This window comes from Eumetopias jubatus, unplaced genomic scaffold (genome assembly GCF_037043125.1).
Source record: "Eumetopias jubatus isolate StellerSeaLion01/CBP00866 unplaced genomic scaffold, mEumJub1_p1.0 scaffold_1, whole genome shotgun sequence".
In the NCBI taxonomy this organism is placed as follows: Eukaryota; Metazoa; Chordata; class Mammalia; order Carnivora; family Otariidae; genus Eumetopias; species Eumetopias jubatus.
In genome coordinates, this window is record NW_028274807.1 from 1,366,533 (window position 1) to 1,504,861 (window position 138,329).

At 60.1% G+C, this 138,329-nt stretch overlaps 2 protein-coding genes and 2 long non-coding RNA genes across 9 annotated transcripts; 1 reads left to right on the top strand and 3 right to left on the bottom strand.

Annotated features, from left to right (window-relative positions):
* Positions 1 to 2,061: 2,061 nt before the first annotated feature.
* Positions 2,062 to 2,575, bottom strand: LOC114226446 (uncharacterized). 2 transcript variants are annotated; one of them, XR_003612759.2, is made up of 2 exons: positions 2,390 to 2,575; positions 2,062 to 2,196 (listed from the first exon to the last, which is right to left on the bottom strand). It is a non-coding gene; the product is annotated as an uncharacterized LOC114226446 (long non-coding RNA). The 2 variants fall into 2 exon arrangements; XR_015768437.1 differs by having other exon boundaries at positions 2,344 to 2,575.
* Positions 2,576 to 28,204: 25,629 nt separating this feature from the next.
* Positions 28,205 to 37,612, bottom strand: LOC114226382 (uncharacterized). The gene is made up of 3 exons (XR_003612745.1): positions 37,477 to 37,612; positions 28,456 to 28,527; positions 28,205 to 28,359 (listed from the first exon to the last, which is right to left on the bottom strand). It is a non-coding gene; the product is annotated as an uncharacterized LOC114226382 (long non-coding RNA).
* SLC19A1 (solute carrier family 19 member 1) lies at positions 37,127 to 60,466 on the top strand. Of its 3 annotated transcripts, XR_003612743.2 has the most exons (8): positions 37,127 to 37,209; positions 42,978 to 43,209; positions 46,887 to 47,640; positions 47,718 to 47,910; positions 50,182 to 50,323; positions 52,147 to 52,414; positions 57,634 to 57,795; positions 59,673 to 59,782. XR_003612743.2 is itself a non-coding variant. In XM_028126453.2 (6 exons), the coding sequence occupies exons 2-6, from the start codon at positions 43,021 to 43,023 to the stop codon at positions 59,913 to 59,915; spliced, it is 1,521 nt and encodes a 506-aa protein (XP_027982254.1). In that variant the 5' UTR covers positions 37,127 to 37,209; positions 42,978 to 43,020; the 3' UTR covers positions 59,916 to 60,466. The 3 variants fall into 3 exon arrangements, 1 of the variants encoding a protein (XP_027982254.1); XR_003612744.2 differs by lacking the exon at positions 52,147 to 52,414; XM_028126453.2 differs by lacking the exons at positions 52,147 to 52,414; positions 57,634 to 57,795 and having other exon boundaries at positions 59,673 to 60,466.
* Positions 60,467 to 62,913: 2,447 nt separating this feature from the next.
* COL18A1 (collagen type XVIII alpha 1 chain) lies at positions 62,914 to 112,291 on the bottom strand. Of its 3 annotated transcripts, none has more exons than XM_028126438.2 (41): positions 110,885 to 112,291; positions 99,865 to 100,409; positions 92,964 to 93,050; positions 92,208 to 92,267; positions 90,160 to 90,289; positions 85,997 to 86,067; positions 85,622 to 85,732; positions 85,261 to 85,287; positions 84,877 to 84,939; positions 84,684 to 84,770; positions 84,263 to 84,316; positions 83,970 to 84,128; positions 83,388 to 83,450; positions 82,652 to 82,678; positions 81,146 to 81,277; positions 80,503 to 80,565; positions 79,362 to 79,388; positions 78,471 to 78,506; positions 77,784 to 77,855; positions 77,398 to 77,433; positions 76,985 to 77,074; positions 76,332 to 76,361; positions 76,223 to 76,249; positions 75,903 to 75,965; positions 75,585 to 75,659; positions 74,812 to 74,838; positions 74,537 to 74,590; positions 74,222 to 74,296; positions 72,885 to 72,953; positions 72,070 to 72,112; positions 71,578 to 71,640; positions 67,959 to 68,002; positions 67,597 to 67,728; positions 66,955 to 67,108; positions 66,791 to 66,864; positions 66,200 to 66,328; positions 65,623 to 65,655; positions 64,467 to 64,703; positions 64,000 to 64,197; positions 63,510 to 63,625; positions 62,914 to 63,307 (listed from the first exon to the last, which is right to left on the bottom strand). In XM_028126438.2, the coding sequence occupies exons 1-41, from the start codon at positions 112,260 to 112,262 to the stop codon at positions 63,094 to 63,096; spliced, it is 5,175 nt and encodes a 1,724-aa protein (XP_027982239.2). In that variant the 5' UTR covers positions 112,263 to 112,291; the 3' UTR covers positions 62,914 to 63,093. The 3 variants fall into 3 exon arrangements, with proteins under 3 accessions (XP_027982239.2, XP_027982238.2, XP_027982241.2); XM_028126437.2 differs by having other exon boundaries at positions 66,200 to 66,331; XM_028126440.2 differs by having other exon boundaries at positions 63,004 to 63,307; positions 111,632 to 112,291.
* Between the last annotated feature and the right edge of the window lie 26,038 nt (positions 112,292 to 138,329).

Here is a 138,329-nt window from a genome sequence, read left to right on the forward strand (position 1 = left end):
CGCCTTCAATCTTTATTGAAATCATCAGCCATTATGTCTTTAAACACTTCTTTGGCTCTTTCCCCCTTTCCTCCTCCCTGTCTCTGGGGTGTGCAGGACCCCTCCCGTTGTGTCACTGGTGCCTTGTCCCCCTTCTTCTGTACTTGCCAGCGTCTGTCTGTCCATGCTTCCCTCTGCTACCCTCCAAGCAGTCGTCCACTGCAGGAATTAAATCTAGGAAGAGCCATACCATACGATCCACAAGGCCGCCGACCAGACCCCAGGTGAGATGCGTGCACTGCCCCACACCGAAGGAGAGGACCCAGCCGGGGTGCCCATCGCCCTCTGCTCACCTCAGTGGGTGTGAGGACTTCATGGGATGGGGTCCCCCGACACACTGAGCCGCCAGTCTGCATAGTGAGTGTTAGCAAAGCTCAGTTTCTTTCTCATGGTTGAAGAGCAAATACAGGGGAAAAAAACTCCGTTATTTTCACGCACCGCAGCTTCCTAACCAGCATGCTCACATCGTCGAGAAGGGGTCTTCCCCCCTTCCCCCCACGTCCAGTGGAAGACGGTCTCAGCCTGATCCCAAGAGGCGCCCAGAGGAACAAAGCGCCTTCTCTCTGCAGCTCTGACAATAGCTCTGGGGAGCGTGAGCAGAGCCATGACTCCACTCCGTGGAAACCACACTGTGCACCCAAACCCCAGGCTTTCATGCTGTTTTGAAGACGTCTGGCCTACATCTTATTTTTGCCCTAGGATGTTTTCAGAGACAGCCTCTGTCAGACTGAATTTGAGTCACTTCTGGGCTTATTTAAAATTTGATGTTCTTGGTGCAATGTTCTCAGCTAATCGCTGTCTGTTCTGGGAAGAGCTGAAGCATCTCCCTCATCTGAGTCAGCTTCGGACTTGCCCCCAGCCGCCTGGAGGAGCGGCCTGTGGCCACCTCACCTTCGCACACAGGCACGCACCACCATCTCTAGGCTGCTCCTGACACAAACACCTCTGGGGCATGGCCTCTCCCTCACGCACGGTCATTCCAGCTTCAGGCTGCTCTCAGCTCCCGGTCTTCTCCTCCCTGGGGTCCAATCAAGAGCCTGCACACCCTCCGTCCCCAACACAGTCACAACCTCAAGCCACTGCAGAGAGAAGAGGCAGCAAGGCCAGGGGACAGACAGGGTTGGGGAGAAGCAGGGCGACGGCCCCCAGGGGCTAAGAAAGAGAGCAGATTACACGGAAGGAGAAAGAAGGAAGGAGGTGACAGAGCAGAAATCATGTGAGAGAACAGACGTGTAACAAAGAAAACATCAACAAGCTGAAACTCGGTTCTGGTAAATGATCAATAAAATTGATACTATCACAAATCAATGACTGCTCTCAGGAGCGGAAGCATGGGCCCCTGCAGACCCCACACGTTAGACCTAACCGTTAGCAAAGTCAGGCCGCGCAAAATGGACGAGGTCCTTGAAAAACAGGACCTCCCAAAATTGACACAAGCAGATATAAAACTCTGAAATGTCCTATGTCTTACAGAAATTGAGCCTGTAATCAGACACCTTCCCAAAGAAAAGTGCAGGCCCTGAGGGGTCCCCGGTGAGCTTTCCTTTAAGGAAAAATGAATATACTCTTGCTCTTGCTTCTGAAAAACTAGGAGATACACCCAACTCACTTACCGAAACCCATGGGCCCGTGCTCCCCGTGAACATCACAAAAAACCTTAAACACAGTTCTAGCAAGTTGAATTCAGTGACTGAGAGGAGCTATGCCAGGAATGCTTATTGTTTGAACACTCAAAATCAATCAACGTGGTGCCTGGGTGGCTCAGTCATTGAGCGTCTGCCTTCGGATCAGGTCGTGGTCCCAGGGTCCTGGGATCGAGCCCCACATCGGGCTCCCTGTTCAGCGGGAAGCCTGCTTCTCTCTCTCCCACTCCCCCTGCTTGTGTTCCTGCTCTTGCTCTCGCTCTCTGTGTGTCAAATAAATAAATAAAATCTTAAAAAAAAAGTCAATCAACTGATTGACAGAACAGAGGAGAAAAACCGTAGGATCAACCCAATAGGTGCAGAAAAAAAAATGATAAAGTCGAGCCTGTTTGTGATTTTTTTAAAGAACTACTTGCAAACTGGAAGTGGAAGGTCCCAATCTGATAAAGCCGTTTGCAGAAACCTTGCAGGTGAGGTCATGCCTGATGGAGGACCATTAAGCATCACACGGGCACTGGAATGGGGAGATAGAAACACTTTCAGTCCGTGGCGCTGTGGCACCCAGTGTCTGTGTGGACATAAGGAACTGTGGTCTTTGTGTTACGGCACACACAGACCGACTCAAAGTGGGTCACAGACCGAGATGGGGGGAGGGACACACATGCAATTGAGATTCTGGAGGAAGTCACAGAAGGATGTCTTCTGACCTTGGCTTTGGTGAGGACTTCTTGGGCAGAATGATAAAGTACAAACTGTAAAATAAAAATATCGATAAATTAGACTTCATTGAAATTGAATACTTCTGCTCATCAAAAGACACCCTTCAGAAAATGAAAAAGCAAACTGAAGTCCAGTGAAAATATCTGTGATCCGTGGGACAAGGGACTTCTCCCCAGAACACAGAGAGAACAAGAAGCAATAAAAAGGACAAACACCCCAGCCAAGACTTGGCAAAGACGTGAGCTGACGCTGCACAGAAGAGGGCGTCTGCGTGGCCAGTAAGCACGTGAAACTGCACACAGCATTGTTGCTGGGTAGAGATGAGATGCCGCCGCACACCCCCCAGGATGTCTGTGATGAAAAGCACAACAGCACCAGGTGTCGGCAAGGGTGCAGGGCCGCAGGGACGCTCATCCACGGCCCGTGGGAGTGTCAGCAGCACAACCACTCTGGAAAGCCTTCTGATGGTTTCTAGTAAGGCTGAGCACGCGTCCACCCCAGGGCCCAGCGACTCTCCTTCCGAGCGTGTGCCCAGAAGGGACGGGTGCCTCTGTCCACAAAAGACCGGGACAGGGATGGGCACAGCAACCTCGTTCATGACACCCCTGACCTGGAAACAGTCAGCACGTGGAGGCTGGACACAACTCGCGGCCCCCGTGGGGGGGGAGCAGCCCGCCGTGGAGGTTAGCAGGACCGTGCTGTGCGTTACCCCACGCATGGTTCTCAGAGATCATGTTGATGGAGAAATCAGAGCAATGGGGCAACGGTAGGACTCCATTCAGCTGGAAGTTCTGGAAAGGCCAAGCGAACGTGCGGCGCTCGCAACCAGATAGACTACGCATGCAGGGTGGAGGCGGGGCTGCCGCCTGGGAGGAGGCAGAGAAGGGCCCCCGAGTCCCGCCCCGGGGGTGGTCACATGAGCGTGTACAGGCATAAAACTGATTCTGCTAAGATTTGTGCATCTTACTCTGTGTAAATTAATTTTAAAAAATTAATCAAAAAACCAAACAAACCAAGAACCTTTCAAAATACAACCTGACATTGGTTGTGAATCCGTGGGGCGTGAGAGACGTGGCAGGGTCAAGGCTTCGGCAGCAGCGGCCGGTGAGTGACAGTCCCAGGGACGCCTGCAGGCCGCTGAGGGACGCCCGCCACCCCAGCCCTGGGAACGACACCCGAGCCCCAAGTCGAGCTAGCCGAAGACGGTCACTTTCTTCTAAGCGCATTTTATAGAGGATCTTTACATCAACGTGTTTGCTGTCTGTCCCCCTTCGGCTCGACCAAGGCATTGTTGTCATATAATACACCGCATGTCTTCAAGGACACGGCTTGTTGAGTTCTGACACGCATGTGAAAATATGTCCACAGCCCAGACAATGAACCATGCCGCCACCCGCAGAGCCCCGGCCGCCGGGCCGTCCCTCCACCTGCCTGCACGCTCAGGCCAGCACTGGTTCCCGTGTCACGTTTCCTGGGACCTTGTCCACATGGACTCACGCTGCACACGCCCACTGGGTCGGGCCCCTCCCTCGGCACGCAGTTTCGAGCGTTGTGCGTGGGTTGCATCCCTGCCCTCACCCTTGCCCGCTGCCGGCCAGCATTTCAGCCACGGACACATTGCAATTTGTGTATCCACTCACTTGTCGATGAACGTCTGGTGGTTTTCGGTTTGGGGCTACTATGAATAACGGTGCTGAGAACATTCTTGAATGCGACTTTCTGTGGGAAGGCGCTTTAACCAGGAGCGGGTGGGGGCAGCGCCGGTCCCAGGCCGGGTGCATGCTTAACTTCCCAGGAAAATGCCAACGTGTTTTCCAAAGTGGCTGCTTCGTTCCCGTTCCAACCGGCGTCACGCGCAGCTCCCTCTTCTCTGCGTCCTCGCCCCTGACATGGTCAGTCTCTAATGTGACCGTTCTAGTGTGAGTGTCACGGGGACACATCCTGCTCTCCCCTAACCACTAATGACGTCGAGGACCACCACTGACGATCTCATCCCCAGCCTCTGCTGGGTGGGCTGCTTTTGGGGAAGCGTGACTGGAGAAATTTGCTCGGGGCGGAGCGGAGCCTTGCGGGCGGGCGGTCTGACGCACTGTTCTGAGCATCTCAGAGCTGCAGCTAGAGTCCTGGGGCTGCCTGCAGCCAGGGGCAAAAGGAGGACGCAGGGAAGTGTTTCTGGGTGGGCGTGTCGTGGCTTGTCACCACCTCACCGGCACCCCACCACTTTGGGGGTGCACGGCCAGCCTGGGAGGGACCCCGGGGAGGAGCTCCGCACATGCAAGGCACTGGCGGTGGGCCGGGGCAGCCACGGAGACCCTCGTGCTCTCCCAGGTCTCCCTGGGGAAGGGGCGAGGAGATTCCACATTAGGGGACCGCTAAAACCAGTCAGTCGGGGAGTCTCCAGCGCGGTGCTAACGAAACCACACCACGTCTGGTGGAGGCGGGGACGTGAAGCGGGCCTGGCGGACAGGAAGGCACAAACACCACAGTGTCCGAAATGGCCCCGTTTTGAGGAGCAAAATACACCATTTTGTCTCCCAAAATTTGTTCTTTCCCCTAATCAGGATTTTTTCCTCCATATAGAGCCACAAACTATGGCGTGGCTCTGAAATCAAATCTTTGATGTCCACCTGGGAGACAAAAGATGACGTTAGCGATTCAGGTGCCCTGATGCGTGGATTTTAAACTGGACGGTCTCACGTGTGAGCCTCCGGAGAGCTCCCCCACATCTGACAGCAGGGGGCAGCGTGGAGGCAGTTGTGCGCAGGACCTGACAGCAGGGTGGGACAGGGCGGGCCACAGCGTCCCCCACAGAGACATCTCCAGGAAGCCCGGCCACCGGAAACCACACATGGGGCGCTCACTGCCAGATTCCTCCATGAACGTCCAGAAAATGAACCAGTGGCCAGGCCTCGGAGGTCCGCAGCGTTCCGCAGCCCTGACGGGAACGAGGGCTCCTCCGGGCCCTGTAGCACCTCGATGTTTTATTCACTCGTGTCTTACATATTTCATGGGCTCTCCTCCCCCAGAGGCTTTGGAGGAAACGCACGGCGTGTCCTTGTCAGCTGCCTGGACCTCCTTCAGAGCAGGACGTGGTGGCCTCCACTCAGATCAGAATGACCTGTCCTGTCAGGCAGAAGCTCCTTGTAAGGCTTTTCCATTTTTAAAGCATTGCCTGAGAATGAAGTTAAATGAGTGCTTGCCCAGTGTGGCAGGAGAGCCCAGAGGGATGTGCCGTCGGGGCACGTGTGGGGTGCTGACCCCTCTGCGCGGGCTCTCAGGATGCCCAGGGCGAGGAGGGCACGCCTCCCTGCAGGCCTGTAGCAAGGACCCTGGCCTGCGCCTGCCCAGCAGGCCCAGCCAACAGCAGGGGCATCTGCCCGCGTCGGGCTCACGGGCCGCCTTGCTGCACATCTGGCTCCACGGTGTCCAGAGCCTCTGGTCCCTGTGTGCCTGGTGGGCATCTGCCAGGGGGGCTGAAGCGCCCCAAGCCCTGTGGCTAACCAGGACAGCCACAGAGCTCCTCCTTGTCCTCGGGAGGGGACCACCTGCCCTGTCCGCTTGTGCTCAGAAGTTTCTGGGCCGGATCTCCAAGAGCCGATGCTGCTATAGTGTCTCGGCGGAGGGGGCCAGGGCGGAGAGCCGCAGAGCTGCGGGAAGGACACGTCAGGTTGTGTGCATGGGCACACAGACACACAAGCCAGGCACACACACGTGCATGCACACACACGGACACACAAGTGCATGCACGCACATGCAGACACAGTGCACCCGCCCACATGCATACAGACACGCATGCACTCACACGGATGAAAGGGAGCACTTCACGAGAAGGGAAAATGACCCCCGAGCCAAGGGAGGACCAAGGAAGGAGTGGAGCAAGAGAGAAATGGTAAATAAGTAAATAGAAGCAAATACATTGTAGAAATCATGATAACAAGGACTCCCAGGGTTTAAATGTATGTAGAGGGGCGCCTGGGTGGCTCAGTCGTGCAGCGTCTGCCTTCGGCTCAGGTCCTGATCCCAGGGTCCTGGGATCGAGCCCCGCATCGGGCTCCCTGCTCCGCGGGAAGCCTGCTCCTCCCTCTCCCTCTGCCTGCCGCTTGCTCTCTCTCTCTCTCTCATTGTCAAATAAATAAATAAAATTTTTAAAAAGTACAAATAAAAAATGTATGTAGAATTCTAAAATAGAAGAACAGTAATGCAAAGGGTGGGGTAGAACAGCATCAGGGCTTTCTGCACGCGTGTCAGCTAAGAGGTGGCAGGACTAATTTCCACTAGAGTCTAACAAGCCAAAGACACATTGCAAACCCCGAGGTGACTACTGAAGGCAGCAAAGTAATTTATAACCGGCAAGTGAATCAAGAATGAACTTGCAATAGAGACAAAACTGGTCTGAACGGAGCCAAGAGAGGAGAAGGGGCAGGGAGCAGGTAAAGGGTCCATCTAAACCCAGATACTTAGACCAAATGCAAAAGAACCTAATGTTTCAGCTAATAGGTGAAGTTTGTTAGACTGGGTGCAGTGGGGACCCTAAACAAGGACGCGAGAAGATAAACATAAGATGTTTTAGGTTTGTAGGTGTGCACGCACTCCCATGGGCCCTGCCCGCTCTGAAAGACCACACGTGGTGCAGCCGTGGGGACGGAACGCCGCTGGCGAGCGGGGGACGGAGAGGAACGTGCAGCCCCAGCTGCGTTCCCTTCGTTGTGTTTAAGTTTTGTCAGATACATACATGAGCTTGGTACCAATTTAAAAGGAAAAACAGGAAGAAGGAGGAAGGGAGCAACGAACCATCGGTTTAGGAATCTGGTTAGCTTTCCCTGCAGAAGGTGCCCGTTGGCTTCCCAGGTGCCGTGAGAGATGGAATCAGGGACGGAACGAGGGCCCGCGAGCCCCCATTCCAGCCGAGGGAAGAGACAGCACTTACACTTGGATCCCTTTATGACGAAAGCTGACCCGAGGGCCAAACACAGCAGACCTTGCAGGGAGCAACTAATGTGAGCGCTGTGCCCTTCCTTACAGACCTCCTCACCCCTGAGCGGCCTCTGCACCCCAGGTCAGCCTCTCCCATCACCGGGGGCTCTGGCCAGGCCACGGAGAGGGTGGTATGGTCACCGGGGGCTCCGGCCCAGCCATGGGGAGGGCGGTGCGGGCCACCGGGGGCTCCAGCTCCGTTGAGCTGAAGTGGGACCGGCCCAGGCCCTGCAGCGCCCACCCTCAGTCAGAGCGGTGCAGGCTGCAAGCACACAGACCCCGCCCCATCTCAGGTTTAGAAGGAGGGGATCATCTTTGTCACTTGACGCCTCTCAGAGGGTCACCCCCTCCCTCCCCAGAGCCAGCCACCCCACTGTCATGGGAAAATATAACGAGTGAGCCAAAGAACACGCAGACCCTGGGAAGCCCCCCACTAGGTTTGCTCTGCTCCCCATCAGAGTCCCTGTTCGGAGGTCCCTCGCTGTATAACACAGGACCCCGTAACTTAGGGACTTACCCGGGGAGTCAGTTTTGCACACCATCTCAAGGCTTCACTAGGCAAGAAGGTCCACTTTTTTTTTTTAAGATTTTATTTGTTTATTTCAGAGAGAGAGAGAGAGAGAGAGAGCTGGGGCAGGGGGAGGGGCAGAGGGAGGAGCAGACTCCCCGCTGAGCAGGGAGCCCCACGTGGGGCTTGATGCCAGGACCCCAAGATCATGACCTGAGCCGAAAGCAGACACTTCACTAACTGAGCCACCCAGGCGCCCCAAGAAGGTCCACTTCTAAGGTGACGTCTGTCTTGTTTGCCTGTGGCATCCCTCCTGAGCACCCTCCCCACACGGAGGCTCACCCTCCAGGCCTCTTGGGGCAGCTCCATGTTCTAGCAGTGTGGGCCACCTGGCTTTCCAGAATGTCTGCCAGGAGGACCTCCCACCTAACACCCAGGTTCTCCACGTTTGGCAGGAGCCAAGAGGCATGCGTGGAGCAGAATTTCTCCGATTCTTGTTGAGCTGATTTCAGGAAGAGCTTTCTGATTCCAAGAAATCCCCTATGGGACAAGGCCACAGCTGTCCTTCCTTGTTCATAGAAAGGTGCAAATCACTCCCTGGTCCCGGGGGAGGGAGGGGGTGCAGCTGGAGGGGTCCCGAGCCAGCAACCTCGGAACAGAGCCGGAAGGCAGGTGCCCAGGCTCCCACAGGCTTCTTGGTGGCAAGGGGTGCCAGAGGGGGTGAGCAGGGGAGCACCTGCACCAAAGCTCCTGCAAAGAGTGTCCCCAGGAGATAGCCAAGAGCGGCCCCAGAGGGCGGACCAGGGCGGGCAGGCTCCCCGTCTTGCTGGGAGGGGTGTTCTCTGACACAGGCCTACGCTAATGGGCGCCGAGCCTGCCCTACAGCCCCGATTCTCCAGCAGCCCGGAGAGCAGGAGCACAAGGCTTTTACCCCTGGCTGTGGCCGGTGCTGGCCCGGGGGGAGGACAGTCGTCCTGGGGAGCTGTGAGTGCAGCATTTACACACATACAGAATGCTTTACTTCTGACACTTCCGACCCCACATATCTGGGTTCTGTCTGGCCCAACTGGGTGTCCTACAATTTGTCTGTGAAGCCATCGACTCGGAAGCCGCGTCAGAGCCCCCAGACCTCGGCGAGGCGGTCCTGCCCCCACCTCAGATGCCGTCACAATTCTGTTGTCAACCGTGCTTCTGACCACCGGCTACAAATCAGGGTTCCCACGACCCCTCCTCGGGTCCGACGGATTTGCTAGAGCGACTCATAGATCTCAAGGAAACACGTTACGGGTTTGTTATATAATAAAGGACGTGATAAAGGGTGCAGATGAACAGCCAGATGGAGAGGCATATGCGGCGGGCCCGGGAGGGTCCCGAGCACAGTAGCTTCTGTCCGTGGAGTTGGGATGCGTCACCCTCTCCGTGTGGACGTGTGCACCCACCTGGGAGCTCTCCGGATTTACGGGGGTTCCTCCCGGAGGCCTGCGATGATGGCTCATTGACTCCATTCCCAGCCCCTCCCCCTCCCTGGAGAACTGGGGGGAGGGGCGGGGTGGCCTGAAAGTTCCGAGCTTCCAGTCACCGCTGCTCTTTCTGGGGACCAGCCCCACCCAGGAGCTCCCCCGAGTCACCTCATTAGGACAGACGATGCTCCGAGTGCCCTTGTCACGTGGGGAATGAGGAGGGCCCCGGCAGCGCTGTGCCGGCCGCGGGGCCAGAGACCAGTGCAGACGTTCCCTGTGATCTCACACCAGGCCAGCACTAGGCCTGATTCCCAAGAAGTCACCTCTCATGTGAGGCCTGGGCCTGACCCCTGGGGGACACAAGGGGTGTCTCACGGCCCCGAGGAGGCTGACAAGCCCGCTCAGGGGGCACAGAGGGGCCTGTCCCTCAGCCCTGCTGCCCCGGTCCCAATAAAACGACTCTGCCGTCTGTGACCTATGAAAACCAGGGAGCTTCCTCCTCACCTCAGAGCTGCCCTCCGTCTGCAATGTCCGTGGGCCCAGCAGCCCGCAGGACCCCACCAGGCCCCCACGGCCCCTGGATCTGTCGCCGGGGCGGTAACAGCCGAGCTCCGCCATCCGCTCAGGTGGGAAGCGCCTCCTGGGTGGGGACAGAGCTGGGGTCCCCAGGGGCGGGGGTGCGTTCCTGCAGACAACAAGAGGACAGGAGCAGGGGACAAGAGACCAGAAGACGTGGTTACTTGGGCCAACTTCCATCCCCCGGTAACTGAAGGACAATCCCCGAGGCAATCAGCTAATGGGGTGACGACCCTAACACAGCATGGGCGCCAGGGCGCCATGTAAGCTCTGTGTCTGAAATATCAATCAGCCATCAAAGACGTGTGGCCAATGGCAGAGGAACCAGCAATGGCCCCAGAGCCCCACTCACGGTGCCCGGCCACGGGGCTGCCTGGACAGATGGGCAGACAGCCGGCTTCTCTCAGGACGCACCAAGACGGGGGTCGCAGGAACGCCCCACTTGTGTCGCCTGCTGTGGGCCTGGGAGTGACAGACAACCCCACTTCCCTCCCTCCCTGGGGCCTCTCCAGGGATGCCCCAACTCCCACCTTTGCCCCCATCCCGGCTGCACGGGCTGGAGACACGCAGGTAGACCAGGGGCCCTCAGCACAACCGTGCAAGTCCAGGGGCCCGGCCTGGGCAGGGAAGCCCCTGCCCTCCATGCCCGGGGCCTGGGGTGACCAGAAGGATTCACTCCCACCCCCAAACACACCCAGGGAAACGTCAGGGTCCTGGCTGAGCCGTGTTTCACACTGATGCCCCTGCAGAGCTCAGTTGGGCCCCAGTGGACCCCCAAGAAGCCAGCTGTGGGCTCCAGGCCCAAAGGGGCTGCACCCAGGGGCTTCCGTTGGGGGTGGGGCAGGTGAAGGGGGCCTACAAGCAAGGGTACCACCCCGGGACTTGTTCGGGAGGGGCCATGCATACCTCATTCCCTGTGGAGAGTCTCTCCTGCAGGACATACCCAAAACAGGACCCCTCCGCAGGTCTGTCTACCGCAGGGGCTGTTGGGCCCCATCTGCATGGGGGTTCCCCGGGGTGTTCTCATGCCGGTGGGGGACGTGGGGGTGTCTGCCTGCCTCGGGGGGTATTGAGGTCAGAAGACGGGGCTCTGGTCCTGGTAGGTATGTCCGAGTGACCCTCGGTGACCCAGAATCCACATGTTCACAGACCGCGGGAGCCAGAACCAGACCCCCAGGTGCACCCCCAGGGCGAGCCTGGCCCAGAGGACGGCTGGGTGGCCGGGCCCTCAGGCGGGGGGACGGGGCTCAGGCCTGGAGCCTGCCTTGCTCACAAGCCCCCTGGGGGCTCACCCACTTTGTAGAGGAGGCAATGGGGAGGACAGGGGGGCCAGGCCCTGCTGCCAAGGCTCAGGGGCCTTCAGGAGACGCAGGTCCTCCGGGAGCCACGAGGAAAAGGGCAGAGCCTTGCCCGCACACGCATGCGCTCATGAAGATGCCTTATTTTCGTCGGCTCAGGGCCAGAGACAGTCCAAATGCTGGAAAGTGGATGGGACGGCGTGGTATTCGTGCCCTGGGAGGCAGTGCAGGGCTCCAATGTCAGGGACGGGCCACACTGGCCCATGGGGCAGGAAACGGGTCCTGTGGGGGCCCGGGGAGGGAAGTAGCTGGCTGATCGGAAACCGCTCTGTTCCTTGGTTTGGATGGTGGATACACACGTGCGTGCGGTTTCAAACTCAGAAGTGAACACCTCAGATCAGAGCATTTTAGCGTTGGCTTATTAATTTCAATTACATATATTTACATAAAATACCATGAATGAGACCCCCCCTCCGCCTCTGGTAAGAAATTCACGATCCTGCCTTTGCCACCGGGTGTCCTCGGAAGCGATGCCCACCTGCGTGCACAGGTGTGTGTGCGTGCTCACACGGGCGTGCCTGACGAGAAAGGAGCATGTTGCTTCTCTGCGGGGCCCTGTGCGCATGATGTGGATGCGAGGTGGCCGCCAGCACAGAGGGAACGTGCTGGGCGTTTCCACAGACGCCCAGGGCCCTGTGTCTTCCTGGAGCAGTTCACACCTTGGGGCCCGCCATGAGCACCCCAGCGCCCTTCTCTGTTCTCCTTACTTAGAAATGACTGCCCAGGGCAGGGGAAGTTTCCAGTGGCATAAACCAAGGGCGATTGAGATGACATTATAAAATCCACCACTGCGTTCTGCACCAGCCCGGAAGGTCTGAGCGGTCGCTAGGATCCCAGGCCCCTGCTCCCACCTGTGCCCACGTCACCCCGCTCTACCCTACAAGGCCCTCCGTCAAGGTCACGTCCTGCCTGGGACGCCTCCTCCAGGGAGAGGGCTTTGCCCGAGTGGCACCCAGAAGCTGTCCCGTGAGTGCCCCGGATGCCTACATGCAGCCCCTGATCCAAGGCTCCCTCCATGCTTGGGAAATGCTTCCAGGAGTGGCCACTGTGTGCAGTGGGCCTGACCGACTGGCTGGACCTCAGAGCCCCACCCAGAGCGGACCACTGGCTGCCATCCCTGGACACCAGCTTCTTAGCAGGACGTGCTGGGAGGGCTGGGGTCCCTACAAGCCCCCGCTCTGGCCTCGGGGAGACCCTGGCTCTGGACCTCCCACACGCATGTGACCTCCCTAGGCCCCGGCGTCCTTTCTCAGAAGTGTCTGGATGGTGGAGGTGAGCAGTGCCCCCAGCCTGAGAGGACAGAGAACGCTGGTCCCGGTGCAGCTTTGGGATGGACAGAATGTTTGTGGGGGCCAAGTGGCCCAACTCAGAAGCCACTGAGGGCTGGGGTTGGTTCAGATAGGGAGTGTTTGTGTTTCCCTGCAGGAGTGGGAGATAGAGGGGTCAAGGCCCTGTGCAGGCTGCTCAGGCCTTGGGGGGACAGGTGCAGACCTGGGAGGTCAGGAGGCAGGAGGTGTAGACGCCTACATTGCACGGTGCGGAGGGTGCTGGGGCTGGAGAGGCTACCCGCAGGTCGGGAGCATGGGGGCTCCCGTTTGCTCCTACTTGGCTTGAAATGGATGAGGGCAGAGCCCGCCACCCTGAGCCCCCCATCCTTCGCCAGGTTGGCACCCAGTCACTGAGCAGAAGGACAAATAAGTGAGTCACAAGGTCATGATGACTAGGCTCCAGCGTCACTCCCTGGGGGTCCTAAGTACTGGGGGACACAAAGTTTTGCAACCCCACCTTGAGGTATTTCAATGGAGCATCATCCCAAATCCAGCGGACACACACAGAGGTCAGGCGGGACGACTTGCCGGCTCTGCATCCACGGGAAAGTCGGAAAAGACGCCTGCAAAGGCGTCCCGGTCAGCAAACGGGGACATGACGGGGAGGACGCCCCCAGCAAGCCGCGGCCCTGCACCTGTCCGTGCGCACGCACGCGGAGCGCTCCCGCCGCTGTACCCCGGCAGGACGGGGCTCGTCCCGCTCACCCTGTGTGCCCCGGTGGGTGTTCAGTGCATGTTCTCTGTGTGGACAGAGGAGAGGGAACGCCTCTCTCTGGTTTCCAGCTGTTTGTGCGGGGTCAGCCCACCACACCCACGGAGGATTTAGGGAAACTCTGGGCCACCCTGCAGACCCAGGCCCAGACCCATGGCCAAGCCCTCCTCGGGCCCAGCGCCCGGGACGAGCACCAGGCATTTGGTGTCTTTCTCTCTCAGAAAAGGACGGAAGAAAAGGATTTGTCCTCAGAAAGACAGCGGGACTCAGCACAGCTTCCAGCAAAGACAAAGGTAACATACTGACCACACACACCGCAGAGCCTGCGGCAGACGTGAGCCACGCTGAACGTGGTGCTGGGGAGACGCGGCGGCCACGTCCACCGCCTCCCACCACCCCCCCCACCAGCTCTGGACTCCAGAGCGAAGCCCACGCATGGGAAGGCCCTGTCTCGGGGCACAGGGCTGTCTAGGGCCCGGGAGACCACCGTGGGACAGGGCTGGTGGCCCAGGGACGCCCCTCCCTTCCTACCTGCTGTCCTGGGAGGACGTGCTGGGCAGGGCGCTCCCCCCATGGGGCCTGCAGCAGCTGCTGCCCACTCGTGTTGGGGGGAGAAACGAGAAAGCAGAAGAGGCAGAAAAGAACTCCCTGTGGAGCCTCCCAGAGGTCTCCCTGCCAGGACAGGCGCGGCTGACCCCACCCCGAAAGCCCTCCGCTGCAGGAAGCAGCACCCTGGCGTCCCCAGCAGGGTAGGGGAAGGTGCAGCCAGGGTGAAAACTTCACAGAAAGGGAAGGGAGGGAGGGAAGGAGGGAGGAGGGGAGGGAGGGAGGGAGGGAGGAGGCGGAGAGGGAGGCAGGGAGGAGGAGCGGGCGCCAGCAGCAGCCCGGAGACACCAAAGGGCCCAGGCCCGGTGCACGTGGCAGGGGTGCAGGCTTGAGGCACAGGGAAGGCAGGGGTGCGTGAGGGGGTGCGGTCCCACACAAGTAAGGGCTGTAGATATTTCTGAGGACCAAACAAAAACCACTGAAGTGGCAGAAACGCCGGTGAAAGCGACCTGGAAATGTTTCCCGCGCTGACCAACAGTCTGTTGAGGCACATTGACGCTTTTGAGTCCAAGAAAGAGGCACAGATGTCTCCCGGGAGTGCATCTAGATTCCCGAACTTCTAAAAACATCCCACGTGCTTCCAGGGAAGAAGGGAAGGCGGGAGAACCACATGGAGCTTGTCCAGGGAGCGAACATCAGCCGTCCCCACTCGACTCCGCGGGCCACCTGTGCGGGGCCAGCGGCTCGTGGCCCTCCCCTTCCGGCCGGGCCCCCTCCTCAGGCGGTCATCAGAGTTCCAGCCACATGGAGGGAATTCTTGCGTGGGCAGGCCTGTCCCTCAGCACCGCGGCCCCCCGTGGGGCAGGCGCAGCCTCCTCCCCCACCGTCCAGTGTGCGGCTGAGCCCCTGCAAAATCCACGTCCGTGACCTAGGAGGGCAACGGACTCGCCAGTTCTAGGAAACGTTCTTCCCAGTGCTCTCATCGGAGGGGACCCCCCTCAGTGTCAAGAAACAGAATGCCCGACTCAAACCAGCTTCAACAGGAACTTGTTAATAAATCTTGACTTTTGTAAGGAGACGGTCCAAGACTGGGCAGGCTTCCAGTGAGACGTGATCAGGCTTCCACGTTAATCGGCTGACGCAGCCCCTCCAGGATACAGTCCGTCCTGTACTCAGGGCGGCTTCCCTCTTGATGTCAACATAGCTGCTGGTTCCTGCCTTCACGACCACACGCCACGAGACAGAGGGGGCGAGAGGGAGCCCAGGCTACTGCTCTCCCAGACTTCCTGACAGAGGCCACGAGAGTGCCCTGTGGCTGAGGCCAGCCCCTCCTGCACCAGGGTGACCCTGATTCCGCTAATCAGAGCACCACCCTCACTACGGAGGGGAGGGGTGAGTGTCCCCATCACGGGCTGCTTGGGCGACCGTGGACATGCAGGCAAAGTCAGGGCACTTACCCAATGAGGGGGAAGGTGGCTGGGCCGGCAAACCCAGATCGCCCACAGTGCAGCCCCCTCCCCGGGTGAGGTGGGGGGAGCCCGCCTGAGTCCTGGCTCCGGGGCCGGGGGCGGGGCCTCGCCTCTTCCCGCCTCATCCTCCCCTTGGTCCTGGACCAGGACTGGTTCTCAAACTGCATCCCTTGCGCCCAGAGTTCAGGTGAAATCTCCTGGGTCTGCTGGAAACAGCCCCCGGTGCCACCCTGTTCTGGCGTGTGCCCAATAGCTGACCTTTGACCTTTCACAGGGTTGCACAATTCATGTCAGGAAAGGTTTTACTTGTTCGCCCTGGAAGCAAAGCTGAGGACCTCGTTGGGGTCTTTAGCCATCCCTTACTACGTCCGCACCACCCTTCTGCACCAAATCAGGGTCCACAGAGCCCTAGAGGGCTGAACTAGACAGTTACCCTCACCTGCAGGGAAGAGATGCTCGGGCCAGAGAGAATGCGGTTCCTTCTCAAGGTCAGGGGCAGCGGGGCAGAGCTGAGTCTCACCCCAAACAAGTCCCCTGACTCAGGCCTTTGGGTACAGAGCCATTCACAGGTCAGGGCGTTCGTTCCTCTGTGCACACCGCGGTGTTTTCGGACTGAAATGGGTAAGAATCTTGTGTTTTTAAGGAGGGATGCGTCTGAAAAAAAGGGGGTGCACCTGGGTGGCTCAGTCGGTTCAGCGTCCAACTCTTGGGCTCAGGGTCTTAGGATGGAGCTCCACACCTGGCTCTGTGCCCAGCAGGGAGTCTGCTTTTCTCTCTCCCTCTGCCCCTCCCCCTGTTCTCTCTCTCAAATAAATAAATCTTTAAAACAAAAGAGGGGTGCATCCGACTGCTGCACGTTTGCTCAGCACGAACGGGGCAGGCGCGACTCCCCAGTCAGGGCAACCCAGGAGCCCATCAGCCCTCAGACTCTCACTGGTCCTGGTTTCGGGACCGAGGCGTCGGGAGACCACAACGCGGACGGAATATGGGGTCTGGTCTTCACGGAGGTGGGAATGCCTCCCCGAGGACGCGCACCAGATCACCTTGGCAGCAGCGTGAACCTGGCAGCCGGAGCGAGAGAGGCCCATTTGACAAATTAAAGATGTGACAAAGGACAAAAGTCCCTGGAAATTTCCATCCCAGTGCTGGGGACCGCATCTGGTCACCCCCATCAGGACAGCAGTGCAGGTGGCTCTCCTCCTGCCAAGAAGCTCAGCAGGGCATGTTTCCACTCAGCCTGTGAAGGAAAAGTAAACTCTTAGCTCAGTGCTTTTTTCTAAACATGAGACACGTTCAAAGGCAGAATCCGGAAGACGTGTTTGTCTTGGGACTGTGGCATCCTCGGTCCAGGCTGCTTGCTGTGCGGGGAGATGGGGCGGGACTGGACCAGGCCCAACGACACAGCCGTCTCGCGTGTGCCAGTTTAAATTATTATCTGTGTCTGCAGATTTGGGCATTTTCAAAGTACATTTATCATTTTAAAATCCAGAGAGAACTTGAACACAATCTTGAGGTCCATGCAAGAGGCAGGGCTGAGGTCGACGGCTTCCCCACCCCCAGCCCCTTGCCTGGAACACCAGCAATTCACAGATGTTTCCAGAAACCCACAATTCCAGTTTCTTGGGTGGCTTTGTGGTTTTCCCTGCAGCTTTCTTAGGAACACAAAAAAACTGCACATATTTGAGGTGAGCAATTTGATATGTATGGAAACTATCACTGAAATCAGGATCCTAAATGTAGTCACCCCAAAGTTTCTTCCTGCCCCTTTGGGATCTCCCGTCCCCAGACAACCGCTGACCTGCTCTGTCGCTTGCGGTTAATTTGCATTTCCCAGAACTTCCTAGGGAGGGAGTGGTCAGCGTGCACACTTCGTGGCCTGGCCTCAGGGCATGAGTCGGCAGAGCCCTTTTCGGCTCACCTGGCTGTGGGTTGTGCTGGCTCACGGCTGCTGTCCTCATTGTGCGCTCAGCTACAGATCCACCTGGGGCGGGACCAGGGGCGACTTCCAGTTTGGGGGGATTATGCACAAAGCTGCTGTGGATGCAAACTTCTGTTTCTCTTGGGTAAACATGAAGCGGTGGGAGAGCTGGGCCGTAGGAAAGGTGTGTCTTTAAGTTTTTAAGAAAATGCTGGCCACTGTGAGGTATCTGGTCCCCACGGCAGCGCCTGGCAGTTCCAGGCGCACTGCCCCTCCACCCCCCACCTCACCCCAGGACCTGGTGCTCAGTCCCTCTGGTGTGAGCCGTCCCGGTGGGTGGGCTGCCATCTGGCTGATCCGTCAGAGGTAAAAGTCTTTGCTTTTGTCCGTCCCTGATAAAGTGTTTTCTTTTTTAAAAAAATAAACTTCACTTATATAATACTTTTAGGTTTATAGAGAAATTGTAAATCTATTACAAAGATTTTCCACATGTACCTTGGCCCCTTTATAAGCATCTCACATCGGTATGGTCCATTTGTTACAATTAACAAACCAATAATAACATGTTATTATTAACTAAGCGTTCAGATTTCCTCAGTTTCCCCTAACGTCCCCCTTCTGTCCCAGGATCCCGTCCAGGACACCACGTGACACCGGTCATGTCCCATTACATCTCCTCTTGGCCGTGACAGTTTCTCTGATGACCCTGACCGTTGGGAGGAGGGCCAGTCAGGCGTTTGGGGGGATGCTCCTCATTTTGAGGAGGACCAGTTAGGCGTTTGGGGTGTTGCCCCTCGTTGGGAGGAGGGCCAGTCAGGCGTTTGGGGGGATGCTCCTCGTTGGGAGGAGGGCCAGTCAGGCGTTTGGGGTGTTGCCCCTCGTTGGGATTAGCATGATGTGGTTTCTCATGAGTGGACTGGGGTCAGGGGTTGTCGGGGGGAAGACCACACAGGGAGGTGTCCGTCTCATCCCATCCGGCCCAGGTGCCTGCCGTCAACATGACTTGTCACTGCTCATGTTGGCCGTGGTCACCCGGCAGAGGTGTGTCTCCCCGGTGTCCCCACCCCACGTGGCTCCTTCCCTTTCCTGCTCTGTCCCCTGGGGAAGGGAGTCGCCACGCTCAGCCCACACCTAAGGAGTGGGGAGGTGCGCTGTGCTCCCTGAGGACGGAGCGGCTGTGCAGACACTGGGATTCTCCTTCGGAGGAGGAGATAAGTACCGTTTCCGTGTCAGCGCATGAGTGACTCATTTATGGATGTCCGAATGGACTCGTGGATATTTATTTTATACTGTGGCTATAATTCAACAGGACTTCACTCTGTTGCAGGGACTGGTCCAGCTCTGACCACCGGGAGCCCCTTCAGGTGGCTTCTGTGTCCCTCTGATGCCCATCAGGGTGGGGGCTGTGCTCTGCTTTTGAGCACCTCCTTCCTTTCTGGCTCGACCTGGTGCTCCAGGCCCACCCTGGGCACATCCTGCCCGGCCCTCGAATCAGTGTTTCTGCAGGGTGCCCTGGTCCCTCTCACTGGGGAATGGTGTTACAAGCCAAGACCTGGGACTGGACATGCTCACGGCTGCCGGGCCCTCCCAGCCGCCGAAGAAAGAGATCTGTGAGTGCACATCAGCCTATGTATTTACATGCATCCAGAGTATTTCCATAGGTAACCATCTGTCTACACTGAGCTAAACATGAGTTCTTACTGAATCCATCACCACATGGGTCATTGCAGCCTCCTCCTCTTGCTTAGGTATAACATCCTCCGACAGTGAGACACCTGGCTCCCACCTTCCGCCATCCACTCAGGTGCTCAGCTCCCAGATACGTGGACAGCAGCAGTAGAATTAACTGGCACCCCCTGGGAAGCCCCCTTATCAACTGGAGTGCGGTCCTTGAGTTCAGTCCCCTGCTCCTTACAGACTGCACTCAACTGCAGAGTGGGTCATTGCTGTGTAGGTTGGCAGGTCATCCTCCACAGCGTGGATGCTGCCTACGTTTGTAACACAGCTGGATGTCTGTCACCTCCTGGAGTCTGTCCCTACACCCCCAACCTTCTAAAGTGTTTCTTAATGGGCATACGGGGACATTTCTGACCGTGTGCGCCTACTGGTGAGGAGCCTTCCATTTCTGAATGTCGGAAAAAGTCTATTTCACCTCCAGCTCTGCAAGACCATTTCTTGGGTGTGGACGTGTAGGTTGAGTTTCTCTGAGCACCTTAACGGCGTCACCCCACATGTCCTCACGTGCATCCTCTCGAGGACAAGCCTGCAGCTACTCTCACATCTGCTCCTCTTCGGAGTGTTTTCCTCTCTTCTGCTGGTTTTACGGTTTTTCTCTTTGTCACTCGTTCTGAGCAGCTAATTGTGATGGGCCTTAGCTTGGGTGTTGTTGGGAGTCTTGGTTCTACAGGTTCATGTTCAAATATTTATCTCACCTGCCTCTATGGGCTTGTCTGTAGCGCCCTGTTCTCTGTTCATTCAAAGTATGTGTTCACTGTATGCGGCTTCTGTGGCTGTATCTTCAACTTCACTAACCTTTTCTTCTGCAACGTCTAATCTGTTATTAATCCCATCCAGTGTGTTTTCTCCTGGGGCATAGCAATTTTTGTCTCTACAAGTTTGATTTGGGGCCTTCTGTATCTTCCATGTCTCTTTATCAAGCTCACTCTCTCTCTACCTTCTTGAATGTAAAAATGTACTTATAATAATTGCTTTCATGTCCTTGTGTACTAAATCTGTCTTCTTTGTCATTTCTGGATCTACTTCTATTGATTGATTTTTATCCTCATTTTTAGTCGTAGCTTTCTGCTCTTTTGCAGGCCTGGTAATTTTCAATTGGATGCCAGAATTATGGCTTTATGATGTTGCATAATGGATATTTTTACATTCCTATAAATATTCTTGAGCTTCGTTCTGGAATGCACTTAAGTTACTTGGAAACAGTTTGTTTCCTTCAAGGCTTTGCTTTCAACTCTTAAGATCAGAGCCACTTGTAGAGCCCAGGGGTGGTTTTTCCCTCCTGCTGAGGCAAACCCTGTGAGCGCTCTCCTCGGGGCCCCAGGAATTCTGAGGTTTCCCCAGCCTGGAGCGAGCGGGCATTATTCCTGCCCTGCATGCACCCTGGGGATGGGATTTTTCCCTCTTCCCCTTTTGGGGTTTCTTCCCTGGCCTTGCGGGTTTGCTCACACACACATACGGATCAGCATTCACCAGAATACTGAGTGGGAGCTGCGGCAGATCTCTGCAAGTCCCTCGGGGCAGCTCTTCTCTCTGTGGGACTCTGTCCTGTGATCCCTGTGGCCTTCCCTCTCAGATCCTCGATGTGGGAAACCAGCAGGCTCTGCCTGGGCGCCCCTCCCCTGCACTGCAGGGGGAGCTCGGTTCTCACGCCTCAGGAAACGCGGTCCCATCCTTCCCGGTGTCCAGTGTCAGGAACTGTCGCCTCATAGGTTTGTCTAGTTTTACTTGTTCCGTGTGGGAGACGAAGTCTGGGCTTGTGACTCGGCCTCAGCTGGGATTAGAAGTCACAAGAGCTGGCCTCTTGAAGAACTCCCCAGAGGCCACCCCACATCTTAATAGTTCTTGGGGTTTCCCTCTAAGATGCGTGCATGCTGTACGTGTGGCGAAGTGTGAGGGGTGGTATGTGTGTCCGTGTGCTCAGGGCTGATTGCATGTCACTTGCCACAAAAATAGCTTATGGTTCAGGCCTGAGCTCTCTGCCTGATCATTTGTTTTAGATTAGGAAGAAAATCGTGGAGATTTAGTGCATGTTTCTGGAAGTTCTATCTTCCTCGGCTGCACAGGCTCCCCCACCCCTGGTTTAGCACAGTGTCCAGACCCTCAGCTGCATCCACTGGGCCGAGCATGGGGAAAAGCGAGGTACTCCATGTTCCAGCTACAATTCTGATTACGAGGACCCTGCAAAATCAATGTTCTAGTATCATAAGGAAGGACAAAGGTCATGCTGTTCTAACCCGACAGAAATTTGCTTTATTACAAATGGATGGCAAGGTATTAAAACACAACACCTGCATTTTTATTTTATACCTCGTTATTTTCAGCACAAATGTAAAGTTTTTGTTTGTTCCTTATTTTTGCCTCAGTCATTATTATCGGAAGCGATTTGCCCAAAGCTGGCTATCATTCAGATACTCATGCTCCCTGAGTTCACCGTCTGGGTGAGTTCACCATCTCCAGGAACATGCTGGGCTGGCAGACAGACGCCGCATGGTTCATGTGGCCGCTGAGGTGGACTGGGTCCTTTCCTTTGTGTGTGATCTTATACCATGAGTGGATGAGAAATGGCCATATTTGAATGTGCAGGGAATAATCCCGACAGTGAGCGGAACTCCGGGGGGGTGCCGTGCACTGAGCGCCACACACCTTCCCTCTCCAGAGCACCCTGCGCCCTGTGGTGAGTGCGGGCTGTCACCCCTCTGTCTCTGAGGAAGCGAGTCTCAGAGGAGTCGCGCCCATGCCCCGAGGTGACAGCAGCGACTCCTGATGACCTGTGACGCCACTCCCCTCGGAAGCCACGTGCCTGGTCTCTCCTTCCTCTCTGGCTCGGCCCCACCCAGAGCTAAGGTCACGAGGTCATCCTCCCCTGCTCCAGGAGCACTGACCCTGTCCTCCTTGGAGCCCCTCTAGCCTCCCTGTGTGCACACCGTCCTAACCAGCGGGTCTTGTCAAGAACGTGTGTTGTTTTGTGCACCTCCTGCCTTAAGTTTCATAGGTGGTACAGGGTCGGCACACATCCTGTCCCTTAAGTTGGGCTTCTAAGGTCCATCCACGCTGTGTAGCTGATTAACTACCCACTGGGGTGCCGCGCTGAGTACCCAGCACCTCTGCCACATGTGGGCACATCCTGGTGCATGGCCCATGTGGCTCCAGGACAGGAGGCCTCGGTGACACGGACAGTGTCCCTGGGCTTCATTTGACCTGTGCAGGATGGCTGCCCAGTTCACATCCGGTGGCACCCGAGGGGCCCCACAGCCCACACCGCGGCCTTTCCGGGCCCGATGCTGTCCCACGTTTGCCACATCAGCCAGGTGTAAAGTGCTGCTTCACCTGCACTCGGACTCCCCAAATCTTCTCGAGCGGCCTGCTCACACATGCACCTGTCCACCACGCTGTGCCCTTTCCACTCGAGTGCTGGGGTGCACACACCAGCCACGTGCAAGTGCTGTTTGCTCCTCTTTGTCCCCAGAACTGGGCATTGTGGTTAAATTTCTGTGTGACACGCTGCTCCCCACCCCATTCACTGCATAACCTTTTGTATTTGGGGGCATCCGAATTATGCTGACATACGAGAAAAGAAAGGCAAAAAACCAATTTTTAAAAATTTTTAAAAATATTTCTGGAAATTGGATGGTCAAAACATGGTGTTCTCGTGATTTTAATGTGACTACTTTCAGTTCTTATTTTGAACATCTGTCACTTGTCTTGTCATTTTCAGTATGTGTGCTCACCTGGCCCTTGTTGATACAACCCTTCACCAAACACATAAACGCGCAAATATGTGCAAACGTACTGGGTGTGGGAGGACCCCAACCTGGACTTGGTCTGTGGTGCAAGGCCTCTCAAACTCGGCTGTTCGGCTGGAAGACGTTTGCAGGTGAGGGTAGGCGTGCCGACGGTCTTCTCCTTTAGGATTTCTGCCTCTGGCATCCTCAAATGTATCTGGTTATTGACCTCCTCTATGCTGTGGAATCTGAGTCTAACTGCGTCTGGTTCCGAGTGGCCACATGACCCAGCGCTACCCCCTCCCTGCGGACTCCAGCCCCCTCCAGCGCCCCCGGCCCCCCTCAGGACACCCCTTAACTATAGCTGGTCTTCCTCAAATGAACAAGAATTCTATTGTCACACATTTATTCTTAGAGATGAGTTTGGATTCAATTTTCCAAGTTGGAAAAAAAAAAACACACTTACTGTATTCTGATTAACGTTGTGCTCACCATACAGATCCCATAGTTGGGGAGACAAAACTCGGCCCCATGGAGCCTCCCCGTGCAGGCTGGTGGCGTGGCTTCCCGCTTACACTCAAATGTCCGGCTGACAAGTTTGTTTCTTCCCCACAGATGCTCTGCACGTGTACATATGTACTTTTTAAACCAGCTACTTTACTCAATTCTCTTATGGCTCTAACATTTTGTTGGCATTTCCTTTGGCTCTCGTGGGTCTCCTGAATCCGTAGCCCCTGAAGATGAGCAGCTCCTGTGTGGGACTCTGAGCCCCTTCCTGTGTTCCTGCCCTGCCGCACTGGGAGCATCGGAGCCCCTCCGCGTGCCCGCCACGGTGGGTGCCCCCAGCCCTCACCAGGGAGGAGCAGCCACACGACTGGCTGGAGGCAGGGTCGGCAGACACCGCCGGCTGGGCTCACGCCCCGCGCCCTGAAGGCAGGGACACGGCTCCTTGTCTTCTTTCTCCCAACGTCTCCACGGCCAGCCCTGCCATGTTCTCATGTCCTGCCGCACACGGGCGGGAGGGGGTGGACCTGGCTCTGGGCAGTGGGGTGGCTGGTGTGGCCCGAGGCTGGGGGAGCATGTCCGGACCGCTGGGGAGGGGCACTCGGGTGGGTGCTGCCCGCCCTGCTCTCTCTGGCGCTGGACGCAGTCTGCGTGGCTGGTGGCCACCGTGCCGGACAGCACGGGTCTCAGAGAAGGCGAGGGGAGTCCTGAACATCTGGGTGACCAAGGCAGGACCACGGTCAACGGAGCCTGGCCCGAGCTGGGTTTGGGCTGATGGCAGAACATCTTCTGGATGCAGAAGTCCCCAGAGCAGGACGAAGGTGGGAGAGCACTCGGCATGCCGGCCACACTGGGGGCCTGCGTCGTTCCCACTCTGTCTTGGGCCATGACTAGGGCGCCCAGGGGATTGTGGCCGGTCAGCAGCGGATGGCCGAAGCTTGTCCTCAGTCTCCGGCACCCTGCGGGATCTCGGCGTCTCCAGGTGGCCCTGCACAGCCCCCGTCAAGGTATGGCTTTGGGCCTCAACGTGCAGGGCAGGTCCCGTGTCTGAGCCAGTGGAGAGCCCGTGCCGCCTGCTTGGTTGACAGGAGGACTGCCCACAGCACGAAGGGCTCGGGGCGGGAGGAGGGAGACATCAGTCACCCAGGCTCCCACCGCACCCTCGGCCCTTCTCCGTGTGAACCATTGCCACGTGCACGTTTGACCTTGGTGAATGCACTCAGAGGTCGGAGAGGGGAAGAGAAGTGCCCCATCCGAGGGCAGCTGGACCAGTATTGCCCACCAAGGGGGGTGGGCAGTGGCTGCTGGGGACCCTGCCCTGGCCAGCAGTGCTCCTCGGCTGTGAAGCCCCTGGTGACCCTTGCCCCACACTCAGAAGCCCCAGCATCTCCCCAGGACCGCCTCTGGCCGGCGGACCCCAGAAGCAGAGGCAAAGAGATAATGAGCACCCCCCCCCGTCCTGGCCCCACAGCAGGCCCTGCTCGGCCCCCTTTCGGCCCAGAGTGGGGCAAGCGGAACATGACCATGGTCAGCTCTGCTGGAGGCTCCCCTACCAAGGCCCTGCTCCCACCCTGTCTGGGTCTCAGGCGAGACTGAATGATGCCACATTCCCTCCTGGACAGGACCCTGACCTGTGGCTGGGCTCCCAGGCCTCAGCTTTTCACTGGCCTGCTGCGGCAGCTTACGCCTGTGTGGTGTGGTGGTGCCCTCAGACAGTCCCCAGGCCCCCCAAGAGTGCCCTGGCCAGACAGGGCAGACCAGCATCCTAGCAGGACAGTTATGCCCTCAGCTGCCCCATCTCAGGCCACAGTGTCCTGTGTTGGGACCTGGGGAGCTCAAGGTACACGGACGCAGGCCTTTGCCCATGCCCAGATAAACAGCTTTCACCCTCCCTGCCTGAAATCTGCCCGATGCGACCCCCCCATTACCACATATGGGCCACACGCAGAAAGAAGACATCCTGTGTCGCTGGCATGCTCCCTCACCGCCCCCCTGGGGTCCTTGGGCACCCCCACCCCAGGGGAGCAGCGGGGCAAGCCCTCCCCCGCCTTGCCGGGCACACCCGACGACCGGTCCCAGTGAGGCCCGGAGAGGCCCAGCCTGTCCCTTCCACATGGCCTGGGGCCCCTGGGATGCCATCGGCTCCACAGGCTGCCAGAGGCCCCCAGACCCCCCGCCGCACAGCAGAGAATGATTAGCTAACCGCCAAGCCAGGGAACCGCGGCCGCATTTGGAAAGCATAGCCCTAAAATACCCCGAATAGGAAGCCTCACAGGCACCCCCCGGGGAGGCAGTGAGCCCCTCTTCGTTCCGCACGGAGGCAGGCAGGGTCATGGCCAGGGCTCCCAGGGACCGAAGCCAGGGCTGTGGGGTACAGTCGCTGTCCTGCCGTCTCCCCCACACCGCGGGGTCGGCTTGTGCTGAGCGTCTGTGTTGCTGACCAAGCCCAGGCTCCTCATCTGAGCTGTGATGAGCAATTCCCTCTTGTCGTGAGCATTACTGGAAGCCCTAAGGGCGGTGAGGGCAGAGGGAGAGAGGACAGCCTTCCGCAGGACCCTGGCACCTCCCAGGCTGGGCAGCCTGACTCCATCCTGCAGCTGTGGCCTCCATGGGCCACACCGGGGTGGTCAGCCCTGACACCCAGCCCCAGAGTGGCCTCTCAGGTGGGAAGACACGGCTCCAGTCTCCCAGCCAGCATCTGGATTTACCTGGTGGGGACCCCGTGGGGACCAGAGGCCCCGGGCACAAGGCAGGGAGACACAGTAGAGCCTTGGGTGCAGAGGGGGTAGGGGAGGGGGTGCAGAGGGGGTGCACACGGGGGAGGGGTGTGGAGGGTGCATGGGGGGGCAGCCCATGTCCGGCTCACTGACTACACGCGCCCCCACTAGGGGCTTGGCCACTCTGAGCCCCTGCGCCTGGTATGTGGGGGCTCGACCCCAAACCCTTCCCCCACGACAGGACGTGGGTAGCGCGGGTCCAGGTCTGGCTCTCCCTCGCGCGTCCTGGGCCGCCTCGCACAGCGCGTGGGGCACGGGGGCTGGTGCATACACGTGGCGCGACCCTGGCCTGTGGCGGGCTGGTCTCCGGGGGGGCCTGACTGGGGAGAATGCTGCCCCCTGAGCAGGCTCCCCCCACCCGCACGTCACCCCCGGATCACACTCACCAGCAACGCCAAGAGGACCCTGGGACCAGGGAGCCAGGCGGTGGCTGATGTCCTCAGGCGCGGCCAGGAGCCAGGTCAGTGACAGCGGCACCCTGAACCACTGGCTCACAGGTGCCCAGGCCGGCCCTGAGCCCTCAGGTAGCGGAGTCACACTGGGTGGGGCCGTCTGCACAGTTTCGAAAAGAAGTCCATTACCTTTAATTAGTACAAATGTAATCAATTTTAATTAGTTTTAGCTAATGTTAAACCTTTAATTAGTTAAAAACCAGGGTGTTCACACAAAAATGTCAGATTTCAGCCTTCTTTTGAGAAGTCGGCCGCACCAGCAACACCAGCCTGCCTCCCGGTTGGGAAGAGCAGTGGTCAGCTGGACAGAACAGAGGCCAGGTGGGATAGGGGGCGGGGCCTGAAGGAGGTCTGGGCAGTGGGGAGACGGGGGCCCTGGGCCGTGAGGGGGCCCTGAGGGAGAGAGGGGCCCTGGGGGAGACGGGGGGCCCTGAGGAGTGGCAGACTGGGGGTTCCCGGGGGAGATCGGGGGCCCTGGTTCCCCAGGCTCCATCCAGACTCCCGCCTCCCCGTTTCCTGGCGTCCCTGCATCTGGGGAGGCTACAGTCTTGGGGAGGGCCCATTATTTCCATCTGGGGTGGGTCCATGTGCTCTGTTTAGGCAGTACCCCCACAGACCAAGGGCCATGAGGGCCCCCAGGTGACTGCCCAGGGGCAGCGGCCGCCCTCCTCTGGGGACACCTGTCCTGCTCCCTCTCCTCAGGGAAGCCAGGTTGAAGCCCGAAGGGATGCTACCAGTGGCCACCCAGGTCCTCATGCCCCTCTTTCCACGCCTCTGTGTCCCCCCGCTTAGCAGCACCTCGTGCTTCATGGCTCTGACCCACGACCTGTGCCGCTGCCTTGGACACGGGGCCTCCTGCCCACACGAGAGCAGAAGCGTCAGAGTTCGCTGATTCGCGCTGAAACATACCCGCTTCCCGTCGGCCCCCAAACAGCCGAGGGGCAGCATGGAAGCGTCGGTCGTCCCCATCGGGGCTGGCCAGGTTCCACGGGGCTCCCCTGGAGGCGGGCAGAGGTGGGGCGGCATGGGAACCGCACCCCTGCCTGGCTTTCTCCCCCTCCCTGACCTCTTCCGTCTCCCCCATCCTGGCCTTGCCAAGGTCAGGGGTGCAGTGACCCTCAGGGTCAGCAGGAGCCGTAGAACCTGCCGTCTCAGGAGTCAGCGTGCGGCCCGGTCCCAAGCTGGGCACCCTCACCCTCGGGGCCACGCACTGCCTGGCGCATCCATCCCCTGTCGGCCCAGGGTACCCGAAGGGCAGAAGGCTGGTCCACGTCGGTCCCAGAGCTGGAGGGCAGGTGCGGGCAGGTGAGGGCCATGTAGGACTCGGGGGCTGGGCTTTTCCAATCTCACCTCTCCCTGCAAAATCTGCCGCCCACTGACCCCTCCACCAACAGAGCCCAGCCAGTGGCCACTGCCACCAGGCTCTAGCCTCGAGGTCTGTGACCCCCACCGCGGGGTGCCTGCTCAGGGGGCACCAACACAGCCAGAGCCCGCGGGGGTGCCAGCCCTGCATGTGGGTGGCAGCCCATCGGAGCAGCGTGAGCCCAGTCCACTCCCCTCCCTGCACTTGGGGAGGGACGTGGCGCTGGGCCCCTCAGCCATCAGAGCATTCCCTGCTGGTCACTCCATGCCACCCTCCCTGCCCTTGACGGAGCCCACACTGAAAGGCAGGGGTGTGGTCACGTGCCCTTCCGGGCCCTGCGAGCTCGCCTCTTCCCGCCACCATGCCCAGTCCCCACCTGCCCACCCACTTGCCAGCTCAGCGACGGCTCTCAGGATCCAAAGGGCAGCACTGTGTTGTTGCCCAAGGAAGTGGGACGTGACGCCAGGAGCCGCCTGCCACCTGGTGGCCACGTACCCAGCCCGGGCGCATCTTCACAGCATGGCATCCAGAAAAAGGAGTAAAAGAACAGCGTCTGCAGGAGAGGACAGAGCCACTGACAAATGTAAAATGAGTCAATATCAGGATACAACATTTTGGGAACATAAAACCACGGAACAGCCCTACACACCCTGAATTTGTGATGACGGTCCTTCTGCAGAAAGAGGAGGGCTGGACCAGGGGTGCTGGCTCCCTGGGTTTTCTGTTACAAAAGGGGAAACAAAGCCTAATGTTAGGACTTGATAAATCTGGATGGGAGGTTAAAAGTAAAATAAAAGGAAAAATACCCCAAACACTAAGAAAAAGGTTCACCTATCATGTTGTCTGTTAACAGTACAATAGTAGAAAAATTAATTGCCTGGCACACTGATGGCAGCCAGAGGTGAGAGAAGCCAAGTGTCCCCTGGCTGATGCGCGGGAAACAAAATGTGGTCCAGGGGTGCAATGGGGTCTGTGCAGCCTTGCACAGGAAGGAAATCCCAGCCCCAGCTACAGCCTGGATGCGCCGGGAGGACATCACGCTCAGGGACCACACACAGAAGGACAAACCCTGTGTGGTTCCACTTCTGTGAGGCCCCTGGAGCGGTCAGCTGCAGAGGTCGTGAGCAGCGGGTGGGCACCAGGGCGGCGGGGGCAGGGGGGCTGCATTCTGGGAAGACAGAAAACCCCATGGTTCCCAACAGCGTGAGTGAAGTGGCTAACTCCATAAATTTCATGCTATATGTCTTTTGCCATAATTTATAAAATGATAATAGCGAGGCCCAGGCTGTGGATGTGATGGTGGCCCCACCGGTCGCGGGAGGTGATGGCTGGGGACAGTGGGTGTGCAGCCCGGGAGCAGCCCGGCTGGAGCTCGTCTGGGACCCCGCCCTGGGGACATCCTCCTGGGGAAACAGGAGTACTCGCTGCAGACACATTCGTTATAACCCGACACGGTCCCATGTCGCGGACATCTCTGAAATGGGTGGTGCCCCTTGTCCTCGTAGGCAGCAGGAAGAACCAGGGACACCCTCCAAAGGAACGGACCCACGGCCCTCACCGGCCACCGCTGGGGGTCCGCCCCCACCTCCCTCTTGGGGAGGCAGCACCCACTTCCGGGCGGTCCCCCCTGCCCTCCAACCAGGAGATACCCAGCCCCAGCCTCTGGGTTGGGGTCAGCGTTTACTCCCATGGTCGGGAGGTCCTCCCGGGGCCAGTACATGGTGAATTTGGGACAATCTGTCTGCTTGGTTTTTCTGGGAGTAAAAGAGCTTTTATTGCTCAGGGTCTTGAGTATTTTGTGTGCTTTGTGGAGCATCCTCCTGCTACCCAGACCCGGGAGCAGGGCAGGCGGAGGGGCAGATGCATCTGCCTGCGTCAGGCAGAGCCCAGTGGCCGGGGACATGCTCAGCCCAGGCCTGGCTCCCCGGACAGAGCAGGGGACCCGCACAGGGCTCAGCGAGGGGGCCGGGGAATGGTGCCTCAGCGCTGGCTCAGGCCGGTTCTGCTCCAGGAGCCTGCTCTGGGCAAGGCACATCCTCCTGTCCTCACCCAGGAGCCTCCGGAGGGCCTGCCTGCAGGGGTCTCTGCACATCCCAGGGCCGAACTCCAAGCAGGAGGCCGGTCCTCCCCAGCTGTGCTCCCTGGGTGGCCGTGACAGCCTGTCTCCAAGTGAGGACCAACAGCAGCTTGAAATGGGTGATGTGCCTGACTTACAAGCAGAATTTGTACAACTCTTGACCTGTGTTGTCTCTTGTGGTCGCCATGAGCCACACATGGTATTTAAATTAAAATTAGGAAAGTTAAGAATGCGGTTGGTAGCTGAATTTCTAGTGCTCAGGAGTGGGTGGCTGGCAGGCGGCATCTCCGTCTGTGCTGGGCGAAAACAGCAGAAAATTTCCCAACCTCGGGTGGGCAACTATTTCTCAGGAAACATCAAGCAATATTCACAAAAGGGAAAGTGGACACACTGGACTTCATCAAAATCAAGCCTTCAGCTCTGCCAGCATGACCCCCAGCAGACGGAAGGACCAACCATGCCCGGGAGAAAACATTCATTCCACGCAGCTAACCTAGAACTTGAGTCAGAATCCGTAACTCACCTTAAAACTCACAGAAAAGAAGACCAATAACCCAGTTTTTAAACTATGCCGAAGATTTGAGCAGACGTGGAACAAAGACATACAAACAACTAATGAGCACAGGAGGATATGCTTGACGTCGGGATCACTTGTCATCGAGGCAGGAGACACCGTATCGCTCCCACTGGGAAGGTTAACGTTTAAAGGGCTGACGATGCTAAGTGTTGGCGAGCACATGGACCGTCCGATGGTCGGATCTTGGAAAACAGTGGGGCAGTTTCCTGCAAAGTTAAACCCTCACCTACAGGTGGACCCCACAGTCCACTCCTGGGCAGCTACTCATGAGAAGTGATAACTTACATTCACACGAAAACTTGGGCACAGATGCTTGTCGCATTTTTATTTATAATGGCTGAACCTGGAACAACCCAAACGTCCATCAAGGAATGAAGGATAAACGTGTGGCATATCCATACGTGGGAACTGCCTGAAGAATAGGAAAGAGCGGCCGGGGGAGGCTGAGGCCATCCTGTGCGAATCCCTCTACCAGAAAACCGTCCTGGCAGGAGGCGGCTGAGCGCGTGCCTGAGGCCCAGCGGGAGGACCGCCTGGCGGAGGCTCTCCGGATGGCGATGTTGTGTGTCTAGATGGTGTACGGTGAAGGGGTGTGTTGTCAGAACATATTGAACTGCAGACGTTCAATGGGTGCAATTTATTGCACATGAATTGCACCCCCAATAAAATTGATTTTTTGAAAGTCTGCAGTGAGGCAAGTGGGAAAAGGCAGGTTGAGTGCGGGCCTCCCCCTTCTTCCTCCTTCCTGTCCTGCTCTGGTGGTGCAGATCTGGGGGGGCGGGGCGCTCCCAGAGGCTGGGGCAGAGGCCATAGGTGTTGGGGACGGGCTGCCCAGGCCCTCCCTGCCAGGAAGGAGGTGAAGTGGACAGAGCGCCGGCCTCTGGCCCTTGGTCACAGGTCAGACACAGTGCCCTGGAGCCGTGAGGTGGTGACACAGGTCAGGTGTGCTCTGGGCTGGGGCACACCCATGGCCACACAGGCCTCCCTGTGACTTGCAAACACCTCCCACGGAGACCCCCTCCCCGACTGCAGACCCCCCACCCCACATCCTCCTGCACTGCAGGGTATGTCTCTCCCTGGGCCCCAGGTTGATGATGCACTCGGACCAGGAATGGCCAGAGTGACCAGCATCCACCTGAGTCCTGACCCCTCCTGGCTCCCGGACCCCAACCAAGTGGCAGCCAGGGGTCCCCATCCATCCTCCGACGTGCAGGACCCCACTGTTGGTGTTACTGCCCCATAGAAGTCACATTTCTGGATATGAAGACTGATTTCTTGTGGGAACTTCCTTCACTATTTTGTCCTATTTAGTATTAGAAATGAACTTGAAAATTTATTTGCCAAGTTTCAAAAAACCAAAAGTTCCCCCTGAGACCTAGGGCAGAAATACAGTAAATGGAGGGTGGGGGGTGCAGATCTGGGCAGCACTGACCTCTTAGTGATCTGAGGGTTCCCCAAGGGCCACGAGGAGCACCCCCGACTCAGGGGCATGGGGTGGCGGTCCCCAGACCCCCCAGATGGTGAGCACCTCCCTCAGTGCTTACCAGGGACCCCATTTTCATTGTATCTCATGGTCAAATTGCTGAGAGAATTCTCTATGCCATGTTTTTTTTTTCATTTTTATTTTTTGAGGAACCATATTTTGGACTTAAAAAAGTCAAGTTTTATTTGCTTTCCCATGAATGCATTTTCTCTTCTCTCCCACCGCTTCATTCTGTTTCACTTTCTCTTGTTCACCCTGTTGTTCCATTCTGGTTTCTGAGTTAACTGCTATGTTGCTTTAATTTTAATAATAGAACCAAGAAAAAATGAAACAAAAGCATCCAACAGTGAATTTTCCTCTGAGGCCCTTGGGCTAGGTCCTGTGGGAGTCTGTGTCGTGTCCCAGCGGCCACTGGTCCATAAATAGAAGTGGTGTTAGCTCCAACTTCCTCTCTGACTCATTGGGAAGAGTGGCTGCTGACTTCTAACTGGTGGGGTCCTCACGCACCTTGTGTCTCACTAACATCTGGTTTTATAGGATGAAGATGTGACAATGCAGCCCAAGTGATTTTCATTTTTGAAATCATTTCCAGCTTCAATTTGCAGCTTGGTTTGGGGTCATCTTTTATATTTTTTCATGGGAATTTGGGGGAAAATGTGTATTCTCTCTATGCATACTGCATGTTATAAAAAAAAGTTAAAAACAAAATTCAACTGAGTAATTTGAAGATCTAATTGGCTTTATTCAGCAATTCATGACTTGGACAGCATCCCATCCCGCAGATGGAAGGGAGCTCCAAGAAGTAGTACAAGAAGGAAGGTTTTTATAGGCAAAGCGGGGGAGGGGGGAACGAGGAAGTTAAGGGTGGATAATTTCAGGCAAGGTCACCTTCCCTTAGGGAGGCAGGGGTCTTATCAGGCAGATTACCTTTTACCTTATCAGGAAGATTAGTGCTGACCAGGAAATTCCGAACTGATTGGTTTAAAATTCCACTCCCCGGAGAGGCTAAGACTACAATTAGGTCAGGTGTTAAGTGTTGGCGGCGCTTAGCACAAATGATTCCATTTGGGGGCCTGTTTCTTTTTAACAACAAAATCTAAACCGCGGATAGTGGGATTTAAGTCTCTAATATCGCCATCAAGCATTCCCTGTGGTCTACCCAAGTTTGCCACAAAAGGACTGACATCCCCTCCGTGGCATGTTCTCCTTGCACACCCACAGACTCAGTTTCTGTGTTTCAGTGCGATGCTGTGTGACTGTCGGAAGGCTCTGTGCACGTGGGTTTTATGGATGTAACATGCTCTCCTTGCCCACTTCACTTTTTTTTACCTTGAATTCCACTTTCTCGGGTGTTAGTACTATGACACACCCACCCTCGCAGCACCTGTGCCCTTCCTGCAAGCTTTCCCATCACTTTGCTGCGGGGGTGTCCTTTGTGGATTCTGCTTTTCAACATGAAGGCAGTCCACCCCATTTTGCTGGCCCCCGTCCCAGCCAGCCCTGCCCATGTCATTCTGTGAGGCAGCTGTCCCGGGCACTGGTGACTTCCCCGGACGAGCCAGGGCCCTGGATGACAAGTCCGACGGCTGCATCAGCCCTGGACAGCACCTCCTGACCATGGGTTAGAACCAGAGCTTGGCCACATGGCCTCGAAGCTTCAGGGCCTGAACCATCCAGTGCTTGGGGGAGCCCGCCCCCAGAGGGAGGAGCATGTCACTGGCGGGACATCCAAGCCACCACCCTGCCCCCTCCCCACCCGTGGGAAAAGGTTTCCCAGCCAGACAACCTGAGTGGATTCTCTCAGCCGACCCACCCACCTGCTGCAGGGATGGGGTCAGGCAGTTCTCCAACCTTGTGGGCTGCACCACACCCCTTTCCTCAAGTTCAGAAGAGTACATCTGCTGGCTCATTGCCTTCCTAGCAGGTTTTTTTCCCTTTAAATTATAAGGCTGGGGGGCGCCTGGGTGGCTCAGTCGTTAAGTGTCTGCCTTCAGCTCAGGTCATGATCCCAAGGGTCCTGCGATCGAGCCCCGCATCGGGCTCCCTGCTCCGCGGGAAGCCTGCTTCTCCCTCTCCCACTCCCCCTGCTGTGTTCCCTCTCTCGCTGTGTCTCTCTCTGTCAAATAAATAAAATCTTTAAAAAAAATTAAATTACAAGGCTGGTAATATCCTGCCTGTGATCTTGCTGTATAACTTTGCAATATGTCACCACTGGGGGAACCAGGTGAAGGGGCACTGACTCTGTGTTATTTCTTACAACCGCAAATGAATTTACAGTGATCTCAAAATAAAAAAAAATTACCACAAAAAAGAAGGCTGATAGAATATATAATTAAAGAAATAGCTACCCAGAAGTTAAAATTTTAGACTACGCAGTGGAGAGTACTTTACTTGCTGCACGCAGGGAAACTGTTTACATACCGCCCTTGGAGAAGCCCTGAAGTCGGAGCTCGCCCACACTGCCCCTCCTTACAGACCCTCACTTTACTACCCCAGCGGGGGTGGGGGGTGGGGGAGTCTTCTCCTGCCCCCGCAACAAATCAGCCAATCAGAAACAGCCACAGCCCAGCCAATCAGAAACCACCACCACCGGGCCCTTCCTTTCCTCGGATCGATTTCCCTTCAAAGCAGCCTCTCCCACGTTCCCCCTTTTGCTCTGTAGAGCGACTCTCCTATGTTCTCTGGCCCTGCCTGCGGTGTTATAACTTGCACGTCCTGAATTTCAATTTTTCTGCTGTGCTCAAACAAACCCATTTTGCCAGTAGTTGCCGCTTTGTTACAATGCTTTTGTAACAAATACCCCAAACTCAGAGTCAGCAGCAGAAAGCATTCTTTCCTGTCCACGCATCTGAGGGGGGCCTGGAGAGGGGCCTGTCCGGGTGCCCTCCGGGCTGCAGTGGGGTCCTGCTCCTCTCTAAAGGCTCTCGTCCTCCTCGGACTGGTGGCCGCCGTGCCACCTTCTCAGAGCTGGAGGCGATGGGCCTGCCAGGGGTGCGAGTGCGGGGGAGTGGGGCGGGGCCCTGGCTGTCACTGCCCCACGTCGGACACCTGCTGGTCCCTTCCCGGGAGTGCATCCCACGGGGCGGCTGCCAGGTCCCTGGGCATGACTCCTTCTGCTCTGTCCAGGCAGACCTGGTCATTCCTTGGTCTTTGCGTCCCCCTAGATGAATGAGGCCTAGGTCCTGCCCTTGGGCATTGGGCTTTTGCCGCCCCACCCCGGGGGCCGTCTCTGGGGGGGACGGTTGGCAGCCAGTCTCCCCATCCCCCCCTCCCCCATGAAAGTTAAAGGTAAACCTCAGCCAAGCGGAGTCTGGAGGCTGGGAGGGGGCCCTGCCACTCAACCCCAATCACAGGAAGAACGGCCAATCACAGACCCCACAGAGGAACCCTCCGCAGGAGAGAATCACCCGCGACAGGCCCCAACAGCGGAAGTTCACGGAATCTCCTACAAGACATCAGCCACCCCTGCAGCTCGGCCATCGGGAAACTGAGAAACCGAGAAACCGTCATCACCCTGAACGCTTGCTTTTCTCCAGTAGACTTTCGTTCAAAACAACCCCTCCCAACTTCCTCCTTCTTCCCCATAAAATATGACCCTCTTCTTTGTTGGACTTGCCAGAGCTTGCGTGTCCCAAATGGCAGTTTGCTGCCATTCCTAGATCAACTCATTTGTGCTGATAAAATAACTGGCTGTTTTATTTTTAAGGTTAACACCTCCTTCTGCATGCTTCCGGTGGGCTGTGGGAACTGCAACTTCTCCCCAATTCGATTTCCTTCCTGGGAGCCTGGGATGGGTAGAGGAAGGTGGGAGCCAGGGGACCAGATCTGACCTCCCCTCCCCGGGGCTTCCGGGGTTCCTGGCTTCCCCTCCACCCCCAACCACAGCCCGGCTGGTTCTTTGTCAGTCTTGAGAGCTGACTGGGGGACCTGACTGGGACTCAGGCACTGGGTGCATTTGGGTAGGGGGCTTGCTGTGACCCCAAGAGCAGGTGTCTGTGCCTTGTTGGTGTGGTAGGCAGCCACCAGACCCAATGTGGGTCAGAGTGAATCCTACAGGTTGGCGCTGCGTGGGGGGAGGGGAAGTTCGTCAAAACCCCCACAGTTCTGTCCTGCCTGGCACAGTGACCAATGTCCCTGGCTTAAGCTTGCGGGTTAGCCAGAAAAGGAACGTTTAAAATGAGCCAAAAAGAAAAATCACATGAACTTCTAGCCTGGGAGGGCAGGCGGCGTTAAGCCCCAGCAGGGGTCAGGGGCCGGCACTCCTCCAAGAGGCGGTCACAGCTGGAAAGGGGGCAGGAGTGCCTCCCTCCAGGACTTCTGCGAACCGCAGCCTGGGCCAGTAGGTGTGGGTAGGTTCCAGTGGGCTCTGGAAGGGGCCTCCCAGTGGGGGCTGCATGAGGGGGTGGTCCAATTGGGGTTCTGGGAGGAGTGGGTCTGTGGCGGCTTCAGAGGAGCGTGGGAGGGGACAGGGGAACAGACCAGAGGGCTGCATCGGGGGCAGGGGGGGCAATCCAGTAGAGGCTCCCGGTGAGGTGGGGGTCAGAGGGACGGCCCAGAGGGGCTGCTGCGAGGGAGCGGATGGTCCAGTGGGGGCTGCATGGGGGCGGAGCGGGGAGAGGACAGTCCAGTGGAGGCTGCGGGCGAAGGAGGGGCAAGGGGATGGTCCGTAAGGGGCTCGGAACGGGGGGGCGGGGGGACGGTCCAGTGGGGGCTACAGCCCGGGGGCGGGGGAGGCGGTCCAGTGGGGGCTGCATGGGGGTGGGGGAGGGGAGCGAGGGACAGTCTAGTGGTGGCTGCGGGCCGAGTGGTGCGGCAGATGGACGACCCGGCGGGGGACTGGGGCGTGGCGGGGGTGAGGAGACAGTCGAGAGGTGGCTGCAGAGGGGGCGGTATCGGGAGGGGCAGTCCAGTGGGGGCTGAGGCCGGGCCCGCAGACGCTCCGGGGGTGCGCCTGGGCCCTCACTGCGGCGCCCCCGCCCGCGCCACGAGGCGGCCGCGTGACCGGGGAGCGGCGAGGGGGCGGGCCGGCGCGGGGCGAGCGCGGGCCGTGTAGCCTGTGCTCGGGCGGGGGCGTGGTCGGGGGCGTGACCGGGGGCGGGGCTCCACCGCCTTTCCCGGCAGCGCCCGCGGCCACGGGTCACTGTGTGTGCCGGGACGGCGCGTGCGCCCGGTTCTGGTGGGTCCCCGGCCCCCGCCACCAACGCGCCCCGAGGAGCGGACGCCGGCCGCCCAGATATTTCGCGACGCGAGCGCTGGGGGCAGCGGGGTGAGTGTGAGGTCACGGGCGGGGGACTGGGGGTTGCATGCATAAGGCGTGGGCACTGTCCGCGCGTGCAGGGCGCGCCTAGGGCGCACGGTGACCCGTTCCTCCCAGCGGTGGCCGTGGATCCCGCGTGCAGCGCGGCACCCTCGCCTCCGCCCGTGTAGGAGGGACTCGGGCTTCGCTCGCGAGCAGCCTACTGCTCCCCCGCCGCATTTCTCCCCGGCGCTCGCGGTGCGCGCACGCTCAGAACCCCCGGCGCGGCGGACTCACCTCCTGTCACTTCCGCACGGTCCGGGTAGTCGGGGGTCTGAGCGCCGCCCCGACCCTCGCCCATCACCCTCGGACTCCGGGTCCCTTACGCGGGATGGATAGGACCGCGTGCACTCGGTGCTGGTCCCCCCGCCCCGGCACCGTGCCCCGGCAGAACCACCCTGGCGCACGTGATCCTCCGGCGGGAAGGCGGGCGGCGGGGGATTCCCCAGCCACCCACGCGACCGGGTGGGCCCTTGACGCGCCTCCCAGTCCCGTGCCAGGGCCTTCGTTCGTCTCCCAACCTAGAGCTCTGTAGGTGTAGACTGACTTCATTTTTTGGAGGAGCGGTTGGAGCAGAGAGTGCTGGAGAGTGTCTGATAACTTGGGCACTGTGCTTGCAGTCCTTTCCTGAGTGGACCCAACATATCTGCAAGAGGAAACTGTCCCCAGAGATCCTGTGTGCTTTCCCCGGCCGAAACACTTGTCCTGGAGAGTCCAGGGTTGTGGCGCAGGCACGCTCGGTGTGTTCCTGGGGTTCTTTACTATGTCGGGGTGCCCAGCCCCAGCCGGCCTGGTCTGAGTACAAGTTAGAATCCAAGCCAGCTGAGAAATCCAGAATGCATCTAGAAAAAGCTGTTTTCCATTCCGCTTAAAGTGCAGGTGGGATTTTGGAGCTGCCACCCGGTTCCCTGCAAAGTGACAGGTGTTTGCTCTCTGCAAGGGAGCCTGGAGGGCCCAACTGCAGCCCAGGTGGAATCAGCAGAGCCAGAACTTTCTGGCCTCAGGGAACTGCCTCCCTCTGCAGGTCTGGGAGCCCAGAGCCCATGCCTGAGGGTTCCCGGATGGTGTCTCCCCCTGCTGCCTCTGGCTAGACTGCATTGCTCGTTGTTTGCATTCTCCTGACTTGGTGCTACTAATTCCTTTATTTTTGAGGGGGCTTTGGTGGATGTTAATAACGCCAGATATTACAATTATTGGTGCTGGGCAAAGGTGATCAACACCTCCTGGGTGTTTTAAACTTGTGGGTTGAGTGTCTACAGCAGTGATGGCCAGGAGGCTTAATTTTACTCTTTGGGACAGGGAACTGTGAAGTGATTTGGGGGGAGGGTGCAAGGGTTTTTCGTTTTTACTAAGAATGTAATGAACCTTCCTTGTTAACCTGGAAGAGTAGTAGCTGGTTTAAAATACAAAACAAGACAGGTGGTGTTGGGTTTTGTTTTGGTTTTGGGTCTCCAGGCTAACTAGGTTCTGGAGGGACAGAGCCAGTAGTAGCAGCTGGTGCTGCATACTTCCCCCCAGGACGGGTGCTGGAGGGTTGCGAGGAGGGGTCCCTGTGGGAACTGTTAGAACCTTCCCTGGGAGGCACGTGATGGGGTCCTCGGTTCTCTCCCTTGACTCTCTTGGTCGGCCGGTATTTCCTTTGCTTGCCCTGAAGAGGCCTGAGGTTGCATGGTGTTGGCCTGGGGTCAGCACACTTGCAGTCCAGGCCAGTCCTCCTGCCAGCCACCTGCCCTGAGCTTGGGCATCTCATTTGCCTTCTGGGCTGTTTCTGCACCTGTGAGTGTGTGATGGGGTCTCGCCACCTTCCCTTCCTGGAGGGTGAGCCTGGGAAGGGCCTCTGTGTTTAGAAGAGCAGTCTCTGTTTTTGAGAGAGGACTTTGAGTCATCGCCGTAGTGGCTGGCCTCCTGTCAGGGTTGGCGATTACACCCAGCTCAGGTGAGTTGAATAAACGGACCCGAGGCAGACAAAGTCCACTCCGAATGCAGGCAGGGCCCCAGCCTCGCTGGCTGAGACGGCTGGCTTCTGGGTCTGTTGGCCCTTTTCTTCGAACCTGAGTCCCTGGCATGGGTGGCCTCTCCTGGGGAAGCTGAGTAACGGCCGAGGCTGCCTGCCGTGCCCCGGGCTCGCAAACACACTGCTGCCGGGCTGCTCTACATTTTTTCCGTAGCAGCCCCTCTTAAAAATGGACTTCCAATCAGACTCTGGAGTTTCGGCCCCTGTTTCTGTGTGGCAGCCAGTGCTCCAGGGATGGGGCCAAGCTACTCCCCATGACCCTGTCCTCCTGCCTGGCTCAGCTTGAGTGACCCGTTGTCCAGCCTGTTTCAGAAGTCTTTGGAAGTGCGCGTGCAACGGTGTTGACAGAAGTGTGGAAGATCGCCTCAAAGATGCACATTCCAGAGAGGACACAGGCCTTGTGTCCCCAGGTGTCTTCTCGTTCAGATGAACTTTCTCACTAACCACCTCTCGTGGGCTCTTGCTGTAGCCCTGCAGTGCTAGCAGCCCCTCAGGGCCGGCCCATCCTTTCTTCTGGGAGACCACTGGGGGCACTTGAGCTGGGAGGGGTGACCAGAGGTCTGCTTTGCCACATGTGCCATGCCGTGGGACCTCTCATCTCGGGAATCTGGGAGCTGTCCATGAAGGGGAGGTCCAGGACTGTGACCCTCCCCCCACCCCAGTTGGAGGAGGGGCAGGTTTTCTAAGCAACACTCAGGAAGGATGTCCGAAGCAGAAATGCAGGTGCCCAATTTTGAAGGGTCTGGTACCTTCTGTGCTTCTCGGCGTTTTCTCTGCCATTTCTGGCATGGGGCGGGGTGAGGTTCGGCCAGTCGTGGGGCAGTAAACGTGCTATTTATCCAGGGTGAGCATCTCCATTCATGATTTTGGAGAGCAGGTCCTGGGCGCCCGGGCTGAGGAGAGCTTGAGTTCCCCTTTCTGGTGCCCATGCAGTGGGCTGGAGGCCACGCTGCTCTTCCGAGGAGACTCCTGCTGGGAACTGGGGACCTCAGGTGCACTGGCCCTGCGGGGGAGCCCCGCGCCTGCGAATGGGCCACAAGTGTAGAGTGAACACAGTGTGGTCCCCAGAGGCGAGATGTGTGTGTGGGACACAGCCCAGGGCTCAGTGAGCTGTGGGGACACAGGGGCCCTTAGCATCATGTGATCAAAGAACAGGTGGCCCCAGAGGCTTGGGCTTCTCCCCAGCAGCGGGGGAGGCCTCTCCTTCGCTCCCACCATTATGAAATGTGTGGGGGGCTGGAGGACTGGGGGGGCTGGGGGATTAGGTCGTCCAGCTTGCCCCCTGCACTGGGCAGTGTTCCCAAGTTGCAGGGATGGAGCTGGGGGGTGGGCTGGGAGGGAAGGGCCCCCAGGAGTCCTCCTGGGTCACAACAGAGGTTGACCAGCCTCAAACCCCAGAAGGACAGGCATGCAGGGAGCCGCCCCAGGTGCTGGCCAGGGAGCTCACAGGGTAGGGGGAGTGTCTGCAGAGACAGTGACATTGCAGACACTCCCCCTACCTCTGTTGTGACCCTGGAGGACTCCTGGGGGCCCTTCTGAGCAGTGGTTGGGGGCGGGCTTGCCATGCTCCCTGGGAATACTGGATGTGGAGCTCTGCGTGTCCAGCCAGGAACCCTGAGGCAGTGTCTCCCGGGGGTCCTGTGCTCTTTCGCCGGCTCCGGCATGCCTGTGGGACGTGTTAGGGTGCAGAGTCCTGGGCCGTGGCCCAGACCTTCGGATAGCTGCGTAGGGCAGAGCCCAGAGCTGGAGTTTCTGACGGTTCTCGGTATAGTGTAAGAAGCACTCCTCCTCGGGTTCGGAAGCTGTAGGAGTCCAGGATACAGAACAGAAAAAGTTTGTGTGTTTGGTGCTGGCGTTTGAAGCTTCCGCCATCGCCCCACGATTCAGGGTACACCAGGTAAGGGAAGTTCCCATTGCTTCTGGAGAGGACACCTTTTGAACAGGAGGGCCGAGTCCTCAGGCTCCTGAGGATGGAGGTGGGGGGTGGGGTGGGGTGGGGACCCACTCCCGGGGACCCCGGGCTTGGGTGGATTCTTGACTGTTCACCCCATGCTGGAGAGCTTAGCTGGGTGGGTGTGGGGTTACCCTGGCATCTAGGGAGTGTACCTGGGCGTGGGAAAGTGAGCTTGAGGGGAGTCTTCGGGCTGGCGGTGCACCCTGAGGTGTGAGTGCTTCTGGCTGTGGCAGGCCCTGGGGCCCTCCCTTCCGTTTGTGCAAGCTCCCAGTGGGTTTGCAAAAGTGAGTACCAGAGTCTGTCCTCAGGAGCCCTTGGCCTGCGTCCCTGATTTGACAGTTTCCTGCAGGGGCCCCAGAAGGTGGGAACAGTCCTGCTCATTGGGCCGCAGTTCACTTTGCTGAGGCCCCAGGCCTGGTGTGAGGACTCCATCTGCCATCCATGGTCCTGGGTAGGGAGGGGGTCCTCTGCAGTCCCCTGGCTTTTCTGGGCCTCATCCTGGGAAGAGTGTGGGAGCACTTCCTGCTGGGACACTCTCTGAGCTGCACGTGCTAGGAATCTGGTGGCTTTTCCTTGGGGTCCCTGGACCCGCCAAGCCCTGCAAAGCTGGCCCCACATCTTGGGAACTTTTTGTGCCCACTGCTGGGAATTGGCGGGGGTTTCTCCACAGGTCCTCTTGGCACGGGCTTCACCTGACACAATTCATGGCTGCTTGCTTTTGACTTAACTCTTTAAAAAGGAACTTTGTATCAATGCCATAAATGCAGAAAACCAGTATCACTTGACATATAGAAACAGTAACAGAGATAAACAGTGGAAACGTGGCAAGTAGATCTGATCCCTGGCCCTCTGTTAGAATGCGTTTAGTGGGTTTTGGAAGGGTGCTGTTCACACCTGCATCAAAGGGAGCCTTCTGGACGGAGAGTTCTCCGCATGTGACCTAGTGGTCTGAGTAATGCTTCTTCTGGCTCTACCCAAAGTGCCCCTGGGTAAGGCTGCCCTTAGGGGACACAGGGCTGGACAGGGCCGCTTGGCAGCCCACGCCTCTAGCTCCTTCTCTTTAGGGGAGCCTCAGGGGCTGCCAGGGTCATGAGCCTTAAGGTCTGGGCCTCTGTCCCATGCGGTCCCTTCTGTCACCTTGTCACCCCATCCCCGGAGGCTCCTGCCCTCCTCACCCACAGTCAGCTTTACCTGCAAACCCCATCTGCCACGTCCCCAGCCACGTCCCCAGCCTTGTGCATGGAGTCCCCCCACCTGAGATTTGACGGGACGGCACGCCCAGGTTGCAGTTGGGGCCACCAGCCACCCTCGCTGTGGCCAGCTGTGTGCCTGGCGCCCCAGCAGGACTCTTCAGCCCATACGCTCTGAGCCATCTCGGGGCCAGGTGACCCTCTAGTAGCTCTAGCTGGGTGCGTGACACCAGCTGCACCCCTGGGACCTCTCCTGGGGAGGGATTCGTGCCCAGCCCATAGCCACAGCCACCCCACTGGGAGCTCTTGAGATGACTGTGCCTGAAAGCCTGGACTTTAAGTTGTGTTTGGTTTGAGTTGATTGATATTTAAGGAGCCCCCGTGGGTGGTGGGGGGTGGGGTGCAACAACCCTGCTGGCTCCTGGAGGTGGTGACAGGCTAGGCCGCATGGGCCCCCTCCCCGTGTGGGTGTGGACATTGAATCCTGACGACATGAGAGAGCACTGGAGTGTCTGGGGAGGAGGGGGGGGCGGTCTGAGGGCTGTTGGTGGGCTGCCCTGACCCTGGGCTCATCTTCCAGGAACATCATCGTCTTGTCCGGGGCGCCGGGGGGCCTGGGCAGCATGGTGCCCTCCAGCCAGGAGGCGGAGAAGCAGATGCCCGCAGAGCCGGGGCAGGACCTTGAGCTCAAGTCCTGGAGGTGTCTGGTGTTCTATCTGTGTTTCTACGGCTTCATGGCGCAGTTGCGGCCCGGGGAGAGCTTCATCACACCCTACCTCTTGGGCCCCGATAAGAACTTCACACGGGAACAGGTGCATGGGCACGGCCTGCGGGGGGTGGGGGGGTGGGCATGGGTCTGCGGTTGGGGGGGGTCTTGGGCACGGCCTGCGGGGGGGCGGGTGTGGGCAGGGGCACTCCCCAGCCTGAGAGCAGTGGAGCCTGCCAGGTTAGGTGGCTGTGTGGTGTGAGGGGTCCTGCCCCCTAACCCCGAAAGGGGCACCTTCACACGAGGGCCAGACTCTGACTTCCTAACCAGGCCAAAGAGTGAGGGCAGCCGCAGAGGGGTCCTCATCTGCTGAGGGTCTGAGGGAAGAGTGCGGGGAATCGCAAGGGCTCACCTGGTGGGCAGGCTTGCTTCCAGCAGAGACCTAACAGCCATATGCCTGAAGAGAGGACCAAGGAATTTACTCCATGGGAAGGACAAAGATCTGGTTGAAACTTGACTAGTAGCTTCTAGACTAGTAGCTTCTACCCTGGGGCCATAGAGGAGCGAAAGCAGCAATGGGTTTTATCCCTAGTGCTTTCCTTATCTGAGGAACAAAAGAGCCGAAGGGCTGTTGGTAGATAAAATGCACCGACAGGGACAGGCCTTCTGTCCCGGGCTTCTGTTCGAGCTCAGGTCCCCACCCCACTCCTGCCCCGGAGCCTGGCCCCAGGCTGGCTCTGCCTGTGCTCCCTGGCCCAGCTCAGCCCCCGCCCTCAGCCTCCGGTCCCCTCCAGCATGTCCCTGGGTCCCACTGAGCTGCTGGATTTTTCTGGGAGGCCCTGCTTTTCTCTGAGAGGCTGACCCCTCCCCCTGGCAGACCTTGGAATTCTTAAGTTCTCTGGAGTTGCTGTGCAAATGAGGCCTGACCCTCGAGGGCCCTATGGGGTGGGGGTGGGGGCGCTGGCTGTGTCTGACACCTGCAGGCGAGCGCGGGGTCTCCCCACCGCGCTGCCCGGGGACACTTGTCCACACCCGGTCAGGCTGCTCTGACCTCAGCACACTCTAGGGGCTGAACTGCAGGTTCCCCTCGTGCTTAGGCAGCGGCCAGTTTGTTGCCCCCGAGGGAAATGCTGCTTCAGGTGTCTAGGGCACAGCCGTGCGCGGGTCCGGTGCGCGGGTCCGGTGCGCGGGCCTGGTGCGCAGGCTTGGACTCCCGTTCCAGTGGCTGGCTTCACGCTTCCCTCGCCGGCCGCGGTTGGCACCGCCGAGTCTCTGCCCATCTGATAGCCGTCGGGAGCCGGCTTGCTGTCGGCGTGTATTCCTTTGGTGTGTGTGGCCCGGCCTGGCTGTCACCTGGCCGTCACCGTGCTTGCTGGGCCAGCCTCCACATCGTCCTGTGGGGCTGTCTGCCTCGGGCTTGCCCTGGGGGATCAGACTGCCTGTGTGTCACCTATTTCTCCCGGTGCTGGCGCTCCAGCAGGACACAGTGGTCCCCTCACTGTGCTCATGGTGTCTTGTTACGGGGGGTTTTAAGTGTTGGTCCCGCCAGACTGTCCTTCATGCTTCTTTGCTGAGGACGCCTGTCCTCCCTGCCTTAGCGAGTGCCTCGGGGAGGGGTCGGCTTGCTCTGTACCTTCAGGCGATGATTCCCTTACCTCACGCTGCCTGGGCTGAGTCCTGTGGGGCTGCGCCCACGCGGAGCCCCCATCCAGATCTGCGCCCAGCACTCCTCACAGGGCTGGCCCCACCTGTCGCCCGTCAGCGCTGGGATCAGGTGCCCTTCTTAGGGAAGGCCCCTGCCCTGCCCCTGCCCTGCCCTCAGGCGGGACCCAGCGCCCATCCAGGTGCTGCCAGGGATCGGGCTCTCGCGCTTGCTCCTGGATTTTGGGTCCCCTCGTCCCACTCCTGAGAACACACTCTGCATCCTTCCTGCCCTTCCCGTGGCTCTGGCCCCCACCCCAGTTGTCTTGGCTGCTCTGGGGCCCAGCCGAGCCTGTCCATTCAGAGAAGCAGCTGCCCTGAAGCCACCTGGATCCGGATCCGGGCGCGGTTCCCGGGTTTCGCCCGTCAGCCTGGACCTGGCCTGTCCACACACTAGGCTGTTGGGAAGGCATCCAGGCAACACTAGGCTCAGGCCAGTAGGAGGCTGTCCTTGTGCCAGTGCTGGGCCACTTGACGGATGTCACCTGCCCCAGGACTTTGTAGGTGCCCACTCCCTAGTACCTTCCAAGTGTGACATGGGTCAGCCCTTTGCCTGCCAAGCCCATTGAGGATGCAGGCGGGAGGAGGAAGGGAGTAGGAGGAAGAAGCAGGGGAGTGGGGGGAGGAGGAGGAGGAAGCAGGGGAGTGGGGGGAGGAGGAGAGGGGAGGAGGAGGAGGAAGCAGGGGAGTGGAGGGAGGAGGCAGGGGAGTGGGGGAAGGAGGGAGGAGGAGGAGGAGGAAGCAGGGGAGTGGAGGGAGGAGGCAGGGGAGTGGGGGGAGGAGGCAGGGGAGTGGGGGGAGGAGGGAGGAAGAGGAGGAGGAAGCAGGGGAGTGGGGGGAGGAGGCAGGGGAGTGGGGGAAGGAGGGAGGAGGAGGAGGAGGAAGCAGGGGAGTGGAGGGAGGAGGCAGGGGAGTGGGGGGAGGAGGCAGGGGAGTGGGGGGAGGAGGGAGGAAGAGGAGGAGGAAGCAGGGGAGTGGGGGGAGGAGGCAGGGGAGTGGGGGAAGGAGGGAGGAGGAGGAGGAGGAAGCAGGGGAGTGGGGGGAGGAGGCAGGGGAGTGGGGGGAGGAGGGAGGAGGAGGAGGAGGAAGCAGGGGAGTGGGGGGAGGAGGGAGGTCGGAGGCCGGTTGGTCCTCCTGCCTCTCTGGCCCCTTGGGCTCTGGTGGCTAGCCATTTGTCCAGAGATGTCGTAACTGAGGGGCTATTTGATGCTCCTGGACACCACGCCCACTGTCTGGGCCTCTGGACACAACCCTAGAAGCGCTGTCACACTTGTCCGGGACCACCTGGGGCACCCCCTGGGCGGGCAGGGCTGCACACACCCGTGGGTGAAGGCTGAGGTGCTGGGGTCCACCCCGTCACCCAGAGGCTGGTAGGTGGTGGGTGCAGCACAGCCCCACTGTGGACCCAAGGCTGCTCTGCGGGCCTCGGTTTCTTTACGTGGGGCCTTGGGGCCCGCTAGCTCTTGGGGCTGAGGGCCGCCCGGGCTGGCTTAGGTGGTTCCGTGGCCCGAGTCACAGTTAGCGCCCTGAGTCAGTGGGTCCCCAGAGAGGCCGCGACCTCAGAGGGCCCAGCTGTGCCCACCCCGGAGGATCCGAGCCGTGGCCAGAGCCCCTTGGCAGGGTCTGGTGGGGTTGGGTACAGGGCTTCCCTCGTGGTGGCCCTGTGGCCTGGGGCCCTGTGAGGCTGGCAGTGGGTGGCCTCACTCTGCACACAGGCGTGGCCCTCCTGTGGCCTCTCCGCTCCTGTCCCCTTTCCCTTGTGGTGTCTGCTCTGTGAAACCTGTTGCCAGAGGCCTTTGCCCCCGGGGCTACCGCAGCTGTGTTGCCGTGAGCGTAAGTCGGTCACGCTGTCAGCGACAGGAGAAACCACGTCACGTTTCCTCTCGTGAAAGCACACAAACCCGATCAGCACATGTCACCGCGCCATTCGTGACCGTTCGCGAGGTGGTCCCGGCATTGCGTGGGCCGTGTCCTTACCGCGGGACGCCTGCACGGTCCCGACGGCGCTGAGCCTGTAGGACCTGGTAGCGCGGGGGGATGCGGACACCGTGACCCCGGTGTCACCGGCCTGCTGTCCCCCAGGTCACCAACGAGATCACGCCGGTGCTGTCTTACTGCTACCTGGTGGTGCTGGTGCCCGTGTTCCTGCTCACCGACTACCTGCGATACAAGCCGGTGCTGGTGCTGCAGAGCCTGAGCTACATCTCCGTGTGGCTCCTGCTGTTGCTGGGCCGCTCCGTGCCGCACATGCAGCTCATGGAGCTTTTCTACAGCATCACCATGGCCGCCCGCATCGCCTACTCCTCCTACATCTTCTCGCTCGTGCGCCCCGCCCGCTACCAGCGCATGGCCAGCTACTCGCGCGCGGCCACGCTGCTGGGTGTCTTCACCAGCTCCGTGCTGGGCCAGCTGCTCGTCACCGTGGGCAGGGTGTCCTTCTCCACGCTCAACTACATCTCGCTCGGCCTCCTCGCCTTCAGCCTGGTCCTCGCCCTCTTCCTGAAGCGCCCCAGACGCAGCCTCTTCTTCAACCGCGACGCCCCTGTGTGCCGCGGGGCCGCGCCCTCCGAGCTGGATCGCATGAACCCGGACGCCAAGCTGGGCCGGGCGCTGCTGGAGGCCTGGCGGGACTGGACCCTGGTGCGCATGCTCCGGGAGCTGGGGGACAACCTGCGGTCGCCGCAGCTCCGCCTCTGGTCCCTCTGGTGGGTCTTCAACTCGGCCGCCTACTACCTGATCGTCTACTACGTGCACATCCTGTGGAACGTGGTCCACCCCACCACGGACTCCACCTCAGTCTACAACGGGGGGGCGGACGCTGCGTCCACCCTGCTCGGTAGGCCCCCGGCTCCACCGACCACGCCCGCCCTGCCTACCCCCCCAGGACGGCGGTGACGTGTCCTGTCTCCCCAGGTGCCATCACCTCGTTCTCTGCGGGCTTCGTGAAGGTCCACTGGGCGCTGTGGGCGAAGCTGGTCATCGCGGGCGTGACGGCGGCGCAGGCTGCGCTGGTCTTTCTCATGTACAGTACCAACAACATCTGGCTGTGCTACGTGGCCTTTGTGCTCTTCCGTGGTGCCTACCAGTTCCTGGTGCCCATCGCCACGTGAGTTGACCTGAGTGGGTGACTGTGTGAAGCCACAGTCTGGGAGGCCACTGAAGTGTCAGAGCCCAGAGCCAGGCAGTGGCGGGCAGCTGGGGGGCACACACCTTCCTCTTGCCAGTTGGGGATGGACAGACCATCCGCATGTGTACAGAGGCCTCCCTTCCAGAGTGTTCCGTGGGGAGCAGAAGGGGCGTGTGCACGCAGTGCTGAGCTCGTCCGGGGTGTGCACTCGTGTCGGGAGGAGTGGTGGACCCGGGGTGCTCTCCTTTGGGCCTAGTTGTCCCTGTCCACAGCACAGCCCGTCCTGGCTTCCGTGACCCTGAGCTTGGTCCACGTGCTGTCCCCTCTGCTTCTCCCATGGAGGCTGCTTGGTGTCCACAGTCACCAGCCCTTGTGGAGTCCTTCCTCCCAGCTCCCTCCCCTGTTTTCCAGGCCCCAAGCAGTGCTGTGGGCCCGTCTCGGTGCACGAGGCCTTTCTTGTCCCCTCCCATCGCAGGGCAGTGACGCACGCACGGCCAGGGAGTGACCAGGTGGCCCAGCTTGCCGGCCGCCCAGGGCTGTCCTGATGCCCTCACATTCCTCACATCTCTGGGGACTCCCCTCTGTCTGCCCAAGGATGTCCCCAGAGCTGTCCTCCAGCCCACATGTGCTTTCCAGAACCTTCTCTAGCCCACGTCCTGCTTGCTGCTAAGATCCTCTGTGTGCTCCTTCAAATTGACCCTTCCACGAAGCTGATGCCACACGTGTTCATACCACACACACTCACGTCACACGTGCCCACGTTACATGCACGTAGGGGCCTCCCTCCCTGTGCCTCCCGCAACCAGCAGGTGGGCCTGCTCTGTCACCCTCCGGGGAGGGTGGGGGGCCCTCCTGGTCACCCTGAGTCAGACATCTGTCCCCACTGCTTCCTGAGCTCAGGCGGCATCCCCAGGCCTGACTCTCCGCTTCCCGTGGCTTCCCTGCTTCCTGCCACACCATACCCTCTCTCAGCCGGCAGACATCCCAGAAACATTTCTTGGCACATGCCCCCTGTCCTGTCACCAGGATGTAGGCAGGTATAGAGGAGAGAACAGGTGCCTCCTCCCACCCGAGGCCTCGCTGCTGGCATTCAGGTGTCTGGCCTGACGTGACCTGGAGCTCGTCCCTCTGCCTCCTGCCCTGTCCACTTTGCTGTGGGGCTCAGTGTCACAACGCGGGCGTAACCGGGCTCTTGCTGATGCCATGCAGCTGGGCCCCAGTTGACGGCAGCGGTGTGTGTGGTATTTTCCTATGGCGGCCCTGAGATCAACATCCTCTTACCGACACTTCTTTCTCCGAATCAGGATGATGGCCTCAGGTGGATCCCAGAAGGGACCTGGCCAGGCGGGGCATGTGCTTTGGAAAGGGGGTGTTGGTAGATAGCGGGAAGTGCGTGGTGGCCCTGCAGGCCCGCTGGCTTTCCCACAGGGACAGCGGGGCTGGCTCCTCCCCGGTGTGAGCGGCCTGTTTGTTCTGCGGGTTCTCTACTGCGTCAGCCGAATGTGCTCGGAGCCTTGTGCCGTGTCCACTGGCACGGCTCGGTTTGCTCCTGCTCAGGGTTGTGGAGACCACGGGGGACACGAGGAGGGGTGGCGTGGCATTCTGCCGTGCCGGGGACGTGGCCCGGTGTGGGTTTCCCTTGGACCTCTGCCTGACGCGCGTTCTCTCGCTCCGCGTGCTCCCCAGAAGGGGTCACGGAAGCCCAGTGGGTCGGCCTTGCTCCCACCCCAGACCCCAGCACAGTGGAGCCCCTCGGCCTCTGTCATCCCCTTGGAAGGCTTCTTGGGTATGTTTGCTCCTTCACTTTTCAGAGCTCTAGAGTATTTCCTGTCCAGTTACTCGTTTTTAGAGGCGCTTTGGGGATTTCAATGGGAATACCCTCACATGTCCGTGTCTCTGCAGAGGACCGGAGCTTGAGTGCACGGTCACTCCTGCTTTCATCGTTGCTCGCTGTCCTGTTCCTAATCTATGAAGTCTTCAACGAAGAACGACCGTGCTTCTAGAACCCTCCTCATGATGCTCTGCCCGTTCTCATGAGGATGACCATCTCTGCCCCAGAATTACCAGGAGACGTTTTGAACATCCTCCTGGGGGTGCATCTTGTCCTTGGTCTCGGATTCACAGAGCCTGGGGCATGTGCCCAGGAGCGGCGGGTGGCCTGGATGCCGGGAGGGACTTGCCGAGTCCCCTTTGTACTGGGGTGCTTCTCGTTGCCCTGCTGAGTCTCACCCTGGCCGCTTTCCCGTTCAGTTTTCAGATTGCGTCTTCTCTCTCTAAAGAGCTCTGTGCCCTGGTCTTCGGAGTCAACACATTCCTTGCCACCGTCCTCAAGACCATCATCACCCTCATTGTTTCTGACAAGCGGGGTCTGGGCCTCCCAGTCCACTCACAGGTGAGCCCATTTCAGCCTCACTGCCTGGGGGACGGGAGCGTCTGGCCAGAGGCATCTCCCACTCCATGGGTCTGGGACTGTAGGTCCGCACTGGGGGGTGGGGAGTTGTGCACAGGGTGGGCTGGGCATTTCTGGCCAGACACTCAGACTGGAGCGGAGCAGAGATGGAAGGGGCAGCCGGATGCCCTCTGGCCTCTGAGGCCGGCCCAGGTGCAGTCCCCTCTGGAGGAGCTCTGACCAGCCCCCGTGCTCCCCATGCTGGCTGATGTCCCAGGAAGGATGGAGGCGTGGCCGCGAGCCCTTTCCTTGTGTGGTTGCAGCGCACTGCCCTCGTGTTAGATCTCTGCCCTTCTGTCAGCACCTGTCACACCCACGCCCTGGCTCACGTGCCAGCTGTCTGCTCCATGCAGGACAGGAAAGTCAAGCCGGTGGGGTGCCTGCTGGCTCCTCTCCGGTCCCTCCCCTCGTCCAACCCTGAGGGCGTTCTCTGCTGAGCAGAGCTTGAAAGTTCCTGTTCCTGGGAGGTTGGGGGACACTCACACATGTGACTCTGGGTGGTCTCAGCCACGGCAGGACCTGTCCAGGCCAGCTGGAGTTAGCCCGAGGTCGGGCATGCAGGAGGGATGGTAACCAGGCCCCTGGGTCCGTGCCCTCAGCCTGGGGGCTTGCGGCCTCCATCTGCCTGGAGCCCGGACCTCCCTGGGCTTGGTGGGCTCCACAGACAAGTCCCGACCTCTGTCTGAGGGAGCTGAGTTGGCCCTTCTCTGGTGACCGCAGAGCTGACCCGGAGGAGGTGCTGGGCAGGGCACCTCCTGCCCTGTCTCTTGTTCAGAGACTGGCCTGTGGAGTTTGGAAGTGCCCTTGGGGAGAAGGAGGTCTGAACCACGTGCTCATGTCTGCAGGCTTCTGCAGGGCCCCCCGGGCTGAGCTCTGGGACTGTCCAGCCCGAGCAGGATTGGCAGAGCCCCCCACGTGGATGAGTGTGCAGTTGCACCCACGGGGTGGGCGAGAGGGGCTGGGGGTGCGGCTGGACCCGGGGGTGGGCAGCCTGGGAGCCTCCCCCGGAAGCAGCAGCTTGGCAGGAGAGCACCCTTGGCCCCAGAACTTCCCATGGAGCCTTGCCTGGCAGCAGCACCCAGGAGGAGCCCCCAGTTGATCCCCTCCGGGCAGCGGGTTGTTAGTGTGGATGGGCAGAGGCCCGTCTCAGTTCCCAGAGGGCTCAGTGGACCCAGCCCATGGTGGCTCTGACCTGCCTGTGGACACCGACCTCAGGTCACTGCCCCTGTTGATGGCCCTGTTCTGCCTGGCGGGCCAGGGGCAGTGTGCCTAGAAGCCAGGCGCTGCCCCGGGGCCCATGGCTGGGTATTACTGGTGGGGGCTTCCCCAGGGGCTGGGCCTTCCCATGTGGTGGCTCCCGGGTCAAGGGGAGAGAAAAATCCGTGAGATTTTCTCTAGCTAGTTTCATTTCCCAGTTAAATAAATCTAGAAGTGGGTTGGTTAGTTTGTGATTAGAAATGCTGATGGGATCCACAGGGAAAGTAGCCCCTGCTCATCTTGCTCACTTTCCCTGTTTACAGTCTGTGTATCTCTTCATGTCATCCCGAGTGCTCTTGACTTTAAAATTAAAACAGCAAAAATGGGCATATTGGGAATGACAAAGAATTGCAATTCAGGACAAGCAAAACCATAGGCAAGTCTGACCCATAAAGGAGAGGGACATATTTTATGGGGAAGAAGGAGGAAGTTGGGAGGGGTTGTTTTGAACGAAAGTCTACTGGAGAAAAGCAAGCGTTCAGGGTGATGACGGTTTCTCGGTTTCTCAGTTTCCCGATGGCCGAGCTGCAGGGGTGGCTGATGTCTTGTAGGAGATTCCGTGAACTTCCGCTGTTGGGGCCTGTCGCGGGTGATTCTCTCCTGCGGAGGGTTCCTCTGTGGGGTCTGTGATTGGCCATTCTTCCTGTGATTGGGGTTGAGTGGCAGGGCCCCCTCCCAGCCTCCAGACTCCGCTTGGCTGAGGTTTACCTTCATTAATTCTCACCGTGTTGAGAGGGAGCGGCATTCAGGCTCAAGACTCGTGGGAACCAGGACACAGTAAGTGGGGAGCTGGCCTGGGTTTGCTTATTTTTTTTTTTTTTTAAAGATTTTATTTATTTGAGAGAGAGAGACAGACATAGCAAGAGACAGCATGAGCAGGGTGGAGAGGGAGAAGCAGGCTCCCCGCGGAGCAGGGATTCTGATGCGGGGCTCCATCCCAGTACCCTGGGATCATGACCTGAGCTGAAGCCAGACGCTTAATGACGGAGCTACCCAGGCGCCCTGGGTTTGCTTGTTTTTTAAGTTATGCTTTTTATTTTTCATTAACTGTACATTCGTATGCAGTGTTCGAGGTAACACAGACCCACACCTCTTCCCACTTTCCCTGCTGGTCACGCCCTGCGGGGCAGCGTCGCTCTGGGGGGCTGACTTTACACAGGCAAGAGCGAGAAGGCTCCGCCCGCAGGGCCCTGCTCCGGTCGTTCCCAGCCACGCCCCTGACCCCAACCCTACAGTCCCTCCACCATTTTTGTGTCTTCTCCTTTCAACAGTGTCCCTTAAGTGGAATCGTGGTCTCTCACCTGTGGGATGGGCTTTCTCAGCTCGCTCTCCTTGAGATCCACGTGGGTCACCATGCGTGTGCGTGTGCGTGTGTCCGTCTCTCCCACTGTCCGTCACCGTGTCCGTTGGGTGGTGGACACGGCTGTTGTACCTGCTCCCCGTGAAGGACTCTGGGTTCCCAGCTTTTGGCTTTTGTGAATAACGGTGCTTTGAACATTGCACGTAGGTCTTCATTTGTCTGGGACGAGTGCCCAGAGGAGCCAGTGCTGACCCCTGTGGCGGTTGCGTGGTTTTTAAGGAGCCGCCAAGCTGTTTCCCCGGTGGCTGCCCTGTTCGGCATTTCTGCCAGCAGATACAAGAAAGCCAGTTGCCCAGATCCTCAGGAGTTCTGGTGTCATCCCTGTTTTTCACTGAGCGTCTGCCTGGCATGGGGCGGTGCTTGTTTGTGGTCCCGTTCGCATCCCCCTGCTGGCGCCAGTGACGCTCTGCCCTCATGTGCCAGCTGCACGTCGCCTGGTGAGGCGGTCCCTCACTCTGCTCCGTTTCCTCGTTGCATGGCTCGTTTCCTCACTCTTGAGTTTTGAGCATTGTTTGTATGTTGTAGGTCCCAGGTCTTTGTTGGATTTATACCGGACCCTTGAACGACACGGTTTGAACTACACAGGTCCACGTATGCGTAGACTTTTTTCAACATATAGAGCACTATAGATGTGTTTTCTTTGTGATTTTCTTAGTATTTTCTGTAGCTTACTGTATTGTAAGAATACGATATGTAATGTGTATATTAACGGTGTGTTAATCGTGTTATTAGTAGGGCTTCCAGTCAACAGTAAGTTACTAGTAGTTAAGTTTTGGGGGAGTCAGAAGTTACACGTGGCATGCCCAGCCCCTACATTTTTCAAGGGTCAGCTGTATACGGTCCGTATGCATTCTCTGAAGCTTGTTCTTCTATCCAGACGGCTTTTGCAGAGCAAAAGGTTTTAATTTTGGTGAGGTCTGATTCACCTGTTTCTCCCTTTATGGATCTGGGTTTTGGTGCAAAGCGTAAGAACTTTTTGTATAAGCCAGGTTCTTGAAGATTTCCCCAACATCTTTTTTAAAGTTTTATAGTTTGGGGGTGCCGGGTTGGCTCAGTTGGAAGAGCATGCGAACTCTTGATCTGGGGGTTATGTGTTTGAGCCCCACATTGGGTATAGAGATTACTAAAATAAATAAAAAACAAAAAATGTAAATGGGGCACCTGGGTGGCTCAGTCGGTTAAGCCTCCAACTCTTGATTTCAGCTCAGGTCATGATCTCAGGGTCGTGAGATTGAGTCCCACATTGGGCTCCATGCTGGGTTTGGGACCTGCTTAAGATTCTCTCTCCCTCTGCTCCTTCTCCCCCTAAAAAACAAAATACAAAAAACAAAAGAAACATGAAGCTTTGCAGTTATACACTGAAGTCTGTGATCCATTCTGAGTTGATTTTTTATGAGGTATGAGGTTTCCATCAGGGCTGCTTCTGTCTGTGGACATCCGGTCGCTCCAGTACTCTTGTTGAAAAGAGTGTCTTTTCTCTGTTGAGTTCCTGCTGCACCTGTGTCACAATCGAGTGGTGCACATCTGCGTGAGTCTGTTTCTGGGTTCTCCTCCTGCTCTGCTGTCACTGTAGTGTCTTGCCTTCCAGACACATGGGAAGCTCTGAAATTGGGCAGACCGATTCCTTCAGCTTTGAAATGTTTCTTCAGAATTGTTTCAGCTGTTTCTTTGCCTTTCCATGTAAATTTTAGAGTAATTTTGTCTACCTACAAAATTCTTGCTGGGATTTTGCTAGGGGTTGCAGTAAGCCCATGTCGTTTCTGGGAGAATGGGCATCTTTACTCTGTCGAGCCTTCTAGTCTGTGAACGTGGTGCGTCTCTCCACTTATTTAGAACTTTCTTGATTTCTTTCAGCATTTTGTAGTTCTCAAAGTAAAAGTATTGTACCTGCTATGTTAGATTTACACCTGAGTATTTCCTTGTTTTTTCGGCAATTGTGAATGATACTGTATTTTTAATTTTAGTGTCTACGTTTGCCTGCTAGGGCCGCCATATCAGAATACCAGAGACCCAGTGGCTTAAATAGAATTTGTTTTTCACAGTCCTGGAAGCTAGAAGTCTGAGATCAAGGTGTGAGCAGGGCTGGTTCCTCCTGAGGAACTCGGTGGTGTGTAGACATCGTCTTCTGTGTCCTCATGTGGCCTTTTCTCTGTGTGTGCCATATCTGGTGTCTCTCTCTCCTTCTAAGGGTACCAGTCCGGTTGGAATAGGGTCCACTGTTAGGACCCCTTTTGACCTTAATCATCTCCTTGAAGGCCTTATCTCCAAATACAGTCACACTGGGGGTGGGGCTTTCACAAGTGAATTTTGGGAGGGACACAATTCACTTCATAGCAGTATCTCTACAGACACATAGACGTTTCTGAATATATAGAAATACAGTTGACACTTGAGTGTTAGTCTTGTACAGTCTTGCTGAGGCCATCTATTAGTTCTAGGACGTTTTGGTCTTCATATGTTTTATATTTCCTGGTCTTGCCTTCCTGTGGCTGGCTCAACTTTCTCTTTATTATTTCCTTCTACATGCTTCACATTTCTATTGTTCATCTTTTTCTAGGTTCTTGAGATGGGAGCTTAGATTAATGACGAGACTTCTTTTCTGACATTTGCATTTTAGTGCTATGCATTTCCCTCCCAGTACTGCTTTAGCTGTATCCCACAGGTTGGTGTGTTGCATTTTCATTTTTGTTCGTTCCAGTGTATTTTCTGATCTCTTGAGACTTTCTCTTTGACCTATAATTATTTCAAAGGCTTTTGTTTAGTTTCCAAGTGTTTCGAGATTTTCCTGTATTTTTTGTTGCTGATTTCTATTTTCAGAGAATACAGTCTATCTGATTTCAGTCCTTTGAAATTGGTTGAGGTTTGTTTTATGGCCCAGGATGTGGTCTGTCTTGTTATATGTTACGTGGACCCTCGAAAGGGCTGTGAATTCTGCTGTTGTTGGGTAGAGTGTTTTATAAATTCCAGTTAGATCCTGTTATTGATGGTGTTGTTAATTTGTTCTCTATCCTTGTGATTTTTGTCTCGTTCCATTGTTGAGAGAGGGGTGTTGGCATCTCCATCTTTGTGATTTGGTTATTTCTCCTTTCAGTGCCATCATGTTTTTGCTTCACGTTTATAGCTCTTTTGTTTGTTGCATGTGCCTTGGGAATTGCTGTGTGTGTTTCGATGAATTGAGCTTTTGGTCATTATGGAATGGAATGTCCTTCTCTGCCTCTGGTCATTTTCTTTTCTCTGAAGTCTGCTTTACCTGGTATCAACATAACCACTCCTGTTTTCCTTTAATTGATGTTTGTGTGATATAGTCTCTTTTACCCCTTGTTACCTGACTGTATTGTTATATTTGAAATGAGTTTCTTGTAGACCACATAGGGTTGAGTCATGTTTTTTCATCTATTCTGCCAACATCTGTCTTAATAAGTGGTGAATTTAGACCATTTATAGTTAGTGTAACTATCGATGTGTTAGAGTTTATGCTGCCATACCATTTTTTCTTTTCTTCTATTGTTTATACATTCTTTAGAATTTTATTTTGGTTTATCTGTTGTGTTTTTTGAGTATATCTCTTAGTGTAGCTTTTTTAATGGTAACTTTATGTGTTAAATGACTGGTCTGAGTGAAGTATGGAAATCTTACATCTTACTATGTCATTCTGCCTTCCACTGTCAATGGTACTGTTGTCTTAAGTGTTTTCTTTATGTACCAGTACCGCCACATGAGACAGGGTTCTGACTTTTGCTTTAACTATCAAACATTTAGAAGATTCTAGAGGAGAAGGAAAGTCTTCCATTTACCCATGATTTGGCTCACTGTGTTCTTTCTCTTTCCTGTTGGTCCAGGGATTCTTCTTTATGATTTCCTTTCTGTTTAGAGCACCTCCTTTAAGCCATTCTTTTAGGGTAGGTCTGCTGGTGACAAATTTTTCTCTTTTTCCTTCTTCTGAGAGTGTCTTGATTTCCTTTTCATTTCTAAAGATTATTTACTGGATATAGGCTTCTACGTTGATAGTTTTTTCTTTTAACTTTGAAAAATGTGTCCCTTCCTGGCGGTCTTCATAGTTTCTGATGAAAAATCCACTGTTTTTCCCTTAAGGTGTCACTTTTTTCTGCCTGCTTTCACAATTTTTTCCTTTTTCTTTGCCTTTTGCTTTCAGAAGTTTAAATACAGTGTGTTGGCCTAGTTTTCTTTGGGTTTGTCCAGTTTGTGGTTCCCTCAGTGTCTCAAATCTGTAGGTTTATGTCTCTTACCAAATTAGGGGAGTTTTCAGCCACTATTTCCTGAAGTACTTTTCCAGCCCCAACCTCTTTCTTTTTGTGGGATTCCCATGACACAGCGTCACATCTTCTGGAATAAAAGGGAATGAGGCTCTGCTTATGACTTTTCTCTCTGTTCAGACTTGGTGATTTCTGTTGTCCCAGCTTCCAGTTCATTGATTGTTTTCTCTGTCTCATCTGTTCTGCTGTTGAGGAGTTTTTAGCTTGGTTATGGCATTTTCAGTTCTGTTCTGTATCTCTTCTTCTTTTCTTGGATGTTTTCATCTGTTCCTAGTGTGTTACTGCTTGTTGAAGCGTTTTCATCTTGGTGGCTCTAAAGTCTTTCTCCAATAATATTAACATCTGCATCATGATTCCGTTAGAGATCATTGTGGTTCTAAGTATGCTGAGTGAGTGACTGAACCCTGGACATTTCGGATATTATGTTACGAGATCTGGATCTAACTGAAACCTTCCAGAGTAACTGGCTTCTCCTGACGCTGCTCTACAGAGGAAGTTGGGAACATGCACGTTGTTACAGCCAGGTAACAGGCTCCCCACTCAGCTCTCCTGACCGAAGGGTGGATGGGGGGGGGCCCCTCATTACTGCTGGTTGGGGATGGGAGTTCCAGCTCCCCACATGGCCTCCAGCCTCCCGCAGTTAGGGGCAGGGGTGCCTTGTTATTGCCTCCCACAAGGCCTCCAGTGACACCACTGGGTATGGGTTGTTCTTGCTGCTGCTGGGTTGATGGTGAGAGTCCTCACTCTGCAGGGCAGGGAGTTGGGGGTTATTATCACCTGGTGAGAGTGAAAGTCCAGGCTTTCTGTGTGGTCCCTACTGCAGTAAACTTTCCAGCTCCCCACTGTGCCTTCACCACCACCACCAGCAGGAGGCATGGCACCTGGCTAGAGTCTGGGTAGTGAGGGTGGGGTCTGGTTGGAGTCTGGATAGTGAGAGTGGGGTCTGGCTAGAGTCTGGATAGTGAGGGTGGGGTCCGGTTGGAGTCTGGATAGTGAGGGTGGGGTCCGGTTAGAGTCTGGGGAGTGAGGGTGGGGTCCGGTTGGAGTCTGGGGAGTGAGGGTGGGGTCCGGTTGGAGTCTGGGGAGTGAGGGTGGGGTCCGGTTGGAGTCTGGGGAGTGAGGGTGGGGTCCGGTTGGAGTCTGGGGAGTGAGGGTGGGGTCCGGTTGGAGTCTGGGGAGTGAGGGTGGGGTCCGGTTGGAGTCTGGGGAGTGAGGGTGGGGTCCGGTTGGAGTCTGGGGAGTGAGGGTGGGGTCCGGTTGGAGTCTGGGGAGTGAGGGTGGGGTCCGGTTGGAGTCTGGGGAGTGAGGGTGGGGTCCGGTTGGAGTCTGGGGAGTGAGGGTGGGGTCCGGTTGGAGTCTGGGGAGTGAGGGTGGGGTCCGGTTGGAGTCTGGGGAGTGAGGGTGGGGTCCGGTTAGAGTCTGGGGAGTGAGGGTGGGGTGTGGCTAGAGTCCAGTGGCTCCGCTCTGTCAGGTCCCTGCCCTGGGCTGTCCCTCTCCTCGTCCTTTGGCCAGAAAGAACGGCTTTTGTTGGTTTTTTTTCCTTATCAGCTGGCTTTTCTGGATTGCTGGTTTCTTCAGATCTAAAAATAAACACAGGGCAAAGGTTAAAAAACTCAGGGGCCACGTTGCTGTGTTCTCGGCCTGCAGCGTCCGGCTGGTGTGCCACCCCCCACCTCTCTCGGTTACCTTCTTACCTGAGTTGTGTGTGTAGCGTCCAGGGTTCTAGCCATAGTTGGGGGAGGAACAGAGAAGACACTCAGCTCTATCCCCCTGGAAGCAGAGTCCTTGAGGGTTCAATTGCCAGTGTTGCTTGTAAAGAGAGGCTTTCCTGGAAGGCAGCAGCAGGAGGCCTGCGGGGAGCAGAGTGCCGCGGTCTTGGGCAGGACTCACGCCTGGTCTGGCCCGCAGATGCGGGAGACCCCCCCAGCACCGCCCGCCCCACGGTCGCGAGGATTAGGAGGGATGTATGCAGCTGCACCTGTCCCTGGGGCAGGAACCGGCGTGGTGCTCAGGGCTGTGCACACACAGATGTCCTCGAGCCCCCGGCAGCCGTGGGAACTTGACCTGCAAAGGGAAGCACATGTTTGTTGTAAAACAGAGTGAGCAGAGCCTCTTGGGGTGGGTCACAGAGGCCACACCGTACAGGAAACGTGCCAGGGTTCTGTGGGAAAGCGGCGGGAGCCCCCCCCAGGGCTGCGCCAGCTGTGGCCTGCAGGGGGCCAGAGGGTGGGCCTTGCCCCCTGTGGGACTTGCTCCTGGGCTGCCCCCTGAGCGCCCACCCCCACCCCTGCAGTGTTCCCGTCGCCTCCACAGGAGGAGGGAGACCCAGGGAGGACTCCCCTGCCCCTCCCGGGCCGAGCTCATCCCTCCCAAACCCGCCCCTGCCCCCTCTCTGTTGTAGTTTCTTGTCTACTTCGCATACTTCCTGGTGCTGTTTGGTGTCTACCTCTTGGGGGCCGTGCTGGTGGTCCTGCAGCGCTTCCGGGCCAGCCGCCGTGCGCCCCAGCCTCCAGAGCTGAGCCCTGCCAAGGAGAAGGCCATGCAGATGCTGAGCGAACAGGAGGGCGGCCTCAGCAGCCTACAGCCCGAGGCCCTGCCACTGGCCTCCCAGGAGCAGAACCAGCAGCCCGAGGCCAAAGCCTGACCCTTTGACACCAGAGGCCACCCGCCAGCATCCTCCACATCCTGGGGCCTTGGCATCTCAGAACGGACGCCCCCTCCGCGCCTCCACAGGTGGCCTGCCCCTTGGTGTCAGCGATCCAGGTTTCTGGCCTCGTCCACATTACAGGGTTCGGATTGTGGAGCCAGTGGTGACCAGCGGGGACCCTCCATGGTACCTCCCTGTGACCCGCACCTCGGGGGCAGCCTGCCTCAGGAGGGGCCTTGGCTTGTCCTGCAGTGGCCCAAGGACGGTGCCCCTCCGCCCTGCTTGGTGCTCTGGTCCTGTCCCCCACCCACACGTGGTGGGCAGTGGGGATTCACACGCCCACCAGGCCTCCCCGCCATCACCCCCCACCCTGGGAAGCAGGCCCTGCTCGTCTCTGGGGACCAGTGACTGGGACGGGGACTCGGGCTCCCGCACTGCGGGGCTGGGAGCCCCGATTTCTGTGGACTGTGGCTCAGTTGTCCAGGTACTTGCTTTAGACGATGTTGTTCCTTTTTTTTAAAAAAATTGACCTACACGAGAAACCTTAATGGGCCCCTGTTTCTGTGGGAGAAGCTGGACACTGCCCAGTGGCGGGCCCTTCTGTCAGGTGCACGCGGGGACGCTGGGGTCCCCGGAGCCCCACTTCTCCCCGGGCCCTGCACTGTCCTGCCCGTTTCCGAAGTGAGGTAACGCTGACCTACCTCACCGGGGACTGTGGGTGGCCTGGGGCCGCTCACGTGCCAGCCCAGACGGACCGTCCGAGTGCACCTCCGCAGGGTGTGAGGGCCTGTTGTGTCCCTTCCGAGCTGCACGGTCTGCTCTCCCTGAAGGGGATTAACCCCCAAGCCCCAAGCGTGGAGGGCCTTCTGATCCTGTACTAGCCAGGCCTGGGGGGGGTAGGGGTGGGAGGGGGACCCCTCCCTGCCCCTGACCCTGTCCCCCCACAGGCAGGGACCCACTCCAGGCCCACAGGTCCTTGGGCTGAGCACAGCCCTTCCTACAACTCCCGTGGTCTGGAGCAGCGCCCGCGCTCCCTGGGACCGGAGGGAAGGGGGCTGCTTGGAGCCATCCTGGCAGGGAGCGGTCGGAAGGACACGCCTGGCCGGGGATGGGCTGCCGGAGCCTGCGGGGGGAGCCCTGGAGGCCGCCGTGAGGATGGAGGCCACTGTGCGGGGAGGCCGGGCATCCACACGCACTCACCGTGGCGCCCCGTGGACCCTGTGAGGAGGGGGCAGCGCTGTTCCCCGTCCGAGCTCAGAGATCTAGCAGGACTGGGTGGGTGGAGGGGGTGAGTGTCACCTCTGGTCCCTGAGCACATGACGCAGGGCCCTGCTGTGCGCCCCCGCCCTGGGACTCCCCTGCCCTGCGAACCCTCCCGTCAGTGGCCGCCCGGCCGCCTGGCCTCAGCCGGTTCCACACGCAGCAGCAGCTGCAGGGAGAACGCGGGTGCAGGGCGCAGACCACCTGTGCGGCCTGGGAGCGAGAGCCTGTGAGGGCTGCCGGCCCCCCGGGGAGGCTCGGGAGAGGAGAAGGGTTTGGGGCCGTGGCAGCGTCCATCTGCACCTGTGTGCGGCCGCTCACGCCCACCTGTGCGTACACCTGTGCTCCCGCCGCACGAGCCACCGGCAGGGGTGAGGGCTCCGGGGCATCTGTCACATGATCACGAAGGCTGCCTGCAAACCCAGTGTCCGGGTAAAAGGCCATCTTTATTTGGAGCCTGTTTGGAAACCACGTTACTCCTGTGGTTTCCAGCGCGCAGGCCGCAGAGCTGCGGCGGCTGGGGGCTTGCCCATCACCCTTCCAGCATGGCCACCCGTGGAGGAGGGGCCTCTGACGTCTTCCCCAGATGCTCGGGTGCACCTCAGAATGTCCTGTGCTCCCTCCACGTCACGTGGCCGCCTCTTTCTTGGGCTCAGCGAGGCAGGCCCCCTGGGAGGGGATTCCTGGCCGGGGCAGGTGTGGCCTATTTGCCTCTGGATTTTTTTTTTTAAGATTTCATTTATTTTACTAGAGAGCACGAGCAGGGTGGGGGCGTGGGGGAGGGGCAGAGGAGCCCGACAACGACGTGGGACTCGATCCCAGGACCCCGAGATCATGACCTGAGCCGAAGGCAGAGGCTTCACCGACGGAGCCCCCAGGCGCCCCACCTCTGTGGATGTTTGAACTTCATGTCCTGCGAAGATGAACCGGGACCCTGGCCCTGGGCTCAGCAGGCAGGAGTTCTGGCCAGGGACCTGGGATGGGGAGCAGCTGTGAGCCCGGTTAGAAGAGACTGGGCAGGGGCTGGGCCCCAGGACGGGATGCTGCTATCCCTGGGTTGTGGGCCCCTCAAAACTCCTAGCATGGGGGCATCTGGCTGGCTCAGTTGTTAGAGCTCTTGATCTCAGGGTCATGGGTGTGAGCTCCACCTTGGGGGTAGAGATTACTTAAGAAAAACTCCCCAAAGGCCCTGGCTGGGCTGAGCTCCACGCTGGGTGTGAGCTCATGGGTCCCTTGGGAAGCCAGTGTGGGACAGAGAGCTGAAGGTGGGCCCCATGTGCAGGGCTGCGGACGGAGCCACCAGCCCATGGTGGTGTTGGAACAAGGGCCAGAGCCTGGGGGGCCCTGGGGTCTGCAGTGGGAAGACACGCTGATTTGGGGAACTGCCCTGACCTGGGGGTGGCCAAGGAGAGGTGGCCACACCCTGCGCCCCTGGCCTGAGCCGCCCCAACAGCTCACAGCTGGGGAACGAGGGCTCATTACAGCTTGTGCAGCCCCTGGGCCAGGTCCAGAGGAAGGGAGGCCCGCAGGAAGCCGAATCAGCACCTGTGGGGGCCACGGAAGGCCGCAGGGGCACCCCACCCCCTGGGATAGTGAGTTCCCTTGCCGTGGCCAGGGTCTACCCCCTGGTCTGATTGGGGCCCAGAGGGAAGGGGACAGGGCCCTGTGTGAGGAGGGGAGGGGCGCAAGAGAGTCCTGGCACCAGGCTTTGTTTTAAACTTTTTAAAAAATACACTCTTTGGCTTCCTTTTATTTCTTGAGGGTGAACCGTATGCTGTGAACCATACAGGAAAGTGTCCCAGCTGGGTCCCCACCCTGGGGGGGTGGGCAGAAGCTCCGGCACAGCAGCTTCTCCACTCTCCCGGCCCTCCCCTCTGGCCCCGTGTCCGCCTGTCCGTCTGAGCCGGCAGAGCCCCTACTTGGAGAAGGAGGTCATGAAGCTGTTCTCGATGCAGAGCACAATGAGGGTGTTGTGGCAGCCCGTGGCTTTCTGCGCCAGCAGCCGGCCAGCCAGCAGCGAGGACGCCTGGCCCGTGGCTGCTGCAGCCTCTGTCCGCCACGTCTCGCAGTAGCTGTCGGTCAGCCGGCGTCCGCTGGGGTCTGAGCCGTGCCACACGCTCTTCTGGGGCCTGCAAGATGCAGCGGCCATCAGCCCCAGACCAGGGCCTGCCGCTCAGGGAAAACGGGGTATTTCCCGAAGGCCCACCATGGCAGCTGGATGTGGGGCCAGGGGGAGGGCGGGGAGCTGGGGTCCTTGGTCCCTGGGGGCTCCACTTCCCAGACCACACCCCCTGCCCATCTGCTCTGGGGGGCACAGCCTGGGGAGCCTACCAGGCGGGGTGCTGCAGGACATCTCTGCCATCGAAAGAGAAGATGCGGGCCCCGGGCTTCAGCCGGCCCTCGGAGCCTGAGAATAAGGCCTCCCAGCTGGGGAACAGCACCTCGTCCTGAGGAGGGAAGTGCAGTGGGGCTTATTCCCTCCCGGGAGATGTCCTGCCAGAGGTGGGCCAGCTCGCAGGGCACCCTCCCCAGTCCCAGATCTGGTCTGGCCCCGAGGAGCGCACAGTGGTGGTCAGGAGGCGCGTAGGCCACCAAGTCCCCCATCGACGTTTCCTAACCCAAGCTCCAAGGCGGCTGCACGTGAGGGCCTGGCCCTGCGGCCTGAACCCGAAGACACCCCCTGTGACGCATGGGACCCCTGGCAGGTGGCTGCAGGGGCTGGGGGCCGTGTGGGAGGCCCTGAGGGGGAGGGAGGGAGGGCCCGCCCACGCCCACGCCCACGCCCACGCCCACGCCCACGCCCCAGAGCAGCCGCACCCACCCTGAGGTTAACGATGGGCACGCTTGTGCGGTCGGCCCGGCGCACGACGCTGTAGAGGTCCTGCAGCCGCGAAGACAGGAAGGCGCGGAAGGTGCCGGCCAGCCCCACGGCGCGCGCCTGCTGGAAGCACTGGAAGTCCGCCCCGCGGATGCCTCGCATACCGCCCGGCTGGGGGCTGTTCAGTGCCACCAGGTGCAGCTGTGGGGGAGAGCCGCGGGATCAGCCACCAGCCCCCGCGGGGCACCCGGCCCCCCCCAGGGCTGAGTGTGCACCCTGCTGGGGGCCCTGGGGTCCAGAGCAGCCACCCTCGGGCCACCACCCCATCCAGCTCCCAGCAAGTCCCTGTCCTCGGCTCTTCCAGAGACAACCAGAGAGCAAGCCCCAGGTCCAGAGAACTGTCCCCGGCAGCCCCAGGAGTCCTTGTGAGCTGAGGGGCTGGGGAGTCCACATGGGGGGGTGTCGCTCACCACTGGGTGGTAGTCCTGGTGGGTGTGGGTGTGGGTGGGCCCGCCAGTGGGGCGAGCTGGCTGGAAGTGCAGGTAGGAGCCGTGCTGTGGGGCTCCAGGGTAGGGCTGGGGGTCCGGCAGACGTGGGGGGCTGGCCAGGATGTCATCTGCCCGCCAGGGCCGCGCCGTGGAGTGGGTGAGCTCCCGCCGGGGGTACGGGTTGCCCACGGGGGGCTGCAAGGCGGCCACCTCGTTGTCCTACAGACGGGAAGGCAGACTGTAGCAGGGGCCCTGCTCTCCTGCATGAATGGGCTGATTCCTGGCTGCCTGTCCAGCACCCCCTGCATTCATCCGCACCCCCGGCGTGTGCTCTGGGGCAGGAGAGGGCCGGCCTGGGGATGGGAGGCTGGAGGGTGCATCCACGGACCCTGGGGTGCCCTGGAGAGTTAGGGCGGGAACCCTGCCAGCCCGATGCCCACAGCGGTTGCCTGGCCTTGTGCTCAAGCTCAGGACCACATTCCCTGACCTTCCAGCGCCCCCCTCACCTCCGCGCAGTCCCCCAAGCTTGCCGTTCCGTAGGCCCTTGCTCCACCCCACCTCAGAGAGGTGACCGGAACCCCATCCAGTTCCCAACAGCACCGAAGGCCTTCTGACGCAGTGTGTGCTTTGCCTCTGCTTGGATCCCTGTGCCTTGTCTCTAGGTGCCCGTGGTTAATAATCCATAATAAAGCATACTGCCTTATTATCCGCCATCTCTACCACCTGTCCCCTGCCCGGGAGCTCCACGGGGCAGGGCCTTGCGTGTTCCTGCCTGAAACAGTGCCTGCCATATGGGAGGGCCTGAGACCATGCTGAGTGAATAAATGAATGAATGAATGTATGGGAGAGTGGACCCGCTGGGCTCCATGAGCCGACAGACCTGCGGAACCTGGGACGCACACCACCTAATGCAGCCTCGGTCCTGGGCCTTTACCCTCCAAAGAGCCACAGCGGTGGGAAACCCAAATATTTAGGGCCCTCCCATCCCCCAACCCCCCAGGGGCCCCATCTCTGTGCCTGGCACTATTGGAGGGTGGTGGGCGAGGCCCGAAGGGAGGCAGCCTCGTGGTCTGCGCACCCCGTCCCACACCCCGCACCCCAGGACCCTGGAGCTGTGGAGAGTAAGATGGCTCCTTACCGTCCCGCGTGGGAGCGGCGTCCGCGGCCCCAGCTGGAAGAAGACACAGGGGTTACCCCAGTGACCCCTGATGCCCGGCACCAGCCCCTCCCTGGTGGAAGCCGGTGTGGCCGTGTCCTGGCGCCCATGGCACACAACACCTTATGTGCGTTTACTTTCCAAAGTGGGAGAAGCGTCTGCCTTCGGCTCTGGTCATGGTCCCAGGGCCCTGGGATGGAGCCCTGAGTAGAGTTGGGCTGTCTGCTCAGCGGGGGGTCAGCTTCTCCCTCTGCTCCCCCACCCCCACTTGTGCTCTCTCTCGAATAAAAACTAAAAAAAACTGGGAGGGTCACTTCTCCGTGAACCCTAAACAGCTCCAAAAATCAGTCCACTCATTAAGAGTAAAGAAATGTAAGGAGGAGCTCCGTCCGTCACTCACCCCGCGAGGCGTCCGCCCCTCCGGACAGACCGCGGCTTAGGCCAGCCCTGGGTGTCCGGGTGCGGGGCCCCCCTCCCTCACACGTGCTCACCCGAACCCTACCGCACGGCAAGCGAGCTGGGGAAGCTCTCTGGCTCCTTCCACGTACAGGGAACTCACCAGGACCTTCCGGAGCCCGTCGCGGACCCGGACATACAGCTCCTCCCTCTCAGCCACGAAGATGAGCCAGCCCTCCGGCACCTCCGGCACCTTGTCCAGCATGGTCGGATACGTGGCCCAGATCCTCACCTGCTAGAAGCCCGACCTAGTGGGTCCCCGTCACACACAGGGAGCATCCGGGCTTGTGGGGGTGGGGAGGTGGACGTCCTCCGATGAGGGACTATCCTGCAGGCTTGAGTGGGTGCCTTTCTCCATCACACCGGCCCCTGAGGATGCTCTGTGGTGCCGGGGGGAGGCCACCCGCAGGGAGGGCTGGACGCCCAGGCCCCACGCTCTCTGTGAGCACTGCTGGGGCTCCTTCCTACTGGCCACCCTCCCTTGTCCTCCCCTGCCCACCTGAGTGCCCCAGCCGCCCCCAGGCTGCCCACTTCTGCTTTGGGAACCACGTCTCAAGGCCACTGTGCATTTGCCCCAGGGGCAAAGCCGGGCCCAGCGCTGGGCTTCTCTGAACGCCCACCCACAAAGGGAAGGGTGGCCGGCCGGGCCGGGGCAGGGAGCATCTGACCAGTCAGGCGCAGGGGGCACTCTTACCCCAGAGGAGGTGCCCATGGTTCCAGGGGGCCCAGGGGGCCCAGGTGGGCCTGGGGGGCCAGGAACACTGATGGCTAGAGGAGAGAAACCAGAGATGGGGACGCATGTCCTGGCTGGACCAGCGGGAGCCCGGGCCCCCACTTCCCACCCCCCACCCGACTTACTTTGCCTGTAAGGGCCCGGAAAGGAAGGGGGTCCTGGGGCACCAGGGGGTCCAGGGGGCCCAGGAGGTCCCTGACGCCCCTCATGGCCGATGCCAGGGGGTCCCTGAGGTCCAGGTGGGCCGGGCTGGCCCCGAATGCTCTCTCCCTTGGGACCCTAGTTGGGGTCAACAAAACAGGAGGCAGGAGAGCTTGAGGGGCCAGGCTTCATCGGCCGAGGCCCTGAGGGAGCAGCTCGGGGCGCCCCCGCCTCCCTCCCCACGCCACAGGGCCTGGGAAACCTGGCCTCCCACATCGTGCACCCTTCACTGGGACGGCGTCCCAAAACGTGGACAGCGGTGCAGCCCCCCGAGAGCCCTCCTCCCCCCTCCGTCCCCCAGGCAGAAGCTGGGGCCTGGGCTCCCTGGAATCTTTGAGGGCAGGCGGTCTCCCTGAGGAAAGAACAGCACCAGCAGGCGAGTGGGCGTGAAGGTGGGTGTGGGCCCCTCGTGCCCCGGGCCCCCCGCCCCGACACTGGGGGCGGGAACTGGAGGGGAGGGCTCGCGGGCACAGCCTGGGGGCTTGCAGGTGTCCACAGCCGGGCTGCACCGCCCTGGCCCCCTGGGGCCGTGAGCTCTGGTGCAGGCCTGGGGAGCCCAGACTTACCGGAATCCCGGGGTAGCCTGGCGGGCCGGGGGGGCCGGGGGGGCCGGGCACACTTGAGCCGAAGAATCCGCCGCCCCCAGGCGCACCCTGTTCTCCTTTCTGCCCGGTGCCCCCTCGGTCACCCTTCTCCCCCTGTGGATGGAAACGTTGGTCTGGGAGCAGCCCGGCTCCTGTCGCTGGCGTGGGGGGTGGGCTGACCCCCAGGAGCCCTGGGTGGGCAGGTGAGGCAGCAGAAGCTTCTGGAGCCCAGGTCTGGCAGGCCTGGTGGGACAGGGCTCAGCTCCCCACTTTCCTACACTGCCCGAGCCCCGGAGAAACCGAGTCAGGGTGGGGCGGGTTTCGGGGCCCCGGGTATCACCCACCTTCATTTCAGTCCCCAGCTGGAGGAGGTCGAATGGGAACTGCCCTGCAGGAGAGAAGCAGCGGGGCGAAGGGGGCCCTCGGTGAGCCCCTTGGCAGCGCCCTGCCCCCACCTTCATCTTCCTTCCTCGCTCTCTAGAATTTCTTTGTTTCTGGGTAGATTTCTGGTGGCTCGGCAGGGTTCCCAGAACCCCCGCCCGCCTCCAGGAGCCACAGGTCTGATCCCCTTCCTTCTCTAAATGGCACCTTTTTAGAATTTATTTTTGTTTATGACGGGTCGTTGATTTTGGTAAACTGCCCTCCCAACGTCAGGAAATTGACTCATTCTAACGGTGTATCTGTGCGTCCTCCTGGGTGGTTGACGTTCAAACGCGTGTTGTCTGTAAAAATGGCCGTTTTATTACTTCTTTCCAAAAACACATGGCAGTGTTTCCCTCCCCCATCTCCCGCCGGGCTTCGGCCCCTGTGGCGGCTGGGGTCAGGGGGTGAGGCGGTCGGAGGGTCAGACGCCCGCCCGCGGGCCGCCTGCAAGGGCAGCCCCCAGTGCGGCGGCCCGCGGGGCTCCTTCCACTCAGCCCGGCAGGGGGCGCGCCAGGGTCACCGGTCTCTTCAAAGCGCCGCCGCCAGCTGTCCTGCTCGTTCACTTCCCATCGGTACCGTTTCTTCTCTTTCCTTCGAGGTAAGTTTGCTCTTTGTTTTCGGGCTTCTTGAGCTGGGCGCTTGGAGATGTGTGCCGGGTGAGGCTGTGACCTCCGGAGCAGTGGACGCACCGCGCTGGGAGAGCCTCGGGGCCTGGGGCTGGGGGAGCCGCCGCCTGGAGGGAGCCCCGCGCTGGGGTCCTGCTGCCCCGGGGCCACGGGGGCCGGGGCGCCCCTCACTACCTTCCGTCGCAAGTGTTCTGTTTTCTGCTCCCGCGTGGCTTCTCCATACCCGGGGCTGCTCTGTGTTCACTTTCCAGGTACGGCTCTGATGCTGACTCCTGCTCGCTTTCTGCCGCACGTGGGCCCGTGTGGGGCCGAGCGGCGCCAGAGGTCCAGGTGGTCACCCAGCGGTCACCCGCCATCAGCTCCTCCACCTCCCGCCGGAGCCGTTCCTTCGCGCGCTGGTCCCATCACTTGCTGAGAGCCGGCCACACCCCCACGATGACTGCTCCTTTCCGTCAGTCCTGCCCATTACGGCTCTTTACCTCGTGACGCCGCGTTGTAGGTGCAGGGAAATCTGGAACTGCTGCATTTTCCTGGTGGGTTTACCCCTTTATCGTTACAAACAGTTTTTTAGAATTTCTGGCAATGTTTCCTGCCTTGATATAGACTTGTGTGACCTCTCTCACACGCGCACACACACAGTGCATTTGTACACACATGCACACAGGTGCATTCACAGATGCACACATGCACACACACAGGCACACGCGGGTGCACACACACAGGCACACACAGGTGCACACACAGGTGCACACACAGGTACACACACGAACAGGTGCACACACAGGTGCACACACACACACAGGTGCACACAGACGCATACACAGGAACACGCGGGTGCACACACAGGCACACGCAGGTGCACATTCACACACAGGTGCACGCACAGGCACACGCAGGTGCACACACACAGGCGCACACACGTACAGGTGTACCCACACAGGTGCACACTCAGGTGCACACACATGTGTGCACACAGGTGCACACTCATATACAGGTGCACACACAGGTGCACATACATAGGCGTACACACAGGTGCACACACAGGCGCACACATAGGCACACGCAGGTGCACACACAGGTGCGCACTCATACAAAGGCATACGCAGGTGCACACACAGGTGCACACGCAGGTACACACGGGCACACACAGGTGCACACTTACAGGTGCGCGCACAGACACAGGTGCACACAGGCGCACACGCAGGTGCACACACACAGGCGCACAAACAGGAACACGCAGGTGCACACACAGGCGCACACACATACAGGCACACGCAGGTGCACACACAGGCACGCACACACACACAGGCCTGGTTTGCTTTCCCCAGCTCCCTTCCCAGTAGAGTGCCTTCCTCCCTCCTTCCACGTTCAGCGTGCGTATCCTCACGTTTGCGGAGTGTCTTTTGTAAGCAGCATACGGTTTTGTTTTCATCTGTTTATCTTGTGACTGGAGTATGCAGCGTACTCATGTTTGATGCACTGAATGACAGATTTCACGTCAAACCAGCTCTTCTCCTGCCCACTTTCTACATGTGCCGTCGGCTCTGTGCTCCATCTCTCTCCGTTCTGCCTTTTCCGGGGTGCAGGTGTCCCCGTGGCCTTCTTCCTGCGTGTTAGCTTCAGTTGCGTGTTCCTGGTCTGTTCTTGGCTTATCTCTGCGCTGCACGGTGCATCCTGACGTGAAGCCAGATGCAAAGGAGGGCTGCCCACTTTGGAGTGGCCTCAGGATGCGTACCAGCAGCACCACCTCCTTCTCCTGAAGGGCCCCCACCATCCCGTCAGGGCTGGCCCTCCGACATCCCAAAGCACATCTCCATGGACGCAGACTCACAGATTAGCAACCCCTGTCTTTCCCCATCCCGAAGCCTCTTTTCTGGCGTCTCTCTCTCCGGTAGAGGAGCCCGGTCTTGATCGGTTGCGCGAAGGGCTCCTTGAGCCTCTCCGCGGTCTTGGAAAACCCTTGGCTGTGACTCCTTCAGATGCTCTCCTGCCGGTGCCCCCGACCCCAGCCCTGGCCTGCCTGCTCCGTGCAGACCTCCCCTCACTCTCTTCCCCGTCTCATCTACCTAGACTCGTGCAGACTCTTCGGGTCCAGCTCTCCGTTCCAGAACGGAACTGATTCTTTCCAGGGCTCCCAGCTCCCTGCGGATGCCCTCATCCCCGCCCTACTGGAGCACTTTGTCACTTGTCTCCACCTTAGCTGGGCCTCCTGTGGGCCTGGCTCGCCCGCCATGTGCGCTCCGTCTTGTGTTCTGGTCTGTTCTGGCCATTTTGTTCACCTGCTCAGCCTCATTAAGTCCTAGGCCCTCCAAGAGCTTGAGTAGCCCTTAGAGGAGACCCGGGGTTTCATCTCTGACCTGCCCTCGCTCTGGGCTGTAGCCCCTTCCATGGAGGTCCTGGTCGGCCACCCTTCAGTTGGCACTGCCTGGGGCTGGGGCCCCAGCTCTCCGGTCTTCTGACCTGCTAGCTCCCCGACATTCAGATTGTTGTTTTCTTGTATTTCATTCAGCAGTGGAAGAATTTGGCAGAGGATTCTCACCATCTAAGGCCACTTCTGAGGGCTAGGAGTTCACCACTGCACCCCCCCACCCCAGGGCAAGCTGGCTGATGAGGGCTCCCGCACAGCCTGTGGGAAGGGAGGGGTCGCCCCGAGACCCGCAGCACACTGGGCCCAGCCCTTACCCCTCAGCCCTGCTGCCCAGGACCCCTGTCCTTGAAGCCCTGGGCCTGAGGCTTGCAGGGCCACCCAGGTGTCTCAAGCCCAGACCCAGTGCCACAGGTCCTGTCTGGGCCCGTCCAGGCCCCACGAGCCTGGGAGGGGCTTCTTTCCTCCAGGAGCGCAGCCAGGTCACCACAGAAGCAACAATGTTGAGGAACCCCTTCCCCAGCCCAGGGCCACCCAGAGCGCCCTCACCTGGTGGTCCTGGAGGGCCCACATCTCCTTTGTCACCCTTGGGTCCAGAAGGCCCCTGGAGCCCTGGAAGGACAGAGATGCCAGCGCCCGTCATGGCGTGTGAACAGAGCGCCTGGTGCACCCGGGCCCTGCTGACCGCCGCGTGTGCTGCACCCGTATGGGGGAGGGGCATCACACGGATTTGGAAACCCTCAGGGCGCCAAGCAGAAGCGCTCGGAAGCCTGCCCCAGGGACTGCGTCACTCCCCCGGGTTCACGAGCTGCCAGAGTGGGGGGCGGGGCCGGGGAGCCAGATCTAAATCGTGGGCGGCCGGCGAAGGCTGCACAGTGTCCACTGCTGCCTGGAAGGCCGACTGGGCGGACCCACGAGGCCCGGCAAGGGGGTGTGATCAGTCTGGATTAGTGCGCACGGGGCGCCAAGAGCTCCTGATGCCGGGAGCGGAGGGTTCGGGGGAGCTCCGGCATCCCTCCCCGAGGCCCCGGGCACCCTCACCTGGTAATCCTGGGGGTCCAGGGCGGCCAGACTCCATAAAGGCCTGCAAAGAAGCTGGCCAGTGAGGGGGATGCTCTGCGAGTGGAGCCAGCACCGATGCAGGCCCCCCGGAGCCCAGAGGCCCAGCCCCTCCGTGAGGCCACACAGATAGCCCCCCCAGGGGTGCAGAGAGGCGAAGGGAGAGGAAACTGGGCTTTGGGGTCCGGAGCCCTGCTCATGATGGGATCTGCCCCTTCTGGGTCACTTCATGTGGCTGAACGTCGTGAGACAGCGGGGTGTGTGTCCCTCCAGGACCCCAGGGCTAAAGCCTCAGGCTCCCAGATCCAGCCCTCACTGCCCCAGGGAGGAGCCTGCTCTCTAACAGAATACCTGCCAGGTGGGCCTACCAGGCAGGCGGGCGTGGGTCCCAACAAGCCAACCCCCTGCCAGAAATTGGGCTGGCCCCTCTCTGGGGGTCAGCCGCCCCTAGAGGTCAGCCCCTCTCTGGGGGTCAGCCGCCCCTAGAGGTCAGCCCCTCCCTGGGGGTCAGCCCCTCTCTGGAGGTCAGCCCCTCCCTGGGGGTCAGCCCCTCCCTGGGGGTCAGCCCCTCCTTGGGGGTCAGCCCCTCTCTGGAGGTCAGCCCCTCCCTGGGGGTCAGCCGCCCCTAGAGATCAGCCCCTCTCTGGAGGTCAGCCCCTCCCTGGGGGTCAGCCCCTCCCTGGGGGTCAGCCCCTCCTTGGGGGTCGAGCCCCACCTACCCCCCCCCCGGGCGAGGGTGCTGGGTAGGGCCTGTGAGGAGGGTGGGGAGGGAACTTGGCAAAAGGGGGAGGACTTACGTTACTGTCATAGATGGGAGTCCCGGGAGGGCCTGGGGGCCCCGGAGGCCCTGGGGGACCGGGTGGACCCTGCATGGGGAGGACAGCCAGCTCTGTCAGTCACGTTCAAGCCAGGCCATGGACGTGACCAGGGCAGCAGATATGGGCAGGATTATTTCTAAAAGTCTCAGTAGAATCAGAAAACTGAACTCATGGAAAGCATAGAATCCAGAAGCATCCCGTTTACTCTGGGGTTGTGGCGTCCCTGAGCACAGAGCTGCCCCTTCCAGGATGTCCCTTGGGAGACATGGACAGGGTGACAGGTGACATGGCCCTGGACGCTGGGGTGAAGCCTGTGTGTTTCCAAGTTAAGGGGACAGCCCCGGGAGGCTGACACCAGCAGGCTAAGCTTGTGCGTGGACTTCCCTTTACTTGTTCACAGAAAGGGAGCCGAGCGCCGACCTGGCCAGCGTGAGAAGGGCTTCTTCTGCAAGGGACCTGCGTCCTGGACCACGTGCGTCAGGGGGGAGACCAGGGAGAGGTGGTGGGCCATCCCTGCCTGCCCTGCGGTCGCCCCCGCGCCGCTGCCCCACTGAGGCCAGGGGACGGGACGCAGCACGGAGCCGGCCGCTCAGGCGCCAAAAGGAGCCGCCGGAGGCGGAGCCCTGTCCCGGGAGACGCCGTGAGCTGTGCGGGCGCCAGCAGGATGTCATAGCCACCAGGGCACAAAGAATCCAAGAGCCCATCCTCCTTCTCCATGACCCTGACCTAGCGATCTCTCGCTACTTCAGAACTCCACGGGACGTGGCCTCTACTTCTTGGTTCTTCACGAGGCGGCAGCCACGTTTAGGCCATGGGAGGTAGGAGGCCACGGTGACGGCAAAACCAGAAAGGTGGGGATTGCCTGAGCCACTGGCCTCAGGTGCCCCCGTGGCCCGCCTGAGCCCCCTGCTCGCGGCTCCAGGAGGGGCGTCCGCCTGGCGGCTGGGCCTCCAGAAACATCACCGAGTGCGCCAGGTGGCTGGCGCGGTGCCCGGCCACGGGGTCGCCAGCAGGTCCTGCGTCCGCACGGCACCCCCTCAGAGACGCGAGGACAAATGCCCGAGCTAGCGAAGTAAACCCCTGCCCGCAAGCTGGCCGAGGTGCTGAGGGAAGGGACGCCACCGTGGGCAGGGAGGGCACGTCTGGAAGCCGCCGTGCCCTTCCGAGAGGGCCACGTGGGGTCTCGGTCCCGGCAGCGGCTTGGGCTGCTGTGTGCGCAGGTGTGGGGTCCTTGTGTCAGCGTGGTCACAATGCAGGGACCCCCCCCGTGACCCTGGCTGTCCAGCCTTGCCGTCCGCCCCTTGGGGGACACTCACCCTCATGCCAAAGCCGATGCTGCTGTGTCCTGGCTCCCCTTTCTCCCCCTTCAATCCGTTCATCCCCGGGCGACCCTGGGGCAGAGCACAGGGGCGGGGGCTGCTGCCGTGGCTCACACCCGGCCTCGCCCGCTCTCGGTCCCCACCCAGCGTCTCCTGAGGCCCAGCCGCCCATGAGCTGGGCGTTCCTGGGCTTCGTCCTGGAGACAGCTGTCCTCACACAGGGACGGTCCCCGGGGGCAGGGCAACCGGAGGGACCCGGGCCACTCCCCTCCCCCATGCTGCCCCGCGCAGTACGAGATGCCGGGTCCTTACCGGGCGCCCAGGGAAGCCAATCTCTCCCTTGTGCCCCGGCCGTCCGTAGGGGCCCTGCAGAAAGGAGGAGGCACCTTTCAGGTGAGCAGAGGCCGGCCCCAGAGGGGCCTCCCGCCCGCGACCTGCCCCCACGTTTGAAAGGTGCAGCGGGGATGTACTCGGGCCACCCGCACCCACTCAGCGGCCCAGCTGTGACAGCACCCGCAGCGACCTTGCGTGTTCTTTGAGACTGCACACGCGTGTTCGCTGTGCAGGGGAGATGTGGGCCTACTCACCGGGGGTCCTCGGAAGCCAGGCTCTCCCTGAACAGAAAACCAGACACACGGTCAAACGGCTGCAGGCCGCCCCCCCCCCGGCTGCGCCCTTGGGACTCTGACACCAGGGAGGGGAGGACACAGCGCAGGGAGCACGCTCTGGATTGGGGTCCTTGTCCCAGGGGTGCATGGATGAGGCCCCCCATGGGGACCCACCCCCCCGACCTCAGGGCTGGCAGAGTTCTCCGGACCTGGAGATCCGAGGTCCCACGGCCCACCCCCAAACAACCCAGGGAGCCTTGGGGGCCCCAGCAGGACTGCGCCCCACGGCCACTGAATCCAGATCCAGGTCTTCCCCAGACCCTCCCAGAGCCTGTGTCGGGGTGGGGACCTGGGGCACAGTCCCCTCAACCCACTCCTGAGCCTCCTGAGGGACGAGTGGCAGCCCTCAAGCCTGAGGGGCAGCCTTGTCCTCTGGGCGGGGCCGCTCCTGCAAGCAAGGCCTGGGCTGGACACCCCCCCGCCCCGAGAGCCCCTAGCCCATCTGCAGGGGAGAACCAGGGGCCGGCGGGTGGTGGCCGGGCTGGGCATGCGGGGCTCTGCAGAAGCTCGAGGTTCTTTCCAGTGTGGCTGTGACCGAGGGACAGACAAGAAAAGGCCAGGGACCCAGGCTACAGAAGTTTCTGGAAGCCTGCTCAGGCGTGGCTCTCACACTTGGGCAGGAACTGGCCCCTCTCGGGCCCCTCCCCAGCCTGGACGAAGGCGAGCCAATCCCAGGCACTTGACTGACTCACCTTGGCCCCTTTCTGGGCGGGGGCCAGCATGCTGCCATCGGGGCTGAAGAGCGGGCCCGGCTCACCCTTCTCACCCTGGAACAGCGTGGGGGGCAGGCGTGAGGCCAGCTCTGGGGAAGGGGGGGGTCCTTGACCCCCACACCCCAGAGTGTGGTGAGCAGGGCCCTCCCCTCCCTGGGCTCTGAGATGGGGGCGTCTCCACGGGGCCTCCATGGGCCACGGGGAGGTCAGAATCGGTCACATCTCCTGGCCACGTGTCCATACCCCCAGGGTCACGGAGGGGGCGGTCCCTGGGCAGATGATGCCCAAGCCGCTCACCTTGGGTCCCGGGAGGCCCCTCTGGCCTTTGGAGCCCAGATCTCCCTTTGGCCCGGCCGGTCCCTGTGGGGAGACAGAGGCAGGAATGAGGGTCACACGAGGGGCCCTGTCCCACCACGGCTGCCTCCTGGTCCTAACCCACGTCAGGTGGAGGAGGGCTCACGGCCCTTCACCCCGCGACCCCCACCCCAAGCCTCCGCCCTGGTCCCAGGGGGGCTTTGCTCAGGACCCGGGAGGTTCTTCGGCTTTGCGGGCCCCCTCTGGCGCTGGGCTTGCCAGGGGCTCCCGGCTGGCGCAGGACGGGCTGAGCAGCCACTTACAGGAAAGCCCGCGAACCCCGGCCTGCCCTGCAGGAGAGAGGGGCGGGTCAGTGCAGGGCGGGCGTGTGGACACGGGCTGCAGTTCTCAGCGGGGGCGGCTCGCACGTACCTCAGGTCCCGGCACGCCTCCCAGCACTTTCTGTCGGCACGCCGGAGAGACACGGGACCGCGGAAGGAAGGAAGAGACAGCGTGTTTAGAACGAAAATCGAACTCCTCTTACAGGATCAACAAATCCACACAGAAACTAACTGTGCAAGAAAAACGGCCTCGATAGTCCTCCAGGCTCTGGCCTCAAGGTCCCTCAGATGAGGGGGGAAGCCAGCCGCCGGGAGCCTGCCCTGCAATGGAGAACCTTCCAGAGACCCTGGGGCCCAGGGCCAGTCCCCCCCCTCCCTGCTGGGCCTGGGGGCTGGAGCGGAGCCGCCGGCATCGGCAGGAGCAGGGGGACCCCGGCAGGGCAGCTCTGTGAGGCCTGGCGGGAGGGGCCTTTTTCCATCTCGATTTTCTGCTACAGAACTTCTCTTTCTCTCTGGACACCCAGCCCGTATTTTTCTTCTCTTCTAAATAACGTAAAAGTCTCACCAGAATGAGACACAGTCACTGGTTCTGAATAGAACTTTGGGGGTCACCCTGGGTGGAGAGAGCCAGCGGCCCCAGGGGCCTCCCAGCTTCCCGTGGGGTCAGGGCCAGGCCTGCACCCACTGTAGCCAGTGCTGGGGTACGGCGGGCAGAGTGCCTGCCCGGCCATGCAGTGTCCTTACATCCTGCTCCGACATGTAGACGACAGGCCCCGGGGGTCCGGGGGGTCCGGGGAGGCCAGGCTGCCCCACTCCATCCCTCCCTGGGTCGCCCTGGAAGAGAAAGCCAGTTTCCGGCACTCAGATTGCTTGCGGGGGCCTCTGGATTGTCAGGGCAGCTCTGGGAAGGACCCCTAACCCACCCAGGCCTTGGAAGGGGTTCCTGGAGCCTACAGGGTGTGAGGAGGTGCCCGCGGCTGAGGATGGCAGCCCTGAGACCCCCCCCTCCATCCCAGCAGGGCAGGTTCCAAGCCAGCACCCAAGACTTGAGGGTCTTTGCCCCAAGCCTCCGAGGCCACACAGGTGGCAGGGGCAAGGGCGCCCCCGAGGCCTGGCCATGCACCTGCCCCGCTTGGGGACCCTGAGCCCCAACTTACTTTCTCTCCCTGGGTCCCTTTTTCTCCTTTGGGTCCCTGAAGAGATGGAAAGGAAACGGGTCACCTTAAACAGAAACTGACCCCCCTCCCCAGAGACCCCCGGCCACCAGCCCGGGCTCCAAGTGAAGATGTAAAGAGCGCTTCCTTCCTGGGGGGGGAGGTGGTGGCGAGCCAGGCAGGCTGCACCCCCAGCCCATGGCCTGTGGAGCCGGGGTCTGAGCCCCTCAGGGTACAGAGAACTGGTCAGGAACCCCGGAGACCACACTGAGGCTCCGGCTTCATCAGAGCAGCTCCTGCAGGGTGGTTCCCCCCACTACAGTCCTGGGGAGCCACTCACCTGGGGGGACAGTTCTTCCCCCCGACCACAGTCCTGGGGAGCCACTCACCTGGGCTCCGGCCGAGCCCTCTCTGCCAGGGAGGCCGGGGAACCCGGGAGGTCCTTCGGCCCCGACTTCTCCCTGTACCCAACACAGGGAGAGACGAGTGTCAGCCCACCGCTCAGCAAACCCTGGTGTCCGGGGGGCTGAGGAGGCTGGGGCTTCTGTGGGTCACCAGCTCACCCCTGAGGGTGACTCAGTCTAGTCGGCCTCCAGCCTCCTTGCTAGGAGCCCCGAGGGGCAGAGAAGGGGAGGGGACCGTGGTTGGACAGGTTCCTGTGGTTCCCAAGGTTCACACCTTGGAGCCGGGAGGAAGGGGTCTGGGGTGAGGGGATGTCCTGGGGGTGTTGGGGGTAGGCGTCCTGGGGTGTCCTGGGGGTGTCCTGGGAGTGCCCAGGGAGGTGTTGGGGGCAGATGTCCTGGATGGGGGTGTCCTGGGAGTTGCCTTGGGGGAGGGTGCCCTTGGGACAATCTTGGACTCTAAGGAATGAAGGCTGAGACCAGACAGCACAAGCAAGAACCAAAGGGAGAATGACCCTGGGTCTGGCCTTGGAGGTCACTCCATGCAAACCTCATCCCTGGTCTCTGTGGCTCCAGTGGGACGGGGCGATGGGGCCGATGGGGTCCCTCTTTGCTCCCGAATGGAGCTGGGAAAGATCCCCAATTTCGTGAACCCGAGAAGAGGCTCTTTCTTACCTTGGCGCCCGGTGGTCCGGTTATTCCAGGATCCCCCTAGAGTGGGAGAAGGGTCCCCATGAGTGCGGAGCATGGGCAGCCCACCCCCACGGCGGCGTCCACCCTCCTCCTCCTCCAGGAGGAAGGCAGGGAGGGCTAATGATGTGCATGGCCTCTCAGGGCCCCCTCCCTGCTCAGCCCAGAGCGGAGGGCCCTGGGGGCCGTGGGGAGCTATGCAGGCACAGTGGAGCCTAGACTGTTCTGGAAGCTGCACCTTTCGTTTGCCCCAAGGAGCAGCTCCACCAGATGACTCCATTCTTAAGAAAGTAAAGCCAGTGTGTCTTTCTAAAGCGCAACCTTCCGAGACATCCCAGAGTTTTACAGATCAAAGCAAAACCTTCTAAGACAACATTCACCAAAGGAACTTTCTAAAACATCCTCCAGTGGAGCCTGTATGCCCTTGAACCCATGTGTCTGTGGGGACATGGCGGGCCCGAGGGGGGGCCCTCCTGGGGCCCCCTCCCCCCCCGGCCACCCATGGGGAGGGGTGGGGGCTAGTGTCCTCCAGGGGGAGGGTCGGGGAGCAGAGAGCAAAGCAGGGAGGTGGGAGGAGTCCCCCAGGCGCCGCCCCACTGCCCCAGAGCCTGGGAGGTGGGGTGGGGGCAGGTTCCTCCATCTTCCCAGGTGGGCAAGCACCCTTCAGATGCACAAAGGTGGGAACCATGCAGCTTTAGAAGGATGCCCCCCCAACACGGAAGTTGCGGATGGACGAACGCCCCCCCCCCGAACACGGAAGCTCAGGATGGGTGGTGCGTGATCGTCGATTCCCATTAGGGTTTTCCGTAGTTCACACATCGCCCGCGATGGACTCAGGCTACTCCTCTAGCAGGGAGGGAGGGGGCGCTCACTGACCTTGATTCCGGGCGGGCCGGGCGGTCCCTGCGGGGCAGAGAAGGAACAGAGCCTGAGCCCTGCAGGAGGGTCTTCTCCCCACATGCGTCAGCAGCCCCACGCGATTGCGGGAGCGGTGGTGCGTCCCCGGCACCAGCTGGACCCCTAAGGCAGCACACAGGCCGGCCGCCGGGGCAGTTGTGCCCGATGCCCTCCGTGGAGGTGGGCGGCCACTTGATGTGACGGAAGTGTCAGTGCATTTGAGCAGATGGACGGCCACTCGGTCCTGCTCTGGGCACTGGCCGCTGCAACTTTGCTGGGCCTCCGAGGGTCCCCATCTCCTCCACGGTCATAAAACAGCCCTGCCGACCCGTCCTGTGTACTTGGGTCTAGGACCCTAAAGAGGGATGGGACCTGTGCCCCCGGGACCTCGCTGCTGCCTCCCACTGGGTCCCTCTGCCCTCAGGCCACACAACAGTGACCTGTCGCCGCTGGGATCACACCCCACTGGATGGCCCGGCAGCTAACTGCAACCGCCAAAGACTAGGAGTTTTAATACGTAAAAGGAAAGACACTGAATTAAACGGCAAATAGCTTATCAGAGGCTTTGTTTCCGCCCAAGAGAAGATTCTCATTAATGTTGCGGGGGGCTCACCCCCGCCGGGCGGAGCGTCTCCACCCACAGTGGGTGCTGGCGGAAGGGCGTCCCAGACGTCCAGCGCCCGTGACAGAGGCACTGCCCACCCCCGACGTGCCCCCCACTTGTCCTAAGTCCTGGGCACTGCAGGGTGTCGCTGGCTCCACCCAACCCAACCCCGACCGGCACAGATGTTAACAGCAGAACGAGGTGGGATTTCTCAGGAATGTGCCCATTTTCATTGAAAAAATTCTACTCAGGTCAGAAGTTTATTATGTCCCCAAACTGGAGCCCTGCAGAGACTGGAGGACTGCTACCTTCCAGAAAGACCCATCTTTTAGGGCTCATTGCCCCCTGTGCACTCCCTGCTTGCAGAGTCCACTCCTGTCCTGAAGGCCCTGAGGGTGGACAGTGCCCAGGAGTCAGCGGCCTTGCTGGTCCCCCCTGGGGGACTGGTCCCAGGGACGGCCCCTGCCCCACACGCCCCCCTCCCCGAGAGCGGAGTGAGCCCCGCGAGGGTAGTACCTGCGACCCGCTGGCTCCTTGAGCCGTCGACCAGAAGGGTCCCCCAGAGCCTTCCATGTCATCCTGCAGAGAGCACAGGAGGGGCACCTGGGCCGGTGTCACTTACGGGAAGAGACCCCTCCTCGAGCCGGCCACTGACTCGGCCCTGGCTGAACAGGGCGGGCTCCGGGGGCCGAGGTCACCCGCAAGCAGGCGTCCTTGGCCCGAGGATAAGAAGCAGGGACGCTGCTGGGCCCGGGCAGCCCTCCTGAGTGTAGGTAATTTACTTGTGGGCTGAGCACCTGCTGGGGGCCTGGCTGTCTGACAGTGTTCGGTTTCTGCTTTTGTCCCAGGGAGCGGCCTTCCCCTAGCACGCACCGGACAGGGGCCCTGAGCAAGGACCGCTTGAGAAAACGCACGGCTGCTCCTTCCCACCAGCCACGGTTCCGCCGTGTGGCACCGTCCAGGCACTGACACGGTCAGCAGTCAGGCAGGGCCATAAATACCCTGCCCTCAGTGAGCCTGTGGCTCGGCCGGGGGCTCGGCCGGGGGCTGGGCCGGGGCTGGGACGCCGGCTCCACCCCGGCGCCGGGGAGACTGCCAGTTGGTGTGGGGTGCCCGGGGGGACCTGCTTGCCTGGGGGACAGCAGCAACTTGTACTCACAAACCCTGCGGCGAGTTCTGGTCCTGGTGGCCCAGGGGGTCCTGGGGGCCCTGGTGGTCCGGCTGGTCCGGGGGGTCCTGCCAAGCCATTCTCCCCAGGAGCGCCAACAGGCCCAGGGTCACCCTTGCTTCCCTGCACAGGTGGGGAAAGAGGACGTCCCCACTTGTGGCTAAGCCCCAAGAAGCAACCGCATCCCCTGTGCGCCCACTTTCCTCGTAGGCTTTTCAACAAATCTGAAAAGCTGACGAGAAATGGGGTTCCGCATAGCAAACCCAGCAGCACCTGTTCTTCCTCTGACTTTAGGAGATGACTATATCCACTTTACAAACGGAACCGTGAGAGGTGGGTGTATAGGACAGAGACCCCTGGCTCCCTACCAGAAGCCGCTGTTCTCCGCTTCCCCCGCCAACCTGGGCGTGGCCGTACTGCCACGGTTTCTCCCACGTCACGTGAGCCGAAGCAACGCGCGCCACTCTGCGACCCACGGGCGGGAGAGTGCAAGACGGAAGGAGCTGAGGGTCCCGAATAATGGCAAGGAAAGGGGGTCGCTGACCTGAATATCTGCCCAGGACGCTGGCTGAGCAAGAAATAAACTACTTTGCCGAGTCAAAAAAAATAAAAATAGAAATGAAACAACGGAGGGAGACCCCCAGAGCACGCGCCTGAGATGTTCCCTCCAGGTCTGGTGCCAGGTGTGCACAGAGCACTCTGCTCCTGGCAGAGGAGGGTGGGGACGCGCTGTGGCAGGCGAGCGAGGGGAGGGCGCCCTGTGCAGCGATGGGGGAGGCAGATGGGGGCCCAGAGCGCAGCTGGGGGGGTGGAGAGCAGGAGGGCCTGAGGGTCCCAAGGCCAGGTGCCGGCCAGCGAGTGAGCAGGCGAGGGGCATGGGGATCTGAGACCGGGAGGGCCCCCCTGCAGAGGGCTGGGCTTGGCGCAGGGTTGGTCCCGAGGCTGGATGCACCGCCGCCTGGCCCAGCCCCACCCGACACCATCTCCCCTCATCTGCCAATGCAGGGACCACGGTTTTCTCCTGGCTGTGAGGGACGCGGGCTCCACTGGCCCACAGCCAGGGCAGCAGAGTGACCTGCCCTGTCACGCACGCGGCACGCCCTCCGGAAGGCCCCTGCAGTGGGCTGGGGTCCCCTCTCCGCTTCCCACAGGCCTCAGAGGCAGCCCCCCGAGAGCTGGGGCCCCGGGCCCTCCGTGAGCTGCCCCTTCGGCTGGTGCTCACCCACGTTTGGTCTCGTTTAACAAATACTCAGCAGTTTTGACATATTACCACCCCCTTGACCTGAGGGCTAATTTTAGGGGAATCTTAAATTTTACTTTCTTGGTTTTAATCTTAGTGCCTTTTGGTCACATCAAAAAAGCTCAGCTAATAATGTTCGATCTTTGTAAAGCTTCTGTGTAAGCGTTTGTACTCTGGAATCTCCACCTGGGCTGCTCTTTTATATTTATTTTTTCCAGTTTCCCACTCAGTTGACAGCCAGGTTGTCTTGTCCTTACCTTAGGTCCTGCGGCGCCCACTTCACCCTGCACGAAAGAGACAACAATCACTCAAAGCAGACGACGTGCAGCCAGCGAGGGAAAAGCAAACAGTTTCACTCATTTTATCCCAACCCACGAGGCCACTGTTTGTCCCTGGTGCTGATCGCGTCCTGCCGCGGGAGTTGGATGCCTGCGTGCCGCTCCCGGGGTACGCGCGTCTAGAGCTCTGGGGGTCTCTTCACGGCCCAGCACACCTGTGGGCTGTTGTCGTCCCCACTCCATTGCAGGCGGGACCGAGGCTCGGGGGGTGGGACCGACTGGCTGCCAAAGCCCCCCCAGCGGGAGAGCCCACCCTGGGCACAGTGGGCTCCCGGACCGCGTGCCCCTGTTCAGCCCCACGCAGCCCGGAAGGATCGCACGGGACGGCCCACACCCCCATCCTAGAAAGCACAGACCCCAGGAAACTTCCAAATCAAGTGTCAGTATTACACAAAATCCCCGAGTGCGCTTGTCACCGTGAAGAAACACTGGGCGCGGAGTCCTGAATTTTTGTGTAGTTCTCAGCCAACTCCAGACGCCACTGGCCCCCCTGGTCAGACCCTGGTGGCTTTGGCGGATGGTGGATGGTGGCCGCACCCTGCAGTAAGACCACCTGCCTCCGTGTGGCCGCCTTGGTGGCTTTTCCCGTGTGCGGAGGTCACCTGGCCGCGCCCCCCGCCTGCACATGGCACTGCAGCTGGTCCCCCAGACTTACGGGGCTGCCTTTCTGGCCCATCTTCCCTGGTCCTCCTTCTTTTCCTGGAGGACCTGGTGGACCCTGGGGGAGAGAAAAGCAGAGTGTGGACCAGATGCAATTCAGTCACTGAGAATGATGTATGGGTTAGCGGAGGATTATCTGGGCATATGCACTTGCTGAGAATCCAGGCCGCCGGAATGGTCCCCGGACGGGCCGGAGTCGTGGCTCACCAGAGACCTTGCCCACGTTTACAGGGTGCAGACAGCTCTGCTCAGTTTTTACATTTCTTTCCTTTCCTCTACTTTTGTTTGAGTTAATCAAAGAGGGGAGGGTGAGGGGCTGGTCACCCACACAGAGCGGCGTGCCACCCACGGGAGGACGCTGAATTATACGTCCGGAGCTTGCTGCCGAGCAAACACCACGTTATGCGCACCTGGTTCACGTGGCCCAACTGCAGTAGCTGGGAGCAGGGAGCCGTGGGGTTCTGAGCCCCCTCCCATGAGGATTCGGGGAGTACGGGGAGGGGCTTGGTGTTCACCCCCCAGCCCAGGCCGAGCCCGGATGGGGAAAAGGGCAGGGGGGGCAGGAGGTCGGCCTTACCGGGGTGCCAGGAAGCCCAGGGGCCCCGTCCCGCCCGGGCACACCAGGAAGGCCTGCGGGTCCTGGGACGTCTGAGCTGTTCATCCCAAAGCGGCCTGGTTCTCCAGGCAGGCCTGGGACGCCCGGGGGTCCTGGGGGGCCAGGGAAGCCTCTGGGGCCCTGGACACGGAGAAACACAGGGTGATTATGGCAGCGCCTGCTGAGGGTCGCCTCCCCCCGCCACGGGATCCACTTGGGCACCAGTGCCGCCCCACCACAAGCACATGGAGCCAGCAGGACCCAGGGACACTCACTCGGAGGCTCTCCAGGTCACCGCCGAACCCAGACCCCTCCATGTCAATGAAGGTCTGAGGGAAAGAGCCCACAGATGTGTCACTGGGAGCTCAGGCCCACCCACCCGGCCCCCGCCCCCCGCCTGATGCTCCTCGGGAGCATCGCCCACACCACCCACAGCTGGGAGTTTTCCAGCAAGAAGCCGCAAACGGGAAAGGCCCATGTCCCGCCGAAGGAAAGGAACCAGAGCCCAGCGGGCCCCACAGACCCCCCACGCCCTGCAGCCCGGAAGGCAGGAGCCAACTCGCGGGCCCGGAAACCCTCTTGGCCAGTCGGGTGAGTCTGAAGAAGGAGGCGCTGGGAGCCAAGTCGGGAAGGGGGTCCCTTGTCCTGGGGCATCGGGCGGGCCCCGTGCTGGAAGAGGCCGCAGCCCCGACTCACCAGCTTGTCACGTCTGAAGGAGGGTCCTGGCGGCCCTGGAGGCCCTTGGGGCCCCGGGGGTCCTCTTGGCCCAACCCCAGGGTCCCCCTGGGGACATGAGACACAGTCACATCAGGGTGCATGGCCCCCGAGGCAGCCAGGGCTGGAGAAGGTGACGCGCACAGCCCGCGGCCCAGACAGCTCAGAGGCTCACCTTCTCGCCCTTGGGGCCCGCGTCTCCCGGGGTTCCAGGGAAGCCCTGCGGCCCAGGGTCGCCCTGGAGGACAAAGACCAGCAGCCCAGTCAGGGAGGGCGCGCCTCTGTGCCGCCGCCACCCACACTGCTGGAGACGTGTGGCCCGGACAGACAGCCGAGCCCCGGGAGAAGCCGCCGGAGAAGCATCCACATAACTTTGTATTTTTCTATCAACAGTGCGACTTGTATTTTCTCAGTAAAAGTTAAGCTGCATTTTCCAAAATGGCTTCATTTTGAAATCTCTGTGCTGAGTTGCGTTGACGGAGCGTCACAAGGTAAAAAGCCTGAGGGTCTCACACAAACGTGACAGATCAACCTGGCTCTGGAGGAAAAGCCCACTTACCGGTCTCCCATCTTCACCGGGATCCCCCTGGAACGTGCGAGAGAACCGTTAGCGACAGAGAGCTATACCCATCTTCCCCACGCCGATCTGAACACAGCCCGGAGCCCCGCTCTCCAAGCCCCGTGGAGGAGCGGGGGGTGGAGATGGAGATCCTCCCTCCCAGCGCGCACGGGCTGGCCCTGCCGGCGGCCTCCCTGACCGCCGACCGCCATCCGCCTCCCGGAGCCGGGAGGATGCAGCCTCACGGTCAGGGCCGTCCCGAGGCCTCCATCCTGGGGCCTGCTGCTCTACCACGTCAGTGCACCTGCCCCCTCCTGCCCAAGCCCCTCACCCCAGCCTGGCCCCGGGAAGGTGGACTCACCGGCTCACCGTCCCTTCCGGGGGCACCATCCTTCCCCGGAGGCCCCAGGGGGCCAGGGGGGCCCTGCGGCCCGGGTACAGGCCATGCATGGGGACTCTGCACTGCAGGACCCTGGGAACGAAGAGGCGAGGGCACAGGCTGGGGGCCTAGGGCTGCACCTCCCGAGTCCCGGGGGACATGCACAGGACACACAGCGGGTCCTGGCGCCAACAGGGCCAGCCACGGGCTCCTAGAGCTGCGCGGGGCTGCAGGGCCCCCGGGTGTGGGCCCAGGAGGAGCCCAGAGGGAGGGGTGCAGCCCCAGGAGCTGTACCCAGGTCACCTGTGAGTGGACTAGAAGCACTGACTGCCCTGGGGTCAGGGGAGGGGGCCTCACCTCTTCCAGGCCTCCCCCAGGGCTCCAAACGCTCCCTGTGGTGACCGCTTCCAAGCCGGGGAGGATCCGAGCTGGGGGAGGTAGAGGCGGCCGTCATACCCCGGAGCATGGCCCAGGCTGCACCCTGGGCTTGCTGCCCCGACCCCAAGCTGCCTGTAGTCCCAGGACCCAGCCAGCCTGGAGCCCAGCCATGTCCCCTGACACGCACACGCGTGCACACATGTACGCACGCACAGGCACACGTGCACACGGACACGCGTTTGGACAAGCGCACACGCGCACACACGTCGTTCCTTCTCTCACCAAACCCCTGAAGTTTGCTGCATTCATCACAGCCCTCCCTCCAGAATACCACACGTCCCCCAAGAGCGAGGACACTTTCTGACGCCAGATGGCCACACTCAGGATGTTTTGTGCTGTTATATACGGTGACTGAACACACAGCTCAGGTTCAAGTGTCTCCATCGGCCCAACGCCGTCCTCTGTAGCTTCTTCCTGGGGATGGTTGAGGGTGGAGGTTCCAGGACCCCAGGAAGTGTCCTGCCCATGGGCCGAGTGCAGCCAAATCAGCTGCTGGCCTGCCTCTGCAGGGCCCGGAGCTGCAGACATGCCCACAGGGCTCCGGGGCGACAAGACAACGCAGACACGGAACCACAGTGCACAGGCGCCTGAGAGACTGGCTCCCGGCTCGTCCTGGTCATCCAAGAACGGGGGCCAGGATGGGCACCTTCCCCTTTGTGACCGACAAGGAATTTGGGGGGGCACTAAGGCTGCTCCCCCAATCCTTCATCCACTGGGGTTGGCACGGCCAAGCCAGTTCGCAGACCCGGGGCTCACGTGGCAGTGAGGCCCGTTTGCTGAGGGAGGTTGGGAGAAATCTCTCTCCCCTCACTGGGCAGTGTCTCGGGCGGCACATGGAGACCGCATGGGATCTGAAGCCCTTTAGGTAACCAGGGACAGGCGCTCACGCTGTCCAGGGCTGTACCCACCTCCCCCACCAGCACAGCTGTGCAGGACCCTGTCCCACCTTCAGAATAAATCGGAGCCGTGTCCACGTTCCACGGTGTGGGGTGCTGGCTACTGCTTTGACCACAGCCCTTAACCACCCCACCAGTGCCTCCTGGATGCCCCTGAGCCCAGCTGACTCGCAGTCAGACACCGCCCACCGGGGACCCACCGCGAGTCTCAAGTCGGTGCAGGAGGGCAGCCCGGCCCCTTCCCCACAGCGGACGGCATGGGGTGCAAACTTCTCAGGCCCGTATTCCAAATACTAACATGATTTAGGGCAAAATAAAAATCTCTGCATTGGCGAACATTTAAACAGCAAAACCTTGCTGAAAGAAAGCAAAGGAGAGAAACTGTGTTTGGAAGACTCGGTGCTGCTAGGCTGCCCGTGCCTCCCCCAGGGCAGGCTAGGGCGCCGGAGACATCCCAGCCTCAGCTCCAGCTGGCCGTCCTCACAGAAACTGACAAACCGAGTCTAAAATGCATAAGAAAATGCAAAGGACATAGAAAACCAAAGCAGCTTCCCAAAGAAAGAGCAAATTTGGAGGACTCACACAACGTCATTCCAAGACTTATTTACAAAGCTACAGGAATCAGGATGGTGTGGTGGTGTTGTCTGGATAGTCAGATGGACTCACGGAACAGCACCGGAGTCCAGAAACCAACGCACGCTTAACAAAGGCACAGACTCAGCTCAGCAGGAGAATGGAAGGTCTTTCCAATAAAGGGGAGGGGAGGGAGGGGAGGGGAGAACCGTACTTTGCCAAATACCAAACTGGACTCAAAGTGGATCATAGAGCAAAATGCAAAACCTGGAACCGTAACGCTACCAGAACACGTCAGAAAACCTTTGTGACTCTTCGGCCATGACAAGAGAGGTGAGATCCATAAATGAACGAATTGGAGTTTCATCAAAATTAAAAAACTAACCCATTCTGCTCTTCTATCGACACTATTAACAAAACGAAAAGATAAACCACAGACTGAGAAAATATTTGCAGAACACATGCCTGACGAAGGCGTGCCATCCCAAGCATGAAGAACTCCCAACCCTCGGGGTCGGGAACACACGCAGCCTGTTAAGATCGGAACAGATTCTTCACTGAAGACAACGCGTGAATGGCACATAAGCACGTGGAAAGGTGCTCAACAGTGCCAGTCACCGGGGACAGGCTGGTGACAACGGCACGAGCCGCCCCGCGCACCTGCTGGGACAGTTCGAGGCAGAGTGGCCACGTCCAGCGCCGCCGAGGAGCAGCAGGCAATGGCGTCTGGAGCAGCTACCTTGCAAAAGAGTTGGCAATTTCTTCGATCGTGAAATGCACCCATGCCGCGGCCCAACCGTTCACCCCGAGGTGCTGACTGGGGCAGATGGGAGCAGGTGTCCCCCCAGGGGCTTGCCCTGGAAGCCCACAGCATCTCCCACGGTAACAGCCCCAAAGTGGAAGCGACGCAAGTGTCCACCAGCAGCTGAGTGGACAGACACCTCTGGGTCCGTCCACATGAGGAGGCCACGCGAACCATCAGTGCAAATCACAACATGACGGAGCTCAGCACAACGGTGCTGAGCCAATGGATCCAGACAAACAGGCACTGGAGTGTGAGTCCACATAGGTAACATTCTAGAAAACGCCTGCATCTGCAGCAACAGAAAGATCAGGTGTCGCTGGGGACGGGGGTGGGGGCAGCACGGAGGGACTGCAGAGCGCGAGACATCCATCTAGGGCTGGTGCACGCGGTCACGCCTTCCTTGTGATACTTTCACGGGCGACACACAGGTCAAAACTTATCAGATTGCATGTTTTTTTAAACGTATGCTGATCGTACTAGAAACAAAAACAAGAAGTGACCCCAGGCCCATCAGGGCTGTAGCCTTGCACTGAGAGCACAGTGAGGCTGGGGTGGGGTGGACCCTGTGGCCCGGCGCGGGGTGCGTCCCTCACTTGGGACCTTGAGGGGCTGGACTCTCTGCCAACCTCGCCTGGCTTGGCTGCAGCCTCGGGGAGCAGGTTTGTAACCAACACCACCAGCACCAGGTCCTTAGAGGAACGGCACAAAGAATGTGAACGGCAGGGTCCTGGGGGACCACCTGCCGAGTCTCTAAGTTTCTAAGCTGCACTGAGCATGTATTAATTCAGTAATTTTTTGAAAGCAGTAAACGCTTTTCTCTAAAATAAAAAAAAATGTCTACATACTTTTCTACAATCTTGATATAAGTGTGGAAGGCAGAACCCTAAAAACGTCTCCCTAAGCTTGCTGGCCCCTGCTTGCCCCATCAGACACGAATCCAGCACTGCTGTGAGAGCACTCTGGAGGTGTAACTTAGAGGTTACTGAGTAGCTGACTTACAGGTAGGGAGATTAACCTGGATTATCGGGGTACGACCCAACAATCACTCAAGGCCCCGGCATGGCAGAGGTAGGCAGGAGGGGAGGTTCGGGAGATTCAAAGCATGAGGAGGACTCCACCTGCCGTGATTGGCTTGGAAGATGTATGGGTGACTGGGAACAGAGGCACGTGGGCTGCCCCTAGAACCTAGGGCTGATCCCTGGGGAACCTCCATCCCACAGCTGCAGGGACCTGAGTTCTGCCAAAGAGCAGGGAGCGGGTCCTCTACAGGGACCTCTGGGAGAAGACACAGCCCGGGGACCACGAGGGAAGACGCGGGTGCCTCCCAAGGAGCCACATTTGTGGTGATCCTTTGGCGGCGACAGACGGGGGACATTCTCAGCACACCCGCGGCACGGCGGCCTGGCCTCTGGCAGGTCCACACCTGCAGCCCCACCCCCACCCCGGCCAGCAGACCCCCATGGCCACCAGGGGAAGTCCCCGACCCCAAATGCCGACCTGGGGCAGGCCTACTTCGTGGATGTCCCGGGCAGAGGCCGATCTGTCCAACGATTTGTGCCCCTTCAAAGCCAACCCTTGTGTCCCAGCGAGAGCCTGCAGCACCTTCGGACGGCCCCACAAACCCCCACCAGCAACAGCAACACACGAAATGAACCGTGGAGACAAGGCCAGGCCCAGCAGCAGCTCCGAGCTGACTCTGCTGGGGCCACAGGGGGCCAGGCGGGCGCTGACCGCTCCCCCCGCTTTGCACGTGTCCCCGACGGACAGAGCCCCTCGCTGCCCGTGCACACACCACCGAACGGTTTTACCTCCCAAGGAAGACACCGTGGTTTCTTCCTCGATTTCTTCAGTTCTGGAGTCTTCCACATCTCTGCCTGCAGCCAAGGGCGGAGAAGTGACCGGGGGAGCCTCGGGGAGGCTGGGTTTGGGCGACGGACCCTGGCAAGGTGAGAGTGGGAGAGACGGCTCCATTATTCGGCAAACGCAGATGTGCTGTGCGTGCACGCGTGGCCGACCTGCCAGGTTATGTGGTTTGTAAGACAAGATCCTCACAGATTCTTACAGAAAGATGGGAACGAAACACCAGGGGCTTCATCCTAGGGAGACGCGCCAGGGACCCCACAGCTGTCTTCTCCTAAACAGCCCGTGGGGACAGGGTCCCCCGAATGCCCCGAGCTGGAGGTCTTCCTGTGTGCCAGGGACGAGAACCCGCCCCGCTCGCTCAGGCCCCAGGACAGCCCCTCACTGACACTCAAGGGCCACAGCTCCTCCCCGAGGTCAGGGACCCGCCTGGGGGGCCTCACAGACACCTGGGGGGGGGCGGGAGCCTCCAGCATTTCACCACACAGACGGCACGGGGCTGCAACTTGTCCTTGGCAGGGGCCACGACCCAGCACTTCACAGCCAAGGCCAGGTGACTGACACCCACCCTTGAGGAGATCAGGCCAGCCCTGCTCTGCAACCCCGTCTTCCGGGTCCCCCAGGCCCACTGGAGCCTCAAGGATGTGGGCACCAGCACGCCCATGTTCAACTACGCAGTCAGGAGGCTTCCTGCAACCGCCAGACCCACATTTGGCATGAGCTCTCTGGTGACTCTGCAGGTCAAGGCCCTTGGTGACCGTCATTCCTGGGAGGCCAGTCTGAGTGCTGGACACCAGGCCGCCCCTTGCAGCCATGGCCCCACTGATGCGGGGGAGATGCCCTGGGACCTCTGAGCCCTGGCGGGCCACGCGACACCCCAGAGCCTCTGAGCACGAGAATGCGGAGGCGGAGGCCTGGCCATGGAGAGCAGGTGGGGAGACCTGGACGCCGCGCGTGCCCTGGGCTGGCCTGCCTACCCTGCGCCAGCTGTGGCCCAGTCCTCTGCGCTCAGGGAAGCCACCACCGCCGGCCAGCGGGCCAGGTTTCCCAAACCGGGGCCTGGGCGGGCGGGGCTTCCCAGCTCGAGCGCGGCAGGCTATGGGGCGGAGGGCGAACACGCGTGACCCGTTCTGGTCCTTGGCTCCTCTAGCCCACCAGGAGAGGCCACAAAGCCCAAAGCCCTGGCACTTCACGCTGCGGCCGTGGCAGAACTTGGACCCCTGTTTCTGTGGGGGCTCTGCATCCTGATGCTCTGGTTGGCACCAGGGAACCCTGGGGAGATGGGAGCTCGGTGGGTGAAGGGGCGACTGCCCAAATCCAGCCCCCATCTGCGAGGAACCCAGAGGCCGTCTGACGCAGGCGGGGGCCATCACGGGCACTACGCACGGACGCCGTGTCCTAGGGGCCCGCCGGGCACCCTCCCAGGGCTGCTCTGGCCAGTGCAAGGCCAGGAGGTCCCCAGCGCCCCCTGTGGGTGGAGCTCGGCACCCTGCCCGTCCCGGCCCCTCAGTGTGCAAGCCGGGGGACGGGGCAACTGGAGGTGGGCTGAGGGGAAGGGCAGAGGCAACACGTTCGTGCAAACGGATAAAGGCCGCCGTTTCCATCCTGCGCATTATTCGGGTGGTGGGAGCCGGGTGAGCTCTGACTCGGCCTCTGGAACCTTCCTCAGCGTAATACCTACCATTAGCACTCTGTGGCCCCTACAAGCTAATGCAGAGGCGTAAACAGAACAAGGTCACCCCAGAGACCCAGGGAGCCTCTAGAATCAGAAACCTTATTTTAAATCCCTCACGACAGAGATAAGAGAGCGCATCTCCTGGAGGGGCCACCTGAGTCCCAGGGTTCCGGTGTCCAGCTGGGAATGTGTCCTCAGGTCCCAGGGAGCCCACGCCGGTCTCCCATGCGTGCGCTCACACAGCCCCACTGCTGGGCAGGGTCCCGGGCGGGCAGCCCCCTCCAGGACCTCGGGAGGGCACCTCGGCTTCACAGCACTCACCGACTGCTCCCTGAGAGGCTCCCGGGTCTCCTCCAGCCCGCTCCCGAAGTCTCCAGACACCTGAGGGCATGCAGGGAAGGAGGGAGCCATGACCAAACGCATCCCCGTGCAGGGTTAGCCTGGCCGCCAGCGGGCACGCCCGTCAGACCCACGCAGAAGAGTGAACACGGTCCTTTTCTCGACTTGTCGTCCCGTTCTGGGTACACCGTGCTGGGAAACAGCCAGAGGACAGAGGCCCTGCACAGGGGGCTCCAGGCACGGTCTGTCAACACGGAGGCCGCGGGTGGACGGCCTGATGGCGCCGAACAGAGTGGCCCACGGCCGCAGGACATGTGACCTGTCCTTTCATGTGTGCTTGCGCACACGGCTGATGGCCTCACTCTGTTCATGGCCGTGGGGTCACCAGGGCATTTTCCGCTCTGGATTCTCCCCGGGAACATCGGCCCTATGCACACACACGTGCACATCCGGCCACGGCGACTACCAGCGACCGTAGCACCCAACTGGCTCTTCTAGGGATTGTTTTTAACGCTCTGGACTCGGTATGAGTTTTTAAGCGGAAAGTTCTAGGCAGGAAAGGTTCTTTTGATGTTATGAGTGAATGAAAGCATGGTCCCAGGTTCTTGGTACCCAGGGAGCATTTTTCAGAGAAGACCTTTCCAGTGCCACCGCTTCGGGGCTCCCAGCAAGCGCGTGCCCTGGGCCCTCCGCCCTCGGGGAAGAGTGGGTGGGTGGGGGAGGGAACCCCGTACTCACCCTGCCGCCGCCCTCATCGTCCTCCTCCAGACAGTGCAGGGGGCTCACGTGGGGGTCCCCGCGCACCCTCAGCTCCGCGATCATCCCCTGAAGGCAGAGGGAGAGAGGGGCCACTGTCAGTCCCGGGGCAGGTGGTGCAGCAGGCCGGCACTCAGCGCGGAGCCCCGCGCCGCCGCCGGGGGTGATCTCAGTGGGGACAGAGCGGCGCAAGAAGGTCCAGGACGAAGCCGTCTCAGAGAGTGGAGCACGCTCAGGTCGCTCCCCCTGGGGCTCCAAAAGCACCCGCATGAGGGGACCTGGAATGGAGGCGGGCTCCCAGAGAGCGCTGCGTGAAACAGGCCACACCGGCCCAAGGTCACCAGTGCACGTGTCTCTCCCAAACCAAGCGGGGCTGGGGCCTCGGGAGGTGGTGACGGCGGAGGGGGAGCTGTGTGTGGCCCTGGCTACTTTGGGCACCGCCAGAGGCCATGACCGGAAACCAGCAGGCGTGCCCCAGGGCGCGGGTGGCTCAGACCACCCAGGCGGAGTCAGAGGGGTTGCTCCCCTGGACGCGCCTTCCAGGCTGAGCCACCGGGCCTCTTGGGCCACTTGCCGCAAGGTTTCCCTGCTGGGAAACGGTGAGTGTCCACACGTGTTTTCCAGTGTTTTCTTTGTTTCTCATGTAACATTTTAACCCCGGGGACGTACGCCGGTGCGTTTCTCCCAAATAGAAGCCATACTTGGTCAGTCTGAGAGGTGCGTCTGAACCACTGCGGTGATAGAAAGGCCTGGGTCCGGGGCCGGCTGGTGAGCACTCCCGTGTCTGTCCCGACCGCGGTGCGTCGTGCTGGAGTCGACCCCCGCAGGACACGGAGGGCTGAGCCATGCCCAGTGCTACGCACACCGAATGCCATTCAGCTGGTGTTGGCAAGCCGCGTGCTGGCCCCACCTGCGTTATTCAGTTTATTCCTCCAAATGACCCTCAGGCTCCCTTCATCAGCTGACCCTCGACACCCTGACCCGCCTGCTCCACACCCACAAGGAGCATGTGACAACAAACCAGCAACATCCCACCGAGTCCCCAGCTCAGCCCTGCCTGAGGGCTCCACTTGCTTCCCAAGGCTGCCTCCTCCAGGAAGCACTCCTGGATCCCTACCCAGGAGGATTCGCACCTCGGGGGCTGGTTCTGCCTGAGTCCATCTGCTCCCTCCACCCCCCAGCTGTTGACAGTGAGGCCTGTGGGGCCGCGTCCCATCTCTGAGTGTGTCACACATTCACGTGGATATGCATGATATGCACAGGCGTGCACATGTGTGTGCATCTGTCTGTGCTTACGTGTGTGTGATCTGCACATGCGTGCTCGTTCATGCACATACCCCTGTTCCTGGGAGGCCAATGAGGATGGCTGGACCCAGGGACCCAGGCGGGACTTGGGGGGAGTCGCCCCACAATTACCACGAGGTCCTCATTTTCCCAGCACACTTGTGGCTGGGCCAGTGCCCCAACTCGCAGGGGAGGGAGGCGGCTGAGGACACGGGTGGGAAGCAGGTGAATGCAGGCAAGCGATTCCCACTCGGCGGTGCACACACGACACCCTCCTTCGCAGGTACGCACAACGGGGCCAGCTCGGGAAGATCAGAGACAGGAATTGCCGTGGCTCCGTGGTCCACACTGTGGACTGTGGCTCCAGGATGGTCATCGGTTCCAGAAGGTTCTTCGGGGTGGCCAGGTGACGTCCAGGCCTTGTAGCACCCCCAGGGAAGCTGACAGACAGCAGCCAGACCATGGGGTTGGGGGAGTCAGGGGTGGGGGCGGGGTGGCCGTCCATGGGCCTCTCCCTGGGCTGGTGGGTGGCTGCACTGCAGGGGGGTGGTGGTGGCATCCTTCTGGAAGCATGCAGCCAAGAACTCCATCTCTTTAAGGAAGAAAGCCACCAGGCACAGACAGCGTGGTCTCTGGTGGCCAGAGAATAGCCCTCAATGTTTCAACCAAACCAGCAGTGGCCTGCGTCTAACCCTGAGCCCAGCAGGCCCCCGTTCAGATCCAGAACCACCCTCAGTGCTCCTTGCCTCCTCCTGCCACCGCCCCCCCCGGGGACAAAGCTGTCCTGCAGTGTCCCCACAAAGCACAAGGTCAGAGTGGGGCCCAGCCCTGCTCACAGTGGTCACTGGAGAACCCACCGCAGAGCCATCAGCGGGACTTAGGGAGGGCCTGACGGACCCCTTGGGACTTGTGCTGAGAGCTCCTCTTGGGGACCTGGGGCCCTGAGCCCCTGTGAACCACTGCGGATAGAAGAGAGGCAGCATGGGGACTGGCTGCAGGCCGGCACCCACTGGGGCTGGGGCTGCAGGATGAGGGAGAGACAGTCCACACCCTGGTGGGGGAGTCGCTGTGCACAGTGGTTGGTATGCTTGAGAAACAAGTGACCTTCCTTCAAATTCTGGGATGCTCCAACTACCATGGGGGGTGGCCAAGCTGTGTGGAAGAGGTGTGCAAGCGTGTGTGTGAGAGCTTTGTGTGACGGGTTATGTGCAAGCATGTGTTTACGTGTGCACACAGTGAAAAAATAGCCTAGGTGGGGCCATCACACAGCTTGTGCACGTATCTAGCACGTGTGTGCCTGTGAGCAGGTGTGTGCGTGTCGGCACGTGTGTGCACATGTGTGCACGCAGTGTGTGTGCGTGCGCACATGTGTGTGGACAAGTGTGCACCTGTGTGCATGTGAGCGCATGTGTGCATGCAATGAGAGCATGTGTGTGCATGTGAGCAGTGTGTGCCCATGAGCATGTGTGTGCAGACCAGGAGCAGGGGACGCACACACAGGTGCCTTCCACCACCCAGGTTCCTGGGGGCACCATCGCCCACAGGAAACACAGGCCATCCTGGACTTACAAATGCAGGGGTCAGCTCAGGGGTCAGCAGCAGCATTGTGCTCCCCGTTGGAGGACCGGGTGGGCCAGGTGACATGGGTCACCAAGTGTGAGGACGCAGGGCAGATGTTAACTTCTAGAAGGTCGAGCTCTCCACGGGGCAGCAGGGGTGCCCCTGGGGTGGCAGCGATGAGGGGAGGGCGTGGGCGTTCCTAGCAGGTGGGGTCAGGGGGCTAGACGTCCTACCATGACGGTCCCCCCAGCCCCCGTCCCTCGAGGTTCTGAGCTTCCGACAGACCTGGCCCAGCACCAGCGCGGGCCCTGAGGGTCTCCCCAGGATGCCCGCGCAGAGGAGAGCAGGGCGCGCTGGCTCGGGGTGCCACAGCTCCCCAGGGACACATTTAGTGGGGAAGACGTCAGTTGTGCAAAAGTCACAAGACCCACTGCAAATATTGGTCAGGCTCAGAAGCAAATGTTGCGAAATCTGGAGACTTTGCACTTTGTTAACAAAGGCTGTTTAAAATATGCCCCACGCTGCCATGCTGTGGGCCACACGGCATAGCTGTGGAGACGATGAGAACTCTGTGCTGTGCAAGCCAGCCTGAGGTCACTGGTGTCGGGCGCCTCCCTGGGACCCCGCGGGCTGACCTCTGACCCAGGAAGGGCCGTGTCCTGGCTGCGGGCGGGGCTGAGTGAGCCCGTATGGGGGGGCACGGCCCGCAGCGCTCCTGGGCAAGACTCACCCCTGCCCCCACTCAGCTGCTCCGTCCTCGGATGCCCCCACCCTGGGTCGGCCTGGTCCCCGGTCGCCTACCGCAGCTGCAGCTGAGGCTGCCCCCCCAACCCCGTTTCCTCGCGCTCCTTGCTCCCGTGGCTTCTGACCACCTGCTTGCGTCAAGCCTTGACTGTTGGCATGAGAGCATCTGGCTTCCTCTCGGTTCCTTCTTGCGGGGTCACGTCCGGGCAAGTTTTTCCATCAGAGACAACGGCAGCCCTGTCTGCGCCCCGGGAAGGCAGGAAACCGCAGCAGTGCCGTGGCCTCGAGCCTCGGCCCTCCTCCCAGTGCGCGGCATCACTTCAGGTGAGTAAAAGGGGGCGGGAGTGCGTGTGGGATCAGGTGTCGGTGGAGGAGGGTGTGACCGCAGCACCCCCGCTCTCCTTCGGTCCGGGGAGGTGGGTCTGGGGGCCCCGGGCCCCTGACGACATGTGCCCGGCCTGCCCCGTGCTGTCCCCGGCATCCAGCCTGCCCGTGGCTGGCGGGCAACCTCCCAGCTTCGGTGGACCAGGCGCGGATTTACGCCGTAAGGTGGCCCACACGGCCGCGTGCTGAGGAAAGTCACCACCTGCCGCAGGCTCGCCGTCAAACAAAGTGACAGTTCCGCGCGAGATGCCACCGCGGGGGTGCAGCCTCCGGTAGGGCAGGGCCGTGTCCACCCCACGCAGCGCTGGGGGTGTTTGTGGGCCGTCCGTGGGCCGAAGGGGCCACCAGCGGCCAGAGAGCCCGAGGCCACGAGGAAGGGTCCGCACAGAGACGCAAGCCCACGGCGGGCGGGAGAGCAAGGCTCTTTGACGGAGGGAGTCCGTCAAGGGAAATGCGGCCCGAGAGGTTTTGAAATAGTTAAAAATAGTAAGAAGGCCCCGGACCACTGAACAAGAGCACTTCAGCCAGGTGCCACGGTACCTGGACGGAAGGCGTGATTTCCCAGGAGACACTCCTTCTCACATTTGACTCAAGGAGAGTAAACCTGCAAAGACCAGTGTTTCCGGCCAGAGACAAACAACAAAGGCTCTGCGGGCCGGCCGTGGGGCGCAGGGCCGCAAGGGCGGGGCGCCCCATCGGGAGGGGCCCGAGGCGACACTTCCTCCCGGCAGCCTAAGCCCCGTGCGCATTTCTGCCAAATCTTACAAATCCCATCACGGAGGGACTCTTCCCCGGGAACCTCAATTCAGAAAGTCTGCAAAGCCCCGTGCTAAACCGATCTGTCTTCTGTCCTCCAGGCTTCTCCCCTCCGCCGGCTGGAGTCTGATCCAACACCCACACAGAAATTCCTGAAGCCTCCAGTGTGCGGGGGCTCGAGGAGCCAGACCGCTCCTGGCTCAGGTGGACGTGGCCCAAGTGAAGCCAGCTGAAGTCAAGCAGCTGCCCAGGGCAGGCAGGCCGCAGCCCGGCGCCGACACCTCACTCCGTTCCTGTCTTCCCTACCCTCAGAGGCTTGGCCGCCATGTTACCCGCCATGGGCATCTTCCACGTAAACACTTAAATATCTCAATGGTTTAAGCAAAAAAGTGACATGATGAAAAGGCAAATTGGGAGATAAAAATTACAGTGGACAAAACAAAGGACCAGTTTCTTTCATATATAAAGAGCTTATATGAATCAGCAAGAAATGGATGAACCCATCAAAACAAAAAAGCAAAGACCATAAGCAGGCCAGTCACAAAAGAAGAAATTCAGTCAAAAAGCATGTGAAAAAATTAAAGTCTGTCTACACTAACAACCAAGACATGCACGTTAAAACACCCAGACACTGTTTGCTTATTTCGACGGGCGACTGTGTTCAGCGCACATGACACACAACCCTGACGAGGCCCAGGGAGGAGGCGCTGGGCGCCCTTGTCCACGACGGTGGTGACCTCCAGCACACCACGACACGGGCGACCCCGCCCCCACCAGCACACAGGCAGCCTTTCTGCTGAAGTGTTACCGACGCAGGGAGCGGGTGCCCGGGTGGCTCGGGCGGTGACGTGTCTGCCTCCAGCTCAGGTCATGCGCCCGGGGGCGGGGGGGTCCTGGGACAGAGCCCTGGGTGGGCTCCCTGCTCAGGGGGGAGTCTGCTTCTCCCTCTGACCCTCCCCCACTTGTGTTCTTTCTCTCAAATAAATAAATCTTAAAAAAAAAAAAAGAAAGAAAGAAAGAAAGAAAAGATGCAGGGAATGTCTGGGGTGCTTTTCCATCTGCAACTGCGGGGGATGCCACTCAGCAAGCCGCCCGTGGACGCAGTCCCTCCCTCGACAGGCTTCCTTCCAGTTAATCATGTTTGAGGATCAAACCAAAACACAAAGAGGCCCAGTTTGGTATCAAAGTCCTGCTGGTTCCCAGACACCAAGGGTTAAAGTTCCTGCCAGAGGTGAAAGGTCAGCTTTCAGCCCCCAAGTCACCAGGACTTAGAACAACGTCCATCCGGCGGCCTTTGTCTGGGCAATAATTAACTTTCTGTCCCGGGGACACTGCCCCCTCGGGTGCACACAGGGACCCTGTCTGATCAGGGCGCGGGGGCGTTCTAGCTGTGGGCGGCTCCAGGGGCAGGGCTGGGGCTCGTGAATCAGCGTCCGCGGAGGGTGGGAGGCCCAGGGTCCGGGATAAAGACCCCCCCCACCCCCACCCCCAGGCTCTGGGAAGGCCAAGGCCAGGTGCAGGGGGAGGGGGCTTCCCCGAGGACAGGTGGGGACAGCGTGCGCCGGGGTCCCCGGGGCACTTCCGTCCTTGCCGCTCCGAGCCACAGCTGCGCGGTTCAGTGACAATGAGGATAGTCAGCAGGCCTGATGTGGTGGGTGCTGTGAACCCCAGCCCGGCCCAGTGGGTGTGCAGCCTTCACGGGGTGCAGTCCGCCCCAGGACAGCCCATGCTCAGCGCTACGCTCTGCTGTTACTGTCTTGAAATCCCCGTTTTCATTGTGCACGAGTCATGTGGGCCTGGACACGGACCCTGCCCCCCCGGTGGGGCCCCGGGGTCACTGCAGGCATCCCACACAGGGGGGCGGGGGGCTCTTGTCGTGGCAGGGATGGGTGTTCAGGCAGGAAGGTGGTCCCAAGGGGCCTCCTGGACTGGGGACCTCAAAGGGGCAGGAGGTGACATGCGGGAGCCCAGCGGAGCCAGGACCCCCGGGGCTGGGCTCCAGCGGGGCTGACAGCTCTGCCCGGGGGCCGCCGTCCCACGGGGGACGGCGGCACGAGGCAGGACAGGAGGCAGCTAACATCCTTGTCCCCCATGCCCGGACGGACCCCCACCCCCCAGGGCCGGTCCCCCCGGAGCACAGTGGCCTCCAGGTTACCTGGAACTTGTCAGGATCTGCTCCTCCAGCCTGGGCCACGAAGAGGCCAGCGCCGGGCTCCAGCTCCAGGCCCCGCGGGGAGCGCACCAAGGGCACCCTCTGGAACAACTCGCAGTCCACAAACAGCGCCACGGTCGCGCCGTCCACACTGAGGGCGAAGCGCGTCCACTGGCCGGTGAAGGCGGGCAGACGGAAGCTGGCGGCTGTGTGGGTCCGCGTGGCCCCGGGCTCGGTGTACAGCAGCTGGATGTGCTGGTGCCCATCACGCACGCCCGACAGCCTCACGCCCACGGACACCACCGCCTGGGCCGCGTCCGTGATGGCAAACAGCACCCCCGCATCCTCGGTGGCAGGCCGGACGTGGAAGTGCAGTGAGAAGTCACGGAAGAACGGGCTGGGGAAGTGGTACCGGGCCACCTGGCCGCTGTTGGCATCCAGGCCAAAGACGAAGGCCGGCCCGACGTCGGGGTCTTCCACCTGCGTGACCTGCGGGGGTGGGGGCTCTCCAAGCAGCTGCAGGAGCCCCACCTCCGTGCCCAGGCTTTCTGCAAAGAGGAAAAAGACCCCCAGTGAGGGCATGCCTGGGGGGTCCAAGCGGGCAGGGTGCCGGGGGACACTGAGTCACAAGGGGCTCCCCACCTGCCCGGCACCCGCCTTGCTTCTCCAAATACCACTCTGGGTCAGGACGTGCGGCCCACAAGCCGCTGCCCCCCGCCAATGGGCTCACGGGCCCCAGGAGGACGCGACAGGAACCGTCCCTTCTCGGGGAGGGAGGGGGCAAGGATGTGGCTGAGCACGGCACGCCATCAGAACCGGCAACCTGCCGCGGGTGCCAGGGCCTGCACCCCCTCCTCACGCCATGATCCACCTCCCCACCCTCAGACAGCAGGAGCCGGGCTCCAGCCCCAGGGAAGGCACTCTGCCCGGGGTGCTGGCCTTAACAACATCGCTCCGTTACAGAAGAGAGAAGCCGTCCACCCCGCAGCTCCCTGCACTGTATCAACATTACCAACCCGCCTGGAAACGAAGTAAACCGCCAGGGGCAGAAAATCAGAATGGGGGGGTGTTTCTTGGAGGCTCCACCCTTAGGGTTCCAGGCCTGTGCTCACACTCGTAATACAGCAAATCCCACCCAGGGGCCCCAGCTTTGTCAGGGGCTTCCTCGGTGTCCCCTCCCACCATGTTCACGCTGGGCTGCCACAGCCACCCTGACCTGCAGAGGGGCCACGTGGTGGACGAGCCACCAGGGAGACCTGTGGTTCCTTCACCAACAGATGCTCACACTGGGCGGCCCCACCTTCCTCTCAAAGACCCTCAGAGTCCCAGCCCCCATTGGTTCACCCTCTCAGGAGCCCAAGGTCGGCCCTCCTCCCCCATGTCCTCCCACGACGTGGAGGTAGCTTGAGTCTAGACTGGGGACCCAGCCATGGGGCCCAGGGTTCTCCCTCATCTCTTGTCCTTCCAATGGGACCAGAGGCCGCTGTGGGGGGCCTGCTTTCCATGGCGCTGGTCCTGGGACCCAGCAGGGCCTGACTTGACCTGGATCTGCCTGAGCCTCGGAAGTAGCGTGGAGGAGGCATGCTTCCTGGGCATGCACAGGCCACCAGCAGCCTGACGATCTTGGGCCAAGAGGGTCAGGTGCTGGGGACAGAGGGCAGGGCCTACCTCTCAGTCCAGGGAGTGCAGTCACTGCTGGACACAGGGTGGGGCAAACACAATTTCAAGGACAAACCCATACTTTGGCGATTTCCTGTACGCATGCCCACTTTACCAGCTGGAGCTGGGACTTCGGGGCCACAGTCCAGCCAAGGGCCCCAACCGAAAGCCTTTTCTCTCAAGACTCCCACCTACAGTCTGGGTGTGGCCTATCTCCAAGGTGAGAATCACATGGGGGAGACACTCTTCTGGGAAAGGGCTGCTGATGAGTGGGTGACCTGAGGAAGGTGGTAAGCGAGCCCGCGACTGTATGCATGAATGTATGTGAATGTGTGTGGTGGGGGGGGGGCAGGTCAGAGCAGAGGGAAGCAATGCCAAACCCCAACTTCCTAAGGCAAATTCTATCTTGCAAAGAGCTCTTTGAGAACAAAAAGTGAAAACAGTAGAGACAGAAGCCACCCACATGAGGACATGCACTTTGGGTGCCCTCCAGGGCTGGTCTACTCGGGGCAGTGGTGGGCATCTCCACTCTGCCTGGCCCTGACTTCTCACCCTGTCGGCAGCACCACCAGCCAGCCAGGGCTCCTCCATCCCTTGCAGGTAAGACCCCTGCAGATGGGACGTGGGAAGCAGCCAAGTGCAGTGCAGACAGCAGCCTCGTTGGAACAATAGCCTGGCCTCAGTGCTAGGGAGCAGGGGGACCTTCCAGGAGGACCGCAGGCTCTGGGAAGACGGTGGCTACTTGATGCTCAAAGACAGACAATGCTGTCCACCAAGATGGTAGCTGCTATGATGGTCCCTTCATATCAGAAGTTCCTGGAGCCTGAGCATGCACTCAGGGAGATGCTCTAAGATTAGGAAACTGGACTCTCACCAGCCTCCATATCAGTGGCCCTGCTGTCCTGACTCAGGTGTCCCCAAACTGAAACATAGATATGCCCACCACTGCCCTTCCTCCCAGGCAGCTAGAAGTTTTCCAGATTAATTTAGAATGCAAGAGGCCGCAGCCATTGATGTCCTAGGCTGAAAGACAAGAGCATGTTCCAAGGGCAGGCCCAGGGACCCCAGCGATGCACTGGCACCTCCTTCCTCTCCATGAAATTCCTCATGGTTCCCATTGGGAGTAAGCCTCCAAATGCCATGGCCCTAACATCATTGGTCCATTCTCCAGTTATAGGCTCTGTGAGTGGAGGATGGGGTCACCTCCCCACAGACCTGCTGACACCTGCTGCACTAAAGGCACTGGCCCAGCTGTCATGGGCAGGAACCAAGATCTCTCCAAAAAGCAAATGCCCATGCCATGCTCTGAGAGTTTAGAAAAACACCTTCATGGGAATACAGTGGGTGACATCTTTGGCCGGTGGGGGCCCCTCTTGTTGGGCCACACTCACCTTGGATTAAGGAATCAGGGGACTTGCCTAGTTGAGGACAGTTTCCGTCTCAGCAAACAGGCCAGCCATGACCAAGTGGAATTTATCCTAGATATGTAAGGCTGGTTCAACATTCAAAAATCAATTAATGGAATCCATCTCGTCAACACACTAACTAAGAAGAATCACAAAATCATATCAATAGATGAAGAAACAGCATTTGACAAAATCCAACACTCATTCATGGTAAAAACTCTCAGCAAACTAAGAATAAAACAGAATTTTCTCCATTTGATGAAGAATATCTACAAAACACCCCTACAGCTCATATCACATTTAATGGTGAGAAACTTGAAGCCTTCACACTGAGATCAGGTACAAGGTAAGGATGTCTCTCTCACCACTCCTTTCCAACATCGTGCTAAAGATTCTTGCTAATGCAATAAGGCAAGAACAGGAAATAAATGTGCACAGATTGGGAAGAAAAATATAAAACTATCTGTTTATAGATGACATGATCATCTCTGCAGCAAATTCAAAAGAATTGGCAAAAACAAAACAAAACAAAAAACAACCCTCCTGGAACTAATAAGTGAGTATAGCAAGGTTGTAGGATACAAGGTTAATATACAAAATTCAATCACTTTCCTATATACCAGTAATGAACAAGCAGAATTTGAAATTAAAAGCACAATAGCATTTACATTAGCATTCTCACAGACAAATTATTTAGGTATAAATATAACAAATACATGTATAATATCTATCTATATGAGAAAAACTACAAAACTGCTGAAATAAATCAAAGAGCTAAATAAATGCAGGGATGGTCCATGTTCATGGATAGAAAGACTCAATACTGTCAAAATGTCAGTTCTTTCCACCTTGGTCTGTAGATTCAGTGCAATCCCAGTCAAAATCCCACCAAGTTATTTTGTGGATATTGATAAACTGATTCTAAAGTTTATGTGAGAGGCAAAAGACCCAGAACAGCCAACACAAAGTTGGAAAAGAACAAAGTTGAACAAACATTGTGTACAGGTTGGAAAAGAACAAAGGACCGACACTATCCAACTTCAGGAGTCACTATAAAGCAACAGTGATCAAGACAGTGTGGTATTGGAGAAGGAACAGACAAATGGATCAATATAACAGAACAGAGAGCCCAGAAATAGAGCCACACAAACATAGTTAATGGATCCTTGTCAAAGGAGCAAGGCAATCAATGGAACAAAGATCATCTCTTCAACAAGTAGGGCTGGAACAACGGAACGTCCACACACAAAAAGTGAATCTAACGCAGACCTTACACTCTTCACAATTAACTCACAATGGATCACAGACTAAACGTTGAATGCAAAACTATAAAACTTCTAGAAGACACCACAGGAGAAATCCTAGGGGAGCCTGGATAGGAGCATGACTTTTTAGATACAGCACCAAAGGTACAATCCAAGAAAAAAGAACTGATAAGCTGGACTTTGTTAAAATGTAAAACCTCTGTTCTGTGAAAGACCATGTCTGGAGAGTGAGAGGACAAGCCACAGACTGGGAGGAAACATTTGCAAAAGACACATCTGATAAAGGACAGTTATCAATGATTATATAAAGAACCCTCAAAACTCAACACTAAAACACAAACAATCTTTTAAAAATGGACAAAAGACCTGAACAGAGAGACACACAGATGGCCAATAAGTAAAGCTGCTCCACGTCGTAGGTTCTCGGGGAGAAGAACTCGGCTGCGCACCTACGAGAATGGCCACCATCCAGAACACGGACACCGGCGAGCGCTGGGGAGGACGTGGAGCGACCGGCGCGCTCGTTCACGGCTGCTGGGGAAGCAGATGGGGCAGCCACCCTGCAGGGCAGTCTGGTGGTCTCTCACAAAACGAACCGTGCTCCTCCCATACGACCCAGCAATCACGCTCCCTGATGTTTCCCCAGAGGAGGTGAGAACACACGTCCACACAAAACCCTGCACACGATGTTCGAGACAGCTTTATGCGTCACTGCCAACCCTTGGGACCCTTCATGCATAGCTGCTCTTCAGCGGGTGGGTGGATACGGGAACCGTCCATCCAGCCAATGGGGGAGTATTCAGCGCTAAGAGGAAACGAGCCATCACGCCATGAGAAGACACGGAGGGACCGTGAGCGCGGATCACTGAGTGACAGAAGCCGGTCTGAGAAGGCTGCGTCCTGCGCGATTCCAGCGACAGGGCTCTCTGGCGAAGGCACAACTGTGGAGGCGGTGACGGGTCCGTGGTTGCAGGGGCGGGGGGAGGAGGGATGAATGGGCGCAGCACAGAAGACTTCAAGGGCAGCTACTCTGTAAGATACCGTAGTGGTGGGTGCCAGTCATTACACGTCTCCAAACCCACGGAGCGCACACCACTAAGAGTGAACCTCACGTACACGAAGGGCTCTGGGGGAGGACGAGGTGTCAGTGTCGGCTCATTCTTGGTAACAAATGCACAGCTCGGGTGCAGGATGTGGACAGCGGGAGAGGCTGTGCATGCATAGGGGGAGGGGGCAAGTGGGACAAGGGAGTGACACTTTTTGACAATTCCCTGAGATGTAATGAGCCAGGTATTAGCCACATACGCCCAATAATGGTGCCCCCCAGTACACACATCGAAAAGTGGAGAAGGTCCTCATTCGTGTTGCAGACCACAAGACACTGGCTCATCCCACTTTCTTGCTCGAATAGAACATAACACCCTCAGTGAGACAGACGTGCAGAGACTTCTTGAACCTAATAAAGTGTCTGAAGAAAGCTCTGCACCTGTTGCTTTATTAGAGTCACAACCGCAAAGTAATAATGCCTGGGGTGAGTGGAGAACGTAATGTTGATATCAGAGAAGAAAACATACTGAGAACGTTCTAAGAAACATCTAGGGGCGCCTGGGTGGCTCAGTTGGTTGAGTGTCTGACTCTTGGTTCCGGCTCAGGTCATGATCTCAGGGTCCTGGGATTGAGCCCCACATCCAGCTCTGTGCTCAGCATGGGGTCTGCTTGAGGGTTCTCTCCCTCTCCCCCCTGCCGCTCCACTTGCATGCATGCTCTTTCTCTCTCTCTAAAATAAATCAATCTTCATCCCTCGGGGAAGGTTTAACTATCTACACCTGATGCGTTAATAGCACCATACTTCTCTGCATGTTCAACTCGACCCATCAAAGCCTGAGTGAAATATTTCTGATGATTTGGAGAGAAAATGCCCACAGACCATCGATCTTTGCAGAAGGTTGTGAACCCCCCGAGCTCAGGGCCGTGTCCAAACACAGCTGTCAGCCAGAGCCCAAATCAGGACCTGCAGGGACTGGACAAAGAGGTCGAGAGAATGAGCAGAGCCACTACAGCGTCATGTGTCACCAGAAGCTGGAAGCGCCTGAAGGTCTGCCTTGGAGGAGGGAGGACCATCCAGAACCACCAAGAACGAGTGTCTCCCGTGGTGACACGGGACATTTCTGAGACCCGTCCCCACAGAAAAGAGGGACTTTGGGATACATAGAAAGCGAGTCCACGCATGCACAGTAAGATCAAGAATGTGCATACATGAGGCTGCACACACGCACGTGCACGCACCCACCATGGTAAGCAGGAGAGTGGCCCAACATGGCCATTCTGCAAGGTCTGCAACCCACAAATGGTACTTTGCAGGTGCAATTAATGTAATAGCCCCAGAGGGGGAGGCTAACCAAATCTAATGACATACATCCTTAGAAGCATGTGTGTCTCCCAGGGAGCGGCACCCTGGTGGCCCCCAGAAGCTGGAAGAGGCAGGGGACGCTCTTCCCTGCAGCCCCCAGAAGGAACACAGCCTTGCAGGCAGACACCTTAATTTTAGCCCAGTGAGACTGATTTCGGACTTCTGACCTCTAGAACTACAACCTTACCCCTCTGCATTGTTTTAAGCCACTAAGTTTGTGGTCATTTATTACAGCAGCCACAGGAAACTCACATACACATATTTATGCAAAGCCACAGAAGGAACGGGGAAGATGCCCCATCCTGGCAGTGAGGGGGGCTTGGAAGTTGCATTCAGCCCTCTCTTGTGTGGCTCTGATCCCTATGCCTGTGTGTTCATGAGCTAGTTCTGGGATAAAAATGTAACCCAGGAGAGAAGCAGTGGAGGACAGGATGATGGGGCAGAGTGGTCCTAAGGGATGAGAGTGGCAGGCAAAGGCAGTCCCCCCAGGGCCGGAATTTGTGGGTTTGGGGGAAGGAAGTCTCACTCTAAGCACTGGCTACCCTTCACACTCCCTCCTCCACAGAACTGAGGCGACATGTCTGCAGAACCTAGTCCTTCAAAGTGGGGCTGCCCACAGATAGCTGGCAAAGGAGCAGTGTAGGGAGGCAGGGGTCCCTGAGCAGTTTTACATACTTCAAAGGCATGTCGGGGCCCCTGGAACACGGTCATGTTGCTTGGAGTAGACGAGGTAGCACACACAGCACTTCCCAGTCACGAGGTCAGCCTCTCTGGGTGAGTGGCCCCAGGAGAAGGAGTGGCTGCTGAGCCTCCCAGGTACTCCAAGAATCAGGAGATCAGAAAAAAGAACTTAGAGGGAAACCAGCATGGCAGTGGGGGAGAGGCTGGGCCAGACACCAGGAACGGAAATGATCACAAACCAGATCCTACACTAGAATCACTGACACACAGAACTCAACAGTGCAAAGCTGAGCATCTGCCCCTGCCACCTGGTCTGTGGGTTCTCTCCAGGCCCATTTCGAGACAAAAACATACTGCATATTACATGTGACAACCACATTCTAACATGGTAAACCTGATCCAATATCCAGATGGGTGGATGGATGGGTGGATGGGTGAATGAGCAGATGGATGGGTGGATGGATGGAGGGAAGGATGAGTGGATGGATGGATGGGTGGGTGGGTAGATGGATGGATGGACTAATGGATGGATCTGTGGATGGGTGAATGGATGGATCTGTGGATGGGTGAATGGATTAATGGATGGGTGGGTGGGTGAGTGGGTGAGCGGATGGATTGATGAAGGTGGGTGGATGGCTAGCTTCTTGCATGATATGTAATAGTAACAATAGTTTAAGATTTGATTTCTCAACTGAAAAGGAAAGCAGTCAAAAATGATTTCCCTACGGCAGGATGGACAGCTCCTTCACCAAGGGAAGGACACTGTCAGGGAGATGGCCCCCATGTGGAGAGTCCAAACTGCCACTGCATGGGCATAATCACAGCCACCATCTTGCTCCCCCTCAGGGAGGCCAAAGGTGAGCTCTTGTCTGCACAAGATGACCCATGTCAGCCTTCCTCAGAGGAGGAAGGGATAACCGCTAGAGACAATGGTGAGCTGGATGCCGACAGGGCGGGTGGTCAAAGAAACCCAGTCCTAAGCGTGTGTGTCTCCGTACCTGCAGACAATCTCATCCACTCCTCTGGGCACCTGACATCCCAGCAAGAAAGCCGAAGCCACTGCTGGTACCTCGTGAGAGCTCAGCCAGGGCAGGTTGCCAGGAGGTGGGAGGCAAGCCTGAGTATCTTTCCAGGAAGGTGGTCTCATCTTCTGACATCCGAGTTAGGTGGAAACCTCAAGTCACTGAAGCACTTAAACAACGCCTACTGTCTCTGAATTCACATTTCATTAAAGGCGGTAGATGGAAGCCCAGCAGTTGGGAAGCCTGAGCACTCGGCAGGTCCGTGACAGACGGGCTGGGCATCCTCCCCAGAAGACAGCGCCAGGCTCAGGTTGTCACAGTGATGAGACCTCACTGGCCAGCTGGGGCTCCCGGGGCCTGGGGCTCTGCTTGTCTGGCGTCCGTGGGGCACTTAAGTCCAGTCCCAGAGCCAGACGCCCACACCCACCTCCTGGCTTCCTGTTGCTATAGCCACGCGGCACACACACGCCTTTATCCCCACAGACCTGTTTCTCCCGTGCAGACAGGAGCAACAGAGGCTCCCAGACTCAGAACACGACCTGCCTTCCCTGTCATTTCCAGGGACGTCAGGAAAGGTACACAGAGAGCAAAGCCCAGCCTGCCCGCCACTGTCCGGCAGCCACACCCCCACTCGGTGCCCCCTTCCCCAGGGGGACAGTCCCCCTGCTGCTGACCCTCCCTTACTTGCTTTTCTCTGGGGCCTAAGGGACAAGCCCCCATATAGGCAGACTCGGCACCAGGTCCCCAACAGCGTGCTAACCCCTCGCCGGCTCCAGCCGCAGCAAAGGGGCCCCTCCAGCAGCCCTCTCCTCTCGACCACCTCCCTGGGCCCCAACCAGTGGCTGCACTGTCCCCCTTCCCCACCCGCTCTCCCTGCGGGGACAAGAGGGAAGCAGGTAAGGAAGGGCACATCCAGCAGGCTGGACAAAGCTGCAGCCTTACCAGGTGACCCGTCCACACCCCACTGCCCCAGTGTGAGGGGAGCAGGGGCCATCTCTGCCCTGGAGCCCAGGGCCCCCATGCAGAACACACTCAACAGAAGGGACATGAAATGGTGCTTCAGCGGGAAACCTCTGTGGGCAGCTCTGGTTGGGGCCTGGGAAGGAAGCAGCACCCACCCTTTGGGCCTCCTTCCCCTACAGAGAACCTTACCCCCTCCACTCTCCCCCCACCCCACAGCCTCCCAATATCCAGGTAGCCCAAGGCCCTCACTCAGCCCGGATCCTCACACTCATCACTGGGGAAACAGTCACCAACATGGAGGAGGGGCCAGGGGGTCCCTCACTCCCTTCCCTCCTGATCAGGGCCTTCCGCTGCCCTGCTTGCCCCCATCAGGTGGGGACGGAAAGGCCCAGGGGCCTAGCAGTGGGGGATCCCCTGCTGAGAGGCCAGAGGAGGGACGATGCTCGCAGCCCCAGCCCTGGTTCCCAGGGACCCCCACCCAGCCAGGCCACACCCAGGAGGGATCCTCAGTGTGATAAATGCCTGACCCCCACCTTTAGCCTGAGGGGGCGTGGACCGTTAGCCCTGCGAGAAGAGTCCCCCAGGGCTCTGCTGGGAACACGGCCTCCCTGACAGCCTGGGGGCCCTGCCAACGTGTGCAGATGTCCAGTAAGAAGTCCCTTTCAGGCCACTCGGCTGAGCAAGGCAGCTGTGGTTAGAGATGGTCCACACCCCACACCACCCTGCCTGGGCCACATGAGAACCGCCCTGCACCAGCTCCCAGCCCGCACCCAGTGTGGTCGAGCCCCCAACCCGAGGAGACCGGCTGGACCCAGCGGCAGGACCCTCGTGGGTACAGGCCCGGGATGGGCGAGACATGTGCGCAGGCCTGGCCCTCCCCGCCCCCCGTGCAGGAGGAAGCTGTGCTCGGGCAGCCCCTGGGCTCTGCCGGCGGGAGCTGCACCCGCCCCACACACTCAGTGGACACAGCACAGACTCCCCGAGGCCACGCGAGCCCAGCATCAGGTACGCATGTGGGAGCAAAGAGCTCACCGAGGCTGCCCCTGCCCTGTGGATGACATCGAGCCCAGCCCGCCCACAGCCCTGGGTGCCTCCCCACTGGGCCCCAGCCCACAGGCAGCCACAGGCCCTTTGCTCTGCTCTGCTCTGCATGCACCGGGACCCCCAGAGCCGCCCTGTGTAGGCTGTTCCGCTGCCATGACGTCCTGGCCACCGCTGCTCGCATGCAGGGCTCAGCCTCCCCACTCCGCATCTGCGGCAGCCGTAGCCCCTTCCCCCCACCCTCCTCCCATTCCCCCTCCGTGGAGCTGGGCACCAGGGCCGGGAACTCACCCACGCACATCCCCCAGGGGCCCCGTGGGGTGACACCCCCGTCTTGGGGTCCAACCCCACCGGCCCAGCTCCAAAGCCCAACAACCCCAGGGACCAACACAGGTCAAGGCTGCTCTCGGTGGGGGGCGGGACACACAGACCCGCCGGAATGGGGCCGAGGCCTCGAGTGCGAACGGGAGCAGGCCCAGTGCTCAGAGGCCCACCCGGGGACGCAGGGGCAGCTGACGGGCCGGCTCACCTGGCAGGACAGAGAGGGACAGGGCGGGGAGGGGGGCCAGCCGTTACCTGCACCCGGCCCAATGAACACGCAGAGGCCGTCCTCCTGGGCCGGGAGCGAGGCACAGGAGACCGGCAGCCCGCCCCCGTCCAGGTGGCCCCAGCACGCGTCCTCCAGGGCCTCACAGAACTGGCGGCAGGGCGGGGGCGCGGGCGGAGGGCCAGCGCCACAGGGCGGGGCCAGCAGCAGGCAGAAGAACCAGGCGAGGAAGCGGTGACAGTGCGTCTGGAGGAGGTGCCCCCATGCCCGGGCGGCGGCCCGCACCTCCTCGCTGCTCCCGTGCCGCAGGTGGTTGGGCAGCCAGGCGCGCCCAATGCCCAGGTGGCTGCAGACGGGCAGGGAGGGAGGCAGGGGCAGGCAGCGGCCGCCGGCGGCAGGGACAGGCTGCCCGGCGGGGGTCAGCGGGTCCGCCCCGAGCAGTGCAGAGCGATTAGCAAGACCAGGCCCCACAGAGTTAGCCACGTGAGGAGCCCGAGCGCCCCCGTCCCCAGGGCCAGCTGAGAGCGGGATCTGAGACACCAGCGTGGGGGGGTCGGAGGAGCGAGCCGAGGGGCCGGTGAGAGCGCCCAGGGGTCCCGTCACCAGGGGGAGCAGAGGAGGCGTGCGTCTGCGGATGCCAGGGGGTCGGTGCTGCTGGCCGGGACGGGCTGCCATGCGCAGAAGTCCTCCGCTGTCCCGATCCTGGGGCCGCCCCGGGGACTGCCGGCTCCCCCAGGGAGGGGCCCCGCCTGGCGCAGAGGACGGAGAAGCTCTACCTGCAGCAGGTGGTGGTGGCGAGCGCCCGCCCAGGAAGGGAGGCAGCTGGGTGGGCACTGGCAGGGTGCCGGCCTCGGTCCTCTGGGTGTCCGGAGAGCTCGGGGCCCCGCTGCCCAACCAGAGGGCGGTCCCGTTCTCCTGGGGGGCGCTGGAGGGCCCGGGGAGGGTGAGGGGGGGCGTGGGGGTCACAGGGGCTGGTGCCTCTGCCCCGGGGGGGCTTGTGGTGGGAGTGGCGTCATCCCACAGCTGGACAAAGCTCCGGATGCCCTGAGCCACATTCAGGATCTTGGCTCCCACGCCGGCGATGTTCTCCTCCTTCGTGTCGGGGCCCGCGGGGGAGGTGCCGCCCGGGCCAGGCTCCGGCCTCTCCACGGGGAGCTCCGAGCTGGCAGGGGCTCTCCCCTGCTCCGTGGGGGCATGCTGGGGGGCCGCGCGTGTGCCGGTGTCCTCTCTGGGCTGCCCATGTGGGCTCCCCGGGGGCTCAGAGACCAGTTCGGCTGTGGGCCCGTCGGTCCTAGTGGACCACAGCCAGTTCAGGCTCAGCAGGTCAGCGCGGGCGGCCGTGAGGCAATATGTGACCAAGAGAAGCAGCAGCGGGGGGCCCAGGCGGCTGCCGGGGAGCCGAGCCATCAGTGCTGTGCCCTCGCGGGGTCTGGGCGGCCGTGTCTGTGTCCCGGGGCCGGGCCAGCCTGGCTCCGCCCTCCCCGCCCACGGGCCCGCAGCCAGCTCCCCTCTCCTCTGCCGGAGGCTCTTTCCTCCACCTTTCTCCTCTCCCAGAGGGAAAAAACACAAACCTCTAGATCAAGGTGACAGGCACCCCGGGGGCTTCTCAGGCTCTTGGCAGCAACCCCAGACTGCAAGAGGGACAAGTTCCCCACTCCGCGCTGACCCCTCCCTCCGCCGATCCCGCGCGGAGCTCCTCCGGGAGCTGGGTCCGCGAGAGAGCCCCCGGCCCGGCCCTCGGGCGGGCGTCTGCTCGGGGCAGGGCCAGGAACCATAGGCCACCGAGGGCTGCCCTGGCCCACTTGCTCTTGGAGACCCTACAACAGCCCCGAAGAGCCTGGCCCAGGGCCACCAGTCTGTGGCAACCCCGGAACTTATTCCAATTCTTGTGGAGGAAGTTAGCCTCTGAGACATTTGCCAGCCGAAGACCCTGAGGGGGGTGGTCCACGCAACCCCGGGGCCCGGCACCCTCGGGATGCCCCTCTCTCCATCTGGCCAGAGCCCGCGTGCCGGGTGCGAGCGGACACTCTGCACTGCCCTGAGGGTGTCCAGCTCAACCCCAGAGCTGCTCAAGGGACTGAAGGCCACAGCGGCCTGGGTGCGTGAGGGCAGAGCAGGATTATGGGGCCAATCGATGCTGGAGGTGCCGGTGGCAGCAGGGTCCAGGCAGATGTGGGTCTCCCCGGACATCCCCCCGCCCCAGTCCGGACCGCGTGTAGAGCAGGCGCTCTGCCGCTTCTGGGTGCACGGGGGCGGGGCGGGGGCCTCTTCCAGGGACGGTCCCCAGGAAGCAGGAGAGGGGTCCCCATCCACACAAGCACGGGGCCAGGGCTCTGCCTTTACCCCCGAACCTCAAAGGACACAGCTGCCAGCTCGCTTACGCATGAACAACGGAGGCACAGAGACCTGGCTCCCAGCGGAGCCCAGAGATGGCAGAGCCGGGAGGCATCCGGCTCACTCACACAGACACCCCGGCTCGCCCAAGCTCACACCTGCTCACACCGTCATGCACACTGGCCTCACCACCACATTCTACACCAGCTCCCACGTCCCCCCAACACCCCGTCTTCCCCAGGGCCTGGCAGGGTCTCAGCCCACCCTCCCCCGGGGCTGGGTTCAGCAGCGTGGCCGCTGTGACATGTCCCCAGCTGTCCCCAGCCCAGAGCACCGAGGATGCAATCAGTCAGCTACCGTCCAAAGGGCAGGGCCCGGCTGCTGGGGTCAGAACTCGGAACACTGTGTTCCCTCTGCAAAGGGGGGCATTCCATATGCAAACATCTGTACTAGGCCTCGTTGCCAGTGTTGATCCCCACCAGGCTCAGAATTCTTAGAAATCGTCTCTTTGCTTGAAAATTCACTAATGTGATTTTATGCCTAAAAGTGTCTCCAGAAAATCTCAGGACAGAAATTCCAAAGGCCCTGTCCCTTCTCCCGCGCGCCCGGGCGCGTCTGTCAGAGGGTGGCTCCCTTGTCCGTCCAGGTGGCCCTGGGCCCTCAGCTACTCCCTGGGGCCACTCGCCGGTGGGGCCGGCCCCACACCCACTGGCTCAGCTCCCCTCTCAGGCTAAACCAGGGACCGAGGCCGCGCAAGGAGGGACAGCAGTGCCCCCACGCTCGTGCCCACACCGCAACCCAGCAGGGAGCCCCTCCACCCTCCACAACCCCCCCCCACGCCCTCCTACTCCAGAGCTCGCCCTTCCTGCCGCCCTCCAGAGGCCACCATCCCCTCAAAGCACTGCTAGAGCACCATGCCGTCAACCTGCTCAGAACACGCCAGTGCGGCTCCGTCCCCAGGACTCTGCTCCCCCCCCGGGGAGCAAGCCACCATGGTGCTGCCATGCGAGCCTCTTCCACACACATCACACGCACTCACACTCATGCGTGCACATGGGTGCATGTTCCCACGCGCGCACACACGCGCGCACTCACATGTTCACACACTTCACACGCTCACTCACACGCGCACCTACATCCCTGCACACGCGCATGCGTGCTCATATGCAGACAACAGCTCCCAGAAAGCACCACGGTGTAGATCAGCTTCCCCTTGTCCGCTCCTCCAGCTGTGGCCACAACAGGCCCCTTCCCCAGCCCAGCTCCTGGGGACACGCGCTGCCGGGTCTGGACCCTGCCGCTCCGATGAGCTCCGTGTAAAGGCTCTTGTCTGGCTCGTACCACTGGGGTCAGTGCTTGTTGCTGAGTTTCGATAATCACCCCACGTTGCCCGTGGGGACAGAGAAGTAGGGGACTCCCATTAGTCAGGTGCTACATTTCTGAAAGCACTTGGTTCCCGGAGGCCCCAAGCCCAGAAGACGCTCCTTATGGTCCATGCAAACCGCCCCAGCTGATGGACGCTGGGCCCCAGCCGCGGAATCCAGCCCCTGCGGCCACAGCCCACCCCCGAATGCCCCATCAGGCCAGGAAGTCCAATGCCCACTTGGGCAGCTCCAGCCCGAGCCTTGGGGAACAGGGTTTGGCCCCCCAACTTGGTGATGCTAAGTCAGGACTCTGGGCATCTATGAGCACCGAGGTTCCCTCCCAGCAGTCCCAGAACACCTCTCTGCAGCCCCCAGCCCCAGCACTGACTCCCAATGAGGCACCGACCCTGAGGCCGGCGGCCAACACACGGGTCTCCTGCTGGCGCCATGACCCAAGTTGCTCCCTACAAAGTGTCCCAACCTGTGTTTTCCTGGGACTGAAAACTGAAAGTCTACAGGGAAAAGCAGCCCCTCTCTCTCCGAGCACCCCAGTGCCCCCCAGGAGACAAAGAAGAGGAACCCCCCCAGGGATGGCTCAGTGCTCAGGTCAATGTGGCCGGAAGAAGCCCCTCGGGGCAGCAGGGCAGCCCCCCGGATAAAGGTCCAGAAGTCCAATGAGAGGAATCAGGACAGACCCGGAGGTGAGGGTGCACAGGTCGGGGGAGACGGTTCAGGCGGCACGGTGACCTGGCTCCCCACCCCAGCACGTTCACACGGCCATCACAGAGGCATTTCCTACACGCAGGAAGGTTTCCCGGGGCTGCCCCCAGAAGCCCAGAGCCCTGTGCCCGCTCTGCCCTCCCCTCCGCGAGCAGCCTGGGCAGGTTCGGGGTGTCTGAGCCTCCGTTGAGGCCCCGCGTGGGACGGGCCACCTCACACCCCTTCCGGATGGAGAGCACGTGTGGACCCGCCGGATCCCCACGGTGGCAAGATGCAGCCCTGCCTCCCGCCGGGGGTTTGTTCCATCTTGTTGGCCCGTCTGGTTTGGATTCCTGAATAATGCAGTCTTTTATTTTCATTTTTGAAAAAACACAAACACCCACACGTGAACCGAGAAAATTGGCTCTCCAAGGAATGCGAGGATGGCGCTGCCTCAGAACTTCAGAGCACGGCTTTCGGGGGGCGCTCACCTGTCAGAAACCCTCCCACCGTGACCTCCGACACAGCCTTCACGCTGAGGCCCCGAGTCCCCTCCGGCCAGGCCTCCTGGGGCTGCCCACAGCGGGGCCTCTCCTCCACGACTGTCTCCCCAAGACCCTGCTGGCTCAGGGAGCCCTGGGGCCCTCTCTCCTGCCCCTCCTTCGGGGACCAGGGACTGCCCAAGGCCAGCCCCGGCGCGTGTCCCCCAGCCTCCAAGGAGCAGACCCGGGCGCCCAAGCTCCCCGCACCCACTGCCCAGGGACCTGCTCCCAGGTGGCCACACACACATCCAGTAAAGGTCCCTCCACTGTGGACACATTTCCGGCTCTTTCGAAATGAAAACATGACTTTTCATCTTTCTGTGGTGCAACTGGTTTATAATTGCCTAACACACCTAGACGCTCTGCCTAAACTCTGCGTCTCGTGGTGACTTTTTCGAGCACGATGATAAAAGACGCAACAGCTCCCCAGATGCCCACTGAAGGCGCTGCTGCTAGGGAGCAGCTGACCGGCGAGCTCCAAGCAGGCCCCAGGCCCTGCACTGGCCTCTCCCAGCCACAGCCCGGCCTCGGGGCGCCGTCTAGATGAAGGGGCATGAGGTGGCCGGGCAGCCAGGGCCAGGTCAAGGCCCACAGGCACCTGCCCTTCCTGGTGGGCGCTCAGTCACCCGAGGACCCCGCCTGGTTCCACTGCCCTGTGGGAGCACACAAACCCCAAAACCGAAGACGACGGCAACATTGCACCACCCCGTCTGATTTCTAACCACCAGGATGTCTGGTCCACCTTCTCCAATCAGTCCTTGGAGTGTGGTTCAAACTCCCTCCCTCCCCAGTGTGCAGAGAGCAGAGACCCCCATATTCACGCCCCTTCGTGACACGGCTGACACAGCCCAGCATTTCCACAGCCCATGGGGTGCGAAGAACCACCCCCAGCCTGCAAACCCAAATCCCTCTGCGGGTGGCATGAAGCTCAAGAGAACCCTGTCGGCTCCTAAGGGAGGGCCAAGCCCTGCCCAGCACGTGGCTGGCCATCACCCCCATGCTGGCCTGAGGGTGACAGAAACATACAGGAGACCCCAGGCCTCCCGGGGGGGGGGGGGTTCTGTACGACCCCAGCCGCCCAGAGCCCACCCTTGGAAGCGACCCTGGCCAGTGCAGGCCAACCGCTGGGAAGGATGGTCAGCGGACGTGAAATGCAGTCGGAGAGCAGAGATTCACCAGGGTCAAGGGTCACGGGGAAAACACGCCCTGTCAGCTCAGCCTGGCCACAGCGGCCACCCCATCCACTGCTTCCCACCTCCGGATGGAAGGCCCGCAGGAGGGCACTCGCCGAAGCCTGAATCCGAACATGGGGAAGCAGCTGGACAAGTCAGACCGGGGGGCATTGCACGGGACCGCGGGCTGGACTCCCCACAGATGTTGGAGGGGGTCCAGAGCAAGGATGGCGGAGGAAACGGCCACCAGGGGCAGCGCGCAGGCCTCGACCTTCCAGGGCTGCCGGCTCTGTAAAGGACAGCACGGGGACTCTGGAGCACGTCTGAGAGTGGACCGACATCACTGGGCATGTCCTTGCTCTAGGACAAGCACATGGAAGTGTCCGGGCAGTGGTCAGGATGCTGCCACTCATTCTAACCAAGAAGTGAGTTTGTGCATGCATGTGGGGTGTGTGCCATGCGTGTGCACACACACGGCCGTGTGATGTGTGTGCACGTACGTGGATGCTCCTGATTTGCACGCAGACGTGGACTGGGGAGAGCTGGAAACGTGGAGAGTGTTAACAGCCAGCAAAGGGCAGTGCAGGGGTGCGTTGAGTGAGCAAGCACCCACCTCCCCTCCTTTCTGGGCGTTTGAAATGCAAACAGAGATTTCTTTCTGCCTTCGTTCGTCTTGGGTTCTCTCCGTGGGCTTCACCTCGGGAAATCGGGCGAGCCGGTGGGTGTTCGGCCCTGAGCCATCACAACCCCTCTCTTACCCAACGTTACGATTTAAAATTCACTTACGCAGAGCAAAACGGCTGAATTGCTCACTAGACTCCACGGGACTTGCCCCAGTGCCACAGAGCGCGTATTTTTACAGACTCTTTTAAAAACTCTTCCAAGACCCAAGGGGTGCCTCCCACTCTGTTCGTTTCCGAGATTGTTTTGGCCCTGCTGGTACCTTGAAGTTCCGTATGGGTATCAGAATCAGCTTGCGGGTTCCAACGGGAAGTCGGCGGGGTCCCCGGCAGGGTCGGCTCGGCAGACTGTTCCGGAGTGATGCCATCTTAACAGTGGGAAGTCTTCCGATTCACAAACACCAAGTGTTTCTCCATTTATTAGATCTTCCTTCACGTCTCTCGACACTGTTTTCAACTTCCAGAGTGTAAGTTTTGCACTCCTTTTGTTAAACTTATTCCTAAGTATTTTACTCTTTTTGTGCTTTTGTAGATGGGTTTTTTACTTAATTTCATTTTTGGATTATTCATTGCAAGTATATAGAAATTCAATTGATTTTTCATATTGATCATGTATCTTGCAGCTTACTGAACTTATTTATTAGCTCTCACCATTTTGCGTGGATTCCTTAGGACTCTGCATCTCTATGACCGTGTGGTCTGTGAACAGAGTACAGTGTAGAATGCAAGTGGTGAATGGGGGCATCCTTGTCTCGTGCATGGTCTTGGGGGGACACATCCGGCCTCCCATCAGCAGTCAGGATGTCAGCTGTGGGTTCTAGTAGATGCCTTTTATAGGGTTCAGGAAGCTCCCTCTGTTCCTAGTTTCTTGAGGGTTTTTATCACAAGAGGGTGTTGGATTTCATCAAATGCCTTTTCTATGTCTATTGAGATGACCGCATCATTTTATTCTTTATTCCACAGATATAGTGCATTACAGATGTTAAACCAGCCTTGCGTGTCTAGGATAGAGCCCGCTGGTCGTGGTGTACAGTCACTCTTCTTCGCTACTGGGTTTGGTTTGCTAGTCCTTAGGGATGTTTGTGTCCACATTTACAACTGGTACTAGACCATAGTTTTCTTTCTTGGGATGTCTGGATCTGGCTTTGGAGTCCAGGTAGCACTGGCCTCATAAAATCAGCTGTGAACTGCTTCCCCTTTTTATTTTTTAAAAGAGTTTCTGAATATCTGGTTTTAATTCTTTAACTGTTTGGTAGAATTCGGCAGCAAAGCCAGGCTTTTCTTTACATGGGTAACTTTGGATTATTAAATCAATCTCCTTTAATGGTTACAGATCTATTCAAATTGTGTCTTTCTCATTGTCTCAATAGTTGTGTCTTTCTAGGAATTTGCCAGTTCCCTCTACGTTATCCAATTTGTTAACATAACTGTTTGTCATTAGGTTAGAACATGGTACAGGGTGCAAACAGAGCTGGAGGACCCACACTTCCAAATTTCAAATCTTACTATGAGGCTATGGTAAGCGAGGCCCTGTAGTGCTGGCCCGAGGCTGGATATGTGGGGCAGTGGAACGATGCATACATTGCTGGTCAAGAAGGCCAAGATCATCCAGGGAAAGAACAGTATTTTTTTAAAGATTTTATTTATTTATTTGACAGACAGACAGCGAGAGAGGGAACACAAGCAGGGGGGAGTGGGAGAGGGAGAAGCAGGCTTCCCGCCAAGCAGGGAGCTGGATGTGGGGCTTGATCCCAGGACCCTGGGACCATGACCTGGGCCAAAGGCAGACACTTAGTGACTGGGCCACCCAGGCATTCCAAGAGTAGTATTTCAAGAAAGAGAGCTGGAACAACTGGACATTCACAGGCGAGAGAATGAAGTGGACCCCTACCTCACACCATATATAAAAAGTAGCTTCAAATGGATCAAAGACCTGAATGTAAGAGCTACAACCATAAAACTCTTAGAAGAAAACACAGGAATAAATCTCCATGACCTTGGACTTAGCCAAAGAGTCTTAGATATGATGTCAAAAGCCTAAGCAACAAGGGGCAAAAATAAATTGGACTAAATCAAACTTTAAAACCTTAGTGCTTCAAAGGACACCATGAAGAAAGTGAAAAGACAACCCACAAAATGGAAGAAAATATTTGCAAATCATATATCTGATAAGGGACCTGTATCTAGAATATGTCAAGACTGGCTACAACCCAACAATAAAAAGACACGTCATCCAATTAAAAAGTTGGCCAAGAATCTGAACAGACATTTCTCCAAGGAAGACATACACATAGCCGGCAGGCACATGAAGAGATGCTCGGTAGCATCAGTCATCAGGGAACTGCGGAGCGAGACCACGTGGGATACACTTCACACCCACCAGGACGGCTAGAATCAAAGGGCAGAGCGTAAGCAGTGGTGGTGGGCAGCAGAGAAGTCAGACCTCATACGCTGTTGGCGGGAAGGTAAACTGGTGCAGCCCCAAGGAAAGGGGTCTGGCAGGTCCTCAAATCATGAAACACAGAGTTACCCTGTGTCCAAAAATCCCCCTCGGGAAACAGACCCAAAAGAAATGAAAGCACGTGCCCGCATGAGGACGTGCACACAAATGTTTACAGCAGCACTATTCATGATGGTCAAAAGGTGGAAACAACCCCGTCCACGCCATGAGTACCGCCCAGCCCCGAGAAGGAACGGAGCTGTGACCCCTGCTACCACAGCCCGGCCTCGGGACCGTTCTGCTGAGCGGGACCAGCAGGTTCCATTTACACCACGTACCCAGAGCACAGAAACTCGCCAACACAAGTTCGTGACTGTTTGGGGCTGGGGTGACGGTGACCCTGATGATGGTGGGGACTTGCACAATATTCGTCACTGAACTGTGCGCTGTGTCAATCACACCCAAATGAAGGTGTTTTGAAAAAGAACGGAGTTGATGTCGTGTCTTGAAACCACATGGTCTTAAGTCAGACGCTGTGTGATCTCTATGTATTTGTTAGTGAGATTGGTTTTTCCCACACATTTGATGGCAGCCATTCCTTCCTTCATAAATTCCTGTGTACCTTCACTCGGTTTTCTAAGGGAGTATTTACCACTTTTTTTAAAACTACAGATGTGGAGCCTGGGTTACCTCTGCTGCTAGGTGGTTTCCAAGTTCACTCTTTCGAGATGCACGGGGACTTGACTTCCAGCGAAGCAAGCCTCCTGCCGGCTCCGTCCGTCCGTGCGCCCTGGTGCCTGGCTCGTCTGCAGTGCCAGCATGCCTGCAGAGCCATTGTCCCGCCTGCTCCGCCCCGTGAGGGCCGCTCACTCTGACAGGGCGCTCTGGAGTCCTGGTCCACATCCTATAGCGAGCCTGAGACTCCTAGCCTGCTACGGCCATGTGCACTTGACAGTCGGAAACCCGCAGCGGGCAGGCAGCTAGGGGCACCACACCATCGCCTGTGCATTAACCCTTCCCCTCCTAGCGACGTATACTTTTTTCATTCACTCAACAAATACACACTGAGCTCCCCCTGGGCGTCCAGCCCTGCTCTGGGCACTGACGAGGCATCAGCTACAGTGTGGGAAGGTCCATGGCAAACTGGACACAGAGGGCACACAGGTGACCGCTGCAGGATGTGGGACAGAGGGAAGACAATGCAAACATGTCCCCCACAGAGCGACACCAAATTCTAGCTCAGCTGCCCACGAGGGGGACGGGCAGCCTCTGCCAGCCTGAAGGATGGACAGTCCCCACTCTGGGAGTCTTGAGAGTCACTACGAGGCCTGTTTAGCAGGCTATTTACCCAGAGCAGAGTCCCCCCGTGCCTGCCATTGAAGTGTTTTTCTGGGAATGGGGCCACACGGCCAGCATTTCACACAAAGGCTCTTGACCCAGGAAATTAATGTTTGACTAGTGTTCACCAGAGCGTCCTAGGGGCCTGGGGGCCTGGCATCCAGAGCGTCCATCACTGCATCGTTCCTTAGCAGCATGGAGAGATGGTGATTCATCCCCACAACCCCAAATACGGGCATAGCACGGTGCCTGGTCCTGGACCTCCCAGGACCCCGGGGGACACCTCGGGAGGACCTGGTGCCCCGGTGGGGGGACTAGGGGCGGCAGGGGGAGGGGTCTTAGCACCTCAGGGCAGGGGCTGTCGGGGGCAAAAAGGGAGATGATTCGGAGAACCTGCGGAACCTTTTAAGCCATGAACAGTCCGATTCATTTTTAAGGGTTTGGCGGGTTGCTCATTAACTGGATTTTTAATGGAAGGCTGGAGGGCAGGCTCACGGGGCCAGGTTCCCATGGGGAGGGGCGGGGGAAGTGGCTGACCTGTTCGGTCCCCCCGATCTGTGGTGACCACGCTCCAGTCTGACTGGGGCAATGGGTCAAGCACCTCTTATGTGCCAACACCCCAAATCCGCCAATACCCTCGAGGTCCCACACCGTGATCCCAGTCCCCATGCCTGGCCAGGGCAGTGTGGCTGATGGGGGTCCCTAGACCCATTCCTGACCACAGGCCACCATGAGGACAGTACCTGGGGCTGCTGCCTGCCCTGATCTCCAGATGCACAGCAAGGATCCAGAAATAGCCACGTCACACAGAAGAACACATGGGGTGTGGAGGTGTTCACCCAGCACATGATGGGTGTTTCTGCCGTGGACACAGAGGGCAGGCGGTGGGGGTGGGGTACACAACCAGCCATATATAGGCAGGTCACCCCCAAACCCCAACATGCACCTGACTCAGCGCACCTGACCCGGCAGACCCGACTGGCACCACACTCCGGGCTTGCACCACAGCAGCTGGGCAGAAAGCCCACTGGCCACGGCTTCCCCTTCTCAATTCCACGTCCACCCCAGTGGCCGGATGCTCCCATGATGGTGGGACTCGCCCTTGGGGCCATGCCCTCAGGAAGCGAAGGACCTGCAGGGCGGTGGCCTGGCCTGTGTCTGCCTCCCACCCTCCCAGCTTGGGCAAGCTTGTTGGCAGGAGGGTGGCCAGCAGTGCCGCCCGATGCCTGATGACAGGCTGGAGGCCCCGGAGGGTGCGGCTGGGAGAGCCTGCCGGGCAGGAGGACACAGGCGAGAATGTGCTCCGGGAGCAGGGGCGTCCCCGTGGGTGTGCAACCACTTCACTGAGAGCAGAATGTGAGTTTTCTCCTTGTTTTTGTCATACTGGGGTTTTCTAGTTTTGGGTTTTGAGGGGGCAGTTTGGGTAGTTATAAAGACAAAACTCACAAATAAGAATAAAGAGGAAAAAGATCAAGGTACAGGAACTGAGAAATCCAGTGGTTTTGCTTCAGGCGTGTCCATGCCGTGCTGGGTGGGCAGCGTCCAGTGGCAGCCCCAAGGTGGCCTGGGGGCGCCCAGGGAGGGTCCGGCCCATGCAAGCGTGCCTGAGCCCACAGGATTTTGAGGACGGGCGCGTGCATCTCTCTGGGATGGCCCGGTGTTCAGGCATGGCCGGAACTAGCCTTGGGCTGGGCCCTCCTTGGGCGTGGACAGTCCTCCAGGTCAGCCCTGGCCCAGCCACCCCCCACCTGCACCCTGCATGTCCTCCTTGGGAGCCGCTTCCAGCTGGGGTTGAGTGAGGGCCCCACAGGGCTCCGCAGGGTGGCGGGCAGGCGAGGGTGGTGGCCAGGCCAGGGCGCTGGGATTCCCAAGCTCTCCCAGGAGGACCCGCCGGGGTGTCCTTCCCGCATGGCTGGGTCACAGGCCGGGGCCCACGGGTGGTAGGAGAGATGAAGTGTCAGAGATACCACAGTAGGTATCTGTGGCGTATCTGTGGCGTGCTCTGTGGGCGTCCTCCGTGGGGCTGGGTGGGTGCTCCGTGGGCGTGGCCACCCAGATCACGGCGGGGCCCACGGGTGGTAGGAGAGATGAAGTGTCAGAGATACCACAGTAGGTGGGATGGTGGCCTCAAAAGTATGCCTAAAGCCTCACGGAGCCTGTGACTGCCGTAGTTGGGGAAGAGGGTGTTGCAGGCACAATGAGTTAGGGACCTCGAGGAGCCCAGATGGGCTAAACCCAGTGACAGGTGTCCTTATGAGGGACCGAAGAGGACAGAGGGGAAGCCACACGGAGACGGAGGCAGAGACGGGAGGGGTGTGGCCACAAGCCAGGGAACCTGCGGCCCTGGGGTCTGGACGAGGCAGGAAGGGCGCCCCCGGAGCCTCTGCAGGGACTGTAACCCTGGGACACCTTGCCCTCAGACCTCTGGCCTCCGCACTGAGAGAGGACAGATTTCTGTTGTTGTAGGGCCCTGGTGTGTGGTAGTGTGTGACGACAACCCCGGGACTCCCCCCGACGCCTAAGGATCCATGGGGAGCAGTACAGGGGCCAGGGGTCAAGCTGAGGGGCAGGGAGCAGCAACACCCCCCCCAGAGCTATCTTGAGCAGTTGGGGGACTCCTGGCTGGGGTGGGTGTGCTGCCTGAGGGGAACACGGCAGAAACTGGTGGAAGACGCCCACGGAGCACCCACCCAGCCCCACGGAGGACGCCCACAGAGCACACGGTGCTCGCTGGCCTCTGGCTGGCCTCCGTGGCAATGTCCACAGGAGAACCGGAGAGAAGTGGACACCTTGCCCAGGCTGCCCAGGCCCCTGGACAAAGCGGGGAGGAAGCTCCTGTCACCACTGCCACAGGACCCTGACGTGGACCTTGGCCAGGAGTGGCCTGTGGTCTCAGCCTGGTCGTGGCCGCCCACTGGGGGTCAGTACAATGTGCCCTATGCCCTGCTCTGGCCTCGACCCCTGGGGCCGGGTCCTGGCCCTGCTCTGGGACGTCAGGAAAGTGGGGGAGACGCAAGCCGCGGGGCCCCACAGACGGAGGCTGAAGCAAGTCCCTTTTGCTTCTTCGGAAAACTTTGCAGGAGAATGCTGGGAGATACGAAGGTGACAGACGCCCCGAGAACTCCTCACGCACCTGCGACGAGTTCACCTCCCGGCTCTGGGGCTGTTTACGTCTCTAGTGTGTATTTATTTCCCTTCTTTAAGCTGGTGTTTTCTGACTTGGGAAGGCAAGAGAGACAGAATCCCCCGTGGGTCGCGTGGAAGAGCCCTGTCTGCCATTGGCATGGCGCTGAAATGGGACAGTGTGTCCCCGGATTCTAGCCTCCTGCTTTCCATCCCCGCCGGGGCGTGCGGCATGGCTCCCAGCGTGGTGTCCGGTGCTCTCCCCGTGTCCCTCCGACACCTGCCCCCAGAGCACTGTTGCACAAGAAGGTGGAGTGAACTGCAGGAAACGTGGCTCTCTCCATGAAGGAAGCTTGGTCCCCCGCATCCCAGCCCCAAGAAGGGGACTTGTGTGCTTCCCACACTGGCCCCCGAGAGGGGCACACAGAGGGGGCTCTGCCCTCTCACTCACGCCACACGCACGCAACACACCGAGCCCCGCCCAGGACCTTCAGGGGAGGCCAGGCCACCTCCAGCGGGCACCTCCCACCTGAGAAAAAGAAAACCATTTTGTCCCGCGTGATAAACCAGGTGGGGTGACAGGAAGGGAAACGCATCCAAGGACATGGGGGGAGGGGCATTCGATGGCATGGGGGTGGGGGGAGGCGGAGGCTGGCCGTGGTCCCCAGCCTGGGCAGTCTCCCGGGCCCTTGCACAGAGAGCAGGGGGCCTGCCCGGGGCCACCACGCAGGCCTGCTTCACAGGCCAGGGAACCACGGGGCACCATCGCCTGTCACGACCCCCGTGGCTTGCTTCCGGCGGCCTTGCTAAGCCCCCATGGAACAGCACAGCTGGGACCATGTGATCAGTTGCACCCAGAACTCCAGGAACCTAACTAGGACAGAAGCTGGGGCCACCACAGCCACAGAACAGACCGATGTGCTTGGAGCCCCGCGTCTGCATCTCCACCTGCGGGAGGTCCGGGAAACCTGTGGCGGCCGTTCCCCAGCACCACCCCCACGGGGGCCTGCCTCCTGCCTGCTCGCCCCCGCCCGCGGCCACAGAGGGTGCCACGTGGAGGGAGTGCCACGTGGAAGGGCAGGGTCAGAGGGCCACCAGCTAGCCCGTGAGTTCTGTTTGAGTTTGCACAGGGAAGCAGCCCGGACACCCTTGTCTACCCTGCTCAGATTTTCACTCTGGCTGAACACGGTGGGGGCTGCAATCCCCTCCACAGGCCTGTACCTGTACCCAGAGCCAGGGTGTTGCGTGTACCGTGTACAGGGCCTCCTTCGAGCGGTCACCCCCAGGTAATGCTGCCCCTCCACATCCCGAGCCCCACATGCTTCAAATGCCCCAAACCATCCAAAGTGGCCGCAGCGGGAAGAAATCATGCCCTGTTCCTGGACCAGCTTGAAACCCCCAGCCGTCTACACTGGGATCTGCCCTGTGCCTGAGGACCCTGGGCCCCGCCCACGGCACGCTGTCCAACCCCACCGACCGGCAGGGGGAGCCACAGACCACGCAGACCTCTGGCTCCTCCAGCCCCGGGTTACCTGCAGTCAGCAAGAAACTTCCCTTTTCAGGGCGACAGATTTTCTTAAATTGTAAAAGTAATGCACATATTGCAAGAGATGAAGGCCTGGGAGGTAAAAGTTAACCCCTCCTCACACTTAGCTCTCCTCCACCCACATGTACACCGTAGCCGCCCTTACACAGAAATCCAATAGTGCTCCCTGCCGCCTTGGACCCGCCTGCACTGGGGACTCCCCCCGCAGAGCTGATGCCTGTGCACGATGGGGGAGGGGCTCAGACGGTGCTCCCTGCATCCCCAGACCCGCCTGCCCTGGGGGCTCCCCCCGCAGATCTGATACACGGTGGTGGCTGGCCATTCACAGCGGGCTTCCCGATGTGTGTGTGCATGAGGCTGGGACTACGAGCTGCATGGGCAAAAGCAGGACACACGGACGGAAAGACACCGAGCACGCATCTCAGCGCCCTGCACTGTGGGTTTGTGGACCCAGCTCTGCACATGCTGACACGGTGGCTGGGCGGCTCTCAGGAGCGCTGGGTCAGCCGTCTGGAATTTATTTTATGTCTGGTCACACATGGGGGCGTCTGTTGTCTGCTGCTGCGTGGACACCTGCTGGTGCCATCAAGAAACAAACCAGTCTTTCCACGAGAATAACAACGCCACTTCCCCCACTTCACACCACGTCACTGTGAAGCGAGGCTGGGCCAGGTTCCCCGCCGTCCCGAGCGGGCAGTGAACACCACGGGCGTCGGGCCAGTGGAAGGCCCAGGGCTGAGAGGGAGCGGGTGGGGCGTGGGTGACAGGCTCCCCACCTCCGGAACTCGGCATCGGAACAAGCCCAAACCCCAGGGCAGACAGCACCTCCCGCTGACTGGAGGCACCAGGGTGGACACCTTCAGTTCCAACCACCCCTTCCTGTCTGCAGCCTGGAGAGCGGCCTCGGTCCATGGCTTCAGCCCAGCCAGCATCCAACCACGGCCACCGTGTTGGCTGGTGAAAGCCCTTCTCCTTCTGGATGAAGCTGGAAATGGATATTCCATTAAGCTTTTAAAGGCATAAGAAACGTGGTCCGCAGGAAGTTATAAAATGGAGCATAGATTCATCTGAAGATGGGGTGCTGGGCACACACCCCCTTCCCACCCCCAGCCCCAGCTCCCACGGGTGCTGCACACACCTGCTGCATCTCCCCTGGGGCCTTCCCGACGGCGCGGCTCTCGGACGCGGCCCCACACATGGCACAGGGAAGCCCATGGCCAGAATCAGTTAGCACCCAAGCTGGTCCCTCACCGAGCAGGATTTTAGCTGAATTCCTTTGAAAACATTCTTCCTCAGCAAGGGCCCCAATTGTCCCGGAGTTAGAGAGTGTCCCTCGGAGAAGAGCGGGGCCCAGCGTGCCTCCTACTGGGCCCCCCGCCCTGCGGCCCCACGTGAGGCAGATCTGGCCCCCTGAGGCGCCTCTCAAGGCCTGGGTGTCAGGAGGGGTCCCTGGGTTACGGAAGGGACGTGCATTCACTTCCTGATTAACGCTCGCACGCCCATCCGGGGGCCCCGGAGGACATCCGGGGGGGCACCAAGGAGACCCACTGGGTCCCCACGGTGCCTCAGCCCCGGGCCAGACCGACTGCTTCCCCGGTGGGAGCCGCCCCATCTGTCCCCACATGCAAGCTCACACTTCCTGCTCCCTGTTGCCCACCTCCAGGCCCTGCCCACCCCACCGGGCTCACCGGCACCCCCAAAGACCGACCAGATGTCCCTCCCAAACCTAGCCCTCTGTTCCCACCTGTAGCCCCCACCTATGATGTGGTGCGGTCAGGGGCAGGGCTGTGGGCCTCACCCCCGCAGCCCACCTGGCACTCGGGTCCACGCTGACGCTCCCTCTGCTGGGATGGGGAGCACCGCAGCCCCCCACACTCACCAAGGATGGGGCCGGCCTTCCCACATGGCCCTGTGGCCACAGCTGAACTCTGGATGCGGGGCCAACGGCGGGCCTCTGCCCGACCACCTGGCCACGGACCTGGCCTCAGACCAAACCTCCCAGTCTGGGGATGCTGGGGAGGGGCTAGGTTCCCTGGCTGGAAGGGGCCCCCCACCCCTGGACACAGGGCCACGGAGGAGACGCGTCCACCACTTTCCTCTCCCTCACCCCCCCTTGCTGCTCCACCCCAGGTGTGTGCCAGCTCCTCCCCCGCCTTGTGCTCCCAGGGCGCACCCCACTGCCCACGTCCCTCCGGAACACACCACATGGGTGGGACACCCCCTCCTCGATGAACTCCCCTCCCCGACGAGGGTTTTCATGCCCTGAGCTCTTCTCAAACTGCAGCCTGTCTGTGTAACACGAACAATGGCAACAGCAAAGCTTCGGACTCCAGAATGGGCTGTTCAAAGGCCCTGTGGTCGATCCAGTCCAAAGCAGCTCCAGCACGACTTGATGGAGATGACTGGAGATGATCTGAGTGTGTGCAGGAGACACCTCCACCTCTAGGCGCCGACGCCCCGGACCCCTGGCCGGGGTGTGGCGCAGCCCCCATCTCTTCCCCAGCGGCCAGCCTGACCCTGGGACACACCCCAAACCACCTGCACATAAACAAACAGTTGGTAAGAATGCGCTGGAGTTCTGTCTCTCGCTCCCTCTGGTTTCTTCTCCTCTTCGACTTTAAATGTTGTCCTGACAGCCCTTCCGTCAACGCCACACACAAGCAGTCCTCGACTGTGAGGCACGGAGGCCAGAACGGCTGCAGTCACCCCGGGAGAGCATGAGGGAGCCCCGCGTGGACACATGAACCGTGGCTTGGAGTCAACGGGAGCAGCCCTGCCTTCAGGTTGAGGGCAGAGGGCTCAGGAGCCGGCACCCCCATCCCTGCGTGGGGACAGGCTGCCGTCCTGCCCTCTGAGGCCTGGTGTCAAAGGTCAGAAGCTGCTCCGAGTTTCCGCGATGCTCGCCCGTGGCACTGGGGGGGCCCTGGAGGGACGCCTGCCCCCAGCTAAATGCTTCTCTGTGCCATCCGGACCCCTGCACGACCATCCTGCGGCCAGCGCCTCGGCGAGCCTGTCCCCGGGGGGGAACGGCAGCATGGAGGAGACGCCCGAGTCCCTGAGTCACACTCCGGAGACGGGGCCGTCGCCGCACGAAGCAGAGAACACAAGGGCTGAGGTGCCCCCAGACGCTGCCCGCCGCCTCGGCCCCTCAGACGGCCACCCCAAGTCCTCTTGCAGCCTCTCGTGAAGACAAACGGATGGGAGGTCACAAAGGTCTCCGTGAACGGATGTCCTTGTGGGCCTGGACGGGACAGGGTCGATCTGATGAGCCCGCAAAGGCCCCAGGGCTTCCCGGCCCTCCTGCCTCCCAGGCGGGGCCTCGGCCGCTGGGGCTCCCACTCACAGGAACCGGGACGGGCGGCCACGCTCAGCAGGCAGCCCCGACCTGCTGGTTCTAAAGTCCGCTAAGAAACCACTTACAAAAGTGAAGGACTGCTTTTAAGAAACGGAATGAAATGCTCCACCGTCCAAACTGCCTACAGACATCTGAACACACTGGATGTGCTTCTCTCCTTGCTCTTGCAGGACCCTTGAGGGTCAACAGAAACGCACATTCCGGAGAAACGAAACCATTGTTGTTGTTTTCTTTGGTTAAACTTTTAAGTTCATGTTTCAAGGGGGATTAACATCTGTGCAAGCTGTTGGTTTTCTCCAGACTGGTGTTTTCCCACAGGGTCATCTCAGCGAAGAGGACAGGGGCCCTCCAGGGGGCACGTCCCGGGGTGGCTCCATGGCACATTCGGCAAAACTTCGGAAGTCGGGGGGGCAACCAGGGGTCGTCCCTGGTGTCCGTCGGTGGAGGAGTGGGCAGGCTCCAGGCAGAGGGGACGAGACGGCTCCCTTCCCGGGGGCCCCTTCAGAAGTCCCAAGTCTTCACACGGGCGCCAAGACAGGGAGCTCATCCTGGAAACCATGCATGGCAGATGGCATACAGGATCGCAGAGCCTCAGGGGGCTGTTGGGGGGAGCCCACCCTGGGGAGCCCGCTGCTCAGCCCTTGACACAGCCTGGTCCTTGAGCAAGCTCCCAGGGCGTCCCTCCCCCCATCCCTGGTGCTTCTCCCTGGGCTGACCCGCCCCCCTCGCCCAGGGCTCCCTACCCTGTAGGATGCCCTCCTACCTGGAGGCCGTGACCCTCCACGCAGGGGCCCAGGTCCAGAAAACAGAGGAGGCACCCTGGCCCCTGGTATTTGCCCCATTCACAGCTGACAGCAAGCTGACCGGAGCGTCCCCAGAGGCATGAAGGGTGGGGCCCCCGAGGCCTTTGATGAAGGCCTCCTGCCATGGACCCAGAGTCCAGAGTCAGCCGGGCATCGGGGGGCGGACCAGCATGCCACCTCCCTCGACGTCCAGCTTTGCTCACCCCCGGCCAGCTCCCCCCGTCCTCAGGAGCCCCCCAGCTGCGTCTGAAAGCCTCACAGAGCCGGCGGGGGGCTGCCTGGGGTGGGGGGCTCGGGGAAAATTCTGTGGGATCTGGAAAAGCATCGGCACAGGTGCTGGGGCCTTGACCACCTCACCATCCTCTGGGGCGTCAGGAATCCCCATCGGAATGCCCCCGCCTCCATGCCATCCGGGCCTGGCCTCCACCCCCAGGCCTGGACGCCATGTGGGGTGGGTCCCGCCTCCATGCGGCGCGGCCGTGCAGGGCAGCGGGGGGTGAGTCTGCACACAGCAGGCGCTCACTGGAGGTCTCCGCAAACACCCCCTGCTGCCCTGGACCCCAGCAAAGCAGGAACTTGAGAGACCCGGAGCTCTGTTTTGTCTCAGACCCCCTCCCAGGCCTGCCTGACAGCCCAGATAAGCCGCTATGAATGGAATGTGACCTTCTCCTGGACGTCAGCCCCCAACGAGCAAATAAATCACCTGGAAGAGAAATGGCCCGGCGCCTGCAGGACAGAGCGGTCACGCGCAGGTTACAGCCGGTGCGCTGTGAGGTGTGGCCGTCCCCCCACGGTCCTCTTTCTGCCTTGGTCCCCCACTGCCCAGCAGACCCACGTGGGGACTGTTGGTGCCGCAGAGCCCCATGATCACGGCTCCGGCCGGCCAGTGCCCCTGACAGGCTGCCTGACGGAAGTGCTCAGGGCCAGGGGCCTCTGCCAGGCCATAAAAGGTCTTTCCGTGTGGTCTTCGCCTAGAAATAAAAGCCAATTCACTGACGAACCACCAGACCTGAGGCCAAGATGAGCCCTCTCCACATTCTTGGGCTTCCAGTGGCTTAGGCAGCCACCCACGTTCTCCATCTGCCTTTGGAACCAGACCCGGGGTCACCAGCAGTGACCCTGAGCCCGCCCTGCGCAGCCCAGCCCCCTCCCCTGCGGCCCATGCAGGCCCAGGGAGGGCAAAAGCCCTGCGCGCCCCACCTGGGACCCTCTCGGGGCAACCAGGCCGGTGGCCGAGGGCCCCTCTTTCTGCCACGTTAGTGGATTCAGGACGTTGGTGCCACAGGAGGGCAAACTGACAGGAGCTGGAAGGACCGTCCACCTGCTCCGAACTTCAGCTCAGGGTCACCACGGACGGAGAGTCCTGGCACATGCAGGACACAACCAGGGCCCGCGGTCCACACCTCCCCTCATGCAAGGCGGCCAACAGCTGTTCTGCCGGAGCGTGGGTGCAGGACCGGGGAGTGACTGCTGTGGGTGGGGGTTCCCTCCTGAGAACGGTCCAGACCCAGCCACGTGACTGCTGTGTGACACTGTGACTAAATGTTCCTGAATCGCTGACTTTAAAATGGTTAACTTTATGCTATGTGAATTTTACCCCCCCAAAAAGGTAAGAATCCAATTGTTCCGACCTACAGAAGTTAGAGCTCATGACATGCGTGGAGATGGCCCACCTCGTGTCCTGGGGTCTCCGGACCTCAGTCCCGGTCCCTACCCGTGCCAGTGGGTCAAGGTCAGCCTGTCTTCCCACAGGCCGTCAGCCGTGATCAGGGAGGCAGCCCCATCACGCAGCCCATGCAAGCACATGGCCTCACCCCCCACCGGCTCCCCAAAGCTCCAAGGGCCCCTGCCCAGACCCCGCACAACAGGGCAAGATGTACCCTCAGTGGTGCTTGTGGAGGGACGGGGTGGGGGGCAGCCAGGAGGGCTGCATGGGGGAGGTGGTGTGAGTGGTGTCCTGGGCTCCCAAAACGATGCTGGGAAGCAGCCCACGCCGCGGAGGCCCCAGGGCCGTGAGTCACTGTGCCTCGTTAGTCAGACCTGAGCTCACAGCCCAGGTGTGAGCCCGCATCCCTGAGGCCTCGGATTCCTGAGGCCTCACCCCCTCTGCGCCCAGCCACAGTCTCAGTGCTCCCCAAGTCAGAGTGAACTGTCAGCTGCACAACCAAAATCAGACCCCAGAACCTGGCGGGGCTCAGGGCAGGAAGCAGCACTGGACGCTCCGGGCCCGAGACCACAACCCCACATCAAGAGGGCAAAGTGAAACGTTGTCGACTCAGGGCAACTCACTCCGCATCAGCCCAAAACCCTAGCAGGCCTCCTGGAGCCTCCCGCCAGGCACAGCTGGGCTGTCCCGACATGCAGGCAGACGGGTGAGGTCACGGCCGGGACGGGCGAGGGGCAGGAGGGGGCCTGCCCGGGAGAGGCGGTGCGCGGCCCCCGGGCTCAGTGCCCTTGCCAAGAAGGTCCCAGCCAGCGCCCGGGTGCGGTCAGGGGTCTCGGGCCACAGGAGGCCGTCAGGCCGGAGGACGAAAAGCCTTTTGGGCCGCTGGTGGGTGAGGGGGCATCCTGATCCACCTCCTGGGGTCCACGCCTAGAAGTGAGTGGGGGTCACCGGCAGGGAGGGGTCGGGAGTCTCTGGGAAGGCTGTGCACCCGTAAGAGGAACAGGGACAGCCGGGAGGGGACGTGGCATTTCGATGTGAGCGCTCTGGTGTTCACACCAGACCCCCACGGGGTCCGGCTGTGTCAGCTGCCCCCGGCCGCTTGCAGATGCTCCAAACCCTGGTTTCAAACCTGCATACACTCCCCACAGGCATGGGATGTTGGGGATGCGCTGTTCTGGCAGCCCTGCGGCTGCAGGGCTCACTCCCCTGCATGCTGAGCGACCTCTCGGCGCAGTGAGGGCAGCTCCCTCTCCCCGGCATTCCCAGGTCCCAGCAGGCCCCAAGGTCCAGTCCTCTGGGAGCCAAGCTGAGCCAAGCCAAGCGGAGCCGAGAGCCTCTGCAAGGAGGGGGCGGCCGGGGAGAGCTCCACACTGGGGAAGAAGGAGACCTTACTTACGTCCAGGAAGCCAGAGTCCTCACCAACAGGCACCTTGCCCGCGGACAGCAGGCAAAGCCCAGCAGACGAGCCACCCAGACGGGGAGCTGGGGGCCCTTGCTCTGCACCCAGCTGCTCCAGAGGCAGTCCTCAAAGCCGCAAAGCCTCGGTGTACTTGGAGGCCTCCTCCGGCAAGCTGCAGTGGCCACTGCTCTTTCTGCGGGGTCACTGGGCCTGGCCCATGCGGGGCCCTAACGGCCCAGCGTGCGGCAGTTTGCTCCAGCGGACGAGGCGTCCCCAAGCCCTGCTGCTGCACCCCTTCCCAGTCCTCACATACCGTCCACAGATGGGCCAGCCAGGCTCGGGGCAGAGGAGGCGACACTGCATCCCCCCAGCCCCTGGGGTCACAGACGCCCCTCACCCAAAAACACAGCCCGGGCCCTGTTCCCCGGCTGGCGTTCCCGCACCCCGCTGGGGGCTGAGCCTCCGCCCACGGGTTCCCAGCCCGTCACTGGCCGCACCAGGAGCTCAGCTGGGCCCCCCACCCCCACCCCCCGCGGGGGCCACCCTGCAAAGTAACTGCTCCAGGTTTACGTCCACATCCGGGAGAGGCGCCTGCACCCACACGGTTCTCCCCTGGTTCCCATTAACCAAGACAACAGGGTCCACTGCCCCGCGAGGGTGTGCAGACACAAGTCTAGGTGAACGATGAGTCCTAACTATGGAGCACCCAGCCTGCCCTGTGCCCTCCTCTCCCCTCCCCATCCTCTGCTTCCACTCTCAGCGTCAGGAGGACCCAAATCAAATGGATCCAAGCTCCCATCAGGGCCCAGCTGCATCCTCCAGGGCGCAGGAAGGGCCCTCAGCCCCCTCCATCTAGTCTGTAAAGCCACAAGCCGTCTGGTCGCCTGGGGAGCCCCCACACGGAGCCCTCAGGGGGGCCGTTCCTTGCAGGCACCACGTCTGGGTCCGGATCCCGGGACTCTGTGCCTTCCCGGGACAAGGAACCGTGCAGGGAAAGGCAGGGAGGAGGGACGGGTCCAGGGCACCTGGGGCCTCAGGAGTGCGGCGAGCGGCCAAGCCCCTCCTGCCAGGCTCCATCCCCCCCGGGCGCCCCTCTCTCTGAGAGAGAGCTGTGGGATCCAAACAAGCTGAGAAACCAAGAAGTCACCGGGCTGGGGTCACACACCATGACGGTCTGTGGGCCAACCCTTCCCAAAGGGACGGTAAAACCAACAGCCTCCAACGGCAGCCTCTGCATCTGTGGAAAGTTCCAGCACAGAGCCCCTGACCTGCTGCCGCGGGCCGCGGGGCCGCGGGGCCCTGGGCCCTGCCCTCTGACCCTCAGGGACACCCTGGAACTGAGCAGCACCTGATCCCCCGCCGGCGCCAGCCGCCTCCTCCTGGAGGCCCCCTGAGACCCTCCGGAAGGCCTGGTGCTGCCTGTGGCCACAAAAATGGGCAGTCACGAGGCAGAAGGGGGACAGACAGGCCGGGCAGGGCTCCGTGGGAGGCAAGCCGTGTCCGTGAGCATCAGCCCCGGGGGACCCCCCCCAGGACGCAGCGAATGTGGATTCGCTCCTATTCGCTCCTCGGACGCCCTTCGAACGGCCATGAGGTGTTCATTGTGCTCTACGCACCTCAGACCAGGCCCCCGGTGGGGGGAGGCGGCCTGCCCAGCCCCTCAGGGGCTGTCCTCCCCACTGGCTGCCCACTGTCCCTGGCCTAGGTGCCTCCTGGGCAGACGGCCGGCTCCGCGGCCTGCAGACCCCAGCGTCCACTCCACTCCTGCTCACGCTGTTCCGTCTTGGATTCCAACTCCAAGTCTGGGAGAGCCGGCATGTTCAGCCACTGCCCGCAGGGACAACGCTGCAGAGCCTGGTCCCGACACAGCCCCAAGGTCCACCTCCAGACCACGCAGCCAGTGGGAGGGCACCTTCCCGCTGCGTGTCCACAAGACATCTGGCAAAGATGAAGCTATTCTTCCAGAGGGGGGGTTGCCCCGCCAGGCCGGATGTGTTAATGTTTGACCATGCCCGAGATCATTAACTCAGCGCTAACCTGGGTGACTCAAGGGCCACGGGGTGGGGGAGGTGACTGTGCTGCGAGGCAGCCACTGCTGACCTGGGCTGACCCTGCAGAGCCGCAGACTCAGAGGTCCACTGTCCTGAAGGAAGTCGGAAGTGCACACCGCCCACCCCAGTGGAGACGGATGGCCCCCAGGGTCCTGTCCTGCCTGGGAAACACCAGCGGGTGAAGGCTCCCACATCCTTCTCTCTTCAAGTCACCTGAGCCTGTTCCTGGAGGAGCGAGGGTGACCGGAGCCCCCATAGGCACCCACAGCCAGCAAGGGGACTCAGGGGCTTGGTGACCCCCAGACGAAAGCAGCCATCCTCAACCCTCCACATTCAGGGACCGATTTCCAAACGGGGTCAGCCCCGGGGGTAAGGGAACAGTAGCAGGGACGGTGGGCCCCTTGAGCCTCTAGAACCCGCGCAGCGGGCCTCTCCCCGTGGCCGGGGCAGGGAGTCCGTGAGCGGTCCCGTGCCCTGAGACACAACCCTGTGTGACCGTGCGGGGCACACACGTGACTGCGTGGGGGCACGTGTGTGAGCGTGTTGGGTGGGAGGGAGTGAGGACCCCCGCACCCCCCGAACGGGACACGCTGGGGATGGAGGGAGCGGCAGCAGGAGCTGAATGACTGGCGGGCTCCACACAGACACCGTGGCCCATGTATGGCTGGTGAAAGGCTTGGGAATTCCAGAGGCAAGGTCACCCTGAGCGGGCCGCCACACCCCTGCGCCTCAGGGAGGCCGTGACGGGCACAGCATCTGCTGTGTCCTGTGAAAGCAGGTCCCTGGCCCGGGGGGCGGAGAGGCCTGGCAGCCTGCTTCCTGGAGCACTGGGCCGCACCAAACGGCCTGGTTTCCAGGAAGTGGGGGGTGCACCAGCGAACGGCCCCCCACCCCACCGCCCCTCTGGGCTGGCCTGGCCGGGGGTGGGGGCACACCAGCCTGCGGAGGCCCCAAGCCCACCGCCGACAGGTGGAGGGGACGCCTTGTTACCGCCGCTTTGCCGCCCTCATGCGGGCTGGGCCGCCGCGTCCTATGCAGTGGGGCTCCCTCCACTTACGACAAACCCCGGCCAGGTGACCATCCTGCTGCTCAACCTGCCCGGACTCGTGCTTCCCGGGACAGCTGCCGCCATGTCCTGGGGCCGACACACAGACCTCAGCTCCGCCGTGCAGCCCCTCCGCACGCGGTACGTGATTTACAGTTTCGGTGAGGGATGCCTGGGGGGCTCCGTCGGTGACGCGTCTGCCTTCAGCTCAGGTCATCATCCCGGGGTCCTGGGATCGAGTCCCGCATCAGGCTCCCTGCTCGGCGGAGAGCCTGCTTCTCCCCCTGCCCCTCCCCCATTCTACTTCCTCTGTCTCTCTCTCATACAGATAAATAACATCTTTAAAATAATAATAATAATAAAATTTCAGTGAGGACGAGACATAAGGCCTGCAAACACTTCCCGGGACAGCGTCCAGTCTTGCCCAGAGCCTGTCTGTCTGTCCATCTGTCCTCAGGGGAGGCCTCAGAGGGGGCTGAGCACCCCAAACTCAGGTACCAACACCCCAGGACAGAGTGGGAACCAGCGCGGGTACCCTGGGGGCTCATGGGGAGCTGTAGAGGCCAGGCTCGCAGTGTGAGGGGCACACATGAGAGGCAGGGATGGGCCATCATCCAGGAGAAAGGCAGGATCTGCACGTGCCACGGCAGGAACCAGGCCACAGGAGCAGGGCCCACACGCGGCCACGCCCAGCCGCCAGCTCAGAATGTGGGTCCCCCAGTCCCTGGGTCCCGGGAGCCGTGGCCCCTGCTCCCCGAGTCCTGCACCGCTGTCTCGTTCCCCACCACTGGCCCCAGAAGGTTCCAGAGGGTGGCGGGAGTGGGCCTTGGGGAATGCCACTCCCACTCGCCCGCCCTAATTCTGTTGCTGGGATACCAGCAGGGGAAGAAACGCAAGCATGCTGGATTAGTGTCTGGACAGCACGACCCTCCCCTCCCTCTCAGATGTGATGGGGACCGAAGTCGCCCAGCGTCCTCAGCTGAGCAGGAATCACGGACGGAGCTGTCAGGCGCCTCGTGGGGACAGTCCTGCAGCGCGAGGGCCATCCACGGCCTGCTCCCAGGCCCGGGGAGCCGCCTTCCTTAGCGATGACAGAGCTCAGGTCGCTGCCCCACCGCCCACAGTCCCTGCTCGAGAACCGTCCGGCAGGGGCTCAGCGTCCAGCCGGCCCCCTCCTCCCCTCCCACCCCCCAGAGTTCGAGGGGCCGGGGGTCTCCTGGACGCCCCGAGGGCGTGAGGACCTCTGGCCATTGTGGCCATGCTCTCTCTGAACAACCACTTCCATTTTTCTCCAGAAGCTGGTTTTTAATTCTTTGCACCCATAAGAGCAACTAAACAACCTCTTGTTTTGAGTCGGAACCACGTGGGCCCAGGCCATGCAGCAGATTAAATGACCCGTAAACTAGCCTCAGTGGGCACTGCTCCCAGGACGGCCTCCGGGGATGGAGTCTGCGGGGACGCGGCGGGCATCTCACCTCCCCTTCCGTGGACCTGGGCTGTGTGGCCTCCAGTGTTGGCTGCAGTGCTGATTGCACCTGCAGACGTTTACAAAATGAAATAGTCTTACAGGTCATGAACGCCGCACAGCACAAGCAGGGGGACCCGGCCCCTTCCCTCAGCGCGGGGTCAGGGGAGGCTCTGGGAGGGCCCGCCCGCCATCCTGCGGTGAGAGCCGTTCTGACATTTCTCGGCTTGAGAGAGAAGCTCCCAGGCCTGGACACCAGTGGAGGTGTGGGTTCTACCCAGTGGCCCCGGGAAAGCACGAGCCCCAGCGGGTGCCCCCCGAAATGTCACGGTCGGCCGCTGGTTCCTGACATGGTGCAGGCCTTTCAGGGCTGGCCCCATCCCCACACTGTGTCTTGGGGTCACAGGCCCCAGACCCCAGCACGAGGCAGAGACTCGGCGATATGGGCGACG

Bases quoted from the DNA above. Each gene is read 5' to 3' on its own strand.
- SLC19A1 (XM_028126453.2), top strand. From the start codon at position 43,021: ATGGTGCCCTCCAGCCAGGAGGCGGAGAAGCAGATGCCCGCAGAGCCG. The intron at 43,210-46,886 runs GTGCATGGGCAC...GCTGTCCCCCAG, and splicing joins AGAACTTCACACGGGAACAG to GTCACCAACGAGATCACGCC. The intron at 50,324-59,672 runs GTGAGCCCATTT...TCTCTGTTGTAG, and splicing joins GCCTCCCAGTCCACTCACAG to TTTCTTGTCTACTTCGCATA.
- COL18A1 (XM_028126437.2), bottom strand. From the start codon at position 112,262: ATGGCTCGGCTCCCCGGCAGCCGCCTGGGCCCCCCGCTGCTGCTTCTC. The intron at 84,129-84,262 runs GTGAGTGTCCCT...CTCCGTGTCCAG, and splicing joins GTGACCTGGAGAGCCTCCGA to GGCCCCAGAGGCTTCCCTGG. The intron at 77,434-77,783 runs GTGAGTGGCTCC...CCATCTCTTCAG, and splicing joins AGGGCTCGGCCGGAGCCCAG to GGACCCAAAGGAGAAAAAGG.